This window comes from Anomaloglossus baeobatrachus, chromosome 1 (assembly GCF_048569485.1).
Source record: "Anomaloglossus baeobatrachus isolate aAnoBae1 chromosome 1, aAnoBae1.hap1, whole genome shotgun sequence".
NCBI classification, from domain to species: Eukaryota; Metazoa; Chordata; class Amphibia; order Anura; family Aromobatidae; genus Anomaloglossus; species Anomaloglossus baeobatrachus.
The window spans coordinates 20,397,260-20,541,438 of NC_134353.1; the positions used below are offsets into that span (position 1 = coordinate 20,397,260).

The 144,179-nt window shown below is 46.7% G+C and overlaps 1 protein-coding gene across 1 annotated transcript; it reads left to right on the forward strand.

Annotated features, from left to right (window-relative positions):
* The first annotated feature begins 46,185 nt into the window (after positions 1-46,185).
* LOC142298321 (vomeronasal type-2 receptor 26-like) lies at positions 46,186-101,793 on the forward strand. The gene is made up of 5 exons (XM_075341793.1): positions 46,186-46,425; positions 64,334-65,116; positions 92,000-92,109; positions 95,572-95,585; positions 100,886-101,793. The coding sequence occupies exons 1-5, from the start codon at positions 46,186-46,188 to the stop codon at positions 101,791-101,793; spliced, it is 2,055 nt and encodes a 684-aa protein (XP_075197908.1).
* The last annotated feature ends 42,386 nt before the right edge of the window (positions 101,794-144,179 follow it).

A 144,179-nucleotide genomic window follows, 5' to 3' on the forward strand; every position in this document is an offset into this window, starting at 1 on the left:
CCCAGCAGAAGTGGGTACGCCTACGCGTTGACCATTGTAGACCACTATTCAAGATTCATGGTGGTTGTCCCCGTCAAGGACCTAACTGGTCGAACTGCTGCTCGAGCATTCCAGGCTTATTTCTGCCGACCACATGGATATCCAGAAAAAGTGCTTACTGACCAAGGCCCGGCTTTTGAAGCGGAAGTGTTCCACGAGTTCTGCCAGTTGTATGGCTGTAAGAAGATCCGGACCACCCCTTACCATGCCCAGACCAACGGCATGTGTGAGAAGATGAACCACTTGGTCCTGGGACTCCTCAAGACGTTACCGCTGGAAGAGCGGAACCTGTGGCCGGAGAAGCTACCCGACTTGGTCGATATGTACAACAATATTACGTCCAGCTCGACAAAGTGCACCCCAGCATATCTGATGAGGGCTCGTCCTGGCCGCCTGCCGGTGGACCTGGAAATAGGGTTGGAGGCCCCAGAAACGCTCCCTTCGACAGCTGAATGGGAAACTCGGTGGAGAGCACAGTACCGGCAGATTCAGGAGTATGTGGAGAAGAACCTAAGTCGAAGTCGAGAACAGCAGGAGCAGCGATTCAACCAGAAGGCGTCTGCGGGCCCTTTCCAGCCAGGAGATGTGGTGTTAAAGCGGAAGAGGAAGACCCACAAGCTGGATGATCAATGGGAACAAATCCCATACGTCATACAACCCACAGGATGGGAAGATGGAAAGGCCTACCAGATCAGTCGTGACCAAGGGGGCACTTTGGCCACGGTTTCCCGGGACCATCTGAAAAGGTGCCCACCAGCATTGAGGGCAACGGCTGACGTACCAGTTCCTCCACCAGCAGAAAAGGCAAGAGAGGTGATCCACACTGTAATGAGTAACTTCCCAGCAGACTGGCCTACACAGAACGGCGCGGTGATTCTTCCAGTGATACTGTTCCCACAACCTGTGGATGAAGAAGTGGTGGAAGCGGTCGACCGTGAGCCAGAACCAGTGCCAGTGCCCAGGGATGAACCTGTACCCAGCTCCCCTATGCCTCTGCCTGCCCCACACGATAGAAGGGAGGAGGAACCAGTTGTTCCCTCTGCCCCACTGCACAGCTCCACTGACACCGGACCCCGAAGGTCCACCCGTCCCAACCTAGGTAGACCCCCACTTAGGTACAGGGAGACTGTCCTTTAAAGAGGGGGGGTCAGGAAGTCTGTGTGAATTCATGTTTAAAAGTGTTTGAAAATGATGAAAAATGATGATAACCAGAAAGTAACCTGATTGTCTGCTTGATTTGGAAAACCGGCCGTTGCCGGCACCGTTGTCCCCATGGGGACCGTTTCAAAAAGTTTGCATGAGGGACTGCTCATGGACAAGCCCGTGAACTTGCAGGGCAACCACAAACGTTAAGTGGCTTGTAAATAAGTTGTTTGCCGTTACCGTTTCCACAATGCCACCTCCGAAGAGGCAGGTTGGAGGGAGGGCCCGCAGTAGAGCCGGCTGGGGCCCAGCCACCACAGGGACCGGTGGCTACCCTCTGGAGGGGAAGGACAGATCCCGCTCGGGTAACTTGTGCTGGACTGTGGGTCAAGGGGTGCTGCCTGGGTTTTAGGGGCAGCATCAGGGCCAGGTTGCTTGGGTGGGAGAGAGCGGAAACCGTAACCGTGAACCGTTTGCAACGTTTAAGTAAAGTGCCTCCCATTATGGGAAGAAATAATAAAAATGTATATATGTTACCGTTTTACTTTTATGCATCTTCAGAAAATAAAACCGGTGTTGGACGGGCAGCCCGCGGACGTTCTGCATTTTGCTAAGGGGGAATGTGACGCCCTGGGCAAGCCAGGGGTCACAGGTCATTACACCACCACACCCTACACCCCAGTTAGGCACATCAGCTAACCTAAAAATCCTTGTTGCCTTCCTCCAGAGGCTGATGTTCACACCAAGGGGTGGGCCAGGCAGTTGGCTCCGCCCACCGAGGAGTTCACAGCTCTGGAGGCGGGAAGAACCAGGCAGATGAGTTTAGGAGGAAAAGGAGTAAACAAGTAGTGAAGTGGAAGAAGTGGAAGCGAAGTGAAGTGAAGTGGTAAAGGAGGAAAGTAAGAACAGGGACAGTTTGAAAAGCCTGAAGTGAGTCCGGGTGCATACCCCGGGCTAAGTGACAGCAAGGTCAGCAGACGGCAGTGATTGTCCGCAGGGGTGACTGCTCGGAGGTCACTGGAAGGACCGCGGACGGGTGGTGACCCGGCGGTTTGGAGCAGTGTACAAGGAACAGTCAGCACCAGGGCAGGGGCCTCTCGGACCCCGGCAAGGCTAGGAGTCGCCATAATTTGCCAAATCCGTCAGTGAAGGGGACGACTGTCTCCAAACAACCAAGTCCCGATTGAAGGCAACAGCCCAACCATTAAAGCAGAGACACCGCCACCACCAGGGCACCAGTTTCTGAGGGCCAGCGCCTGCGGGCAAAGAGTAGAGCTCCTCCGGTCCAGCTTGAAGCCGGGGAGCGGGTTACCGGTGGGAACCCATCGAAATCATCAACAACATTTGGTGCAGGAAAAGGGACATCACCGTCACCTACTGGGGAAGCAAGTGCAGCCGTCCGTGGGAACCGTCTTTCCAGCCGTGTAATTTACCGAGAACTGTGTCATCGTCTCAGGCTGAGTGAGTACCACAGTGCCGCGAGGCACAGCGCTGCCCCCGCGTCCCTGCGCCCACCAGGCCCTGCATCTCCCACCTCATCACTGGGCCCCGGGATCACCAACCCCTACCCACGGAGGGGCAACACAACAACTTGCTGCTTCACGCCATCACTCCCGGGATCCCCACACAGAGCAGCGGTGGTGTTAACAAATCACCACAACCGTGGGTGGCATCACGGACAATAGACAATATCCCAAAACCCAATCCCCTTTCACTCACTGGCGAGGAGCGCCACTCGAGAGCCCCCGGGATCCGGCCCACAGCTCGAGCCACCACTGAGCAGCCGCAGCCGGACCCGAGCAGAGGGGTGAGCGCAGTGCTGACACCCTCCTCCCCGCCCGCGACACCACAACGATCCTGGCTTTGCTACATCCAGACCCCGGAAAAGGGGAAAACATATCTGCTATCTACAGGCTCCAGGAATCACTTACATGGGGACCCGGCTGTGACCAGTGACGTCATTTATTTCACAGGAGGTCATACCCGGGTTCCCACGTTATGACTTCTGGTGCCCCGCACACTGGTAGTCAGTCACTTTAGAAATGCAGGCGGAGTGCAGGGCTGCCTGAAGATAGTGTCACATGATAGGCTGGCACCATTTTTGGATCAGACAGAGAAGAAGCAGGAGAGTGCTGGCTGTCGCGCCTGAAGAGTCCTGGCCAAGTACCGGAGAACAAATGTCTTATGCTGGAAATGAGGTGGAGCTGGAGGACATCATCTGGCTGATTACCCCTTGGGCCCTCATGTGATTGTCATGCTCCTGGAACAGCAGGAATGCCCATATATGTAATCTGGGGCACAATACTGCACCCAGTGCTGGACCATATTTTCAACGAGGTCTGGATCGAGCTGTGGGACTGAGTGGGAGAGGAGCATCCGAAAGCAGTGACATCTGGGGGGGGGGCAGATTCACCCACTGAAGAGGCCAAGAGGGGTGAAGCCACTAAGGACCCCCCCTGAAATGCCTTTGAGCCAATATGCTGGAGCCCACTGGAGCAGTCAGGGGAAGATGTAGAGGAATACGTCCACCCACCTGAGTGAGTCTGTCGTCTAGACTACAGATGAGCAAACCTTTCAAAGTTCGTTTGCCGATGTTTGGCGAACTTCCTGATGTTCACCAAAGTATCTGCAGAACATTTTCAAACACCACTTTATTCAATGGGAGATCAAACCTAAGGCAGAGAAAACACATTTAGGGGGTTGAGAAGCTTCATAAGCAGAAGAAATACGTTTTGCAGTGCAGCCCCACCTTTTTGGCATACCCATTAGCTTCCTAGCCTATTGACATAAGAAGAGGTGGGTTAGAGATGGGGGTAGGGCTGGTGCTCCCACACCCCTGCCAGTACAGACAAGACACAACTTGGAGACCCATCTTGGAGTCTACCTGATTGCATTGAGCCCTAGCTGAGCTGTACCAAGGTGGTGGGTATTTTTTCTGCACTGTTGGAGTGCGTGTTACATTAAGGGAGAGGTTGAGGGTGAAGGTGGAGGCCCTATAAGAGGTGGAGGAAGCAGAAGCAGTGGAGGAAGTGGTACATCCAAAGATTTGTCTAGCAAGCTATTGGGATTTCAAGACTTGGGAAGCAGTCCCATCCCCGCCTGCCCCAGCAGCTACCAGAGTAACCCTGGGAGACAGAGTTTTTCAAGAAATAGTTAATGGTGTCTGCAACATGATGGTGTAGTGCAGGCACAGCTTTATTAGAGAAGTAATGGCAACTGATACTGGGGGACTGCAATGGCCATCAGTTTTTGGAAACCCTCTGTATCTAGTAGGCAGAAAGACAGCATTTCCATGGGCAACAGATTGGATATGATGAATTTCAAGCTCTTAGCTTTAGCATCTGTAGGAGGAAATAATCTTTTCCATGACCAGAACTGTTGGCCTAAGGGCTGGCTGATGTGCTGAGACAAAATGGAGTATTTCCTGGTTTATCCAAATTGTCCTGGTGGGGTGGCAATCAGGGAAATATATGGGGTAATGTCAGCTGTGATTTGTCAAAAATAACAGTTGACAACAAGCCCTTGGTTGGTAATGGAGAGGTGTGTATAATGTGGCGCCCCTGAGTAATCAGGGTGCCAAAGATTACTGCATCCTTACCCACATTGCAGGGCTTACCCCCCTGGTTCCAGGTTCTTAAGAAACCGGTGTCACTACCAACAGCACCACAAATCCCAATCAGCACCTCACATCATGACCTGTCAGGCACACCAGTGGGTTAGTCTAGCTGGAATAGAGCCCCCAACCTACGGGTCAGGCAGACTGGTGGGAGGGAATTGAGTCAGTTCAGTTCAGAGAAGAGTAGAGGACAGGAGAGGAGTAAGAGCCCTCAAGGAGAAAAGGGCTGGGGAGAGTGAGCTCCTGGGGAGTTAGACCATGGTTGGGTCGCAGACGGTGGTCCAGGACCAGAGTCGGAGAACGGGTGGCAGTGGCATTGGAAAGGGTGCGACGGACATAGTCTAGGAGGACTATCGGCACCGAACCCAAAAGAAACTGACCGGTGCCAAGCATGACGGAGTACAGAACCCTAGGTCAGGAGCCGATTCAACGTCCTGGCAATTAACCTGCAGAGAGAGGAAACTTTCAGCAACCTTCCCACAGAGCTCAGAGATTGGGGGCATCAGCACAATGCGGGGGACAGGGTTTTTAAGCCAAAAGCAGCCCACTGAGCACGGCTACACTTTACTAGCTCATAAGAAATTGGATAACAAACTGTGGGGTCCACTTTTTGGTGTTTCCTCTTAAAAAAGTGAGAAATAGGTTGCTAAAGCAACATTTTTGAGAAAAAAATAAAAATGTTCAATATGAGGAACTAAAGCCAGCTTTACACCTTACAATTAAGTGTGCGATCTTGTATGCGATGTGACACGCCCAGGTCGCATATGCGATTTAATGAGATCGCACGTAGGTCGTTCATTTGCTGTCACACGTGCGTTAGTAGTCTATGTTAAATTGATCAATTTTGTGTGCGATCCTTTAGATCATGTGTTCTGTGACGTATGCATTGGGAACCCTTTTTTTTTTTTATTTATTGACTTGCCAAGCGTGTGTAATGTGTAGGGATGCGTTTTTACTATGTCATCTGCCATTCAGCTCTGCTACATGGCCGCTAACAGCAGACACAGACAGCCATGTAGCAGAGCTGAATGGCACATGACAGCAGACACAGACAGAGCCGCACAATCAGAATGAACTCGGGTTAACTTCACCCGACTTCATTGTCATGCTGTGGCTCTGTCTGTGTCGCGTATTGATTAGCGGTCACCCGTGAAGGACTTACCGGTGACTGCTAAACTCCTGAGTAACTGAATTGAGCAGCCCTCTCTCATATACTCACCGATCCCCGATCTCCGGCGCGGCGCTGCACGGCGTTCACACTGCTCCAGCAGCTTTTACTATTTTGAAAAAGCCGGCCGCTCATTAAACAATCTCGTATTCTCTGCTTTCCCCGCCCACCGGCGCCTATGATTGGTTGCAGTGAGACACGCCCCCACGCTGAGTGACAGGTGTCTCACTGCACCCAATCACAGCAGCCGGTAGGCGTGTCTATACTGTGCAGTGAAATAAATGATTAAATAATTAAAAAAAAACGACGTGCGGTCCCCCCCAATTTTAAAACCAGCCAGATAAAGCCATACGGCTGAAGGCTGGTATTCTCAGGATGGGGAGCTCCACGTTATGGGGAGCCCCCAGCCTAACAATATCAGCCAGCAGCCGCCCGGAATTGCCACATACATTAGATGCGACAGTTCTGGGACTCTACCCGGCTCTTTCCGATTTGCCCTGGTTCATTGGCAATCGGGGTAATAAGGAGTTATTGGCAGCCCATAGCTGCCACTAAATCCTAGATTAATCATGTCAGACGTCTCCCCGAGATACCTTCCATGATTAATCTGTAAGTGACATTAAATAAACACACACACCAGAAAAATCCTTTATTAGAAATAAAAAACACAAACATATACCCTCGTTCACCACTTTAATAAGCCCGAAAAAGCCCTCCATGTCCGGCGTAATCCAGGATGGTCCAGCGTCACTTCCAGCTCTGCTGCATGGAGGAGACCGGAGCTGCAGAAGACACCGCCGCTGAATACCCCTGAATAAAATACTTGAGGGGTCTAGTTTCCAGAATGGGGTCTCTTGTGGGGGAGCTCCACTTTTTAGGCACCACAGGGGCTCTCCAAATGCGACATGGCGTTCGATAATGATTCCAGACAATTTTGCAGTCAAATGGCGCTCCTTCCCTTCCGAGCGCCACCGTGCACCAAAACAGTTGATTTCCATCACATATGAGGTATCACCGAACTCAGAAGAAATTGCTCAATACATTTTTGGTGCATTTTTTTCCTGATACTCTTGTGAAAAAAAAGCTACTTGGTTGAAGTAACAATTTTGTGGTAAAAATGTATATTTATTATTTTCACGACTCAACATTATAACATTCTGTGAAGCTCCTGGGGGTTTAAAATTCTCACCAAACATCTAGATCAATTCTCTGAGGGGTCCTAGTTTCCAAAATGGGGTCTTTTTTGGTGGGTTTCTGCTGTCTAGGTACCTTAAGGGCCCTAAAAATTCAGCATGGTGCCCACAATTTTTTTTAGCCAAATTTGCTTTCCAAAATTCAAATATTGCTCCTTTTGTTCCAAGCCCTCCCATTTGTCCAAACAGAAGTTTCTGACCACATATGGGGTATCACCGCGCTCAGAAGAAAGTGGGTAACAAAATGTGGTCCACTTTTTGGCATTACCATTTGAAAAAGTGAGAAATGTGGTGCTGCAGCAACATTTTTGTGAAAAAAAATGAAAATTTTCAATATGACAGCATAATGTTATCAAATTTGTGAGGTATCTGTGGGATCAAAATTCTCACTATACCCCTAGATGGAATAGTTGAGAAGTCTAGTTTCCATAATGCAGTGATTTGTGGGGGTTTCTGCTGTTTAGGTACCTTAGGGGCCTGCAAATAAAACATGGTACCCACAATCTATTTCAGCCAAATTTGCTTTCCAAAATTCAAATATTGCTCCTTCTGTTCTGAGCTCTCCCATTTGTCCAAACAGAGGTTTCTGACCACATGTGGGGTATCAGCGCGTTTAGGAGAAACTGAGGAACAAATTTTGGATTCCATTTTGTTATGTTACTTCTTCTAAAAAGGAATAAATTGGCGATAGAACAACATTTTTAGGTAAAAATATATATATATATTTTTTTCATTCCACATTACTTTGATTCCTGTGAAGCACCTGAAGGGTTAATAAACTTCCTGGGTGTGATTTTGAGCACCTTGAGGGGTGCAGTTCTTATAATGGTGTCACGTTTGGGTATTTTCTGTCACCTAGGCCTCTCAAAGTAACTTCAAATGTGATGTGGTCCCTAAAAAAGATTTTGTAAATTTTGTTGAAAAAATGGGAAATTGTTGATAAACTTTGAACCCTTCTAACTTCCTAACCCTAAAAAATTAGGAAGGAGAGGATTAGGAAGGTGATACCTATCATGAAGGAAAGTCTCCTACAGGTGCAAGATGCCCCCCAGGTGAAGGTAAACAATCATTCAGCAATGGTCAAACAATTCACCTTTGGAGACTGACAGTGGAGAGATGTTTCTGGTCAAATGGCTGGGCCACATTAAGTAATAGAAAGACTTGAGGAGGTGACCTTCAAGGTCCAATCAGCCTGGAAGACGGAACCCGTACCAAGTATACCATGTCAACTTGATCAAGCCATGCCGAGTTAGAGAGGCGGTTTAAACTACATGTCTTGTTCTTGAGGCTAGTCTGGAAGCCAATATCAAAGATGTCACAGTTGCAGAGACATTGTCACCGGCGCAGAAACAAAAGTGTCAAGAATTGCTCCAGCGAAACAGAGACCTGTTCTCTGAATGGCCAGTTTGTTCACAGATCGTGGAGCATGAAATCTGATAGAACCTCATGTGTGATAAACCTGAAACTGTATCGTATCCCCGAAGCCCGCCAAGAACTCCTTTCCTAGGAGGTAAAATGAATGCTGAGTCTCGGAGTCATCGAGGGGTCTAATAGCAGTTGGTCCAGTCCTATCATCCTCATGCCAAAACCTGGTAAGGAATGGAGATTATGCAATGACTATAGGAATTTGAATGACGTCTCAAAGTTTGACACGTATCCAATGCCTCGGGTTGATGAGTTGATTGAGAAGCTGGGTTCGGCACAGTATATTACTACCTTGGACCAGACGAAAGGATACTGGCAAATTCCAATGTCACAAGACGTCAAGGAGAAGAAAGCCTTCTGTACGCCAGACGGGTGCTTCTAATATACCAGGATGCCATTTGGATTGCAGGGAGCTCTAGCTACCTTCCAGAGGGCTATGGACCAGATTCTGGCTCCACATAAGCATTACGCAGCAGCCTATATGAATTATTATTATTATTCTTTATTATTATAGCGCCATTTATTCCATGGCGCTTTACAAGTGAAAGAGGGTATACGTACAACAATCATTAACAGTACAAAACAGACTGGTATAGGAGGAGAGAGGACCCTGCCCGCGAGGGCTCACAGTCTACAGGGAATGGGTGATGGTACAATAGGTGAGGACAGAGCTGGTTGCGCAGTGGTCTACTGAACTGAGGGCTATTGTAGGTTGTAGGCTTGTTGGAAGAGGTTGGTCTTGAGCTTCCTCTTGAAGCTTTCCACGGTAGGGGAGAGTCTGATGTGCTGAGGTAGAGCGTTCCAGAGTATGGGGGATGCACGGGAGAAGTCTTGTACGCGATTGTGGGAAGAGGAGATAAGAGAGGAGCAGAGAAGGAGATCTTGTGAGGATCTGAGGTTGCGTGCAGGTCGGTACCAGGAGACTAGGTCACAGATGTAGGGAGGAGACAGGTTGTGCATGAATTTGTAAGTCATGGTTAGTGTTTTGAACTGGAGTCGTTGGGTGATGGGAAGCCAGTAAAGGTATTGGCAGAGTGGCGAGGCTGGGTAGTAGCGAGGGGAGAGGTGGATTAAGCGGGCCGCAGAGTTTAGGATAGATTGGGTGACATCATAATCATCAGCCTGGATTGGGGAAGTCATCTGACAAAGGTATTCGATGCTGTAAGGAAGGTGGGGGTTTTGATAAACCCAAAGAAGTGTGCCATAGGGAAAAAAGAGGCCAAGTACCTGGGATATGTAGTAGGTATAGGCAAAATCAAGCCCCAAATCAATAAAGTGGATGTAATCCAGAATTGGCCGAGGCCACTATCGAAGAAGCAGAAGAGGGTCTTTCTTGGAATCGTATAAGGGACAAAAAAGATACTGTCTATAAGAGTGCTGAAAGGAGAAAGAAGGGGAGGATTCCAAGGATATTAAAACTTCAAACCTTTTATTAATAGCCCCTAATATAAGCCACAACATGTTTCGACAACAAGTGTGTTGTCTTCCTCAGGTGAAATCAGTGCTGCCAAACTACTGTGAAAATGAGTCACTGCAAGTCTGATGATGTTGTGGCTCCCTGGACTAGCCAGGTCGTCACAGGTACTACAACAACACACCCCACACCCCGAGATAGGCACACCAGTCACACACAAATCCTTGTTGCCTCCCTCCAGGGGCTGATGTCCACACCAGGTGGGGTGGAGCCAGGCGGTTGGCCCCACCCACTGAGAAGTTCACAGTCCTGGAGGCGGGAAAGGAAGTCAGAAACAGTGAGGGAGAGTGAAGGAGAAGGAGTGAAGTAGTGGTAGAGGAGCAGACTGACCGTGTCCGGGTACGTGGCCCGGGCACCGAGAGCAAGGTTGTCAGACGGTGGTGGCCATCTGCAGGACAGGCCGATCGACGCGGAACCGTAGGACCGGGGACGGGCGGTGGCCTGCCGGTACCGAACCGGGGAGCGAAGAGAAGCCAGCACAAACCGGCAGGGCCTGCGGACCCCGACCAGGCTTGGAGTCGCCATTAAACAGGTCAAATCCGTTAGCGACCGGAACCTCCGGGGTATCCTAGCAGCAAAGACCCGATTGAAGGAAACCGTCCAGACAGAGAAAGGGAAATACAGCTACCGCCACAGCTAGAGTTCCCAGGGCCAGAAATTGCGGGCAAAAGGGGCTCCTCCGGCACATATCCAAGCTGGGGAGTGGGTTACCGGTGGGAAGCCATCGGGACTGAAGTTACACAACAGGTGCAGGGAAAGGCAGCCACCACAAACCTACCGGGAGTAACCACAGCAGCCGGCTGCGGGACCCGTCCATCCAGCCATTTGTTTTACCGGACACTCTGTATCCATTCTTGGCTGAGTGAGTACCACCGTGCCATCTGGCACCGCGCTGCCCCCGCGACCCTGCACCTTGTCAACCCTGCCTCCCCGACCCTTCAACTGGGCCCCGGGACAATCAACCCCTACCCACGGAGGGGGAAACAACATCCCAGCTGCTCCCTGTCATCGCTCCCGGGATCCGCGTCCAGAGCAGCGGTGGTGTCCCAATCTCACCACAAACCGTGGGTGGCGTCACGGACCAACTCCCCAAACCAAACTACCCCCCCTTTCACTCACGGGCGAGGAGCGCCGCTCGAGTCCGTGGATCCGGCCCATCGCTTGAGCCACCGACTTATGACTAAGGACACTTTTTGGTTTTAAATTATTACCCTGTCCGAAACGCGTAAAGTTTTTCCTGCTCTTCATTGTGTACAACGTGTTCCCAGACTATGTTTTAACCGGATTCCAATAAAAAGTTTTTTTTAGATATTTTTATATCAGTGCTGAGCCCACCCTTTTTTTTTTTCTATTCACTCTTTGCCACACATACTGGTATGGACTGACCGGCAGGACTCGTGCACTGTGGAGGAAAGCATGGACTTTGATGGCAGGTGAGCTGGATTTTCTCCTCTTTGTTATATTTGCATAAACACCTGCATGTGCTGCATCAGCTTTTGATTGCTAAGCTATGGCATTTCCAAATGGAGTCTTCATTCATCTATATATTCAAAGACAGCAACTCTGCCAAACAGGTGAAAATGAGTCACTCCAAGTCTTACGATGTCGCTACAGTCTACATGAAAAATATATCCTTTCTTTCCACCTCACATCCAAAGAAAATTTTGTCTGTAGTTCCAGTCTTCGCTGAGCAAGAGGCCTATGCCTGTCTGTCATGCATCTCTTGATCTTTAACATTTAAATGACAAGCCACATCTTGTCTGTTGCATGAACCATACCTCCCTGCTGTACAAAGATACTCTGGAGAATATTGTGCTGCTGTTTGCCTGAAATAATTTCAAACATTTCTGGTGTGCTTTAAAATTTAAATACCAGGCAACATCCTGTGTTTAAGTATTACGATAGTCTCCCAGAATGTTGAGACTAGTGGCAGCCTTTTGGACTGGAGCCTCTCATCGGGCTCTCTTCATTTAAATGGGTTTCATTTCTTTTGGATCTGCAGTGGTTAAGTGCCAGTTTTTCTACTGCAGCTTTTCCTAAGCAGTTCCTTGCGGAGTGATCAGCTGAACTTACTCAGTAGTCACGGCCTTCAGCCTCAAATAGCAGTGTATCCCAGCATTCCCTGCTGAAAATACAAACTCATTTGTGTCCTGGCCGTCGTTGAGGAAGGTTTTGCATGTCAAGTTCCTGCTCAGGCTATATCCTTGTGGTTCTTTATTTCCCCCGTTTGTCCTTGCTTCCATGGTGTGTTAGTGCAGCGGTGAGGTCTAGTTAACCCGACCTGCCCCTCACTAGTCAGGGTTACTATAGGGTCTTATGAGAGCCCCAGGTTCCTGCTCAGTGACAGTTGTGGAGACTGTATAGGTGTCTTCTTCTGTGGATTCAATTTTTGTCTTTCTCCCTAATCATCCTGGTCTCGCCTTTGGAGTCTGGGATAAGTACTGTGTCTTCTTTGCTGTGACTGAATGGTTTTCATGTATATTTCTCTTGTGTGTAATGTTTATTTTGATTCTGTTTCAATTAGTATTGAATTTTATGAAGACTGTTCATTCTCCGTAAAAAAAACACAGTAGATTTTTTTTATATTTCAGAACATGGTGCTGCATTTTTAGATCATTTATGCGTTTTGTTGTCAATTGTGTTCCCACTGATGAACTTTAACAAATTGACATTGTTGACAATCCAGTGAAGACCTTTCTCCATCACTTTTGCATATTTACTTTTTGTTGTACTTATTATACAATATATTATACCACATCAATGTACTGCTCACTATTAGTCCTGTTGGACATTGAATATTTTTTGTGCCCATGGCAGTTGCTATTAAGTGGATTTTTTTGAGACTACCTCTCTAGGATGCTAATCCTGCCTGGTGCAGAAGAGTTTCCTGATGTAGTTGGAGGAGGATCCTAAGGGAATGTTTGATCATCAGGAGTTGGCACATATAAGGGTTTTTTGCTGGCTGCACCCAGTGATCTATCCTATCCTTTGGTGTCTTAGTTTGTAGGGCCTCTCTTTGCTGAAACCAACTTGTAATGTCCTGGATGTGGATTCACTGGGCCGTGCACTGGACTCCCTAAGAGAGGCAACCCGGAGCTAACCCCTATACAGGGACTGTCTGGTCACCCCGCCAGAGGGCCTAAATGTACGGTAGCCGGAACTCGGGAGGTACGAAGTCCAAGTCCTATAGAAGTCTGCAAGAATCCAAAGGGAGCCGTAGGCAGGACGGATGACTGGAACCGGATTCAGGTACCGGGTAGGAACAGCAGACAGAGTCCGGGTCCAGCAAGACGAGCAGCCTGATGCTACCAGGTGAAGTCGGGGATCGGTGACGGGTTCAGGCTGATGGGAGATGGTGGGATCCACAGCAGACAGTCACCGGAAGACTTCCTGGGGAATCAGCAGTCAGGACCAGGTTAGGGTGGCAGACGGACTCTGCGGAAGAGACAGTTTTAATAGGGAGACAAGGCACAGAAAGACCTGAGCACCTAGCTATGGGAACACATTGATCAAGTGCCGCCCACATGGAAAGGGAAGTCTTATATACCATGCACCTGTATCAGCCATATCCTGTTCCAGGGATGCTGTCCCTATAAGACAAGGTGAGTGAGCGCGGTCCCGCCCTAATACACATGCCAGAAGCCCAGGAGACAGAAACAAACACAGGAGGCCGGAGGGACCGCCGAGTAGGGAGCATGAGGGATGCCGGGGAGTATGAGCGGGAGCAGCGACCGCGATCGGTGAGCACGTGGACCGGATCAGGGGTTAAGGAGTGGTGTCGTGACACCGAGACCAGATCAGTGGGTACGGAGCGGTGCCGTGACGCTGAGACTGGATCAGTGGGTAAGGAGCAGTGCCATGACACCAAGACCGGATCAGTGGGCATGGAGCGGTGTCGGGACACCGATACCGGATCAGTGGGTAGGGAGTGGTGCCAGGACACCGGGAACGTGACAGTACACCCCTTCTCATGCCCCTCTCCCCGCAGCCTGGGTCGGGAATCTGCGCAGCAGAGGAGCAGCAACATCCTCCCGGGGGTCTCAGGACCGGTCTTCGGGACCACAGTCCTCCCAACCAGCAAGGAAGGACTGCTGACCCCGCACCGGTGTCATGGCCACTATATCTCTTACCGCATACACATCGTCATCAGCAATAAAAGGAGGAGTACCGGCATCAGAAGAGAAAAGACAACCGGCTTGAGCAAGGATACGTGGAAGGAATTAGGGATCCTTATCAAGAATGGAAGCTGCAGTGCGTAGGAGGATTCGGCGATCCTCTTGACAACCTTGAAGGGACCAACGTACCGCGGACCCAACGTGACAGATGGACACTGTAAATTGACGTATTTGGAGTCGAGCCACACCAAATCCCCAGGAGAGAAGCGAGGAGGACCAAGGCGTCTCTTGTCTGCAGGTGTTTTCATCTTGACGGAAGCATATACAGGAGGGACATCAGAAGCAGAGGATCCCGGTAATGAGAAGGAAAGCAAGTCCGTGATAAAGTCTATGGCAATGCGCTGTCCTGGAACGGAGGAGATTGGTTTGGGCGTCTTGTTCCGGGCACAGGACGGACAAGCGGAGAAAGGAGATGACATCCTGATGAAGAGACGGCCACCAATAGTGACGAACAATAGCGCTTCGGGTTTTCTTCCGACTGGCGTGTCCAGTCACTTTCAAAGAATGCCCCCATTGAAGGACCTTGAGTCTATCAGTCTCCATGACGAAGGTTCTCCCAGAAGGAATCTGTGCTAGGGTGGCTGTTGCCACCGGGACGACTTTACTGGGACCAACGCTGGACTGATTCGTCTCTTCTTCTTCTTGTTCCTCCAGCATGAAGGACTCCGGTGCCAGTGACTGAGGAACGGGCCGTACGGGCTGTAGACAGTTGTCGTGGCACAACAGGCCCCAACGAATGATCGCTCCAGAGCGGCAACTGACGACAGGTTCATGTACACGTAACCAGGGCAGACCCAGCAGGAGCGCTCGGGACATTTTCGGGAGGACATATAGAGTAATCTTTTCGGTATGCAGAGCACGAACACTGAGTTCCACGGGTTTGGTAATAAACAACACGGGTTCGAATAATGGTTTTCTGTCCACGGAGGCGAGCATGAGGGGTTTAGCAAGCGGGATGACAGGTACCCGGTATCGGTTCACCGTAGCCTGTTGGATGAAATTGCCCGCTGCCCCCGAATCAATGTGAGCCTCTGCCGTGAACCGGGTCTTCTCCGTCGTCACTTGGACAGTGTGCGTCACTGGGGAAGAGGGGGTTCCAGTACCTAGGATGGCATCTCCCACCAACCCTAGGATTTGGGAAGTAGAAGCACAGACCCAGGGCGAGCCGCTCTGCTTGGCATTGCTCGGCTAGTCCCTGATGGTCTATTTGCATGGGTTCGGGAGTAGGATCGCCGTATGGCAGTGACGGAGGAACGGTAGACCTCTGCGGAGTGGAGGTGTGACGGATTGGTCGCCTCTCCCGGGATATGGATATGGACAAAACAGAGTTCATTGTCTTTCCCCCTCCTCACTCATCTCCTCCAACAAGCCTTTCCATCAAACTTGATGGTTGCTCACTCTCCGCAGTCTCACAAGCACGTTGCCTTGGAGTAACCCTCGACTCTGCTCTATCCTTCAAGCCACACATCCAAGCCCTCTTCAACTCATGCCGATTACAACTCAAAAATATCTCCCAGATCCGTGCTTTCCTTAACCAAGAATCAGCAAAAACATTAGTGCATGCCCTCATCATCTCCCGCCTTGACAACTGCAACCTCCTGCTCTCTGGCCTCCCTTCCAACACTCTTGCACCCCTCCAATCTATCCTAAACTCTGCGGCCCGCCTAATCCACCTCTCGCCTCGCTACTCCCCAGCCTCGCCACTCTGCCAATCCCTTCACTGGCTTCCCATCACCCAACGACTCCAGTTCAAAACATTAACCATGACATACAAAGCCATGCACAATCTGTCTCCTCCCTACATCTGTGACCTAGTCTCCCGGTACCTACCTGCACGCAACCTCAGATCCTCACAAGATCTCCTTCTCTGCTCCTCTCTTATCTCCTCTTCCCACAATCGCGTAAAAGATTTCTCCCGTGCATCCCCCATACTCTGGAATGCTCTACCTGAGCACATCAGACTCTCACCTACCGTGGAAAGCTTTAAAAGGAAGCTCAAGACCCACCTCTTCCAACAAGCCTACAACCTACAATAGCCCTCAGTCCAGTAGACCACTGCGCAACCAGCTCTGTCCTCACCTATTGTACCATCACCCATTCCCTGTAGACTGTGAGCCCTCACGGGCAGGGTCCTCTTTCCTCCTATACCAGTCTGTTTTGTACTGTTAATAATTGTTGTACGTATACCCTCTTTCACTTGTAAAGCGCCATGGAATAAATGGCGCTATAATAATAAATAATAATATAATAATAAATAAATAAAAATAATATTTCCTTGGATCGTTCCTGAAAACGAAGATCAATCCGGGTTGCTGGAGAGACCGGACCATCCAAGGGACGAGGAACATCATGACCGGCTAATTCATCCTCGATGCGGCCGGAGAGGCCCTCCCACAAGGCTGCCGTCAATGCCTCGTTGTTCCATCCTAACTCAGAGGCAAGCGTACAGAACTGGATGGCTTACTGGTTTCTTGGCGTAGCAGGAGTAGCAAAGAGGTAGCCGCGGTGGTGGGTCCCGGTTCATCAAAGGTGTTACGGAAGGCCTGAAGGAATTCCCGGATGTCGGTAGTCACCGGATCCTCGTTCTCCCACAAGGGATTTATCCAGGCCAATGCTTCACCTTCCAGATGGGACATCAGAAAGGCCACCTTTGCTTGATCAGAGGCAAAAAGGTGTGGGAGCAACTTGAAAGGCAGTGAGCATTGATTTAGAAAGCCTCTACAGGTCTTGGGGTCCCCGGCGTACCGAGGTGGAGAAGCTAGGTGGAGTCTCGAGGTTTAAGAGGAAGCCTCTATGGAAGCTTTGTCCGTGTTCTGGTCTGACTGGGACGTGATGGTTGCTTGAAGAGTATGCAGATGGGTGTCCGCCAAATTCAGAAAAGCCAATATGCGAGATTGGGTCTCGCACACTCGTATCAGCTCTTGTTGCAATTCAGCTAGCTGGGACACCAGTGTTCAGGTGGAATCCATGGCCTGATCAATCTGTAACGTCCTGGATGTGGATTGAGTGGGCCGTACACCGGACTCCCCCAGAGAGGCAAACCGGAGCTAACCCCTATACAGGGACTGTCTGGTCACCCCGCCAGAGGGCCTAAATGCATGGTAGCCGGAACACGGGTGGTACGAAGTCCAAGTCCTATAGAAGATCTGTAATGGCAGCTGGTCTATGGCTCCTTCGTGGACATGAGCCATTTTCATCACTTTTGGACATGTGCAGTGCAATTCTGAAGCTCAGCATACACTTATTGGCTTCAGAGGTGATCTGGACAATGAAAGCCGTGGATATTGTCAAGATTTGTGGAGCGCTGGAGATGATGACAGCTCTTGAAAATCATTTTGTCACAGGGGTGTGACAACATGCTGAGTGGGACAATAAATAAGGAGAAATAAACGCTTTTTCGACTAGACAAAGGCCTAATATACAAATGAAAAAGGGAGCTCAAAAATAATTTTTAACATGTCAAACTCCATTAAAGGCTGGTTAGGCAGAGTATATGTGGTGCCCCTAATGTGTCAGGTGCCACGAGGTATTGCATCTTTTCACAGATGCAATGCTAACCTCAGGTTCCTGGAAGACCAATGCCGGTGGTTATCAAACAGACACATATAATCATGTCCTTTTCCCTCCAGACTGGGTGACAGGCTAGAGACGGACGTATTGGATAGCCACATATGGTGGAGGCTGATCCAAACCCGCTAGTCAGAAACCAGGAAAGGGCGAGGGGATAGACAGTGCAGTAGGCAGTTGACAGTAGTCAGGCATGGAGTGAGGAGGTCTGAAGATAACGTGCATACAGACGACAAGAGGGGAGTGACTGACTGAGTGAAAAGGAGTACGGTCGCTGGGAGAGTACGGGGAGTAGTCACAGGGCTGGGCACTGGCGGGTTGCAGAACCCTAGGTTAAACTGACGCTCCAAGCTCATCTGTTAACTCTGTGAGGGGATATTCACGGTCCCTCACCAACCTGGGAGTCTAGAGCACAGCAGCTTAGGGAGAACCCAGGGAGCTGAGACAGAGGTCCAACCCAGACAAGCCTCAGCTGCCTGCATATGGACCAAGACTGAAAGACCAGGAGGGGACCCTAAAACACTTCAAGCTACAGGGACCCATCAACCAGAGACGGGTGCAAGGATGAAAAGCTCACCAGGTCACAGAACCAGCACTGGGACAAAGGGAATACCATGGCCCCATTTGGGACAGACTAGTACCTGTCGGGCTGCTCCTCACCAAACGTGTGAGTAAAAGACAAGGTAAATCACAGCACTCGTGTCGCCTGAGTTCTTCTTGCACCTGTTCCACCTGTTATCCCCTGGGGCTCAGCCCTACTTGCGGAGGGCCACAACATCTAAGGTACAAAATACCACCAGCCCGGTAGTGAGAGACTCTGCAGCGGCGGCTTCCCTCACCTAGCTGCAAATCGCAAGTGGCGTCAAGAAAATATTCTTTTATTTTTATTTCCCCTCATAAAACTCCCCTTTTAAGCGACCCTCCAGGTCACGGAACCAGGCATCGTTCAGTAACCATGACATATCCCCTGAAACACTTGGCCCGGGACCGAGTACCCCATAGCCGATAGGGTAGGACAACTATAACAAGCAATATACAAATGTAGGAGGGTTGCAGGGCATGGGGGACTTGTAGGATACCTTTAACAATGCAAGAAAAATGAGGTAGCTGCCAGCTGTGCTGCATCCTATAGGCACATATAACACAACTTTGGGGCTTCATTAAGATACCTCCAGGCACAAATGTTGTCATTTTGAAAACTCTTTTGCGACAACTGTGGAATCAATAGGCTTATTAAATTGATTATTGGTTCAAAACAATGTGGATAAAATTGTTAAAACAATAGTGTTGTAAAAACCTATTGGAGCAGTTATTAAGTAGAGAAGCAGCTGGTAGAATATTGCCGTGTTTGCTTCCGGAGGTCTCCAGAGATTTAGACTTTTTTAGTTTGTTAAATAAATAAAGCTAAGAATAAAGTGAGTTTAGTGACTTCTCGGAGATGTTCCTCTGCACCTGCAGCTCTAAGCTGGTGACGGTGGAGCTATATAAAGTGCGGCCCGTCAGTAGAGTATCACACAGGGTCTCTGGAGGACTGAGGGTCTGTAGATCTGTCAGTGACACCATGAAATGACTACATATTACCTCCATGGAGCAGACTCTGGTAGATAGAACAACTTATATCTTTACAGTCTTATTCCTGCTCATTGTCCTGTGTACACCGTCCTGTGGACGGAGGACAGGGTCTCCACCATCGATGTCATCAGCTTGTCACCTTGACCTAATTGATTCAAAAGTTCGATATGAATTTTATTCGAAAGGGGACGTTATTATCGGAGGACTCTTCTCCATTTTATGGATAACGCCTATAGTGCCCAAGTTTAAAGATCGTGAAGAAAGGATTTCACGAACATTGTAAGTCCTAAAGGTTTTACTCTCTTTAACCATGTTTGTTATTCTGTCCTCATATTGTCAGGATTTACTTACATCATCCAATTCAATTTATTTATTTCTGACAAACTATGGAAAATATATCTGAGTGCACATAATGGAGTGTAGGAAGAAAGCAGATAACCAGCCTCTGTATATTTAGTGAGGACATTGACTTTGGGTAGATGTTCCTGCTTATCTTAGGATACAAGCACAGTAATTAGGCATCAATGAGATGTCCATCAGTCACATATGTGCTCCGTGTATTTCATATACCCATTATAGTCTATGGGCTGTTCACGTCTGTTTTTTGCTGACCGAGCGGTCCACAATACACTGATGAAAGGAGAGTCGAGATTGTAGGTGCAAGAAAAATTACTGACATCTGACGGAGGCCTCAAAAAAAGTGTGCAAATGTAATTCACAAAAAATTAAGAGGGCTCAATTCGTAAGTGCACAGGAGAGTAAAAATGGCAGTCCGAGTAATACACAGAACTAACAGAAATTTATTATTTTCTCTTATGCTTTAAAAAAGTATTCACACCCCATGAACTTTTTATTTTTCATGTAATATCCACAAGCTGAAATGTATATTATTGAGATTTTATGAGAGATACCAACAGTAAATGCCAACTATATAAAGATTATTGGAAATGATGTTATAAAAAATACTGATTGAGTAGGCAGACCATTAAATCAATATCAAATCTGCTGGTTATGGCCGGCAGAAGAGGGGGAATGGATCCCGTGTGATGTGTCAGGGAACCCTCCTGAATGTGAGAGATCCTAAACGTTGCCTAGAAATCAGCAATGCTTGGGAGCCAAGTAACTAGATGATAGATGGGGCTGCTGAGGTATAATCATCCAGCGATGTGTATGCAGGCAACATTTAGGCTCTCATATCTGGGAGGGTTCCTGGGCAAAAATGGGCTTTATACTTCTATTGTCACTGGATCCATTCCCCATCTTCTACAGGGCATAACCAGCAGGTTATATATTAATTTAATGGTTTCCTTATTGAATTAGTCTTCAGGGGTCTTTCTGTTTATCATATATATTATATGTAGAGTGTATTTCCTCATGGTGTCCAACATTTGTCCTATTTTGTGACAGTAATGAAGGTTTATATGGTTTCCCATGTAGCATTGAAACATTAATGCGGTTATTTGCAATCTGATGTTGGTTGGTGTTTAACATCTTTGGCATTTAGTGATTTTATGTGATTTTTAACTCGTGTGTTTTGTGTCAATAAAATGTAATAATCAATTTTGACTTTCGGTGGTGTCCTCTTTCTACAGTGTGTCCACCCATATCCTGTCCACCGCCATTAACTTGAGAACGGCGGCAGCTATAGGCATAGAAGTGGTGTCTAGGTATAGTAAAGTAGCCATGTGCTACGCAATGAAACCACCTATAGTGCCACCTGGTGGAAAACAACAGAGTTAGCATTTTTATCTCAAAAATGGAACGAGATAGAGAAAAAAAGTGAATTACAAAGTTGTAGGGCATCATCAATTCAATACGAATTGACACCTTCAATACAGAAATGCTATGATATGAAACCCATGACCCAACAAAAACATTCAATGCTGGTCACGCATATGGTGCTCATGTAACTTTGATGCTCAAAGTGGCCCCCGTCAACTTCAATGCACATCTGGACTCTGCACAGCATACTATATCTTGCTGCATGTTGTGCAATATGGTAGGTGACACATTTGCACAAGCATCTGTGATACATCGTCGTAGGTCCTGCAATGTTGGTGGAGGGGTCTCATACACACTTGATGTGACCTCACAGAAAGAAGTCCAATGGGGTCAGGTCAGGTGAGCATGGAGCCCACTGCATGCAGTCACCAAACCCAATGACCTGTAGGAAGGTCTCCATGAGGTATCGCTTCACGTCCGCAGCCTTGTGAGTTTTACACGTTCTAATCTTAGCATTTCTGTTTGCAAGGTGTCGATTCGTATTGAATTGATGATTCCCTACAACTTTCTAACTTTTTTTCTCTTTCTCGTTCCGTTTTCGAGATAAAAATGCTGACCCCAGTTGTTTTCCACTAGGTGGCGCTATAGGAGGATTCATTGCGTAGCGCATGACTACTTTACTATACCTAGACACCACTTCTATGCCTATAGCTGCTGCCATTCTCAAGTTAATGGTGGTGGACAGGATATGGACACACTGTATGCTTTGTCTTCCCTTTCTTGAATAGTTAATTTACAAGCATGGAGCACCCCCGTTATTATTACATATGATCAGAATCGGACTGACTACTGGAAGAACCACCAGTAATACTAGGCCTGGCTATGGTTAACTGCATTGAACTCCGGAGCTCTCACCTGAGCTCTGGAGTGCAGCCTGGACTGAACTCAGAATTTTCAGGACTGAACCGCAAGCGCCGACTGATTCCCCAGCGACTGCGGTTCAGTTCATGTCACAGTTGCGGAGAAGCCAGGCTGAACTCCGGAGCTCAGGTGACAGCTTCAGAATTCAGCCAGGTCTGTCCGCAGCTGTCATGAACTGAACTGCAATCGCCGAGGAATAAGTCAGCACTCATGGTTCAGTCCTGCGAACCCTGAGTTCAGTCCAGGCTGCACTCCGAAGTTCAGGTAAAAGCTCCGGAGTTCAATGCAGGTAACCTTAGCCAGACCTGGTATTACTGGCGGTTCCTCCGGTAGCCAGTCCCACATTGCATATGATATACAGTCATATGTAAAAGTTTGGGCAACCCTATTAATGTTAACCTTTTTTCTTTATAACAATTTGGGTTTTTGCAGCAGCTATTTCAGTTTCATATATCTAATAACTGATGAACTGAGTAATATTTCTGAATTGAAATGAATTTTATTGTACTAATAGAAAATGTGCAATCTGCATTTAAACTAAATTTGACAGGTGCATAAGTATGGGCACCCTTAACAATTTTTTGTTTTGAACACTCCTAACTACTTTTTACTGACTTACTAAAGCACTAAATTGGCTTTGTAACCTCATTGAGCTTTGAACTTCATAGGCAGGTGTATCCAATCATGAGAAAAGGTATTTAAGGTGGCCACTTGCAAGTTGTTCTCCTATTTGAATCTCCTATGAAGAGTGGCATCATGGACTCCTCAAAACACGTCTCAAATAATCAGAAAACAAAAATTATTCAACATAGTTGTTCAGGGGAAGGATACAAAAAGTTGTCTCAGAGATTTAAACAGTCAGTTTCCACTGTGAGGAATATAGTAAGGAAATGGAAGAACACAGGTACAGTTCTTGTTAAGCCCAGAAGTGGCAGGCCAAGAAAAATATCAGAAAGGCAGAGAAGAAGAATGGTGAGAACAGTCAAGGACAATCCACAGACCACCTCCAAAGACCTGCAGCTTCATCTTGCTGCAGATGGTGTCAATGTGCATCGGTCAACAATACAGCGCACGTTGCACAAGGAGAAGCTGTATGGGAGAGTGATGCGAAAGAAGCCATTTCTGCAAGCACGCCACAAATAGAGTCGCCTGAGGTATGCAAAAGCACATTTGGACAATCCAGTTACATTTTGGAAGAAGGTCCTGTGGACTGATGAAACAAAGATTGAGTTGTTTGGTCATACAAAAAGGCGTTATGCATGGAGGCAAAAAAACACAGCATTCCAAGAAAAGCACTTGCTACCCACAGTAAAATTTGGTGGAGGTTCCATCATGCTTTGGGGCTGTGTGGCCAATGCCGGCACCGGGAATCTTGTTAAAGTTGAGGGTCGCATGGATTCAACTCAGTATCAGCAGATTCTTGACAATAATGTGCAAGAATCAGTGACGAAGTTGAAGTTACGCAGGGGATGGATATTTCAGCAAGACAATGATCCAAAACACCGCTCCAAATCTACTCAGGCATTCATGCAGAGGAACAATTACAATGTTCTGGAATGGCCATCCCAGTCCCCAGACCTGAATATCATTGAAAATCTGTGAGATGATGTGAAGCGGCTGTCCATGCTCGGCGACCATCAAACGTAACTGAACTGGAATTGTTTTGTAAACAGGAATGGTCAAATCTACCTTCATCCAGGATCCAGGAACTCATTAAAAGCTACAGGAAGCCACTAGAGGCTGTGATTTTTGCAAAAGGAGGATCTACAAAATATTAATGTCACTTTTATGTTGAGGTGCCCATACTTATGCACCTGTCAAATTTTGTTTAAATGCGGATTGCACATTTTCTGTTAGTACAATAAACCTCATTTCAATCCAGAAATATTACTCAGTCCATCAGTTATTGGATATATGAAACTGAAATAGCAAATCCCAAATTGTTATAAAGAAAAAAGGTTAACATTAATAGGGGTGCCCAAACTTTTTCATATGACTGTAAGCGGTGCACTTCATTTAGTTCATTTTTACCTTATAGTAGAGCATGTTTTTTTTACTAAGAAACTTAAGATGTGGTTTCTTAGTAAAAAAAAAAAAGCAGTAGCTCCAAAGAGGTCTTCTACAGAAAGGTTTTGTGATAGCTACTTCAACTATCAAGTCCTAGGGTAGCCTTGACTTTCACACTTCAACTCCTGTACAGAGATGGGAATTTACAGTGGGGCTATTGGTTAAGTTCACAGAGTAGCCAGTGAGGTGGGCTGGCAGGAATGGTCGGGTCCCCAGATCAAGAAACAGGAGAGAAGTCAAGGGTCCAAACCATTAATCTGAAGATTTGTCAGTAAATGGGCCAAGGTCAGAACCAGATTGAAACAGGCAAAACAAAGGCTGAACAAAAAAACTGAACCAGAGCAAATAAACTTATAACTGACAATGGGAGCATGATATTTAAGAGTAGAGATAAGAAAACTTAAAAAGTAAGGTTCGGGGTTCAAATTGAACGTGGATTTTACAAAAAAAACAGTGTTCGAGTTCGGAGTTCGGGTGCTTTCATTTTGCTAACCACCCGTATCGGGGTGCTTAGGTAGACTCGGTGCTCGGCCCAGTGCAAGCTGCTTGCAGTCTTTGAATGGCTTGCACTGGGGGTAACAAGTGCATTATCGGATGTAGTGTGCACCGAAAAAAAGACAAGTAAATAAATAAATAAAATAATACCCAGACCACCCTCACCCCCATAAGTCTTCTCTTTTTGGCTGGTTGTATTTTGGTGGAGACCCAAACTGTCAATCAATGACTTTCACTGGGGTTTGGGTCTAGAAACGAACTTTATCTAAAGTCTGGCAGAACCTGCCAAACCGAATTTCAATGGGTCCGCTCTCCTTTACTGAGGAGTAAAAATATGAGCAGCCCCACCAAGGGCTCTCAGTAGCAATAATGTTAACTTTCCAGAAATTACTCCCAAGCTGTTATGCTCGGCAGTACTACAAATCCAAGGAATAAACCGTGCTATTCTATAGTCACCATGTGTTCCTTGCAGCGAAAGAGGAAGCAGAGGTGACCTCCTGGCATGGATGTTACAGTTCACACTGCAATTCACTTTTATGTACTTGTTGCTACAGTTTTTACTGTAAATCAAACAAAGCAGGAGAGACTCAGACTCTTGACTCATAAAATCCAATAGATTCTATACAGTCTACAGTAAAATACCTGCACTTTTAAGTTTCAGACATAAAATGGTGTTTTAACATTTGTTAACTCTTCATAATTTTCCATATTTATGCATAAATCTCGTTCAACTTAGATTTTTACATAAATCCTAAAAGTCATGAAAAGAGAAAATAAAGCAAACAAGTCAAAAACATATTCTTAAATGAAAAATATTATGCAATATCTTGTGTCTGTGAGTAGAGATGTGTAGAACCTGATGTTTGAGGTTCAAAGATCGAGTTCAAAAATAGACTACAGAAAAAACAAAGTAAGGCCATGTGCGCACTTGAAAATGGAATTTTCTTCAGAAAATTCTGGACTTTCTCAAAGATTCCTGCACCTGCGGCAGAAATCCGCATGCAAATTCTGCATGCGGTTTTACAGCGGGATGTTGCGGAATTGATGCAGAATTTCTGTGGATTTTCTGCGATTTTTCCGCAGGTTGGTCCCTGCAGGTTTTTACCAATAATTAATGGTAAAACCGCAGGGACCTGCAGAAAAGAAGTGACATGCACATTCATTCCGCAGCAGAAATTCCGCGGGTAAATCCGCAGGGACAAAAAAACAAAGTGTTAGCACAGCATTTTTTTATCTGTGGCGCCCTAGGACCTGGTCGCCACAGCAGCATTGCCCTCCCAAAGGGTTAATGCTGAGCCTGGAGGTAATTGGGAGATCCATTGGCCAGCAGGTTTAACACCCAACACAGTTCTCCCTCCGGCCAGCAGGGGGAGCTCTGAACCTGGAATTCCAGGGAGCCTTCCTCTACCTGACCAGAGGGAGGAAGTGGAGGCAGTCTGTAGGGAGTAGTGGAAGTGAACAGACGCAGAGTGAGCTGTCCTGTGAATCTGGGGCCTAGAGCTGGAGCAGCTTGGCCCAGAGAAGCAGGAATAGCTGAGAGGCAGCAGAGAGACTCAGACATCGGAGTCTGTGGTTGCCAGGGTATAAAATCCGCCCCTGGTAGCCGAGTCCGAAGGGCAGGAGAGCTGCAAGCCCCTGGCCCAGAAACATCCAAGGTACAGCTGCAGCATCAGGGCCCGGTGTGGACTCCAGCGGAGAAGCACCAGAGAGAGGGTCTGCGCAGCCACCTACAGAAAGAAGGGACGTGCCATCGGTCCCAGCAGCAAAGAGGGCCATTGCTGGATTCAGAGAAGCAGGGTCCTATCATCACAAAGCAAAGTACAGGAGTAGGCCTCATACTCAGCTGGCCAGAAAGATCATCCCAAGTACTTCCAGGCCGACCGGATCCCCATCACCACCTGTAACGGTCTCCCAGGACTGGACTGTTCCCAGAGTAAAAGAGGAGAAGGTAAAGAGACTGTTGTTTGTGCCTGGTTCTTTCCTCGCCTGTCGGCCCTGCACCGTGTTAGCCACACAACACCATAGACTTTCACGGGCACCAACTGTATCCCGGGGCATCGCTCCACCTGTGGGGAGCAGTAACATCATAGCTGCCATAACATCACCCCGGAGTTCTCCCATAGCAGCGGCGGCTTAATAGCCGCATACCACAGGTGGCGTCACGAACATTAACTTCAACTCATCAGCCACATATTCAACTGACACCCACCAGGGCCACGGAGCCGGGCCCAGCCACCACTGACTACCACCGGACTAGTCCGGCCCGGCACCGGGTGTCCCCTAGCCCTGGGGTGGGCGAGTCAACTTTTGGCGTCACGAACAGGATTTCGTGCCCGGTTCCACCGGGTACTGTGCGCCTGAATAATTGCGCTTTAAAGACTGTATTACTGCGTGTTTCACTGTTTGAAAACTGCCGCCGCCATTATCCTCACTGAGCGCAGGAAGAAGGGGGGCGTGCCTGACAAAGAGCGCGAAGGGAGCGCGCCATCAGAGCAGAGCGCTGTTAACCCCGCGCGACCCGGAAGGAAATTTGAAAAGTGAACGGAGCCTGGTAAGGTTCACTAAGGGGGAGGAAGATGTCCGACGCAGAGGGAGGGCAGGTGGCTGCCATAGCCCGAGACGCCGCAGCGCCCGCCGAAGCGATCCCTGTCGCCGTCGCCCCATCCCCCGCTGTAGCGCCGGTAATGCCGATCACCATGCCGTACATACCGGGCGCAGAATGGCTGCCGCAGTATTCCGGGGAGTCCCATACCTTGAGCGACTTCAGAGAAAGCCTGCACAGCTTATTCCGGGTGTATCCGCTGACTGAGAGCCAGAAGGTGGGCATATTAATGGGACAGCTAGCCGGCGCAGCCCAGCGTGAAGTGAAGTCCTGGCCTGATACAGATAAAGGGACAGTAACCCAGATACTGGCCAAGCTAAAGAGTACTTTTGACACCCGCACCGCAGCAGAGATAAAGATGAGATTCTTTGGGTGCAAGCAGCGGCCCACAGACAGCATAAGGGACTATGCCTTAAACCTGCAGGAGGCCCTGAAAGCGGTTAAACAAGTGGACCCAGAGAGTGTACGTGAAGAACACAAACTCCTAACTGAGCAGTTCATAGAGGGGCTCCTGTCAGATGCCCACAGGACCCAGCTGCGTATCATGGTCCTGCAGAACCCTGCTCTGGACTTTGCAAAGTTTAAGGACCAGGCCATCCGGGTACTGAGAGAATCTACACCGAATGACCCAGTGCCCCTCCGGCCTCTTGCTATCACGTACCCCGGGGTGGTGCCTGCAACACGAGCCACTGCAGGGGCTGAGGCGCAGTCCCTGGATAAGGATCCCACTGCAGAGCTCAGACAGCAGTTCCAGGAGCTGACCAAGACTGTAGCTGCCCTTGCCAAGATCGTGCAGTCCCTACAAGTGACCCCATCGCCTGCAAAAATCGAGTTGGCCTCCAGCCCAGATGACGTCCCATGGATGCGACAGAGGAGGGTTCCGCCGACCCGAGGCAGAGACACAGACCGGTATGATTCAACGGGACAACCGATCTGCCGCCGCTGCAGCCAGGCGGGCCACATTGCACGATACTGTCCTTTAAATGGGCCGAGCCTGGGGCCAGGAGCCGACCCCCAGGTGTAAGGAAGCCCGGCTCAACCCCCAGCCGCAGCAAGTATGTGGGAGGACGACCGGTCCTTCCTATTGTGCTGGATGGGATCCCTTTGAATGCCCTCCTGGATACTGGGTCCCAGGTAACGACCATCCCCTATAAACTGTACAAAAGATATTGGGCTGATTCAGACATTGACCATGGCCCAGATGATGATTTAACAATTGTGGCCAGTAATGGTCAGCCCTTACCTCAAATTGGGTATAAAGAAGTAACCATTAAAGTGGGGCGGGTGGAATTGCCATGTCAGGGGATGATAATTGTAGATATTGATCGCAAAGAATCTGACCCGCTGGTAACCATTGGTACAAATGTGATAGAAAATTGTATTGCCGAAGTGATAATTTTGTTGCAGCAGGCGTCTGAAACTGCCAGCTCCGGGCAGCAGCGTGCCCTACAGAGGGAGATCAGAGCCCTGATGAGGAGGCAGCAGGTGGAGCTGGCCGGAGGAGAAATTGGCAGTGTGAGGGTAAGTGACCCCCTACCCATTGCAATACCCCCAAGAAGTGAAATGTTGATATGGTGTCGGGCCGCAATAGGCCTCAAGGGTCAGGATTACCATGCCTTGGTAGAACCGGTGTATTCAGACAGTAGGCCTGGAGTCCTGATAGCCAGAGGGGTAGCAGACGTCCGCAAGGGGAGAGTGCCCATCCGTGTCCTGAATTGTGGGGAGGAGGAAGCCAAATTGCCCCGGTACGCCACTGTAGCAAAACTGTACACTGTCAGCAACAACACCATCAAAGCAGTGGAACCCTTGATCCCGTCCGACCAGGCGGAAGACAAGGGCTCCAAGGGGCAGCTGGAAGACTGGTGCCAAAACTTACATGTGGGCACCGACTCCACCCCCTCACACCAAAAGAATGGGGTTTACCGGGTGGTACAGGAGTACGAGCGGGTCTTCAGCAAACACCCCCTAGATTTTGGGCAGGTGAAAGGGGTTAAACATCAAATCCCCACGGGTGATCATCCTCCCGTTAAAGAGAGATACCGCCCTGTACCCCCCGCACAGTATCAGCGTGCCAAAGAAATGTTACGGGAAATGAAGGAGGCTGGGGTTATCAGAGATAGTTGTAGCCCCTGGGCAGCTCCACTAGTGCTCGTAAAGAAAAAGGATGGTACAATGAGAATGTGTGTAGATTACAGGCAAATTAACCGCATTACACATAAAGATGCTTATCCCCTACCCAGAATAGAGGAGTCACTAACAGCCTTAAAGTCAGCTAACTATTTCTCCACCTTGGATCTCACCAGTGGGTATTGGCAGGTTCCCGTGGCAGAGGCGGACAAGGAGAAGACTGCATTCACGACGCCGATGGGCCTCTGCGAGTTCAACTGCATGCCATTCGGGCTCTGCAACGCCCCAGGGACATTCCAACGGTTGATGGAGTGCTGCTTGGGCCACCACAACTTCGAAACCGTGCTGTTGTACCTGGATGACGTCATAGTCTACTCCAAGACTTATGAAGACCACCTGAAGCACTTAGCAGAAGTGTTCGAGTCTTTGTCAAAATATGGCCTGAAGATCAAGCCGTCCAAATGTCACCTCTTGAAGCCAAAGGTACAGTACCTGGGTCATGTGGTCAGCGCAGAAGGTGTGGCACCTGATCCGGAGAAAGTCACCGTAATCAAGGACTGGCCAAGACCCACCACGGTAAAGGAGGTGCGGCAGTTCCTTGGGCTGGTGGGCTACTACCGAAGGTTCATTGATGGTTTCACCAAGATAGCAGCGCCCCTTCAAGATCTCCTGGTGGGCCAGCCAAAGCAGGCTAAGAAGCAGAGCCCTCCATTTGAATGGAGCAGCCAACTAGAAACCTCCTTTGTCCAGCTGAAAGGGGCTCTCACGGGAGAAGAAATTCTGGCCTACCCTGACTACAGCCAGCCGTTTGTACTGTATACAGACGCCAGCAACGTGGGCCTGGGAGCCGTTTTGTCCCAGGTGCAGGGAGGCAGGGAGAAGGTGATAGCGTACGCCAGTAGGAAGCTTCGGCCCACAGAAAGGAATCCAGAAAATTACAGTTCCTTCAAGCTGGAGTTCCTCGCTATTGTTTGGGCAGTGACTGAACGCTTCAAACACTATCTGGCGTCGGCCAAGTTCACCATCTTCACGGACAACAATCCGTTGACACACCTGGCAACAGCCAAGTTAGGGGCGTTGGAACAGCGATGGATGGCCCGGCTGTCTAACTTTGACTTTACCATCAAGTACCGGGCTGGCAAGAAGAATAACAATGCTGATGCGCTGTCCAGAATGCCTCACTTACCCGAATCTGGAGAAGACCTGGATGAACTCGAAGAGATAGAGTTACCGGCTTTCCATCATCAGGGCGTTTCCCAGTGTGAGCATGCTGTGGGAGTGAAGCGCTCGAGCCAACACGAGGTCCCGGTTAACCCATTACTCCACCATAATTGGGAAGAGACACAGAACGGTGACCCGGCGGTGCGATTGGTCAAAGAAAAGCTAGCACAAGCTGAGACTCATCTTGGTCCAGATGCTCCAGAAGAAGCCCAGCAGTTGTGGAAAGAGAGGGGACGACTGTTCACCTACCAAGGCAAGCTCTGCAAGAGACACGTCAACTGGCGAACAAATGAACTTGTCTGGCAGATCGTGGTTCCGCAGAGGGATGCTCCAATGGTCCTAGCAGCTTATCATGATAACGCAGGCCACTTTGGGTGGAAGAAGTTGGAGGCCCTACTCCGTGATCGGTTCTATTGGGTGCACATGAGAAAGGTGATCGAGAAGTGGTGCCGAGACTGTGGCCCGTGTAACCTGAGGCGGAAGGATGATGCCAGCCAAAGGTCTCCCCTACAGCCAATTGTTACGAAGCAACCCCTGGAGTTGGTGGCCCTGGACCACGTGAAGTTAACACCAAGCCGGTCAGGCTATGTGTACGCCCTCACAATTGTGGACCATTACTCTCGTTTCCTGGTAGTAGTGCCTGTGAAGGATCAGACAGCCAGAACAGCAGCTAAAGCGTTCCAGGCATCCTTTTGCCGGCCTCACGGTTATCCGGAAAGGGTACTGACCGATCAAGGCCCTGCGTTCGAGGCGGAGGTGTTCCAAGAGTTTTGTAACATGTACGGTTGTAAGAAAATCAGAACAACACCGTACCACCCCCAAACCAATGGACTGTGCGAGAAAATGAACCATGTGGTTATTGATATGCTGAAGACTCTACCTCTGGAAGAAAGGAACCAATGGCCAGAGAAGCTGCCAGATCTGGTCGACCTGTACAACCATATCCCAGTAAATTCGACCAACTGCAGCCCCGCTTACCTGATGCGAGCCAGACCTGGCAGGTTGCCTGTAGACTTTGAGATGGGGACTGTGTCGCCTGAGGCGGTTCAAGAAATAGAGGATTGGGATACAGAACGGCAGCAGCAGTACCGTAAGGTCCAGGAATGCGTAGAGAGGAGCCTGTCTCAAGCCAGAACAAGACAAGAGCAGCAGTACAATCAAACGGCCCCAGCAACTCCCTTAGCACCTGGAGAACAAGTCCTCAAGAAGAAGCGGAGGACGCATAAATTGGATGATCAGTGGGAGAACGAGCCCTACACCATTATCCCCTCCAACTTTGACAACAGTAAGGTGTGCCTCATAAGCAAGGACGAAGGCAAGACTTGTCAAGCAATATCCAGAGACCGCCTGAAGACGTGCCCTGAGCGGTGCAAAGTTCAAAGGGAAGTGGAGGAAGTTCGAGAAGAAGGGGAAGAGATGATACAAACGATCCTCGGCAAATTCCCCAAGACTTGGACCCGCATAAATGGTGCCGTAGTGGTACCGGTCCTGACGTTCCCACAGTTGGTCGAGCCAGAAACAGAACAGGTTCCGGATCCACCCAAAGAACCGTCCGCCCCGACACGCGGTGACACGCCAGCAGTGGAACAGGAGGATCAACCCCCTGTCAGTGGTGAACCTGTCATACCCTTGGCGACTCCTAGACCACATAGGCAATCATCATGCATACCTATTGGGGTTAGGCCTACCGGTAGTGCTGAGATAGGAGACACACTAAGTAGTCAGGGACAAACACCAGAGCTACGCAGGTCTCAACGCAGCACTCGGGGACAACCCCCTCTAAGGTATAGGGAATCAACTATATAAAGAAAGAGTATTTATTAGAATGTAAATAGTTATGTGAAAAGTCTGTAATGTCGTGTACAAAATGTTTTTTTTTGTGATTGCGAAAATGGACAATTGGGCCACTGGACTATGGGTGGCCAACACCTAAATTGTTTATAGTTAGCACCAGTGTGCTCAACACCCCTGAAGAAAAACCCGTCCGGCGTGCATAGAGTGGGGTCATCAATGCTCTGACGCACGCCCAGAGCCTACGTTGGGGGTTTGATCGCGGCGGGTCCCCCATGGAGCAGTGTAATGGACACCCGGCAGGGAGCCACACTGGACTCTTATAGTACTGTCTGAAGTTGTAACGTTAAAAAAAATAATGTGCCTCCCATATTGGGATGAAATGTATGACATGTTATGTTTTGTTTCCACAGTCCGGGAGTACTGAATTTAACTAAGGGGGAGTGTGGCGCCCTAGGACCTGGTCGCCACAGCAGCATTGCCCTCCCAAAGGGTTAATGCTGAGCCTGGAGGTAATTGGGAGATCCATTGGCCAGCAGGTTTAACACCCAACACAGTTCTCCCTCCGGCCAGCAGGGGGAGCTCTGAACCTGGAATTCCAGGGAGCCTTCCTCTACCTGACCAGAGGGAGGAAGTGGAGGCAGTCTGTAGGGAGTAGTGGAAGTGAACAGACGCAGAGTGAGCTGTCCTGTGAATCTGGGGCCTAGAGCTGGAGCAGCTTGGCCCAGAGAAGCAGGAATAGCTGAGAGGCAGCAGAGAGACTCAGACATCGGAGTCTGTGGTTGCCAGGGTATAAAATCCGCCCCTGGTAGCCGAGTCCGAAGGGCAGGAGAGCTGCAAGCCCCTGGCCCAGAAACATCCAAGGTACAGCTGCAGCATCAGGGCCCGGTGTGGACTCCAGCGGAGAAGCACCAGAGAGAGGGTCTGCGCAGCCACCTACAGAAAGAAGGGACGTGCCATCGGTCCCAGCAGCAAAGAGGGCCATTGCTGGATTCAGAGAAGCAGGGTCCTATCATCACAAAGCAAAGTACAGGAGTAGGCCTCATACTCAGCTGGCCAGAAAGATCATCCCAAGTACTTCCAGGCCGACCGGATCCCCATCACCACCTGTAACGGTCTCCCAGGACTGGACTGTTCCCAGAGTAAAAGAGGAGAAGGTAAAGAGACTGTTGTTTGTGCCTGGTTCTTTCCTCGCCTGTCGGCCCTGCACCGTGTTAGCCACACAACACCATAGACTTTCACGGGCACCAACTGTATCCCGGGGCATCGCTCCACCTGTGGGGAGCAGTAACATCATAGCTGCCATAACATCACCCCGGAGTTCTCCCATAGCAGCGGCGGCTTAATAGCCGCATACCACAGGTGGCGTCACGAACATTAACTTCAACTCATCAGCCACATATTCAACTGACACCCACCAGGGCCACGGAGCCGGGCCCAGCCACCACTGACTACCACCGGACTAGTCCGGCCCGGCACCGGGTGTCCCCTAGCCCTGGGGTGGGCGAGTCATATCCCCATAGATTTTGCTGGAGAAGGAATGCAGAAATGTTCTAAACATTTTTTGCAGCATTTCTGCAGCGAATTCCGGGGCAATTCCGCGGGTAATTCTGCAGCGTGCGCACATGACCTTAAGGTTCAATGTTTGAGTGGGTTAAGAGCGTAAACCACTCAAGTGAGCTGCGCTATACTTGAGTATGATTGATGCTCAGCCCTGTGTCATCCGCTTGCAGTGTTTGAATGGTTCACACTGGAGGTAAAATCAGCGTGATCAGATGTAATGAGCACACACACAAAAAAATTTAAAAAACCTGTCCACCCTCATCCAAAAGTGTTATGGGTGGAAACTCAAACTGAACAACTACTGATTTCCATTGAGGTTCGGGTTAGGTCAAGGTCACAAATTGAACCTTATCTAAAGTTTGAATTTGCCCTCCAAACCAAACTTCAACTGGTTCACTCATATCTACTCACACGAGCATCACTGTTCTCGGGTACATTCGGTGTTCTGCCCAGTACAAGGCGCTTGCAGTGCTCTCACTGAGGGTAAAAACAGCCTGATCAGGTGTAGTGTGCACTCCCCTAAAACAAAAAACAAAAAAAGAACCAGCAACCTGCCCCAGAGGTAATCTGTTTATGGCTGGCTGCATGTGGGCCTGGAACCAATCTGCCCAATAAGTGATTTCCATTGGTTTTTAGGTCAGGTTCGGGTCGCAAACCAAATTAATTTAAAGTCCGGATGAAACTGCTGAAACAAACTTCAATGGGTGCACTCATCTCTATCTGTGATTTTTAAAAGCATGTGTTATTTTAGAAAATAACTCTTAATGCTCAGGATGCTGGAAAAGGTTACAAAATAATTTCTAAAGAGTTTTAACTACAGCAATCCAAATTCAGACAGATTTTGTACAAATTGAGAAAATTCAAGATAATTATCATCATTCCTAGGAGTCATTGATTGCAAAAATTACTCCATTAGGATGTTTAGTAGTTTTTAATATCACAAAGGAACCCAAGGTAACCTCTAAGCAACTAAAGGCTTCTATGTAGGGATGAGCAAACCCAAACGTTAACGTTCAGGGTTTGTACCTGATACTTGGTGTCTAGGGCTTGAGCCCAAACAGAGACTTTTTGCAGAACTCCATGTCCAAATTCAGAGTTTAGGTATTGTTCATATGCTAATAATGTATGTTTAAAGGCTGCAGCAAAGAAAAACATCAAATAGTTTGTCATGGTGAAGATTCCTGTACACTGCTGTGAATAAAATAATAAAAAAGACAGAATAGAAAACTACGGGTTGCAACCCTCAGCTGTCAGCATTACCTTAGCTGGATGTCAAAACAAGAGGGGACAAGAGGGGACACCACACTGTTTTGTTTTTTTTTTAAATCATTTATTTAAATGATTTAAAAAAACAGCATGGGCTCTGCCCTATTTTTGACAACCAGCCAAGGTGCAGGAGACAGGTTGGGGCTGGCATTATCCTGCTGAGAAGATCCATGGTTATTTGGACCCTCCCAGCCAAAATATAGCAGCCCGCAGCCGCATCTAGAGTTGGCGTTTCCAATGAATGGACTAATTCCGATACTTTGCCCAGCTCTTCTACAGTGCTTTAGTGCTGTGGCAATAGCGGTTATCATTTTGGGGTTGATTCCAGCTGTGAATTGACAGTTGGCATCAAATCCAGGGAGAAATGGTCTAAAATCTTCCAAGCTGATGTGCAGGACTAATCTTAATTTACTGGAAATATCTCAGTTATTTCTGTACAAGGAAGTTTCTCCAAACACGGAAAACAAAGGTTCACATACTTTTAATACTCATAGAGTGACTGTATTTGATTTGTTTTTCAAGATCTCTTTTAGGACTTGTGTGAAAATCTTATGTAGTTTTATTTTAAATTCAAGTAGCATTCTAGAAATTTCTGAAGGGTTCATAAATAGAAATGAGTAGACCCATGGAAGTTAGAGTTCACTGGGTTCGACCGAAATATAGGGCAGTGTTTGAAACTGCCCACCCTCCCCCAGAAGTATTTTTTTTTTTTTTATGGCTGGCAGCACATAGATGGAGCCACAGACTGCCCAATAACTGATGTCACTTGAATTTTGGATCAAGTCAGGGTCAAAAACCTAACCTTAGTAAGATCATTATGCCTGTTGAACTGAACCTGCAAAGTTTCGCTCATCTCTAATTATTTGGCCCTTTCCAGCCTAAAAATACCAGCTTCCAGGTGCCTCAGAAGTAGCACATCATGTTGGATGTGACAATTCTTGTGCTTCACCCCAGCTCTTCCTGATTGCCCTGGTGTGGTGGCAATTGGTGTAATACTTTTGGGTTTGATGTCAGCTGTGAATTGACAGCAGGCATGAAGCTCAGGGATTAATAATGGAGAGGTATCCATCAGACACCCAAATTAGTAACATGGTAACCTTAAAGAGAAAAAAACACACAAAAATATTTAAAAAAACATTTCCTGACTCCCTTGTTCACCGGTTTATAAAAAAAAAGCAAAAAAAACCCCTGTAGATTCTGATGTAATCCACCAAATCTGATTTAGTACAAAAATGGAAACCTGAAAGAGAATTTAAGGAATAAAAACAAGAGACATTACCTTATTCACCCCTTTACTAGCTCCCCAAAAAAATCCCTCAGCTCTGATGTAATTTATGGCAATTCCACAATGTTCAACAATTCGTACAACTTATGGAGCATCGTTATGAGAACAAAGCTTCATAGGTCACTCCTTGTCATTTCTCATGAGCGGTGACATCACCACTCGTGAGACATTCCGAGTTTCGCTCTGCAATCCGTGAGACCCGTTGAGATTGGTAATGATGCCAGTAACCTTACATGACCTCACTGCTCTTGCCGAATCATGCAGAAAGCAGTGCAAGACCTGGAAAATCTGATGAGCTGTGGCGGTGCTGAGTAACTGGTGTCACCGCTCATGAGAAATTATTGGCAGTGACCTATGAAGATTCATTCTCTGAACGAGGCTTCATAAGTTCTGAGACAAAATTGGCAGACGTCGTGGGAATACCATGAACTATGTCGGAGCTGCAGGATTTTGTGGGGGAGCTAATAAAGTGTGATTGAGGGACTGTCTCCTGTCTTTAATTCTTTCAATCTCTATTATGTCTCTCAGGTTTGCATTTTTGAAGTATGTCAGATTCAGTAGATTATTTCAGACTCTTCATTGCTTTTTTTAAAAAACAAATTGGCAAACAAAGGAGTTGGGGAGTGTTTTTTTAAATATTTTTATTTGTGGGGTTTTTCTTTTTATACTTACTGAGTTAGTGATAGGGTTGTCTAATAGATGCCTCTCAAGTACTAACCCTTGGGCTTGATGCCAGCTGACAATACACAAATCAACCCCAACTACCATTACCAAATTGCCTCTGCACCAAGACAATCAGGAAAAGCTGGACAAAGCACCAGAATTGACACATCTAATGAGATGCTCCACTTCTGGGCCAACATCAGGCTGCTTATTTTAGGCTTAGAAAGGTAAAATAACCATTGGCCCTTTCAAGAAGGATAACATCAGCCCTCAGCTTTGTGCTTTACCTGAGCTGGTTTTTAGAGATGGGCGGACCCATGAAAATTTGGTTTGACTAGTTCAGCCTGACTGTGGATAAAGATTGGTTTGGGTCTCGGATTTGAACTCCAATGGAAGTCACTTATTGGGCAGTTTTGGTAAAAAGAGCACTTTCAGGGGAAGCAACTTTCATTGAGGTTCAGGTCAAATCTGGGTTCCAAACTGAACTTTATCTAAAGTCCGGCTGAACCCGCTGAACCAAATTTCCCCAGGTCAGCTCAACTTTAATGATGAACACTCAAGTGGGCATCGGTGTACCGAAGTACGCTCAATTCTCAGTCCAGTGCAAGCCACATGCAGTGTTTCATTGGCTTTCAGTGGGCGTAATAACAGTGTTATTAAATGTAGTGTACGCAAAAAAATGAAAAAACTCCACCCACCCCCTGGAAGAGATGGCTCCATTTGGATGGAGACCCAAATGGGCTTTGCTATGGGGAGATAAGGTATGCACACCAGTGACTATGTAAGGGAAATACATGAAATAGCAGAAACTGCTGTGTGAATACTGACTTGAAAAATCCAATAGCTATATGTAAGAGTGAAAATGTGAAAAATGGAATCTGCATTACTGCCATGAACATATGAATCAAGAGAAATTTAGCTACTGAACTGATCAATGCAATAGAGCCCCAACACTACGCCAAAGTATTTCTCTATGTTGGGGTCCCTAGCTTGTGTGTGTCCTCTCATGCAGTTAAAAAAACTGGGCTTTGGACTTTGTTAGAAGACGAAACATGCCAGCAGCATCATTACCAAAATAAACAGGAACCTGAAAAGTGGGTGTCATGGGATATGATGGCCAAATAGGGGCTGCTGATGGTTTGGGGCTTGGAGGCGGAGCCTAAAAAATATTGTTGTTTTGTTCAGCAACACCCTGCAAAGTTATTTGACAGAAAATATAGATTATTCATCAGCTGTGGCATACTCAGTTCTCCAACCACAGTGATCTGCTGCCCCATAGGTGGCACCCCCTGTTCTTTGATCTCCTTCTCCTCCCTTTCCACATGTACTATAGAATAAATATGTCATCTGGAATATCCAGGTGCTCCTCTCTCGGTACTTTGGTGATCGATTTTGCTAATGGCTGGATCCATAGAACCTGGAGCTAGGGAAGGCCAAGTGCGATTAAGCTGCAACCTAGTGGTGGCACTACGGCTGTGCGACACTACGTCTGGGTGACATCACTTATGCACTGCATGGATCAACCTGGTTGTACAGCAATTTCTATGGCAGTATTATGTCCTAGATGCGCTGCTGCAGAAGGCACTGTTGCTGTGTGCTCATTTTTTCAAATTCAAATGCCGTCCCACAGCTTATCTGTTGTGTTGACTGTACCTCCCTGCTCTTTTAATGCCCTATGGGGTGGGGGCAATTGATGCTATTGTACTGCTGTGTCCCTGGAAAGATTTTTAATGTCCAGACTCCAAAATGGAGGTGAAGCTTATGTCTTGAGGGTATTGCCAGGATTCTGATGCCAATAGTCCTAGTCCGGTCACTGTAGCATGTAGAGGGGGCTATTGATGCTATTGTACTGTTGTGTCCCCAGAAGGATTTTTAATGACTAGACTCCAAAATGGGGGTGAATCTTATGTCTTGTGGGTAGCGCCAGGTTTCTGTGACTAAGAGGCCTACACTGGTCACGGTACCATGTCTTTCTTTTCTATTTCTAATGCTGGCCCACAGGCCTGTATGATACATGGACCGTATATCCCTGCTCTTTTAACACCATATGGGGAGGGGGCAAATTGATAGTATTGTACCACTGTGTCCCTGGAAGATTTTTAATTTCCAGACTCCAAAATGGGTGTGAAACCTATATTTTTTGCTAGTGCCAGGATTCCGTGACTAAGAGGCTTCACCAGTCACTGTAGCATGTCTTCCTTTTATTAATTCTAATGCTGGTTAATAGTCTGTGTGTTGCATTGACCGTCTTTCCCTGCTCTTTTAATGCCCTATGGGGTGGGGGCAATTGATGCTATTGTACTGCTGTGTCCCTGGAATGATTTTTAATGTCGAGACTCCAAAATGGGTGTGAAAGTTATGTCTGGTGGGTAGTGCTAAGTTTCTCTTACCAAGAGGCCTAGACCGGTCACTGTAGCATGTAGAGAAGGGCAATGGATATTATTATGTGTCCCTGAAAGGATTTTTAATGTCTAAAGTACTACATAGGTCTCCAAGTTGTGTCTTGTCTGTTCTAGCAGGGGTATGGGAGCACCAGCCCTACACCTGTCTGTCATCCACGTCCATATTTCTTCTGTCAATAGCCTACAAAGCTAATGGCTATACCCAAACAGTGGCATTGCACTGTAAAATGTATTTTTGCTGTTTTGGAAGCTTTTCCACCCCCCTAAAGGTGTTTTCTCTGCCTTTTGTTTGGCCTCCCATTGAATTCAGTTCGGTTCAAAAAGGTTCAATAAAGGTTCAAACTTCTGTTTGATAAAGGTTCGATGAATGTACCCCTTGTTCGATTGGGTTCGGCGGACCAAACCTCCAGAGGTTTGCTCATCTCTATTAGTGATTTTCATTAGGGTTCAGGTCAAATTTGGGCCAGAACAGAATTTTTTCTAAAGTCTGGCTGAAGCCGCAGAACCTGCTCATGTCTAGTGAGAAGTCCATGTTCGGATTTGTGTACCAGACTCTTGGTGTCTGGTACGAATGCTGAATTTTACTATTTGGGTTCGCTCATCCCTATTCACACACTTTCAGGCATTCCTTTATAATGCCAAATATATAGAAAAACGCTTGGTTATTTAACCTTCAAACAAGTATAAATCATATTACATCTGATTCCTGTACAAAGCTTTACATCTCCACCTAAATTACTAGTGATAATACCGGTGGATATTTTAGATTAGCTGTAAATACATTCAATATATTATTATACCTGTGCATAATAGCCAATTTACTGACACGCCAAAGGCAGAGGAATGTCTTTAATTTAAAGGATTGATTAGAGATCTAATAATGATAAGTGAGCATGCTCGCCCCTGCTGAATACTTGTTTGAGCATGTACATTCGGTCAAACATCCAACACAAAGCACAGGCTCCCTTCAATGAATTATGGGAGCAGGTACCCCAATGAGAATCAGAGACTTGCAGTCTCTGAATGACTTTCACTTGGGGGTAAAAACAATGAGTTCAGATGCTTTGTTAAAAAACACAAAAACCCCTGCCCTCTCTCCCTCAGAAGTTTTCTCTTTATGGCTAGCTGTATCTAGGCGGGGAGCCCAATCATTGACTTCCATTATACTTGTTACTCAAATCGAGGCCATCAGAGTGCCCAACCCGCTTGACTCGAGTAAAGAGCACTCAAACATCATAGTGTTTACTCATCATTACTAATTAATGAGGTCATGACAGAAGTATGAATTAATTAAAATGTCTCATCTGCAAATTATGCAGGTGATGATGTAAGTGTTGCATGAGGGAAGGAGGAGACTGTGGGCCTTATATTGCAAGGGGTCCATGAGGGGGAACAATATTACTGGAGGGAGCAAAAAACTGAGGACATTGATACCAGTAGGGACCCAATATGGAAGCCATTATACAAGGAAGGGGACACGGATGGGTGACATTAGAACAGGGTGGGGATATGTTTACATTATGAGGGCATATGTGGGTTTTGTCGTTATAAGATTTAAAACACTACAAGGGGCAATATATCTGACCAACACACAGGTGAGGGCACAGATACAAATTTTGGACTGGAACCCATTGGACTTTAATTACACCACCACCTCCAAGCTATCCTGACACTTTTCTGTTTACTCCAACCTCTCCTCTCCCTTCCAAGCCCTGCTATCTAGTGTGTCCCCCATGTCTTGATGAAGTCTCTTGCTGCTTACTTTTCTGCCCCTCTAAAACCTCCTATTGTCCCAGACTCTAGAGGTATATTGGGACCATTAATTCCAGACAGTGGACCTACCACTTCTTGATTGATTATAAGTATAACTAGAAGGTGGCCCGATTCTAGCGTATCGGGTAGTCTAGAATGTGTATGTAGGTTAGCAGATTGAATAATAAGGTAATGAATGGACTGGATGGGTTAGGTTTAATTTAGTATTCTTATAATGGTTTATTGGTTTTAACAATGACAAACAACAGAAGGAACAGTTTTAATAGATGAGTCTAATGTTTAATGATGTCCATGGCTTGTATTGAAAGAAGGCCATGAACAGTGTAAAGTTAAGTAAAAATATGCTGATGCTGTGATGTGGCCCAATGCTGGTATGTGCCGCCATCGTGGTGCAGCCACCATCCTGACATGTGCCCCCATCCTGCGGGGTAATGTGTGCGGGGGGTGGAGTGCGGGGGGAGGAGCTGAATGGGGCCATGGCGCTGAGGACGTAAGTGCCGGGGACTGAATGGCTGGGGGGACAGATAACTATCCAGGTGTGTGTGTGTGTATGTGTGTGTGTGTGTATGTGTGTGTGTGTGTGTGTTCGGGCACTTTCACACTTGCGTTCAGCGCAATCCGCCACTATGGAGAATAGCGCAGTCCGTTAACGCACGACTTGTATTGACGACACACTGTAACGCAAGTGTCTGCGTTGCATCCGCTGGAGGACGCTGCATCATTAATGTGATGCAGCGTCGGGTGGAGGGAACGTTGCATGTAGCGTTTTTTGGGTTGTTAAAATTTTGCACCTTGACGGATTCTGTTAGAATCCACCAAGGTGTCTAATGATTGTCTATGGGGGCGGATTCTGCCCCAATGCACTAAGCGGCAGAATCCGCTGACGGATCCCGTTACGTTCTACTGAGCATGCGCAGCATGTCCAGCAGAATGATCTAAATCATTTGAACTCACACCTGGTCTCTCTCCCCCCCTCTCTTCCCACCCCCTCCCTCCTCTCTCCCTCTCTCTCATACTCACCGATCACCGGCGCGGCGCTGCACAGCTGTCACACTGCTCTGGAGGCTTCTCCTGCTTTTGAAAATGCCGGCCGCTCATTCAATCTTGTATTCCCTGTTTTCCCCACCCACCGGCGCCTATGATTGGTTGCAGTCAGACATGCCCCCACGCTGAGTGACAGCTGTCTCACTGCAACCAATCACAGCCGCCGGTGGGTGGGTCTATATCATGCGGTACAATAAATAAATAAATAATTTAAAAAAAAAACTGCGGTCCCCCCCAGCTTTGATACCAGCCAAGATAAAGCCACATGGCTGAAGGCTTGTATTGTCAGGATGAGGAGCGCCACACTATGGGGAGCCCATCACCCTAACAATATCAGCAGGCAGCCGCCCGGAACTTCCGCATCCATTAGATGCGACAGTCCTGGGACTCTACCCGGCTTATCCCGAATTGCCCTGGTGCGGTGGCAATCAGGGTAATAAGGAGTTAAATGGCAGCTTATAGCTGCCACTAAGTCTTAGGTTAATCATGGCAGGCGTCTCCCCGAGATACCTTCCATGATTAACCTGTAAGTGAAAGTATATAAACCCACAAAACAAAAAATCCTTTATTTGGAATAAAAGACAAAAAAAACCCTCATTTACCACTTTATTAATCTCCAAACAACAATCCAGGTCCGAAGTAATCCACATGACGCTTTCTGCTCTGCTACATGAAGCTGACAGGGAGCACCGTAGAACACGACCGCTCTGTGTCAGCTCCACGCAGCAACTGAAGTGAGCCGCGCTGTCACTGGAGACTGCACTCAGGTAGTGCTTGCGTGTGTGCAGGGGTGATGATGTGTGCGGTAGTGCCGAGGTGTGTGCGGTGATGATGATGAGTGCGGTAGTGCTTGTATGTGCGGTGATGATGATGAGTGTTGTAGTGCCGGGGTGTGTGCGGAGATGATGATGAGTGCGGTAGTGCCGGGGTGTGTGCGGGGATGATGATGAGTGCGGTAGTGCCGGGGTGTGTGCGGGGATGATGATGAGTGCGGTAGTGCTTGTGTGTGCGGTGATGATGATGGGTGCAGTAGTGCTGGGGTGTGTGCAGTGATGATGATAGGAGTGGTAGTTCCTGCGTGTGTGCGGGGATGATGAGAGCGGTAGTGCATGCGTGTGTGCGGGGATGATGGGTGCAGTAGTGCCGGGGTGTGTGTTCAGTGTATACATGCGGGGGGCGGAGTGCAGGGGCAAGGTGGAGATGAGCTGGGCCATGGCGCTGAGGACGACAATGCCGGGGACTTCATGGCTGGGCACAGGTGACTATTCGTGTGTGTGTGTTCATGCGGAGAAAGGAGTGCAGGGGGGGGTGGAGCCGAGTTACATTGGTAACAATGGTACCCAATCGGGTAACTATGCAAAGCCGACTTCTGGCACGATCCCAGCAACGCAAGGGTATGTGTCGGCTGAGTTGCCGGTATGGGCTCCCGGGAGAGCAGCAGTCACCAAGGAGTCGTGGCTCTGTGCGGGTGCAGGGAAAGGTGTCGGGCGTCGTCCTGTCACGCCGAAGTTCATGCTGTTCACTTAGCTGAGCTGTTGGTTGCAGGCTCTTTAGGGCACGTCCTGTGGCACCGGTTGTCACTGTAATGACGTCATTTTGGAGCAAGACAGACAGACACAGAATAATGCAATTACAGTCAGGGCCAGAAATATTTGGACAGTGACACAAGTTTTGTTATTTTAGCTGTTTACAAAAACATGTTCAGAAATACAATTATATATATAATATGGGCTGAAAGTGCACACTCCCAGCTGCAATATGAGAGTTTTCACATCCAAATCGGAGAAAGGGTTTAGGAATCATAGCTCTGTAATGCATAGCCTCCTCTTTTTCAAGGGACCAAAAGTAATTGGACAAGGGACTCTAAGGGCTGCAATTAACTCTGAAGGCGTCTCCCTCGTTAACCTGTAATCAATGAAGTAGTTAAAAGGTCTGGGGTTGATTACAGGTGTGTGGTTTTGCATTTGGAAGCTGTTGCTGTGACCAGACAACATGCGGTCTAAGGAACTCTCAATTGAGGTGAAGCAGAACATCCTGAGGCTGAAAAAAAAGAAAAAATCCATCAGAGAGATAGCAGACATGCTTGGAGTAGCAAAATCAACAGTCGGGTACATTATGAGAAAAAAGGAATTGACTGGTGAGCTTGGGAACTCAAAAAGGCCTGGGCGTCCATGGATGACAACAGTGGTGGATGATCGCCGCATACTTTCTTTGGTGAAGAAGAACCCGTTCACAACATCAACTGAAGTCCAGAACACTCTCAGTGAAGTAGGTGTATCTGTCTCTAAGTCAACATTAAAGAGAAGACTTCATGAAAGTAAATACAAAGGGTTTACATCTAGATGCAAACCATTCATCAATTCCAAAAATAGACAGGCCAGAGTTAAATTTGCTGAAAAACACCTCATGAAGCCAGCTCAGTTCTGGAAAAGTATTCTATGGACAGATGAGACAAAGATCAACCTGTACCAGAAAATTGGGAAGAAAAAAGTTTGGAGAAGAAAGGGAACGGCACATGATCCAAGGCACACCACATCCTCTGTAAAACATGGTGGAGGCAACGTGATGGCATGGGCATGCATGGCTTTCAATGGCACTGGGTCACTTGTGTTTATTGATGACATAAGAGCAGACAAGAGTAGCCGGATGAATTCTGAAGTGTACCGGGATATACTTTCAGCCCAGATTCAGCCAAATGCCGCAAAGTTGATCGGACGGCGCTTCATAGTACAGATGGACAATGACCCCAAGCATACAGCCAAAGCAACCCAGGAGTTCATGAGTGCAAAAAAGTGGAACATTCTGCAATGGCCAAGTCAATCACCAGATCTTAACCCAATTGAGCATGCATTTCACTTGCTCAAATCCAGACTTAAGACGGAAAGACCCACAAACAAGCAAGACCTGAAGGCTGCGGCTGTAAAGGCCTGGCAAAGCATTAAGAAGGAGGAAACCCAGCGTTTGGTGATGTCCATGGGTTCCAGACTTAAGGCAGTGATTGCCTCCAAAGGATTCGCAACAAAATATTGAAAATAAAAATATTTTGTTTGGGTTTGGTTTATTTGTCCAATTACTTTTGACCTCCTAAAATGTGGAGTGTTTGTAAAGAAATGTGACAATTCCTACAATTTCTATCAGATATTTTTGTTCAAACCTTCAAATTAAACGTTACAATCTGCACTTGAATTCTGTTGTAGAGGTTTCATTTCAAATCCAATGTGGTGGCATGCAGAGCCAAACTCGCGAAAATTGTGTCACTGTCCATATATTTCAGGACCTAACTGTATATATATATAGATAAGGGTGGTCAATGATTGTAGTGCACCAAAATATTCTCTTCTACTCTTTACACCTTCAAAAGTACAATGTTCATTAAATGTTTCATATTCTGAATTTTTGATTGCTCTCAGTGAGAGAAACAAAATTAAAATTTTGTAGTTGTGATACCTTTTAATGGCTAACTAAAATAAAATGATGTTACAAAGCAAGCTTTCCAGACTTCTCAGGTCTCTTCCTCAGGCATGGCATGACAAAATATCTGAAGAAACACAAATATGAGGAAGAGACCTGAGATGTCTCGAATGCTTGCTTTGTAGCATCATTTTATTTTAGTTAGCCATTAAAAGGTATCACAACTACAAAATTTAATTTTGTTTCTCTCACTGAGAGCAATCAATCATTTTTCAACTGGCTAACACGGTACCAAAACCTTTTTCTTTTAACTATATTCAGAATTGGCTTGATAATCCGTATACGTTATAATTTACTGACCACGTGGAAGGGTAAATAGATTCCGGAATAATATTGAATATTATGTTCCACACATTTTCACAGTCCACACCTAAGAAGCTATGCTGCATTTTTGGCCTTAATGTTTGCTGTTTATGAAGTTAACAATGATCCAAAACTTCTACCCAACATGACTCTTGGCTACCATATGTTTGATGCCTTTGAAGATGAGATTAAATCTGTACAAAGTGTCCTACGGATTCTGTCTGGTATAAACATCGAAGCTCCAAACTATTCCTGCATAAAATATGGTGAAGTCGCTGGATTTGTGGGATATTCATTCGAGATGGAACAAATACTGCAAATATATGGCTACACAAAGGTGAGTCTGACCAGGCGCATAATTACGATGCAGTTTTTACCAGGGAATCTGTCAGTAGGATTAACCCTCCTAAGTAGTGTATTTGGGTATTTAGGTCATAGGAAGCTAAATAATATGAAGCCTTGATATCTGCGATCCCATCTCTTACTCTAGAGCAGGGGTCGGGAACCTATGGCTGGCGAGCCACTTGTGGCTCTTTTGATGGCTGCATCTGGCTCGCAGACAAATCTTTAATAAAAAGAAAAAAAAATTCTGGTTTGTAAGACACACTTTTCTCCTCCAAAACTGGGGGAAAAATAGGGGTGCATCCAGGGCCGGCCTTAGCCTGAATGGTTCCCTGTGCAAAACTGCCCTTTGGTGCCCCCCCCTACTGATTTTTTACCCAGTTTCCCAGGAAACAAACGAGGACACACTGTGTATGTAAGAACTATGAAATATATACTGTAATCCCTTTATTAATCAGTTTGGGCTCACACCTGCTGGCAATGCTGCAAATAATTTTGTTGGAAAATTTGTAAGATAAATCCACGCCGAATCATGTGATATTCTGCCGAATTTCATAATACACACCTCGGCTGCTGCAGAACCTCATCATACACATCTAAGTTGCTGCAGAACCTCATCATACACATCTCAGTTGCTGCAGAACCTCATCATACACATCTCAGTTGCTGCAGAACCTCATCATACACATCTCAGTTGCTGCAGAACCTCATCATACACATCTCAGTTGCTGCAGAACCTCATCATACACATCTCAGTTGCTGCAGAACCTCATTATACACATCTAAGTTGCTGCAGAACCTCATCATACACACCTTCTATGCTGCAGAACCTCATCATACACACCTTCTATGCTGCAGAACCTCATCATACACACCTTCTATGCTGCAGAACCTCATCATACACACCTTCTATGCTGCAGAACCTCATCATACACACCTTCTATGCTGCAGAACCTCATCATACACACCTTCTATGCTGCAGAACCTCATCATACACACCTTCTATGCTGCAGAACCTCATCATACACACCTTCTATGCTGCAGAACCTCATCATACACACCTTCTATGCTGCAGAACCTCATCATACACATCTCAGTTGCTGCAGAACCTCATCATACACACCTTCTAATTAGTGATGAGCGAGTACTAAAAAGCTCGGGTGCTCGAGGCTCGGGCCGAGCATCCCAAGATACTCGTGTACTCGGCCCGAGCACCGAGCCCAATGTTATCCAATGGGAGACCCGAGTATTTTTATGAAATGACCCCCGGCAGCATGTAGAAACCCTAAAAATGTCACAAAAGTCTCAGAAGAGTGCTCAAATGACATGGCAACAGCATGGGGAAGACCCCTTAAAGCATGTATCACTCAAAAGTCACAGCTGTGAACAATTTTGTCCGAGTTTTACGCCATTTTTACGGACTCACCAGAAAACCTTCCAAAATGACACCAAAATGAATTTTCATGGCGGAAATGTTAAGGGCACATACCCAATAGTGAGATAGAGCTGGTGTATGTTACTTTTTGAGATTAATACATGAAAGATTTTACGTAAAACATTGTGTGGCACTCCGATGTCCAAAACGCACGTTTTGTGCTTTTTACTAGCGATGTCGGTCATTTTGTTTTTCATTCTATCTCCCGTCGGTCGGTCTCGCTCTGTCTGTCTCTCTCTGTCTTGTCTGTCCCCCTCTCACAGTCTGTCGGTCAGTCTCCCCCCTCTCTCTTACTTACCGTTCCCCGATCACTGCCGCGGCGCTGCACAACTGTTCACTAAACTCCGGCAGCTTTTCCTCTTTTGAAAAAGCCGACCGCTCATTAAACAATCTTGTATTCCCTGCTTTCCTGCTTTTCGGCGCCTATGATTGGTTGCAGTGAGACACGCCCCCACGCTGAGTGACAGGTGTCTCACTGCACCCAAACACAGCAGCCCGTGGGTGTGTATATACTGTGCAGTGAAATAAATAATTACCTCAGTTGCTGTGTGAAGCTGACCGGAGCGGCGGTGTATTCTGCTGCTCCTGTCACCTCCATGCAGCAGAGCTGGACACGACGCTGGAGGTCCGTGGATTACGCCGGACATGGAGGGCTTTGTCGGGGTTAATAAATTGGTGATGAGGGACTTTGTTATTGTTTTTTATTTCTAATAAAGGATTTTTCGTGTGTGTGTGTTTTTTAACTGTAATTTACAGATTAATCATGGAAGGAATCTCGGGGAGACGCCTGACATGATTAATCTAGGATTTAGTGGCAGCTATGGGCTGCCATTAACTCCTTATTACCCCGATTTGCCAACGCACTAGGCTAAATCGGGAAGAGCCGGGTACAGTCCCAGAACTGTCGCATATAATGTATGCGGCAATTCTGGGCGGCTGCTGACTGATATTGTTAGGCTGGGGGGCTCCCCATAACGTGGAGCTCCCCATCCTGAGAATACCAGCCTTCAGCCGTATGGCTTTATCTGGCTGGTATTAAAATTGGGGGGACCGCACGCCGTTTTTTTTAATTATTTAATTATTTATTTCACTGCACAGTATAGACACGCCCACCGGCTGCTGTGATTGGGTGCAGTGAGACACCTGTCACTCAGTGTGGGGGCGTGTCTCACTGCAACCAATCATAGGCGCCTGTGGGCGGGGAAAGCAGGGAATATGAGATGGCTGTGTGCAGAGCACAGCGCGCCTGCCGGTATAAAGGCTCGGTCACGCTGTGCAGGCCGGCCAATCACTGCAATTCCACAACTAATAGGGCTGTGGCATTGCAGTGGTCTGCCAGACAATCCCTGCATGAGGGCTGGCTCTCAAAAGAGCGCCAACATGCAGGGATAAAGACCACGAGTACAGCACGAGTATTGCAAAATTACTCGGTACCCGCGGAGTAGTCCGAGTACAGTGATACTCGTGCGAGTACCGAGTAGTAACAAGCATACTCGCTCATCACTACTTCTAATCTGCAGAACCTCATTATACACATTTCAGCTGCTGCAGATCCTCATAATACACCTCAGCTGCTAGCGATGCATTACATTGACAGACCTTCATACCTACCTACACTAAACCATTCCATGTGATTTGCAGACGGCAGTGACGCCATGTCACGTATGAGACTCCAATGATAAGTTCCCTGACCGCTGATTCCTCCTGCACGACCCCCGGGGTGGAAGGAATCAGACACTGGCTCCATTATTGCAGTCGTGTATATTTTACTCTGATGCTGCCGCGTTTCAAATAAAACACATTTAATATCTGTCCAGGGACGATGCAACTAGGACGAGGAGCCCGGGAGACCGGTCCCTGGCGGCTTCTCCCTGCTCTGCTGCCCTGGACTGACCGGTGTCTCCCCCGTGTGACATTCTGCACATTAGCCGCATCCCCAAAGTATAAAATATATGGCTAGGATTTCACTTGCCAATCTGAGTGGCCATGTGATCGCTCACCAGTGATTTGCATACTCAGGGTCATCTACTGAATGACGTCTCCTCCTGCGTCTCTCATTGTTATCATTTTCAACTTCAGAGAAATAGGAGGTGACATCATTCTGCAGATGACCACACATTGCAAATCGCATGTGAGCAATCAGATAACTACCACTCAAATCAGCAAGTGAAATCCTAACAGAGCACATATTACACACCTTTAGGATATGGCAGGTCAATATTCAGAATTACATTACATTACACGTGACAGGTACAGGGCACATGTAGTGTATATATATATATATATATATATATATATATATATATATATATATATATATATATATGTGTGTATTACCCCCGACATATGCTCTGCACCCACTGTGGCTGCAGCTGCAGGGCCCACTGGCATCACGTCACAGGCTCCCCCTGATGTCATTACACCTATCTGGGGCCCGCAGCTGCAGAGCAAGGGCAAAACAGGGAGCAAGTGGCCAACTGATCCTCAATGGTGTTCAACCATGCATCTGAGAAAATAGCAATGGCCCCATCACCCACAGGCCCCATCATTTTTCCACTGCATAAATTACACCATATACATGACACACATACATTAGATACTATATAAAAGAAAGATGGATGCAGGGTTGGACTGGGGTCCACAGGAGTTATATCTAAAGGCCACACTACAACTATATGCAAATACCTGCAGGAGCCCCCACACAGCCTCCTACACGCAGCAGCCCCCACACAGCCTCCTACACGCAGCAGCAGACCTCACATAGCCTCCTATGCGCAGCAGGAGCCCCCACACAGCCTCCTATGCGCAGCAGGAGCCCCCACACAGCCTCCTATACACAGCAGGAGCCCCCACACAGCCTCCTACATGCAGCAATAGCCCCCACACAGCCTCCAACATCCAGCAGCAGACCTCACACAGCCTCCTACGTGCAGCAGGAGCCCCCACACAGACTCCTATGCGCAGCAGGAGCCCCCCCACAGCCTCTTATGCACAGCAGGAGCCCCCACACAGCCTCCTACGCACAGCAGGAGCCCCCACACAGCCTCCTATGCGCAGCAGGAGCCCCCACACAGCCTCCTATGCGCAGCAGGAGCCACCACACAGCCTCCTATGCGCAGCAGGAGCCACCACACAGCCTCCTATGTGAAGCAGGAGCCCCCACACAGCCTCCTATACGCAGCAGGAGCCACCACACAGCCTCCTATGTGCAGAAGGAGCCCCCACACAGCCTCCTATGCGCAGCAGGAGCCACCACACAGCCTCCTATGTGCAGCAGGAGCCCCCACACAGCCTCCTATGCGCAGCAGGAGCCCCCACACAGCAGTAAAAACAGTAAAAATGCAGTGCTGGGGCCGGAGGAGACAGGATATTTATGACTTCTTACCTCGGCGCCCCCCTGAATCATGGCCGTCGCACATGCCTAAAGCTGGCCATGGGGGCATCTTACAAACCGCATATGGCTTACCGGGGCAGCAGTGGTGGCACAGGGTCAGCGATACTGCGGGCTTGTGCGGTGTCACGGCAGACTACTTTGAATCTCCTGCAGTTGACGAGATTGACTTCAAGAAAATGGTTGCAGAGCTGGAGCATGCGTATATAGGAATCCACAGCCATTTTCATTAAGTCCATTGTGTTGATCTGCGCACGCACCGTGGCTATGTTCTTGAAGTTGATCTTGTCAACTGCGAAAAATTCAAAGCTGCACACTGGTAGATAAATAGCACCCACCACCGTGACACCCCATGAGCCCGCAGCAATATTGCCGACCCTCCACACACTGACCATCTTTAGCCATGGCACCCCCTCCTTCGTGCCCGCAGCATCTCCTACACTGCCTCCCGAGACCTTCTGAGCCGCTCCACCACCGCCAATCCTCCTGGTGAGTATGGCTCTCACGGAATTACATTTTAAACAAAATATGTGGCGTTCATGCCTTTCTCAGCCAAAAAGGTTCCCAACCCCCGCTCTAGAGAAACCTATGCTTTTCTTAATATGTAAATGAGTTACGTTTTGTGGGCTGGACAGTGAACTGTAAAGAATCTGCTCTTGGAGCTTATTTTACAGAAAAGGAGCAGTTACCAGTGTGATGTGTGATGGCCTCTCTCTGCTCTCCAGATCTCTCTGCAGAGCTTTGTGTGATTATAACTGACACATCGTAGGTTCCTCTCAGCTTAAGCCTCCATCTCACAGGCAGCCAGAACAATTTAGCAGAGCTGTGTGTGACTATAGTTGACACATATGCAGATTCCTCTCAGCTTCACAGGCAGCCAGTACAATACAGCAGAGCTGTGTGTGATTATAACTGATACATACTTAGGTTCCTCTCAGCTTCAGCCTCCATCTCACAAGCAGCCAGTACAAAACAGCAGAGCTGTGTGTGATTATAACTGACACATATGCAGGTTCTTCTCAACTTCAGCCTCCATCTCACAGGCAGCCAGTACAATTCAGCAGAGCTGTGTGTGATTATAACTGAAACATACGCAGGTTCCTCTCAGCTTCAGCCTCCATCTCATGGGCAGCCAGTACAATACAGCAGAGTTGCGTACTATTATAAATGATACATCTGCAGGTTCCTCTCAGCTTCAGCCTCCATCTCACAGGCAGACAGTACAATACAGCAAAGCTCTGTGTGATTATAATTGACACATCTGCATGTTCCTATCAGCTTCAGCCTCCATCTCACAGCAGCCAGTACAAAACAGCAGAGCTGTGTGTGATTATAACTGACACATCTGCAGGTTCCTCTCAGGTTCAGCCTCCATCTCACAAACTGCCAGTACAAAACAGCAGAGCTGTGTGTGATTATAACTGACACATATGCAGGTTCCTCTCAACTTCAGCCTCCATCTCACAGGTAGCCAGTACAATTCAGCAGAGCTATGTGTGATTATAACTGAAACATACGCAGGTTCCTCTCAGCTTCAGCCTCCATCATACAGGCAGCCAGTACAAAACAGCAGAGCTGTGTGTGATTATAACTGAAACATACGCAGGTTCCTCTCAGCTTCAGCCTCCATCTCACAAACAGCCAGTACAAAACAGCAGACCTGTGTGTGATTATAACTGACACATCTGCAGGTTCCTCTCAGGTTCAGCCTCCATCTCACAGGCAGCCAGTACAATACAGCAGAGCTATGTGTGATTATAACTGAAACATACGCAGGTTCCTCTCAGCTTCAGCCTCCATCTCTTGGGCAGCCAGTACAAAACAGCAGAGCTGTGTGTGATTATAACTAGTGATGAGCGAGTATGCTTGTTACTACTCGGTACTCGCACGAGTATCACTGTACTCGGGCTACTCGGCGGGGACCGAGTAATCTCGCAATACTCGTGCTGTACTCGTGGTCTTCATGTTGGCGCTCTTTTTAGAGCCAGCCCTTATGCAGGGATTGGCTGGCAGACCACTGCAATGCCACAGCCCTGTTGTGGAATTGCAGTGATTGGCCGGCCCTCACAGCATGACCGTGCCTTTAGCCCGACACTTCCCCGCTCGGCTACGGCCCCTCCCGCACTCCACTCCGCGTGTATATATATATGCACGCTTACACACACACGCACGTTTTTTTTTTAATTTACAGTTTTATGGTTTCTACATGCTGCCGGTGGTCATTTCAGAATAATACTCGGGTCCCCCATAGGATAACATTGGGCTCGGTGCTCGGGCCGAGTACACGAGTATCTTGGGATGCTCGGCCCGAGCCTCGAGCACCCGAGCTTTTTAGTACTCGCTCATCACTAATTATAACTGAAACATACGCAGGTTCCTCTCAGCTTCAGCCTCCATCTCATGGGCAGCCAGTACAATACAGCAGAGTTGTGTACTATTATAAATGATACATCTGCAGGTTCCTCTCAGCTTCAGCCTCCATCTCACAGGCAGCCAGTACAATACAGCAGAGCTATGTGTGATTATAACTGAAACATACGCAGGTTCCTCTCAGCTTCAGCCTCCATCTCTTGGGCAGCCAGTACAAAACAGCAGAGCTGTGTGTGATTACAACTGAAACATATGCAGGTTCCTCTCAGCTTCAGCCTCCATCTCATTGGCAGCCAGAACAATACAGCAGAGTTGTGTACTATTATAAATGATACATCTGCAGGTTCCTCTCAGCTTCAGCCTCCATCTCACAGGCAGCCAGTTCAATACAGCAGAGCTGTGGGAGCCGCAGCAAATTTATTTGTAAGAAGACAAAATTAATCTGTTCTGTGTTAATTACACCTCTCACACTGGTAATGCCTATTTTTATTAAACATAACCTCTGAAGTCAGATTCTCATGTAGATCATTGTCCGACTAATATCCTGGAATGACTCATTTACATACAAGAAAAACTGACTTTTCTCTGGAATAAGACATCGGATTGCAGATATCAGCATCCTGTGACCCATTTCCACATATAGACAGTTTAGGAGGGTTGATCCTATTGACAGATTCTACTGGTCATACATGGGTGGTTATCTTTCTACAGTATGTATATTCCCAGGATGACTAGTGTTAGTCAAAAATATATACAGTATACAGAAGATATCAAGGTATTAATTGTTACCAATATTTAATATTTTTTAAAACAATATAAATTTATCAGTTCAACATCTGGGAACAAAAATAGGCAGCAACGTGTCCCACTGGACGGCACTGTAGCCTCCAACATCGGGGGCAGATTCCACCACCGACAACATCTGCAAGGATTTTGAATGCTCTTCGTGTGTTTGCTCTGCATAAATTAATGGTGCAATATAAGAGAGTAAAATAAGGAAGAAAAATACTATATATAACGTATTATTTTCAGCAGTGGAATAAATACTAAAATAAATGGGATGTAGGAAGGAATGCTTAGAGTACAGCTCTATATATTTTTTCAATTGTATCAAATTTTCAGCTAGCACCTGTTCACACCTGCTTTATTTTTTGTGTGTTTTTTTTTATTTTTTGGAAGTGCTTGACAGTCTTTTATATTTTTGTAGTACATTCCTTACTGACTGAACACTATTACATTCAACCATTAAAAAAAAAACAACAAAAAAGTGAGCCAAAGTATGATTTGGTGTACATGCAACTTATAAGCCCATGTTCACACTGGCCATAAGACATAAAAAAACAAATAAGAAAATAAAAAAAAAACATATACCCTGCTGTAAGTACATAAAAGCATAATGCATATATATGAACATAGGGGACTTTATAAACAAAGTATTTGACGAAAAATGCGTAAAGCCTTCCCACCAGTCAGCCATTGCATCTTCAATTTAGCTTGAACCTGTCTGCCCTCGTAATTGTAGGATATTAGCCGGGGTAGAGGCATACCGTCTTTCCCCTGAAATTAAGACCTATCCTGAAAATAAACCCCAGCAGTATTTTTCTGCCTTTTTGCTTAAAATATAAGCCCTACTCCAAAAATAAGTCCTACCTGTGGCTCATACTAATAGGGTCCTGAATTAGGGCAGCCCTTTAAAGATATGGACAGTCAGTTTTATTGGTGTATGTTGCCCTGTTGCGTTGCTGTAAGCCCTTAAGTTTAAAGTCACATGCAGCTAGTTAATGGAATGAATATTCACCCTTCTTCTCACCCATAATCCCCCACTCTTCTACCGGTGTCATTGCCACTTGTGTTAATGAAAATATAAATATTAACCCCCATCTGCACCCATAATTCCCTGCATCCTTCTGCCAATGTCAATGACTGAAAAAAGCAGCAAAAAGAGGAATATCATTTCCTCCAAAAGTTCAGCAATTACAGCAACAAGAGGGCAGCAACTATAACCTGCCCAGGCCAATGGGTCTAATGCACAGACAGGATGCAGCAAAGCCCCCAATAAAGATGGCGGCATCACAGGTGCAAAACACTCATGAAGCCACCACTCACACACTAGCAATACCCATGGTGGTGATTGTTTGGTGAGAAAATTGCACACAAAATAGGGCTGTGTGGAGCTTTGCTGTATCCTACCAGTACATTAGGTCCCTTGGCCTGGGCAGGTTAAAACTGCTGCCGTCTTGTGTCTGTAAGTAATTGTTACATTTTTGGAGAAAATGATATTCCTCTTTTTGCTGCTTTTTTCAGTCATTGACATTGGCAGAGGGGTGGAGGGAATTATGGGTGCGGAGGGGGGTTAATATTCAGTTTTTCATTAACAAAAGTGGAAATGACACTGGTAGAGGGGTGGGGAATTATGGTCGATGTCAATGACTGGAACTTGTGTTAATGAAAAAGTGAATCTTCACCCCCTTCCCTCACCCATATCCGCACCCATCATCAGTGCTTCACTCAGACTGTCGTATTACTGCCCAAGGATCGCACCAGCTAGGGTTCCCTTCACCTGACCATGACATTGTCGCGGACGGGTGCCGCCTCCACTGCGGCAACCAGGGCTGCTCGAGGGGCGCTCGGATCCGGGATCGTGTCCTGAGCTCGAGTTGCGGCCGGACCCAGGGCTTGTGCAACCGCCCGTCCTCATACACAGTGAAAAAGGGAGGTATTTAAAGGGGACATTGTGTGTGATGCCGCCCGTGGGTTGCAGTGATGGAATGGTGGCACCGCCGCTGCCTTGTATGGGGGTGCCCGGGGCTGATGGAGCGGGGCAGCAAGATGGGATCCCCTCCACGGGTAGGGGAGGTGTAGTCCCGGGGCCCGGTTGTAGAGTAGAGAGCAGGGCTGGCGCGTTGTTGGCAGGTTGGACCGGGTGACACCGGTGTACTCACGATTGCGAATAATCCACACAGAGTCCGTACTGTAAATCAAGGCTGGATGCCGGAGCCTCTGTAGGGGAGTGCACATGGCTTAGCAATGTAGGGGCCCTTCCTCCTGCAGTTGTGTCTTCTGGTGTGTGGATTAACCAGCTTGGAACGGGAGAAATATGATCCCCTGCAGCTTTGGATGCAGATGGAGCTGTTGTCTGCAGACGCTGACCCGTGGGACTTCAATGGGGTCTTGGCGGACACCCTGTCCCCCGCTTTGGGCTTCCGGTCTGCTCTATCTGGGCTGCTCTCTTTGGGAACAAGGCCTGGTACCTTATCCCGCTGGTCAATTAACAAGGGGCTTGAAACTTGCCTCATCTCACCTATTGTACCATCACCCATTCCCTGTAGACTGTGAGCCCTCACGGGCAGGGTCCTTGCTCCTCCTGTAGACTGTGAGCCCTCGCGGGCAGGGTCCTTTCTCCTCCTATACCAGTCTGTCTTGTACTGTTAATGATTGTTGTACGTATACCCTCTCTCACTTGTAAAGCGCCATGGAATAAATGGCGCTATAATAATTAATAATAATAAGAAGAATCATAGGGTCCAGGTACCCCACCCATGCACCGCCTCTGGACCAGATTCCCGTCGTTGGTACCGGCGGGCTACAACCCTGCCCCGGTCTACTTCAGGTCTCCCACGACCGCTTCTCCGTCGCCTGTGGTCCTACAGTGTCGTCTGCCACCTAGTTTGTCCTCCTGTTGTCCCAGGGCTCCAACTCTGACCACACCGCACTTCAGCTCTGACTTCCACTTAACTCCACACTGTTCTGACTAGACTGTCAGACTACACTCAACTCTGTTCACAACTGATTGGTTCCCACCCCGTGTCACCTCAAGACCCCTAGGTGGGCATTCCCATCCACCTGGTCCCACCCACTGGTGTGTTATGGTTGTCATGGGGGGGCGACTAAGATTTGTGGCTGGTGTGGGATGTGTGGTGTAAATTCCCAATGGGGAGGCGATTCCTGTATCCTTTGTGGGGGGGTACAGTCATCTGTGACTACCTGGTTTTGCCAGGGGACACAACATCTGCAGAGAAATACATGTATGGCTGTATGTAAATATCTAATCTTCAGAAACATGGCGCCGGAGATAAGCGCTATGCGCAGAGGCCCACTCCGGCGCCATGTTTCTGAAGATTAGATATTTACATACAGCCAGAGGGAGGGAGGGAGGAACAGGCGGCGCGGGGGGGCGGGGAACACGTGCATAACCCGCCCGGACATCAGGAGAGAGGGAGGAACAGGCTGGTGGGGGGGCGGGGAACTCCTGCATAACCCGCCCGGACATCAGGAGAGAGGGAGGAACAGGCTGGTGGGGGGGCGGGGAACTCCTGCATAACCCGCCCGGACATTATCTGCAGAGGTGCACACGTCAATCAAAAAGTGCACGAAATTTCAAACTTTATAAAGTTGTATTTCACTGACTAAACACCCGAGCTGCCCCCTGATGGTATGTACACACTGTGCATGATAGTGCCAGCACTGCACTGGCTGCAGCTTATACACCAAAATCCTGATGATTGGTTCCCTTTAAGAACCCCTCAAAGCACCACAAAAGTGGAATTAACACACTCAGCTTTTAGCCGGAATCAATGCGCCGATCTCAGAGTTCCCGGGTTATGTATATTACCTCAGGAAGCAGGAATACATTTACCTACTCTCCAGGGTGAACAAAAAAAAAGAATGAACTATAAAGGCAAGAGGTATAAATCCAATGGGGGCCTCTGAGGGAACCCCTGAGATGGCGCACTCAGTATAACTTATCACCACTAATAACAAAGTTTTAAATTTGCCTTTACACTGAACAAGGGGATACCCGGGTATCTTAAAACTATGGTACCGTTAACTTCAAGGGAAGTTTCACACAGGCCTGTGGTCCGAGTCCACTGTATATAATTCCAAAGAAGGAAAAAAAAAGGAAACAAAAAAATCTTCTTCTTGCTCTAAGGATGTCTTCACTCCGGTCCTGCCACGCAGGGACCCCGGACGTAGTCGATATCAGCCAATTACTCCACACAGAACACGGTCTCAGGCCCACAGCGCTGTAGTAATCCTCAGACAGAACACAGCTTCCCCGGTCCAGAGAACAGCCCTCCCCTCAGGAAATTGGAGCTCTTTTCTCTCACACAACATGGTCCAATTTCTTCAGCACCGCTCCTGGTTCTTTTGTGAGGAAAAGATAATGAAAAGAAAAAAAAATAGTCTCCAACAGTCTCTCTGATCTCTTTCTCTTTTCACACTGGTTTTAGCCCGCAGTCACACAACTGTCTCTCTCCGGCAGCCCAGGCTCAGCACACTTTCTCTGAGGTAACTCTTACATCTACAGGTCTCTGACCCAAAACCCTGCTGATCAGTGCAGGCAGAACTCACAGGGTCCTAGTGCACTGCTGACACAATCACATTTCAGACTCTCACACTGTCACGGAATTCGTGATACACATCCGGCCTCGTTAGCCACGTCGTTGCGTGTGACACGTACGAGCGACTACTAACGATCAAAAACACTCACCAAATCGTTGATCGTTGACACGTCGTTTATTTTCCAAATATCCTTGCTCGCTCTAGACGCAGGTTGTTTGTCATTCCTGAGGCAGCACACATCCCTACGTGTGACACCCCGGGAACGACGAACAACAACGTACCTGTGTCCTCCGGCAATGAGGTGGGAGTGACAATCCTGTGGCTCCTCTCCGCCCCTCCGATTCAATTGGATTTTGACTGGGTGATGTCGCTGTGACGCCGCACGAACCACTCCCTAAAAAAAGAGGTTGTTCGGCGGCCACAGCAACATCGTTACAAGAGTATGTTCGTCTGACACATACCAGCGATATTGTGTGCTACGGGCAGCGATTTGCCCGTGACACACAAACAACGGGGGCGGGTGCTTTAACTAGCGACATCGCTAGCGCCTTAAGTCTCATGCTGGCTAATACCAGGATCAGGATGCTTTCTTTGTAGGTGGAATTCATTTTCCTGTTTCTAATAAATAAGTTGTAGACTTCAATTTGCATTTCAATCATGTGAACCATCACACCAAGTTTCAGTGATCCTATGACATCATATCTCTCCTTGTTTTAGTAGCTTCAATTCTCATTGTTTATTATCTATGCTCTGGGCCCTCAGGTCACCGTCACACACTCCCGTCAGTGCGGTTACATCCGTCTCCTCTTACTTCCACTTACTGCCTGTCTGACTGTCTTTCCCCTCCCACCTGGTTGTCGTCTAGTGGACTGGATCGGCTCCACCCCTAGGTGGCCATCCATTGGGTCCAAATCTAGTCTGTCACCAGTCCTTGGGGAAGGGAAAAACAGGGATTGTAATGTGTTTTTGGTGTTACCGGCACTGGTCTTCTGAGTCCCTGGGTGTAGGCTCTGCATCTTTGACAGGATGTAGTAGCTTGTAGCTCCCGATGTGTTCAGTGATGTCCAGCAAGCACAATAGCGTGTGATTGCAAAACTAAGATGATAAAGGAAGACGTCAGAAGAAGAATCAAAGCCTTCAAAATTTGATCCTGAGGAAGGATGTTATCAATACTATGGATCGCAAGAAGAACAAACAAACCAAATTAGACCAAATCAACCAAGACATGTCACTCGAGGCAAGGATCACCAATCACCACTTGACTACCTTAGACACATCCTACAAATAGAGCAGTCACTAGAGAAGTTCATCATGGTTAGAAGAACAGAAGGAACAAGGTGAAGTAGAAGAACAGCAATCTGATGGCTTGATACTATCAAGACAATGGTGGAGCAGACCGTAGTGGACCTATCTAGGCTTTCACAAGATCAATCTACCTACAGAACGTTCAATCAAGTCACTATGCTCAAGATCGAGGTGAAGACCATTAAAAAAATTCCTGTGCTAAACTAAGCTATCTTCCCTACATCAACTCTCCCTGAACTTCTTTAAGAGAACAGTGCACCAAGCATCGCTTCATCTGGTCTTATATAAGACCCAATGAAAGACGAGGCAGCCAATCACAGTAATTACCGTTTATGGCAGGCATTTTCTGCATCTTGTTTAATTGCATGGCTATCTAATTGGCTGCAAAACGTGAGTGGTAGAAACTCAAGCATGGCACTCAGACACTCTGCATATTCAGCTGAGTAACGAGCATACCCAAGCACCTCGATGCTTGATTGAGTATCGAGCAGTGGCATGAGCATGTTCGCTCATCACTAATGCTCATGCCAGTAACATAGTGCGGTCACACATATAAAACCATGTAGAATTTTAGGCTGCAGAGTATAAGAATGAAATAGCTGAACTACAGTTGTCATGAAGGTCATGGCAATTATCAGATGGTAGGTCCTCATAGGAACTCTTAACCCCTTCAACATTTGTGTTGAAAGGGTTAAAAGTTTGTTTTCGATCCTGCTAAGATTTCATATAGCTCTAATCTTAGCAGCTCTACCTTGCTTTACCTCCCTTTCATTATTTAAACTCACTCCATACACTCGCATATGTTAGTTATTGTTCTTCTATGCTGACTTTCCAAGAGATGTTGTCCTTGTTGAGGCTGCAGAAATCTATTTGTTGTTTTAATATCTCTTGTTTGTCTCTGTTTTTGTGTTGTGTTGTTGTAGTAGTAAGACTAACGTCTTGCTGCCTAGGTCACTAGCCAGGTCTACCCCTGGATCAGCTAGGGTTTAGGCACATGTTGGTGCATGGAGGGAAGGACCCATCTAGTGATGATAGGGAGTACATGGTTCAGTCTCAGTTGAGTGTTATGGGGTCACCCGTACCCCCTCTCTTTCATGAAAGCTTCCTTTCTACCTTTTTATCTGGTTTCTTCCCTTCTTCCCTTTCATGCCGGGCGTCTCTTCACCATGTTGTGACAAGAGTGAAGTCAGAGAAAAGTGACTAAGGTTCTGAAGGGAATGGTTGGATTGCAGTAACAAAGGTTTTCAAACTAGACGTACAGTTATTCAGTTTGTAAAATCTAAGTCTTAGGGACGACCTTATTAATGTACAAGTATATGAAAGGATAGTACTCAGAACTTTCTTGTGATCTTTTTATACCTAGGCCTGCAATGATGACAAAAAATCATTGTGTATCATTTTAGAGATGGGTAATTCATCAAGGGATGCAATCTGATTAAAATATGTGACTTCAAGAAGGAATTTTTCCATAACATGGACTAATTATGTGACGCCCTGGCAAAACCAGGGTGTCACAGAGCCTGCAAAAATCCAGCAAAGTGCAGGACATTCTCCTCCTTGGTAACCTGATCCCACACCAGTCCAGCAGGACAGACACCCCCCCCAGTGTAAGAGCTAAACTGAGCAGGAGGGGAGGGGCGAAGGCATAGTGTGTGGGGAGAGGGAGAGGAGAGGAGTCCGGAGTTGTAGCTCCTGGGCTGCTACAGAAGCGTGCTCCAAAAGGGCCGGGACAGGCTGTTAGTGAGGAAGGGACTTGAGGTGACCGGGGCAGGGTAGTGGCCCGCTGGTGTTGAAAGAGATCCCGGATCACTGCAGGGGAGTGAACTCCCCGTTCCCGGCCGAGGAGGAAAGAAAGAGAAAGAGTGGAGAAAGAGGCACCTGACTGCAGGGAAAGAACATTGGTCTGCTGCACCGTGTGTGGGACTTAAACACCCTCCGTACCAAAGGCTGCGGACTCAGGCAGTTTCTAGTTTACCAGTGACTCTGTGTGGTTCAATTGTGAGTACAACAGTGCCATCAGGCACTGCACCGCAGCACTGTGCCCTGCAGCACGCTCCCTCCTACCGGGCCCCGGAACACCAGCACCAGCTGCTCCCCGCCATCGCTCCCGGGAACCCCCGTCACCAGCAGCGGTGGTGCCCACCATCACCACAACCCCGTGGGTGGCGTCACAACCGACATCCCACCACCAAACTTCCCCCTTTTCACTCGTTGGCAAGGAGGCGCTGCTCAAGCCCCCGGGACCGGCCCCGTGCTCAAGCCACCGAGGAGCAGAAGCACCGGACCTGAGCACCAGCGAACCCCCCAGGCGAGCGGCGTTCCCCCAAAAAACCCTCTCCGCCCGCGACAATTACAATCTGCCTCGTGATTTTTTCTTTCCACTGCAATAACATATTAGGGTACTGGTTGAACTCATTTGGCTTTTGTCTTCTTTCATCCTTAATACCAGGCTCGGATTGGCCCTTAGGGTAATAGGTAACTCTCCTGTGTAGGAGTGGCCCCCACTCCTTATATATGACCCGTTTTTGGTACTATACAATTGATTAACAATGAAATGAAAAATGGCAGCCTATACCATATTTTTTGGTTTATAAGACATACCTAAAATCTAGAGGAAAAAAAGGGTGAAAAAAATGAGGTCCGTTTTATAATCCAGTGGTGTCTTACCGGAGGGGGGTGGCAGTGTTGATGGAGCGAGGTCACAGGAGGCAAACACTGTCAGTTGTGTCAGCTGTGCTGGAGCTGGGGCAGCTGTGCTGGAGCTGGGGAAGCTGTGCTGCGGTGGCAGCTGGGCTAGGGCTGCAGGTGTGACTGTGGGTGGTGAAGGTTTCAAAGAAATGGCACCCAGAGTTGGTGCGTGTGCAGAGTGAGCTCTTGGATCGATGACAAGCAGAGATCCCATCTGCGCACGAACCACCATTTTACATAATTCCGCTGTTGGGAGATCAATATGCCGAAGGTGGTGTGTGCACAGAGGAGATCTTGAACTGAGAGCTCCATCTGCACACTAGAAGGAAAATAATTTCGGCACTCATACTTCCTTTATGAGTGCCGAAGTTATTTTCTATTTTGACTCATTCCATTTCAGAGCGCCAATTATTTTTACAGTAGAACCAGGTTTAATCTTTTTTACCATCTGCACACACGTCGACTCCAGGCACCATTATTTGATGTCTTCACTGCCCTGAGTCTTAGCTCAGCCACCGCAGTAGCCCCAGCTCAGCTACCACCGCAGCATGAGTCCAGCCAACACAGCACGAGCCCAGCCACTGCAGCACGAACACAACTGCCACGACATGAGCCCATCTGCTGCAGCACAAGCCCAGCCACTTCAGCATGAACCCAACTGCCACAGCATAAGCATAACCGCCGCAGCACAAGCCCAGCCATTGCAGCATGAGCCCAACTGCCTCAGCATGAGCCCAGCCGCTGCAGCACAAGCCCAGACACTGCAGCATGAACCCAACTGCCACAGCATGAGCCCAGCCACCACAGCACGAGCCCAGCCACTGCAGCATGAGCCCAACTGCCACAGCATGAGCCCAGCCGCCACAGCATGAGCCCAGCCACTGCAGCATGAGCCCAACTGCCACAGCATGAGCCCAGCCACCGCAGCACGAGCCCAGCCACTGGAGCATAAGCCCAGCTGCAGCAGCCCCTGCACAGCCACCACAGCAACTGCACAGCCACTTCAGCATTGCTGCAAAGCTGCATTCAGATTCTAAGATGCACCACTCACTTTCCTCCAAAATTTGTGGGAGGAAAAGTATATCTTATAATCCGAAAAATATAGTAAATATTAGTTTAACAAACTACCCAATATATTACTGTGTAGAAGAAAGGGACAAATGGGTTTGATTGTAAAGTAATATATCTATATATCTGAACAGCGGACCCCCATAGTCACTCCTGGGCCCTTGCCACCACAGTCCAACACTGCTATGAAACTATGAGACATCATCTACCACAACCATGTTTGAAATTTATGGGAACCTTACGGAAAACATTAAAGAATAATAATCAGCAAAACTGAAAATATATTCATTTGGTTCTTTGCAGATAAATTACGGTGTGACGGACAAGCAGCTGAACAATAATCTCTTGATAAATTCCTTCTTCAGCATGGCTCCACAGAGTTATTTTCACCATTTGGCGATTGTGCTCTGCTTGAAACATTTTGGATGGAACTGGGTGGGAATCATAACCCCAGAGGATGAAAGTGCGGAGGCCGAGGTGCGAGAGCTCAGCAGACTCATGACCCGACATGGAATATGCACCGAATTTATTGTGAGAATTGTTAAAGACACAACTATTAATGTAAAAAATCATTTCATCATAGAAAGATCCAGAGCTGAAGTCCTCATAATCTGCGGCCAGTTTCCCATAATATACAGCAGATTGTTAATGTTGTTTGATCAGAAGAGGACACTAATCCTGAACGACTCGTGGTTCTTGCATCTTCTTCTAGGGTACCAGTATATGAAAATAGTTAATTGTAGTCTGAGCGTTTCACAATTTAATAAACCAGTGCCCAAACTCTGGAGCTTCATCCATAATTTAGATCTAATTTCAAACCTAAAAGATCCGTATCTTACGGTGATTTCTATGTTTTATTGTTCAAGTCAGAGCAAATTATCCAATATTGTAAAAACAGTTGCGCTACATCTTGTCACGAGGAACTGCTCAGCAAAACATTTCCCAACAGCCGATATTTATCAAGTGGATATCATAGTCTATTATGTGTACACGGCGGTGTACGTCCTGGCCCACGCTATACATGAGATGAATATGTATATGGACAGATTTCCTCATGGATCCAGAAAATTAAATTACAGAACAAAGGTAAATGTAGATATATTAATACAAATCTCCCATGTTTCCTTTAAAAGTTCAACTGCTATTATACTATCATAATAATCATCATCATCATCATCATCACTGTTATTGCTACTCTAAACTGCCAATATTTTATGTTTTATTACTGATATTACTAATAGCACTGTCAGGGAAGTGAAAGCCTAGGCAAACTGCCAAGATTGCTCCACCCTAACGCCGACCCTTCCCCAACTTCTACTGTTCTCACTAGTGCCACTACTATTACTGCTACTATTTCTACTACCACCACTTCTGCTGAAACTTGCGCCACTACATTTACTGTTATAATGAATAGCATTATTGTTATACTTCGACTAAGGCCTAAGCCACACGGCATGAAAATCGGAGCGAGTGGAATGTGATAAAACATCGCATTCCACTCGGATCAATATTAGCCTATGTGCCAGCACCCATGAGCGATAATTTTCTCAGCCCTAATCGGACCGAGAAAACAATCGCAGCATGCTGTGGGTGCAATGTGATCCAGGTTTGTCTCGCACCCATTCAAGTATATGGGGCAAGAAAATCATCGCACGGCACTCTCAGTACACCTCTGTAGTGCAAGTGGAGAGCGAAAATGGCAATCGCCGGCTACAGAAGAGAGAGGGAGATAAATACCTCCCTCTCTTCCTCAGTGCCGGCCCTCCCCTCCTCAGCACCGGCCCTCCCCTCCTGAGAGCTGGCCCGCCTCTCCTCAGTGCCGGCCCGCCCCCTGCAGCTGTCGTCTGATTGCACGATCGGACCTCAGTTGCAATGACACTGCTGTGCTGCTAGCGTGAGCCGAGTATCATGCGAGGATTACAGTAGTCCCCGTGTGGCCCGGCCTAAAACTATTACTAAGCTTCACTACATGTGATTGCCTAGCTACTTGGCTGAACAGTTAATTCTAGAACAATGCCAGTGGTAGCATTATGCTCAGTGGTGCTTCTTGCCCTAGTTTACCTGTGCATTGTGTTTTGATCTTTTGTTGACAGGCCTTGTACCTTATCTTGCCTTGTCCCTTTGCTCTGATCTACTATCCTTCAGATTTTTCCGACTCCTGACCATGACTTAATTATGGCTTTGTCTATCTCCTTAATCTTTTATCTGCTTTCCTGGTATTGCTTAGAATGTGTGACTACCCTGCATCATGACTTGCCCATGTAGTTACTGGCGTCACAATACTACTACTACTACTACTACTACTACTACTACTACTACTACTACTACTACTACTACTACTACTACTACTATTGTTATCCTTTGCACTCCTGTTACCCATACTACAATTACAACTGTTCTCTCTTGGTTCTCCTCTAATGGCCACTTGGAGGTTGGAGGGAGAATAGATGTGGACAGAGTGCACTTCAAAAGAAGGAGGGACAAGGGAGGATAGAGGTGAGATTGGATTAAAGCTGCAGTTGTTAGAAAGCAGATGACCCGCTCCTCCACCCTGTCCATTGCCAGGGTGAGGAGTGTGGGTGAAGTGAAGGCCACCGTAGAACAGCAGGGGGGGGCAGTGTTGGAGGGTGTTAGCCATGTTTCATTGAGGCCCAGGAAGGATAGAGTGCAGGAGGTAAAAAGGTCATGAATAAATTGTAATTACAGACTGAACGGGCGTTCCAGAGCGCTCCAGAGGAAGGAAGTGGTGGGGAGTGCATCAAAGGATTGGATTTTATGTTGGAGAGATTACAATAGCTTAAAGTAGATGGGGAGAGATGGGAGGGTGATAAAATGGGGTGTATTAGCTGTAGGGGTTCAGGATTGGGAGATTTGTCACCAGCAGTAAAGTGTAGGAGAGAAAGGGAGAGAAAGGGAGAGTAGGTGGGAGAAGGAGAGCAGCCGACGTGTTGTGTGTGTTAGTAAGTAGAGTTGAGCGCAGTTCGCGGTTCTCCAGTTCGCGGTTCGAGTGATTTTGGAAGCTGTTCTAGATCGAACTAGAACTCAAGCTTTTTGCTAAAGCTCGATAGTTCTAGTTACGTTCGAGAACGGTTCTAGCAGCAAAAAGCCAAGCTAATTACTAGCTGGCTTTCCGCTGTAATAGTGTAAGTCACTCTGTGACTCACACTTTTATGAAATTTTAGCGTATAGTGTGCGGGAACAGTGCATTCAGATCACTGCTGCTGGAAAAATGGCGATCGCCATTTTTTTTTTTTTCCTTGTCTTCCTTCCCTAAGCGTGCGCGTGTAGTGGGGCGGGCCAGCATGTCAGTCAATCCCAGACACACACAGCTAAGTGGACTTTTAGCCAGAGAAGCAACGGCATGTGTGACAGGATGTCCATGTCACATGTCCCTGCATTATAAAAACGGGTATCTGCCCGTCCGGACGCCGTTATCTCTTCTGCGTCTGGGTGTCAGTCACCGCTGGCGTAGCTCCTGTCTCCGATACTGCTGTCTACGCTCTACACACAGCGCTATGCAGAATAGGGATAGAAGTTTCTATTAGCCCTTGTAAGAGCTAATAACAGCAGGGTCAGAGCCATAGGTGACAGTCAGGGCCATGGAAACAGATTTTAACAGTTACAGATAAGAGCGTCTGTGTAGCTAAGGTCAGGGAATTCCTCGCTGCATTTCCCCATTAGGAGGGATAGAAAGGGAGGCTTCCTTTCTTCTACCCAGACCCACAACCCTGCCACTGTACCCTCCTGCCCTTTTTACACTCAAGCTCATTGTTACTAAGCCATTATACTAGCAAACACTGAGTAAACTTAGTGGCATCCTAAAAGTGGCTGTTGGACTTCATTATTGTCCCACTGGTGCAAAGATATTTGCAGCACGTCTGCCTGCATTGCACACTAAAACTCATTGTTACTAAGCCATTATACTAGCAAAAACTGAGGAAACTTAGTGGCATCCTAAAAGTGGCTGTTCGACCTCCATTTGTGCCCCAATGGTGCCAAGCTATTTGCAGCACCTCTGCATTGCACACTCAAGCTCATTTTTACTAAGCCATTATACTAGCAAACACTAAGTAAACTTAGTGGCATCCTAAAAGTGGCTGTTGGACTTCCTTTAGTGTCCCACTGGTGCAAAGCTATTTGCAACACCACTGCATTACACACTTAAACACATTGTTAATAAGCCATTATACTAGCAAACACTGAGGAAACTTAGTGGCATCCTAAAAGTGGCTGTTGGACTTCCATTAGTGTCCCACTGGTGCAAAGCTATTTGCAGCACCACTGCATTGCACACTCAAGCTCATTGTTACTAAGCCATTATACTAGCAAACACTGAGTAAACTTAGTGGCATCCTAAAAGTGGCTGTTGGACTTCCATTAGTGTCCCACTGGTGCAAATATATGTGCAGCACCTCTGCATTGCACACTGAAACTCATTGTTACTAAGCCATTATACTAGCAAACACTGAGTAAACTTAGTGGCATCCTAAAAGTGGCTGTTGGACTTCCATTATTGCCCCACTGGTGCAAATCTATTTGCAGCACCTCTGCATTGCACACTCAAACTCATTGTGACTAAGTCATTCTAATAGCAAACTATGCTGCCCGTTTAAGGGCCGTAGTTGCATTGTCAGTGATAATTATTGTTGTTTATTCTGCTGTTAATAAAGATAGACCACCGCTGAAATCTACACCACCTCTCAATTTTTACTACCACATTTTAAGTGCACAATCTTGTCGCAATCAAAATAAGTGGAAAAATGACAGATGCTGGTGGAAAGGGGAAGAGGCGTGTTGGAAAAGGAAAAAAAAGGGTTTGTCCGTGGGGAAGGTGGCAAAGCTCCATTAACATCTGCTGAAGATAGGCCATCTTCCAGCAAAAGTAAGATGTCTACTACTTACCATGGACAATCCGATGCGCTCCCTTTTTTACGGACACGAACAACTGGAACAAAGGTAGATGATGGCCAAAAAAAGAAAATGCTTGAATGGATCTTAAGTGGTCCAACAAGTGCCCTCTCTGCCACCTCAACTACCGTATCCAAAAACACCAGTCCTTTGAGTTGTCATCCCAATCACACTTGCTTTCTCCCAGCTCTGAAGTCTCCATCCGCCCTGCACAGTATGGTGTAAGTGAGATGACTGAGTCTGCAGAGCTGTTCAGTCACACTATAGCCTGGGAATCAGAAATGTGCTCCCAAGCTACAGCGAGTACAGACCAGGAAATGGTCAGCAGTGATGCCCAGAACCTTTGTGACTCTGATTAAGGCCGTGAGGACCAAGTTTCTGAGCATAATGTTGACCCTTATTCACAAACTGTAACACCTGTTGTTATAGACAATGAGGAACATACTGATGACGATGAGACGCAGATACCAGATTGGGATGACAACTTAAATATTCGGTCAGGGCAAGAAGAGGCTCGGTCTGAGGGTGAGGGGAGTGCAAACACAACAATTGATGAGGAAGTTCTAGATCCCACTTACTGTCAACCCATAGTCAGGCACTCGAGGAGGTCAACAGAGGCGGTGGAGGGGGATGTAACTGACGACGAAGTTACCTTGCGCCTTCCTGGACAGAGTCGTAGTACTGGTAGCACGTCTACAACTGCATCCTTAGCCACCACTGTGCCTCTGAGCACTAGTCGGGGTGGATCAGCAGGTCGCATATGCCCTCTAAGCCTTGCCTAGCCTGGTCCTTTTTTGACATAGCAAAAGATCATCCAAATTATGTGATCTGTAAAATTTGTCGTGATTCTGTTAGTAGAGGGTAAAACCTCAGCAGTTTGACAACTTCGTCCATGAATCGTCACATGAATAAATATCATATGTCCCGGTGGGAAGCTCGCCGTGCTGCAATGTGGCCTAGCGGAGCGAACCATCCACCGCCTGCCCCTTCAAGTGCATTTGCGCGCTCTTCATCCTCTAGGACTGTGGGGACAGCTGTCACACCTGGTTTTCCATGCACAACTTCCACCACTGTAACCGCAACAGGCAGTTTGCTTGGTAGGTCGTCAGTTGGTTTGGAAGGGGAAACAAGTGCGTGGGTATAGCTCTCTCAGACATCGATAGCACCAACGTTGGATGAAGGCAACATCATGTCTACGCCTGCACTTTCCTCACAAACCTGCATTTTTCCAGGGACACCCTACTCAACACCGTCTACACACAGCAGCCAGATCTCTGTCCCTCAGATGTGGACAAATAAAAGACCATTTCCTGCGACCCATGACAAAACTAAGAGGTTGACTTTATCCCTCTGTAAGCTCTTGGCTACCGAAATTCTGCCTTTCCACCTGGTGGACACACAGGATTTTAGAGACCTTATGTCTGTCGCTGTGCCCCAGTACCAGATGCCCAGTCGCCACCACTTCTCTAAGAAAGGTGTGCCTGTGCTACGCCAGCATGTCGCACACAACATCACCGCTTCCTTGAGAAACTCTGTGTGTGAACGGGTGCATTTCACCACCGATACTTGGACCAGTAAGCATGGACAGGGACGTTACATGTCGCTGATAGGGCACTGGGTAACTATGGTGATAGATCGTGAAGGGTCTGCTGCACAAGTCTTGCCATCCCCACGACTTGTGTGTCAATCCTCTGTCTGTCCAAGTCCCGCCACTGCTTCTGCCTCCTCCACCTCGTCTGGGTCCTCCACCTCTGCCCCAAGCCTGCCTGGTCAGGCCACCAGCGTTCTAACTGCGCAGACGGAATCCTGCACCCCTCATTACTATTCTGGCAGCAGAGCCAATGGCATCAGGTGGTCTTTAGCTTGAAATGTCTTGGAAATAAGAGTCACCAAGCGGCTGAGTTGTGGGCAGCTCTGGAGACTGAGTTTGGTAAATGGTTGTCTCCACTCAACCTGCAGCCTGGTAAGGCCGTGTGCAATAATGCTGCAAACCTGGGTGCGGCCCTTCGCCTGGGCAAGGTGACACACGTGCCTTGTATGGCTCACGTGTTGAACCTTGTTGTCCAGCAATTTTTAACACACTATCCCAGCCTAGATGGCCTTCTGAACAGGGCACGAAAACTGTCTGCTGACTTCCGCCATTCAACCACCGCTGCTGTGCGACTTGCATCGCTCTAGAAGTCTTTCGGCCTGCCGGATCATCGCCTGAAATGCGATGTGCCGACACACTGGAATTCGACTCTCCACATGTTACAGCGACTGTGGCAGCACCGTCGAGCCCTGGTGCAATACGTCATGACGTATAGCCTGGGCCAACGAGATGCAGAGGTGAGGCAGATCACCCTGATGGAGTGGTCTCAGATCAAGGACCTATGCACCTTTTTGCACAGTTTCGACATGGCGACATATATGTTTAGCGCTGACAATGCCATTATCAGCATGACAATTCCAGTCATTTACATGCTGGAGCACACGCTAAACACTATTCGGTGTCAGTGGGTGGGACAACAGGAAGGGGAGGAAGTACAGGAGGATTCATGTGTGCAAGAGACAACAACATCATCAAGGTCCAGATGTTCATCATCACCAACGCGGCAGGCATGGGACCATGGGGGACAGGGATCAACAAGGGCGCATGGTAGCAGGGGAAATGTTGAGGAAGGTGCAGGAGAAGATGAAGAAATGGAGGATGAACTGTCCATGGACATGGAAGACTCAGCGGATGAGGGAGACCTTGGTCAAATTTCAGTTGAAAGAGGTTGGGGGGAGATGTCAGAGGAAGAAAGAACGGTTAGCAGCTCTATGCCACAAACAGAGCGTGGACTTGGTCCGCATGGCTGCGCAAGACACATGATTGCCTTCTTGCTGCACTACCTCCAACATGACCCTCGTATTGTCAAAATTAGAAGTGATGATGACTACTGACTTGCCACACTATTAGATCCCCGGTACAAGTCCAAATTTTGTGACATAATTCCAGCCATAGAAAGGGACGCACGTATGCAGGAGTATCAGCAGAAGCTGCTACTCGATCTTAGCTCGGCTTTTCCACCAAACAACCATGCAGGTGCAGGGAGTGATTCTCCCAGTTGTAACTTGACAAACATGGGACGGTCTCGTCATCTTCAACAGTCTACCCGTACCAGAAGCACCGTATCTGGTGCTGGTAACAGCAATTTTATGCAATCTTTTCATAATTTTTTTAGACCATCCTTTGCAAGGCCACCAGAGACAACAAGTCTGACACATAGTCAACGGCTGGAGAGGATGATACAGGAGTATCTCCAAATGAACATCGATGCCATGACTTTGCAACTGAAGCCTTGCTCATTTTGGGCTTCAAATCTTGAAAAATGGCCTGAGCTCTCCACTTACGCCTTGGAGATCTTGTCGTGTCCAGCTGCCAGCGTTGTCTCTGAACGAGTCTTCAGTGCTGCTGGCTGTGTGCTGACAGATAAGCGCACGCGTCTGTCCAGTGACAATGTGGACAGACTGACGTTCATCAAAATGAACAAGTCATGGATCCAGAAGGAATTTACTACCCCTGTGTCATCCTGGGGAGAGTAAATGCTTGTGTATTTTGAATGTGCTTGATGCAAATCTACCTGTGAAGTGTACAACTGGGGTACAAGTGCTGCCACTGAAGGGGTGGGTGTGTGTGTTGGGCCCAATTTTTGGAAAAAAGGGAGACTCCACTTGGAGTAACCCTTGCTTACAGTGTTTTTAAAAATGATCCAAGATGAACAGATCTGGGATCAGGAAAGACTTAGCTACCTACCCCGGTGTCATCCTGGGGACGGTTAAGTATGGCGTATTTTTGAATGTGCTTGATGTAAATCTACCTGTGAAGTGTACAACTGGGGCACAAGTGCTGCAACTGAAGGGGTGGGTGTCTGTGTAGCCCAATTTTTGGAAAAAAGGGAGACTCCGCTTGGAGTCACCTTGCGGTGTTTTACATGATTTTAGAAGGGCGTGCCATGCCTATATCTGTGTCTCCTCTTTTTCCTTGTCCAGCTCTTTTGTTTTCGCATGAGTATATGTCCTTGTCACTTTCCCATGTGTTTGTGTTGTGTTGTGAGTTGTTTGTCACCTTTTGGACACCTTTGAGGGTGTTTTCTAGGTGTTTTTATGTGTTTGTGATTGCCTCCCATTGTTTCCTATGCGGTTCAAGTGGTTCGCCGAACCGGTTCGCCGAACTGAACTCGAACGAGACCTCCGTTCGGCGAACCAAACTCTCTATTAGTAAGAGACATCTGAGGTTTAGGAGCGGGTCAGTAGATGTGGACAGGTGAGGAAGTAAGAGGGAAAGGGAGATAATTATTTGTTTGGGGAGAGCTGAGGTTTGGGGTTAGTAAAGGAGAGTGAGCATTAGCGGAGCAAAGACTGTAAGGGTAAAGGTAAGCATGGAGAGATTATGTTTGGAAAAGTGCAAAGGGAAGCATGGTGAAACAGCGGAACCTCTCATCTTCCGGTCAATTTCTGGAGTATTTCTGGACTGTTTCTGCAGCACACTTATTGGAGCCACACTTGATGGAGGCATGCTAGTCTGGGGACTCCATATTTATATATCAAGTGTCCATGAAATAGACCAGGCGTGAGTAGATGGGAAGAGGTTTTGTGAGACAGGTCAGAGAATCACAGCAAGGGGGTATTAGAAGACAAGAGTTAATGATAAGAGATTCAGCAATAGAGTAGAAGCAGACATACTAAATGGATACATATAAAACTGACGTGAATTGGGACCAATTGAAAGCAGGATATTGGGCTGCAGAAGTAGACATACCAGTAGGTTAAACCAATAGGTTGTCAGATCAGAAGTAGTGATGACAATCAGATCATAGAATTACATTTCTGCATATATTTCTGCAGCATACTCATTGGAGCCACACTTGATGGAGACACGCCAGAGCAAGGTGGATAACCACCTCTGTGATACATATCTCCCCGCCATGATGTGTCCGGTGACCATTTGCAATATTTAATTAGGTAGATAATGGATGGATAGATAGATAGATAGATATGGTTGAAACAAGAAATTTACAAACGCAATCTAAAAGACACATGTGCATGTTTTTCTCACTATCTGACATAAGATGATAAAAAAAATCTGAAAAAACCTTTCCTGTTTTAGGTCAATTAGGATTACAAAATTATTTTTATTTGCCAATTGCCAGAATAATGAGAGAGAGAATGTTTTGAGGCATTTTTATTACTTGCTAAAAAGACAAAGTTTACATACATTTCATTAGTATTTGATACCTTTGCCCTTAAACTGTATAACTTAAATTTTTCGTTTCATCAGACCACAGGACATCTCCAAAAATTAAGGTCTTTGTTCTTGTGTGCATTTGCAAATATTAGTCTGGCTTTTTTGTGTTTTCTTTCGAGTAATAGCTTCTTCCTGGCAGATAGGCCTTTCATCCCATGTTGATACAGTACTTGTTTCAGTGTAGATAATAACAAACTCTTACCAGCTTCCACCAGCATCTTCACAAGGTCTCTTGCTTGTGTTATTGGGTTGAAATGCCCATATCTGACCAAAGCACGTTCATCCCTGGTACACAGCACCCGTCTCCTTCCTCAGTGGTATGATGGCTGGACATTCCCATCTTGTTTGTACTTGCATATAATTGTTTGTACAGAAGAATGAGGCACCTTCAGGTATCTGGAAATTGCACTCAAAGATGAACCAGACTTGTGCAAGTCCACAATTCTCTTCCTGAGATCTTGGTGATTTCTTTTGACTTTCCCATGATGCTACAGAAAGAAAAAGTGTGTTTCAGGTGTGTATTAAAATACATCCACAGGTGTGTCTCTAATTAGCTCAGATGTTGCCAATAAACCTATCAAAACTTTCCAAAGACATGACATCATCATATGGGGTGTCCCATATTGTGTAAAAATGAAATAGAGATAGAGAGACAGGCGCAATATGGGAAGCATCCGTGGATAGATTTAGGATAGATATTTAGAACTGCTCACCTTTGCAGGTTGTGAACCCCCACACAACTCCAGTGAAAGCGTGTCAGTCCGGGGTATTCCTCCGTTCTGATTGCAGTGTCCAAGCTTATTGAATCCAGACTTATGGTATTGTTGTCGGCTCCTGAACTCCACCGGCACCTTGGGATTCAGGTTTTCCTCCACGATCCTCCAGTTCCCAGCTGGATTCTATAATGGGTTGGCAGGTCCTTTGCAGCTACTACCGAAATCCCAGGTAGGGAGTGGGTATATTGAAAAGAGTTCTTTCGGTCTGATGTAGTGCATAAGGAACCACTTGCTGATATTAATTGTTATACTTTATTTATACTCCTATTAATACAACGCGTTTCAGCAGACAATATGCTTTACCTGATGAAACGCGTTGTATTCATAGGAACTTATAATTAATAAAGTACAACATTTAATATCAGCAAGTGGTTCTTTATGCGCTACACCAGACCGAAAGAACTCTTTTCCATATTGTGTAAAGGCATAAAGGCATAGTACTCATAATGTATGTAAACTTTTGACTTTGCAGATTATGCCAGAGAATTAAGAGAATTAGAATATTATATGAGACCAACTGAAATAAAAAATATTTTAAGCTGAGAAATGTTAATGCTTACTGAAAAGTGTACAGTAAATGCATCAATACTTGGTCGCGGCTCCTTTTGCATGAATTTCTGCATCAATTCGGCAATGTGGCAGGAGGCGATCAGCCTGTGGTGCTGCTGAGGTGTTATGGAAACCCAGGTTGCTTTGATAGCCGCCTTCAGCTCGTCTGCATTGTTAGCTCTGGTGTCTCTCATAGATTCTCTATGGGGTTTAGGTCAGGTGAGTTTGCTGGCTAATCAAGCACAGTGATACTGTGGTTAGTAAACCAGGTTTTGGTACTTTTGGCAGTGTGGACAGGGGCCAAGTTCTGCTGGAAAATGAAATTTTCATCTCCGAAAAGCTTGTCGGCAGAGGGAAGCATGAAGTGCTGTAATATTTCCTGGTAGACGGCTGTGCTGATTTTGGTCTTGATAAAACACAGTGGAGCTACACCGCAGATGACATGGCTCCCCAAAGCATCACTGATTGTGGAGACTTCACACTAGACCTCAGAAGCTTGGCTTGTGGCCTCCACTCTTCCTCCAGACTCTGGGACCGCGATTTCCAAATGAAAAGCAGAATTCACTTGCAGCTGAAAACAACACCTTGGACACTGAGAACAGTCCAGTTCTTTTTCTCCTTGGCCCAAGTAAGACACTTCTGGCGTTGTCTATTGGTTATGAGTGGTGACACAAGGAATGTGACACTTGTAGCCCATGTCCTGGATACGTCTGTGTGCGGTGGCTCCTGAAGCACTGACTCCAGCAGCGTCCACTACTTGTGAATCTCCCCCAAATTTTTAAATGGCCTTTTCTTAACAATCCTATCAAGGCCGCGGTTATCCCGGTTGCTTGTGCACCTTTTTGTACTACACGTTTTCCTTCCACTCAACTTTCCATTAATATGCTTGGATACAAATTGCTGTGAACAGCCAAAGTCTTTAGCAATGACCTTTTGTGGCTTATCCTCCTTGTGGAGTGTGTCAGTGACTGCCTTCTGGACATCTATCAAGTCAGCAGTCATCCCCATGATTGTGTAGCCTACTGAGCCAGGTTAAATGACCATTTTAAATGCTTAGAAAGCCTTTACAGGTGTTTTTGTGGTAATTATTCTATTTTTCTGAGATAATGACTTTTGGGTTTTCATTGACTGTAACCCATACTCATCAACATTAACAGAAATTACCACTTGAAATAGATCCTTCAGTGTGTAATGACTCCATATAATATATAGAAATAGATCTGTGATGTCACATCTAGGGGAAGTCAGCACAGTGTGTGTAATGAGATCCACCACAAAATGGAATCAGAGCTGTCTGTAATGAGAACAACCACTAGAGGGAGCTCAGGCACACGACGTCCTAGGTAAGAGAAAGGTTGCTAAGAGGAGTCGTACTAACCAGGTCAGAGCTGAGAGAGGGAGCGCAGTACAAATGTTACGGGGGGCTGTCTGATAATAAAAACCGAAGGAATGTCAGACAGTCAGGGTCCACCGTGCAAAGTCTCTGCTGCAGACTATGGCAGAGGATAAGGGGTATCTTGTACTACGGAAGCAGTACTGACACTGATACGTCTCAGTGACACTAGAGTCAATCACGGCGTGTTCTGTTAGTCACAGCGACTACCGTATTAGCATTAACGTAAAAGAGATATGTTAATAGTGAGGAAGAGTATGTGTGCCGCTGTAAATAGTAACAGCACAAGTGCAGAGTGCAATACCTCTGTTATACTCACAGAGGAATATAGCTCCACGGTCCATTTTTCACATTTTCACTCTTACATATAGCTATTGGATTTTTCAAGTCAGTATTCACACAGCAGTTTCTGCTATTTCATGTATTCCCCTTACATAGTCACTGGTGTGCATACCTTATCTCCCCACAAGCACATGACCAGCGGCCAATCAGCTTAGAAGGTGTCAGAGACATGTGACCTCGTGTCAGTGTTGATGTCACCCGCACATGTGCAATGGCTCCAAGATAGGACTTAGTCTCCAGCGCTCGCACATGTGCAGTAGCAAGAAATCCAAACATAGTCTCCAGTGCCACAGCAAAGAGGAAGGAGACACGCAGATACCCAGAACGGGAACCGTAACAACAAGGGAGGAGAAGGAGTCAGGGTCCAGGCCAAGCCAGAGGTCAGTAACAGGGAGAGCAAGCCGAAGGAGTGGGCAAAGGGACGAGGGACAGGACAACGAGGAGATGGGAGACAGGGAGGTCAGGCAGAACGAAGGTCAGAAAGGGTTGGAGGAGGTAATGGAAGGAATCTAGAGCACTTACAGAAAGTCACCTGTGTGTGACGTTATGTCAGATATCACAGCCAGGATGTCTGGCATAATCTGACATAACATTACAAGGCATCAGATGATATTCTGCTGGGGATTATGTGACCATGATAGTAGCTCAGGTAATATAAGGATTTTGGAAAGCCAGGTACGTATTTACAAGAAAGCTTCTCCAAGGCAGTTAATTCTCATAAAATGGGCAACCCCTTTAACTATATTTTTTGGCTGTAGAGTCTGGTGCACACAGCCCATTAGATTCCTGGTAATTGTAATCATTTAAGTATGAACAAACTGAAATATATTTTCTAATTTTAAAACAAGAGGTTATACAAATCAGTTGTGACCGTTTGACAGGAGCCCTTGTGGACACTCCCAAATTGCCAACATCCATGGCTCTCCTGTTGATTAGCTTGTGGTGGAGGGCACGGGGCAGGTAGCAACATAGTTGTGGCAGCCAGGGGGAGCAACAGGCCACAGCACAGCTTGTCATTAACCCCACGCCTCCACATCATCGCACCACACACGGGAACACTCCATAACAGTCTCAGAAGACACACTTGCACTTCTTCAGAAAATAGTTCAGTCTCAGTTTTTTCTTAAACACGTTAACTTTATTTCTGGGATCTTCACAATACCTCGGTCCACATCTTGACATCTTGATGAGACCGGTAACCTTCTCATGGGGGTTCCTTCCACTCTTCCCACTTGAACTAATTTAGCAACTATCAGCGCCTCTGGGACCCAGACAACTTCGGTATTCTCCAGGCCTCTCTTGCCATCATTACATTTCATGTACACACAGGGGTTTGCAACCACCCAGCGGTCTCCCCTCCGTGCCAGGCCATCTAGATGTACCCCACCATTAGGGGGCGCACTGACCTTTTTGTGAGTGTGGGATTCCTTGATTTTTCACCAGCAGATGGAAACACCAGGCCCCCAACCGTCATACTATACTCTCTTCTTGGGGGAAGTGGTTTTTCCATACCGGGTCCCACGTGTCATGGCTGCAGGGGTGACCCATTGGATCAGAAACTGTTCTTTGGGGATTATCTCTCATCCATTATCCTGGGAACTCTCCTCTCCTCCCATTTACCCTCTCTTATGTATCCCTGTTTTCTTCCTCCTCCTGCCTACCCAGGTGCCAGGACATACATGCTGCCACACTGCCACCTGGTGATGAATCAAACAGGGAATTTACAGTTGCAGACAGAACATTAGTATGCTGGGTACAGATACAAGGGTGGGCCTAGCCGTTAACCCCCCCACAAGCTGGCCACGTCAGTTACTAATGGTCCTGCATTATACAAGGTCCTGCAGATAAATTTGCACCATCTCTATTTATAATGTCTCTCCTCTGGTTTGTTATCTGACACAATGCATGATTTTATCTTTTTATAAGCTAAAATACTTTGTAAGAAGAGTCAATTTCATGGATTATACTCAGGAAATAATTTCATTCGATGAGACAAGAAGACTCCGCTCTCCTCCGAAGCTGATGCTGAAAAATTGGAGCTTTTTTTCCCACATTAATTTGAGTGTTAGTTATAAAACCTTAACTGAGAGTTACTTTTGGCCAAATGATTCCCTCCCACAACACGACTGGCTGCAATTTCAAGATGATACTATATTCTGGAAAAATGGCAAAGTAAGTTTCCTCCTTACTTATTTATCAGCATTAGAGATGAGCGAACCTGAATTTTGCTGTTCGGTGTTCAGTAGGAACTCAGACTTTTCCATGAAAACAAAGTTCAGGTCGGAGTTTGGGTGCTTTATGTAAGCAATAGGGATGATTGAATACCTCAAATATTCGGCTTCGCGAATATCGGACGAATAGGTCGCTGCTATGCAAATATTCTATGCTCAATGTAAGTCTATGGTACGTCCAAATAGTTCCGAATAGTTGTTATTCGTGTTTCCCATAGACTTACATTGCTCATCGAATATTCGCGAATAGTCGAATAGCGGCGACCTATTCAACAAATATTTGCAACGTCGAATATTTGAGGTATTCGATCATCCCTAGTAAGCAAATCACTCATGTAAGCAGGGCTGTATTTTGCCTTCGTGCTGCCCTAGGCACTTTAAGTGGTCGCGCCCCTTATTGACAACATAAAACTGAGTTTTCGCACACGACATCTGTTTAAGGCACATCTACTCTGTAAAACACTTTAAGGCTATGTGCGCACGTTGCGTACAGTTCACTGCAGAAATTTCTGCAGCGATCTGAAGAGCACATGTGCGCTTCTAATCGCTGCAGAAAATGTCCGTAGTGAGCGCCGATTCCATGCGCTCTGCCTGCAGCTCCTGCCATAGACAGAGCAGGAGCTGCCGGCAAAGCGCAGGAAAGAAGTGACATGTCACTTCTTTTTACGCAGCGCTTCGGCAGTAGCTGAAGCGGTGCGCTCTAAAGCGCCATGTGCGCACGGCCCCTGCACAATCTCCATAGACTGTGCAGGGGACGCAGGACGCATGCAGTTACGCTGCGCTACAAAGCGCAGCGTAACTGCATGTATTTGCGCAACGTGCGCACATAGCCTAAAAGGTATCAATGAGAAACGAAGGGCACTAACCCCCCCCCAATGGGGATCACCACGGGCACATCAAAACAGCATGAGTATAAAATATTCCCACCACACCATCCCCACTTATATACTGTGACTGTCACACTGCCCCTAATAAACTACACATTGCCCTCCCTTATAAATTATACCCACCACACCTTCCTCAATTATGAAATATGATCTGCACATTGTCCTCACATCATGCTGCTCCCTCCTCACAATGTCCCATGCATGCTGCCCCCTCCTCACAATGTCCCATGCATGCTGCCCCCTCCTCACAATGTCCCATGCATGCTGCCCCCTCCTCACAATGTCCCATGCATGCTGCCCCTCCTCACAATGTCCCATGCATGCTGCCCCCTCCTCACAATGTCCCATGCATGCTGCCCCCTCCTCACAATGTCCCATGCATGCTGCCCCCTCCTCACAGTGTCCCATGCATGCTGCCCCCTCCTCACAGTGTCCCATGCATGCTGCCCCCTCCTCACAGTGTCCCATGCATGCTGCCCCCTCCTCACAGTGTCCCATGCATTCTGCCCCCTCCTCACAGTGTCCCATGCATGCTGCCCCCTCCTCACAGTGTCCCATGCATGCTGCCCCCTGCTCACAGTGTCCCAAGCATGCTGCCCCCTCCTCACAGTGTCCCATGCATGCTGCCCCCTCCTCACAATGTCCCATGCATGCTACCCCCTCCTCACAGTGTCCCATGCATGCTGCCCCCTCCTCACAGTGTCCCATGCATGCTGCCCCCTCCTCACAGTGTCCCATGCATGCTGCCCCCTCCTTACAATGTCCCATGCATGCTGCCCCCTCCTCACAGTGTCCCATGCATGCTGCCCCCTCCTCACAGTGTCCCATGCATGCTGCCCCCTCCTCACAGTGTCCCATGCATGCTGCCCCCTCCTCACAATGTCCCATGCATGCTGCCCCCTCCTCACAATGTCCCATGCATGCTGCCCCCTCCTCACAATGTCCCATGCATGCTGCCCCCTCCTAACAATGTCCCATGCATGCTTCCCCCTCCTCACAATGTCCCATGCATGCTGCCCCCTCCTCACAATGTCCCATGCATGCTGCCCCCTCCTCACAATGTCCCATGCATGCTGCCCCCTCCGCACAGTGTCCCATGCATGCTGCCCCCTCCTCACAGTGTCCCATGCATGCTGCCCCCTCCTCACAGTGTCCCATGCATGCTGCCCCCTCCTCACAGTGTCCCATGCATGCTGCCCCCTCCTCACAATGTCCCATGCATGCTGCCCCCTCCTCACAGTGTCCCATGCATGCTGCCCCCTCCTCACAGTGTCCCATGCATGCTGCTCCCTCCTAACAATGTCCCATGCATGCTGCCCCCTCCTCACAGTGTCCCATGCATGCTGCTCCCTCCTAACAATGTCCCATGCATGCTGCCCCCTCCTCACAGTGTCCCATGCATGCTGCCCCCTCCTCACAATGTCCCATGCATGCTGCCCCCTCCTCACAATGTCCCATGCATGCTGCCCCCTCCTCACAATGTCCCATGCATGCTGCCCCCTCCTCACAATGTCCCATGCATGCTTCCCCCTCCTCACAATGTCCCATGCATGCTGCCCCCTCCTCACAGTGTCCCATGCATGCTGCCCCCTCCTCACAATGTCCCATGCATGCTGCCCCCTCCGCACAGTGTCCCATGCATGCTGCCCCCTCCTCACAGTGTCCCATGCATGCTGCCCCCTCCTCACAGTGTCCCATGCATGCTGCCCCCTCCTCACAGTGTCCCATGCATGCTGCCCCCTCCTCACAATGTCCCATGCATGCTGCCCCCTCCTCACAGTGTCCCATGCATGCTGCCCCCTCCTCACAGTGTCCCATGCATGCTGCTCCCTCCTAACAATGTCCCATGCATGCTGCCCCCTCCTCACAGTGTCCCATGCATGCTGCTCCCTCCTAACAATGTCCCATGCATGCTGCCCCCTCCTCACAGTGTCCCATGCATGCTGCCCCTCCTCACAATCTCCCATGCATGCTGCTCCCTCCTAACAATGTCCCATGCATGCTGCCCCCTCCTAACAATGTCCCATGCATGCTGCCCCCTCCTCACAGTGTCCCATGCATGCTGCCCCCTCCTCACAATGTCCCATGCATGCTGCCCCCTCCTCACAGTGTCCCATGCATGCTGCCCCCTCCTCACAGTGTCCCATGCATGCTGCCCCCTCCTCACAGTGTCCCATGCATGCTGCCCCCTCCTCACAATGTCCCATGCATGCTGCCCAGTCCTCACAATGTCCCATGCATGCTGCCCCCTCTCACAGTGTCCCATGCATGCTGCCCCCTCCTCACAATGTCCCATGCATGCTGCCCCCTCCTCACAATGTCCCATGCATGCTGCCCCCTCCTCACAGTGTCCCATGCATGCTGCCCCCTCCTCACAGTGTCCCATGCATGCTGCCCCCTCCTCACAGTGTCCCATGCATGCTGCCCCCTCCTCACAGTGTCCCATGCATGCTGCCCCCTCCTCACAGTGTCCCATGCATGCTGCCCCCTCCTCACAGTGTCCCATGCATGCTGCCCCCTCCTCACAGTGTCCCATGCATGGTGCCCCCTCCTCACAGTGTCCCATGCATGCTGCCCTCTCCTCACAGTGTCCCATGCATGCTGCCCCCTCCTCACAGTGTCTCATGCATGCTGCCCCCTCCTCACAATGTCCCATGCATGCTGCCCCCTCTTCAGTGTCCCATGCATGCTGCCCCCTCCTCAGTGTCCCATGCATGCTGCCCCCTCCTCACAATGTCCCATGCATGCTGCCCCCTCCTCACAATGTCCCATGCATGCTGCCCCCTCCTCACAGTGTCCCATGCATGCTGCCCCCTCCTCACAGTGTCCCATGCATGCTGCCCCCTCCTCACAGTTTCCCATGCATGCTGCCCCCTCCTCACAATGTCCCGTGCATGCTGCCCCCTCCTCACAGTGTCCCGTGCATGCTGCCCCCTCCTCACAGTGTCCCGTGCATGCTGCCCCTCTCCATGAGCTCCTAATGCTGCCTTCCTCTTTTCCATAATGACACCTCCATGCTGCCTCATTCATTATACTAAGACCACCACACTAGCGCTTATGCTGAGACACACACACACACACACACACACACACACACACACACACTACCCCACTCTTGATATTGACTCCCCCTACATTGTTCCACTCCATACTGAGCCCACACATGCTGCCCCTTCTCCATAATGAGCTCCCAATGCTGCCCCCCTCTTATTCTGAGTCCTTACACTCCCCCCCATCGATATTGTCATTGCTCTATTCCTCAACCCTTGTCCTCTGTCTCTAGCATTGGTCCCTCTCTCCCATTCCCCCAGCAGCAGCCTCTCTCCCTCCGCCTCCAGCAGCAGCCTCTCCCCCAGCAACAACCTCTCTCCCCCCAGCATCCCCCAGCATCAGCCTCTCTCCCCCCAGCGTCCCCCAGCATCAGCCTCTCTCCCCCCAGCGTCCCTCAGCATCAGCCTCCCTGCTCCCAGCTTACCCCAGCATCAGCCTCTCTCCTCCCAGCCTCCCCCAGCATGAGCCTCCTCCAGCATCAGCCTCTCTCCTCCCAGCCTCCCCCAGCATGAGCCTCCTCCAGCATCAGCCTCTCTCCTCCCCGCCTCCCCCAGCATGAGCCTCCTCCAGCATCAGCCTCTCTCCTCCCAGCCTCCCCCAGCATGAGCCTCCTCCAGCATCAGCCTCTCTCCTCCCAGCCTCCCCCAGCATCAGCCTCCCTGCTCCCAGCATCAGCCTCCCTCCTCCCAGCCTCCCCCAGCATCAGCCTCCCTCCTCCCAGGCCCCCTCCTCCAAGCCTCCCCCTCCCAGCCTCCCCCAGCATCAGCCTCTCTCCTCCAGCCTCCCACAGCATCAGCCTCCCTCCTCCCAACCTCCCCCAGCATCAGCCTCCCTCCTCCCAGCCTCCCCCAGCATCAGCCTCCCTCCTCCCAGCATCAGCCTCCCTCCTCCCAGCCTCCCCCAGCATCAGCCTCCCTTCTCCCAGCCTCCCCCAGCATCAGCCTCCCTCAGCATCAGCCTCCCCCAGCATCAGGTTCCCAGCCTCCCCCAGCATCAGCCTTCCGCCTCCCAGCCTCCCCCAGCATCAGCCTCCCGCCTCCCCCAGCATCAGCCTCCCTCCTCCCAGCCTCCCCCAGCATCAGCCTCCCTCCTCCCAGCCCCCCTCCTCCAAGCCTCCCCCTCCCAGCCTCCCCCAGCATCAGCCTCTCTCCCCCAGCCTCCCACAGCATCAGCCTCCCTCCTCCCAGCCTCCCCCAGCATCAGCCTCCCTCCTCCCAGCATCAGCCTCCCTCCTCCCAGCCTCCCCCAGCATCAGCCTCCCTTCTCCCAGCCTCCCCCAGCATCAGCCTCCCTTTTTCCAGCCTCCCCCAGCATCAGCCTCCCTCAGCATCAGCCTCCCCCATCATCAGCCTCCCAGCCTCCCCCAGCATCAGCCTCCCGCCTCCCAGCCTCCCCCAGCATCAGCCTCCCGCCTCCCCCAGCATCAGCCTCTCTCCTCCCAGCCTCCCCCAGCATCAGCCTCTCTCCTCCCAGCCTCCCCCAGCATCAGCCTCTCGCCTCCCCCAGCACCAGCCTCTCTCCTCCCAGCCTCCCCCAGCATCAGCCTCTCTCCTCCCAGCCTCCCCCAGCATCAGCCTCCCTCCTCCCAGCCTCCCCCAGAATCAGCCTCCCCTTGCATCAGCCTCCCTTCTCCCAGCCTCCCCCAGCATCAGCCTCCCTCCTCATCAGCCTCCCTCCTCATCAGCCTCCCTCCTCATCAGCCTCCCTCCTCCAAGCCTCCCCCTCCCCCTCCCAGCCTCCCCAAGCATCAGCCTCCCTCCTCCCAGCCTCCCTCAGCATCAGCCTCCCTCCTCCAAGCCTCACCTTCCCCCTCCCAGCCTCCCCCAGCATCAGCCTCTCTCCTCCCAGCCTCAGCCTCCCTCCTCCCAGCCTCCCCCAGCCTCAGCCTCCCTCCTCCCAGCCTCCCCCAGCATCAGCCTCCCTCCTCCCAGCCTCCCCCAGCATCAGCCTTCCTCCTCCCAGCCTCCCCCAGCATCAGCCTCCCTCAGCATCAGCCTCCCTCCTCCAAGCCTCCCTCAGCATCAGCTTCCCTCCTCCAAGCCTCACCCTCCCAGCTTCCCCCAGCATCAGCCTCTCTCCTCCCAGCCTCCCCCAGCATCAGCCTCCCTCCTCCCTCAGCATCAGCCTCCCTCCTCCAAGCCTCCCTCAGCATCAGCTTCCCTCCTCCAAGCCTCACCCTCCCAGCCTCCCCCAGCATCAGCCTCTCTCCTCCCAGCCTCCCCCAGCATCAGCCTCCCCCAGCCTCAGCCTCCCTCCTCCCCCAGCCTCAGCCTCCCTCCTCCCCCAGCCTCAGCCTCCCTCCTCCCTCAGCCTCCCTCCTCCAAGTGTCCCTCAGCATCAGCTTCCCTCCTCCAATCCTCACCCTCCCCCTCCCAGCCTCCCCCAGCATCAGCCTCCCTCAGCATCAGCCTCCCCCTCCCAGCCTCCCCCAGAATCAGCCTCTCTTCTCCCAGCCTCCCCCCCAGCTTCAGCCTCTCTCTCCCCCCAGCCTCAGCCTCTCTCTCCCCCCAGCCTTAGCCTCTCTCTCCCCCCAGCCTTAGCCTCTCTCTCCCCCCAGCCTCCCCCCCAGCCTCAGCCTCTCTCCCCCCAGCCTCAGCCTCCCTCTCTTCCCAGACTCCCCCCAGCCTCAGCCTCTTTCTCTTCCCAGCCTCTCTCTCTTCCCAGCCTCCCCCCAGCCTCAGCCTCTTTCTCTTCCCAGCCTCTCTCTCTTCCCAGCCTCCCCCCAGCCTCAGCCTCTCTCTCTTCCCAGCCTCCCCCCAGCCTCAGCCTCTCTTCCCAGCCTCCCCCCAGTCTCAGTCTCTCTCTCTTCCCAGCCTCAGCCTCTCTCTCTTCCCAGCCTCCCCTCAGCCTCTCTCTTCCCAGCCTCTCTCTTCCCAGCCTCAGCCTCTCTCTCTTCCCAGCCTCCCCCAGCCTCTCTCTCTTCCCAGCCTCCCTCTCTTCCCAGCCTCCCCCCAGCCTCTCTCTCTTCCCAGCCTCCCCTTGCATGATTACAGTGGACAAAAAGAGGCATCGCAATTTGCAACGATCATCAACTAACCTGTAAGGAGCCCATACATTCTAGGCTCTGCCTTACCTGCTCCGGGGCCCGCCGCCCTGCTCTGGCTGGCTCCTCTTCTGGCTTGCTCCAGCTGCAGACGCGTCCTCCTCCGCGGCGTGTGTCATCTGCAGGATTGGACGCTGCAGCACGGGGCAGTGAGCTGACTGTCGCGCCCGCGCGCCTCTGACCGCAGAAGTGCAGGCCATGGAACTTCCGGGGTTAGTCAGCTCACTATGCTTGGCGCCCGCCATGTATTTAAATAGACAGCAGAAGTGCGCCTGTCCTCCCTCCTAACCCCCCCCCCGGAACACAGCCGAGTGTAACGGAGGGAGGGACGGGGGGCGGGGATGTAAAAAAAAAAAAAAAAAAAATGTATATATATTTTTTTTTTTTTTGCTGCCAGAAAGTGCCGCCCCCCGCAACGTGCCGCCCTAGGCACGGGACCACGGGTGCCTAGTGGCAAATACGGCCCTGCATGTAAGCATTGCTGAGCTTGGGTAATGCTCGGTCCAGTGCGAGCCACAGTGTTTTAATGGCTCGCTATGGGGGAAAAAACTGCATGATCAGATGTAGTGTGCACAAAAAAAGAGAAAAGAAAGCAAAAATCTCACCCACCTGCACACAAAAGTGATCTGTTTATGACTGGCTGTCACCAAAACTGGCCGATTAGGTCAAGTCCAGGTCAAAACTGAACTTCAAAAAAGTTCAGTTGGACCAGCAGAAGCCGAACCTTCATGTGTCCGCTCATCTCTAATCCACAACCTCAAAGGAAATCTGTCATCAGATTTTGGCTACCCCAAATGAAAGCTGCATGATTTAGGGGCAAAGACCCTGAATCCAGCAATGTAATACACTGGGCTGCTTGCTGCAATTTTGCTAAAATCCTGCTCTCTGAATGCTGCAGCTTTCTATGTTCACTGTGCTGGGGTTTGGGTTCTACGAATCTCGGGAATATGGAGGACCACATAGCAGCAGGTTTACTAGTGCACTCGTGATAATCTCCTGCTTATAAATCTGTAATGTTCTCAAAATTACAGCACGTAGCCCAGCAGGTGACATCACTGCAATCAGGGTCTTTGTCTCTTTATCATGGTGCTCTTATGTAAGGTGTCAAGAACCTGGCAACAGATTTCATCTAAGACTTTTTTTTGCATTTTTCTTGCTTGGGTTTAGCTTAAAAAGTCTTACATGAAATATTATCTTGGACCAGAAAGGAGTTCAGAATCATCTGATAGGTAATAACTTTCAGGTTATGGCAGAATTGACTCATGAATCCTCAAACTAATGTGAAGTGTTAAAATCAGCTCTCCACTGGCTTCTATGTAAATAGAATACCACATACCGCAGTCTTCACTGGAAAAAGTGACAAATTGGTAACAACATTGAGCAGCTGGTATGTCGAGTATTACAGAATTTCAAAGGATGCTACTAGTGAAGAGTGAATATTTTTGGCACTATACGTTACTGGCACAAATATTAAGGTATTCAGGATATTTGTTACTCATTGGGTGTTTTGGTATTCTCCTCATGAGTTTCGAGTCCCCTCTCCCCCTGATTTTCAGCCACTAAATAGGCAAAGATTGCCTTCCAATCACATTAATGCCATAACCATCTTTGCAACTGGCATTATTGTGATTGACAGGTGCAGTGAAAAGAAAAAAAATGACATGTGACAACCTGCGTATTTGTGATTCCCAACACAGTAAAGGAGACAACTGTTGACTGCAGACCTCAGTTGTGTGCTTTATATTGGCTGGTTATCAAAAATAGAGGCTCTAACATAGCATTTTTATTTAAATTATTTACATAAATAATAAAACAATGATGTGGACTCCTGCCCATTTTTGATAACTAGCGCAGATAAAACAGACAGCTGGGGAGTTGTATTCTCAGGCAGTGAAGGGCCATGGTTATTTGGCCCTCCCCAGCCTTAAAGCAGCAGCTCACAGCCACTGCTTGATTGCCAACAATTATCGGTCACCACTCGAGTAATTGTGCTCTGAGGCAGAAAAGGCCCTGGAATAGAAACCAAAGGTTATCATCTTACCAAAAGCTGATTTCTACATGAAAATGGCTCCAGCACCAGAGGAAGACACATCCACCTCCAAGAAGAATTATCTGCTTATTTCCAGCTATAGAGCACTGGGGCTGAGGAAATAGAATGCTTAAAGGGCGCTTTACGCGCAGCGACATCGCTAGCGATGTCGCTGGTGAAAGCGCCCGCCCCCGTCGGTTGTGCATCACGGAGAAAACGCTGCCCATGGCACACAACATCGCTAACACCCGTCACACATACTTACCTTCCTAGCGACGTCGCTGTGGCTGGCGAACTGCCTCCTTCCTAAGGGGACGGTTTGTGCGGCGTCACAGCGACGTCACAAAGCGGCCGCCCAATAGAAGCGGAGAGGCGGAGATGAGCGGCCGTAACATCCTGCCCACCTCCTTCCTTCCTCATTGCCAGCGGCTGCAGCTACGGTGTCGTTCATCGTTCCTGTGGTGTCACACATAGCAATGTGTGGTGCCGCAGGAACGACGAACAACCTGTGTCCCGCAACAGCAACAACATTTGGGATTAGAACGACATGTCAACGATCAACGATTAGGTGAGTAATTTTGATCGTTAAAGTGCGTTTCACATGCAACGATTTCGCTAACGAGGCCAGATGTGCGTCACGAATTCCGTCACCTCAATGACATCTCGTTAGCGATGTCGTTGCGTGTAAAGCCCCCTTTAGGGAGACAAATGCACTCTCAGCTTCTAGAGTCCACATCTTGGGATTTGCCCCCTTGCTTGTCATAGCTGAGATGGGAAGAATCTTGGAAGAGAATTGCACAATGAATTGGTGGTAATTATTGATGGAACAGCTGAGTCACTTTCACTCCATCATCCAGGTATACCACCACACATGAATAAAAAATATCTTGGAAGATACCGTTGACAAACTCCTTGAAGACTGCTGGGGCATTGCTGAGCCCGAATAGCATCATAATGGCAGATACTCATAGTGGCAGTCACGGGTATCAAAGGCAGTTTTCCATTCATCACCAGACCATATCTGGACAATATTGTATGAGCTTGAAGACAGTTCTGGAACGTCAGAGTCGGTCGGACAATTCCATTATAAGGCTATGTGCGCACGGTGCGTTTTTCGCTGCGTTTTTGCGCATTTTTCGGGTGCGTTTTTGGCCTCAAAACTGCAGGACTTTGCTTCCCCAGCAAAGTCTATGAGTTTTCATTTTTGCTGTCCGCACACATCTGTTTTTTTTACCTGCGTTTTTGAGTTAAAAAAAAAAATGGACATGTCAGTTCTTTCCTGCGTTTTTCTGTATTTTCCCCCCATGCAATGCATTGGAAAAACACAGCAAACCGCAGAGATCAAAAACGCAGCAAAACGCAGCCAAAAACGCACTAAATCGCGGCAAAAACGCATTTTTTTTTGACGCAGGTGCGTTTTTGTGCGTTTTTAGCGGCCAAAAACGCACAAAAACGCAGCGTCAAAAAGACGCAGTGTGCGAACCTAGCCTAAGAGGCAGCAGATACTCATTATTGACTGTAAATTGGTTGAGTCCTCAATAATTGATGCAGGGATGGTACTTATCTAATTTATGACAAGCTGTAGTGTTCTTTACTCCTGAAATCTTACTCCAGTCTCTAACTGTAGTAAGATTTGTGACAAGGTGCAAAGAAGCACACACTACTTTAAAGATGCTCCCAATTCATCAACCCATTTACGACCAAGGATGTAATTGTATGTCCTCACTCCGGTAACTGAAATGAGCTCAAGCTAATCCCTGTACATCTCTGCTGATCTGACTAGCAGAGATGTATGTATGTATTGGAAATCCACCCACTCCTGTTAACATCTTAGATCGCGCTGTCAAATACATGGTGTGGTCATGGTAGCACGGGGTCAGCCAATGACCTCTGATGCTGCCATGACTCACTTCTTATGAGAGCTGACAGAATGCCGGTACTCAGAGGAAAGTAGTATTTCTGCTGATCAGAGCGATGCTGCTCTGATAAGCAGAAATTCACAGGTGGTCACACTGTGCAGTCATAAAGTCCCAAAGTCCCATAGGGGACTAGTAAAATTAATAAAAATGTAACAAAAAAGTTTTATAAAATATGAAAAAATACTCTTAAAAGTTGAAATTGCCCTCTTTTTTCCCCATTGAAAATTAAACAGTTTAAAAAAAATCAATATATATATATATATATATATATATATACATATTTTCCATCTACATAAACAAATCCCATAAATCCTCATTGCAAAAAAGTTAAAAGATTTTATTATAAGAATTCATTACAGCAAGAGGAAAAATACAAGGTGTAAATCTAATAAATATAACTGAGGTATACATAGAAAAGTCCCTAAAAACACTCAACGGAGAGACGAGTAAAGTGAGTAAGAGGTTCTATTATTAGATAGGCAAAAATAAATAAATTGCATGGTTAATAAGATATCAAAATGGATCTTATAGATATATGGCAAAATGTCCTTTATAGACACAAGTTCCACTAAAAAAGTGGAGTTAAGCAGCCATATGAAACACTTGGATATAATCTGAATATGTCTTAATTTGTTATATCAAGCTAAATAGCAACATGACAGTATCCGAAATGAATAGATACACTAAATCAACAAAATCATAAGCCCATTGATGTGGAGATTTCAAGGAATAAGAATCACCCATATTAATAAGCAAGACATCTAGCCTTCAAACTCATCCATCACAAGTTCACCGCCTGGTGTGACGTGCCCCAACACGCACGTTTTATAGCCTTCCTCGGGGGGCCGTACTAAGATATTTTGTATCGCCATGTTCAGAAATGACCGATCTATGAACATTTTAAATCAATAATCTGATCGGTACATGGCGTGGTGACAAAAATATTCCACATGACAAAATTCATACTGGCATGTCGGTTTTACTTAACAGTGAACACTGTGAATAAAACACCCCAAAACAATAGAGCAATTGCACTTTTTTTCCAATTTCACCACATTTGGATTTTTTTTCCCATCTTCCAGTACACTATAGGGTAAAACTAATGGATTCATTCAAAATTACAACTCATCCTGCAAAAAATAAGCCCTTATATGTCAAGATGGATGGAAAAATGAAAAAGTTATGGCTCTCAGAAGTAGGGGAGGAAAAAACAAAAATGAACAATGAACAATCACCTGGCAGTGAAGGGGTGAAGAGATACACGCTCCTTCATGAATGCCTTTGACCTACAAGCCCGCTCATCAATACTGACGTGAAACATTGCTAGCCTTGATGAATTAAGGTCTATATGTACAGAAACTCAAACTCAGCATAGTTCGCATACACTGTCCACTACTAAATGTCTGTAGTTTTTACAAACCTTTGGTCTACTTACTAAAAAAACTAATATTCCTCTTTCTCCCTATGGTTTTATTTTGAGTTCAACCACACGTCACATTTTTATGCTTTTTTTCTTACTAGAGTTATATCAGATTCACTTATGTGTATAAAAATAAATATATTTTGTTCTAGGCCCCAGTATCTCGTTGTAACGAAAAATGTCCTCCTGGCTCCAGAAAAGCCCCTAATGGAGGGATTCACTCTTGCTGTTACGACTGTGTCCCATGTTCTGAAGGGGAAATGTCCAATGTAACAGGTAATAGAAATAAGGAAAAATACAAAACAAATGTTATCACTATTATATTTCTACATTTAATTAAATAAAAAAATATTTAAAACTGAATTAAAAGGTTTTGGGAAATATAGTGACTTCCCCAAACTAATATGAGTGTTCAAAAAACAATGACATTATTTATTTACATGTATCTTTACCCCAGAAGTATCAATTAATTACATTTCTTTCCTTAAACCTGTCACAGAGAATAACATTGTCGTAACGGAGAAAAGAGGACAACACGAAGGGTGCACCAGGGAAACAATACAATCGATGGTCCTGGCACCAGGAAGAGGCGAGCAGGGCCACCTTCTAACACTCACCTGATGCTAAATCCTGCATTACCTAGTGTCCCTAGATGGGTCATTCACCCCTTTGCAATGTCACGTGCCTAGGCCCTCGCTGGCCCTGAACTCACCCTGACTAGTGCAAAGGCTAGCGGGACACTAGTCTTGCCTCACTACTAAAATAAAGCAATACAAAGAAGGCATGACAGAAAGATGAAAACATCAAGCAGAAAGCTTCTTAGATGCTACAGAAAAAACAACTCAGCTTCTCCAGATCCAGGCTCCTTCAATGTTGTCAGCTTCAAAATGTGCTATAGCCAGCATAGGAGTGAATGAGAAGTGAGTTTACAAAGCAAAAGGGAGTAGCTGCAGCTGAGATTAAGGGGTACTTTACACGTTGCAACATCACTAGCATTTGCTAGCGATGTCCAGCGAGATAGCACCTGCCCCCATCATACATGCGATATCTTGTGATTGCTGCCGTAGCGAACATAATCACTACGGCAGCATCACATGCACATACCTGGTCGGCGACATTGCTGTGACCGCCGAACAATCCCTCCTTCCAGGGGGAGGTGCGTTCGGCATCACAGCGACGTCACCACGATGTCACTAAGCGGCCACCCAATAGAAGCAGAGGGGCGGAGATGTGCAGGATGTAACATCCCGCCCACCTCCTTCCTTCCGCATTGCTGGTGGACGCAGGTAAGGAGATGTTTGTCGTTCCTGCGGCTTCACACACAGCGATGTGTGATGCCGAAGGAGCAACAAACAACATCGTATCTCCTGATGTAGCGACATTATGGAAATGAACGACGTTACACAGATCAGCAATTTTTTACGCTTTTGCGCTCGTTCATCGTCGCACTTAGGATTTACACGTTGCAATGCGCTACCGGCGCCGGATGTGCGTCACTAGCGACATGACCCCAACGATATATCGGTAGTGATGTCGCAACATGTAAAGCACCCCTAACAGCTAGAAAAGTCAATCTCAGCAGGTTAAATAAAGACACCTTAACCCCTTCAGCACCAAATGGAACTAAGAACACTCCTACTCAGGATAAGAGATTAGCGAATTCTAAAACGAATCTGCAATTAACCAAACGCTTTAATCTTCTGATGCCCGATCTCCCTGTGGTCTCAGGATAAACATTGAGAATTTCTTCTCTAACATCACCAACTGTTCCTAACACTTCTGCTTCCACATTGGGCAGCGCTGCATCTTTGATGATGGGCATTGCAGGGCAGAAACTTAGCTCTATTCAATTCCTGGGAATTTTAGTTCTGGTGATACATGTAGATGAGGTAAAATCTTGGTTGTTTAGTTTCTTACTTTCTGTGAACCCTGAATGGGATTTTGATTTTGAAAATCCTGAACCTCTAATTCCCACTGCAATTTAAAAGTTGATTGACTCTGGTTCAGTCTTGTACTTTCAGCTCCAGCTTATTTCTATTCCTGTTGTCTGATCATAGCCCTTTCTTTTGCCTTCTAATATTGTACCTTGACTGCTCTCGTGGTTCTGAGAACAGCGCAGGTGTTGGTCTGCTACTTTCTCCAAACTGTCCTTTACAGGTCATCCCTCCTGTCCCCTCACTTATCTTCCCTTCTTTTGAGCTCCACACTGTCAGGCTTTACAGACCCTTCTCCCTGCAAGTTGTAGTTGTGTATTGCCCTCCAGGTTCCACCTGTCAATTCTAGGATCATTTTACCACCTTGCTTCCACATTTCCTAACCTGTGACCTCTCCTCCCTTGTTATGGGGGACTTTAACATCCCTATTGATTATCCCCTCCCCCAGCTGCCGCTCATCTTTTATCTCTAACTTCCTCTTTTGGCCATTCACAATTAACTAACTCTCCTAAGCATGAAGGTGGGAATACGCTGGACCCGGTATTTTCCCGTCTCTGCTCAGTGCATGATTTTACTAACTCCCCTCTCCCACTCTCTGACCACAACCTTCTTTCATTCTTGTTCAAGAACTGTCAACCCACTCAGGACACCCCCACTTACCACCCGTATAGGAACATTCAGTGCCTACAAGTAGTATTCAACCCCCTGCAGATTTAGCAGGTTTACACATTCGGAATAACTTGGCATTGTGACATTTGGACTGTAGATCAGCCTGGAAGTGTGAAATGCAGCAAAAAAGAATGTTATTTCTTTTTTTTTTTTTTAAATTGAGAAAGGTTTATTCAGAGGGTCATTTATTATTCAACCCCTCAAGCCACCAGAATTCTGTTTGGTTCCCCTAAAGTATTAAGAACTATTTCAGGCACAAAGAACAATGAGCTTCACATGTTTGGATTAATTATCTCTTTTTCCAGCCTTTTCTGACTAATTATGACCCCCCCCAAACTTGTGAACAGCACTCATACTTGGTCAACATGGGAAAGACAAAGGAGCATTCCAAGGCCATCAGAGACAAGATCGTGGAGGGTCACAAGGCTGGCAAGGGGTACAAAACCCTTTCCAAGGAGTTGGGCCTACCTGTCTCCACTGTTGGGAGCATCATCCGGAAGTGGAAGGCTTATGGAACTACTGTTAGCCTTCCACGGCCTGGACAGCCTTTGAAAGTTTCCTCCCGTGCCGAGGCCAGGCTTGTCCGAAGAGTCAAGGCTAACCCAAGGACAACAAGGAAGGAGCTCCGGGAAGATCTCATGGCAGTGGGGACATTGGTTTCAGTCAATACCATAAGTAACGTACTCCACCGCAATGGTCTCCGTTCCAGACGAGCCCGTAAGGTACCTTTACTTTCAAAGCGTCATGTCAAGGCTCGTCTACAGTTTGCTCATGATCACTTGGAGGACTCTGAGACAGACTGGTTCAAGGTTCTCTGGTCTGATGAGACCAAGATCGAGATCTTTGGTGCCAACCAAACATGTGACGTTTGGAGACTGGATGGCACTGCATACAAACCCAAGAATACCATCCCTACACTCAAGCATGGAGGTGGCAGCATCATGCTGTGGGGCTGTTTCTCAGCCAAGGGGCCTGGCCATCTGGTCCGCATCTATGGGAAGATGGATAGCACGGCCTACCTGGAGATTTTGGCCAAGAACCTCCGCTCCTCCATCAAGGATCTTAAGATGGGTCGTCATTTCATCTTCCAACAAGACAACGACCCAAAGCACACAGCCAAGAAAACCAAGGCCTGGTTCCAGAGGGAAAAAATCAAGGTGTTGCAGTGGCCTAGTCAGTCTCCTGACCTTAACCCAACTGAAAACTTGTAGAAGGAGCTCAAGATTAAAGTCCACATGAGACACCCAAAGAACCTATATAACTTGGAGAAGATCTGCATGGAGGAGTGGGCCAAGATAACTCCAGAGACCTGTGCCGGCCTGATCAGGTCTTATAAAAGACGATTATTAGCTGTAATTGCAAACAAGGGTTATTCCACAAAATATTAAACCTAGGGGTTGAATAATAATTGACCCACACTTTTATGTTGAAAATTTATTAAAATTTAACTGAGCAACATAACTTGTTGGTTTGTAAGATTTATGCATCTGTTAATAAATCCTGCTCTTGTTTGAAGTTTGCAAGCTCTAACTTATTTGCTTCTTATCAAACCTGCTAAATCTGCAGGGGGTTGAATACTACTTGTAGGCACTGTACACACCATTAACACCCTCAAACTTCATCACTGGCCCCAATCTCCTCACTCTCATGTCCCGACTCTGCTGTAAAACATTATAATGAAACCCTACAGAGCGCCCTAGATGAAGCTGCACCTGCTACACGCAGAGCAACTCGGCGCAGACGGCAGCAGCCCTGGCACACGTTGCAAACACTCTTTCTTCAGCGGTGCTCCAGGTGCGCTGAACATCTGTGGAGAAAATCCAATCTAGCCAAAGATATCATCCAGTATAGGTTTATGCTCAAAACATACAAGGCTGCCCTTTACCTCTCCAAACAAGCATACTTCAACACCCTCATCACGAACCTACAGTTTAAGCCCCAATCACCAACCTCAGCGCCAATGACCTGATAAGTTATTTTAAAGTAAAAATTGACCATATACGCCAGGAAATTTCCTCACAGCCTCATAACACCACACATTGTCTGCCGTCCTACACTTTATCCAGCTCACTTTCACTCTTTGATCCGGTCACAGAAGATGAAATTACCAGGCTCCTTGCATCTTCTTGTTCAACTACCTGCACCAGTGATCCTTTTCCCTCACATCTCTCTAAGTCCATCAACCCAGCTGCCACCACTCAACTAACTAAAATATTCAATCTCTCTCTCTCCTCTTGTGTCTTTACCTCCTCCTTCAAACATGCCAGCATACACCCATAACTTAAAAAACCATCCCTCGATGACAAATGTGCCACTAACTACAGACCTGTCTCTAATCTCCTCTTCAACTCCAAACTTCTGAAATGGTCCACTCCCATCTAATTCTCTATCTGTCAGATAGCTCTCTCCCCGGCCCTCTACAATCCGGTTTCCGCTCCTTGTACTTTACTGAAACTGCTCTTATTAAACTCTAATGATTTACTTACAGTTAATCTAATGGTCACTACTCCCAGCTGATCCTCCTAGATCTCTCTGCTGCATTCGATACTCTGGATCACCAGCTCCCTACTCTATCAGGCTTAAGGACAGCGTATTCTCTTGGTTCTCCTCCTATGTCTCTGACCGCTCCTTCACTGCATTTTTTACCAGCTCCTCTTTCTCTCCTTTTCCCCTTACGGTTGGATTTTCTCAAGGTTCAGTCCTAGACCCCCTCCTTTTCTCGCTATATACTGCCCCTAGTGGACAAACGATCAGCAGATTTGGTTTCCAGTACCATCTCTTTGCTAATGACATTCAACTATATACATCATCTCATGACATCACCCCTGCACTATTACAAAATACAACCGATTGTCTGTCCGCTTTACTAATTGGTCTCTCTATTACTAAAGTCTCCCCTCTCCAATCCATTCTGAGTGCCGCAGCCAGGATCATTTTCCTCTGCAACCGCTTCACTGATGCCTCTGCTCTATGCCAGTCATTACACTAGTTGCCTATCTGCACAGAATAAAATATAACCTTATCATTCTGACTCACAAAGCTCTCCATAGTTTTGCACCACTCTACATCTCCTCCCACACCTCTGTCTATCACTCTACCCATCCTCTCCACAGTTACGCACCGCTATACATCTCCTACCTCATCTCTGTCTATCACCCGTGCCCTCTATTCTGGTAATGACCTAAGACTGACATCTTCAATAATTCGAACCACTCCCGTCTTCAATATTTCTCACAAGCTGCGCCTATGCTCTGGAACAAACTACCAAGAGCAATCCGATTAATTCCCAACATCCACACATTTAAGCGGGCCCTAAAAACACATTTCTTTAGACTAGCCTATCAACTCACTGCCCTGATCTAATCTAGTCCCATTCTGCCCTTCATAAAATTTACTTCCAATTCTTGTCCCCTGTATCTTCTGATTGCATTCCTCTTCATGTACTATTTTACATTCTGTATGTGTCACGGGCGGCGGGACATGCTCGCCACGCTCGGGTCCGGGGATGCTACTGCTGCTGCTCAGTGGCTCGAGCGGTGGGCCGGACCCGGGGACTCGAGCAGTGCTCCTCGCTCGTGAGTGAAAGGGGGGGTGATTGGTTTGGGGAGATTGTCCGTGACGCCACCCACGGGTCGTGGTGATGATGGCACCACCGCTGCTGGTAACGGGGATCCCGGGAGAGATGGTAGGGTGCAGCTGGGATGTTATCCCCTCCGTGGGTAGGGGGTTTGATGTTCATGGGGCATGGTGATGTGACGGGGAGGCTCGGTTGGTGAGGTGCAGGGTCACAGGGACAGCGCGGCGCGGTGCCGGACGGCACTGGTGTACTCACTCAGATAATCAATGACAGAGTCTCTGGTAAACCAAACGGCCGAATGGACGGGTCCCGCAGCCGGCTTCAGTGCTGATGTTGTGCTCTCCCCGAACGGCTGATGGTGGCTGTCTTTCCCTACACCTTGGTGTACTGTGTTGACTCCGATGGTTTTCCCACATGGTAGTCTGCTCCCCGGCGTATAGGTGCCGTAGGAGCCCTTCTGCCCACAGGCACTGACCCTTGGATCTCTAGCCTGTGGCGGTGGCTGTATATCCTCACGGTGTGAGTGGTTGTCTTCTGACGGGATTTGGGTAGTTAGGAAACCCCTGGGGTTCCTGTCACTCTCTGATTTGACTAATAACGGCGGCTCCAAGCCTGGTCGGGGTCCGATGGCCCTGCCTGTGTGCTTAACTTCACTCCGGTCCCCGGTTCGGTACCGGTGGGCCACCGCCCAGCCCTGGTCCTATGGTTCTGCGGAGATCCGTCACTCCTGCAGACGGCCACCACCGTCTGCCAACCTTGCTGTAGGTGCCTGGGCTCCAACCCAGGCACGTCAGTAGTTTACTCCTTTCACCTCTACCTCCTCAACTGATCTGACTCCTTTTCCCGCCTCAAGGACTGTGAATTTCTTGGTGGGTGGGGCCAATCGCCTGGCTCCGCCCCACCTGGTGTGGACATCAGCCCCTGGAGGGAGGCAACAAGGATTTTTGTCTGACTGCTGTAACTGCCTAGGGTGGGGGTGTGGGGGTGTTGTTGTTTTCTGTGACCCCTGGCTAGTCCAGGGCGTCACATATGTATAAATTGTGGCTGGTGACCATTTTATGCAGCTGGTTTTGAATCCCCTATTATATTGATGGCTGGACCAAATATGACAAGCTTCCCCCCTGCCCCCATTCGCCTTTTGTACCCCCTATTCCCTCTTAGACTGTAAGCTTACGAGCACAGCCTTCATTCCTCTTGGTATCTGAATTTTGTTATTTTGTAATGGCTCATATTGCCTGCACTTGTCCCCTTTTAATTGTAAAGCGCTGTGGAGTTTGTTGCCACTATATCAATAAAAATTATTATTATTATTTTTATAAAACAGATTTTATGTATCTTTATGAGTAATAATATTTTAAATATAAATTTGCTAATATTTTATTTTTATATTCTATCATTCTGGCTAACTCTCCATTTGTCTAGTTGATAGTGATGGGTGGACTCGCACATACCCAGGATCGGCGTGTCCAACCTGGATTAAAAAAAAACTGGCTCAGGCCCAGAATTGATCTTAAATATCTGACCAGATGCCGGTCAACATTTAAGTCTATGGGGACCAGAATCTGGTGCTTTAAAATATTGATAGAAGGGATAGGGGGATTGAAGCAAGCACGTTACACTTATCAAGTCTCTGGGCCGCTCTAACACTATTTCCTGGGCCGCTCATTATACTTCATACATTTTCTCTGCTTTCCCCACCCACTGACAGTCCCCGCGTCTCTAATTGGCTGCAGTCAGACACATCTACAACTTGTGTAACATCGTTTGCCTGCAACCAATCACAGACGTTGTGTGTGCATCTTCATTGCTATAAAAATAAATAGGTAAATAAAAAATTGGCTTAGAATTCTCTCATATTACGATACCCAGCACAGAAAAAGCATACAGCCACAAGTCCCCAGCCATGCACTTATCTTTGCCGTGTATAATAGGAAGAACAGCATGAAGCTTTTTTTACTTATTGAAATAAATAATTTTCAAAAATGGCATGAGGTCCCCCAATGTTAATAACCAGCCATGAAAGAGCCAACAGCTGGGGGCTAGTATCCTCAGGCTTGGGAGGCCCATGCTTATTGGACCCCACCAGTTTAAAAATTGCAGCCTGCAGCCACCCAGGATTGTCACATCCAATTAAAAAAAAATAGATTCAGTTCCTGTTATTTTGATACACAGCCAAGATGACCGCATGACTGGGGTATGCAGCCTGTAGCCATATGCTTTAACTGTGATGCACTGAACACCTTTATACAAATTAATTACGGAATATCCTCTAAACTCTGATCTAATGAGTACCACAAAATTGGACTAGTATTAGGCTTAAAATATTATTGCCCAATTATTATTATTATTATTGAGCACACAGTTACCGTGCCCTGCAGCAGCGCTTCCAGGCCAGAATAGTGGCCTAGAAACTTCCGTACAGTCTGGTTGAGGTTGTGAGCCATGCAAGGCACATGCGTGATGTTGTCCAGTCGACATTTAGAAGTGTTCTAGTAAAGTCTATTAAGCTTTATCATAGTAGATTTACCTTCATGAGAGACCAGAAAGATAAGTAATCTTCAGGTGATCACTTAATCCAACTAAATGAAGAATCCATTCCTTTCTGATAGAAAGAAGAACTAAATAAGGAGATATCAGCTGAATTCTAGAAATGGGGATTAGGTATGTAATGCATAAGAAAATGATGCTAATTTAATAACGATGAAAAGTGCACGTCAGTATAACCATTTGAAGATCAGCCTAGCAGACAGGTGTTTAACTAAAGTGAAATGATTTCCAGAATATTAATAGTTTGTCTGTCTAATACTATATATTAAATAAGGATCATCATTACATTCATCATCTTTTTTACTCCACAGATAGTGAAATCTGCCAAAAATGTCCTATGGTGGAGTGGCCGAATCTAGAAAATACAAAATGCATTCCTAAATTACATGAATTTCTTTCTTATGAGGACACAATTGCTTCCTTCTTCTGCTTCACAGTAATACTATGCTGTGCAATGACTTGTTATACTCTTCATAAGTTCATCGTGCATTGGGACACTCCTCTGGTGAAGGCCAATAACCGAACCCTGAGTATTATACTTTTAGTTTCTATCTTGCTGAGCTTCCTTTGTGTTTTCTTGTTCCTCGGACGTCCATTGGATATTACTTGCATGCTGAAGCAAACTTTGTTTGGAATCTTTTTTTCTTTAGCAATTTCTTCACTTATTGCCAAGTCCATGATGGTCTGCATTGCATTTAAAGCCACCAAACCAAGCAGTTCCTGGAGAAAGTGGACTGGAGTTATATTGCCTAACTCAATAGTACTGGTTTGTTCCTCTGTCCAGATTCTGATCTGTATTTTTTGGTTGGCGATGTGCCCACCCTATCAAGAGTTTCATATTAGCACATCTCCTGGAATGATTATTATTCAGTGTAATGAAGGCTCAGATATCTGGTTCTACTCCATGTTGGGTTATCTGGGTCTCCTGGCAGCTGTAAGCTTTGTTCTGGCTTTCATGGTGAGGACATTACCGGACAATTTCAATGAGGCCAAGTACATCACCTTCAGCATGCTGGTGTTCATCAGTGTCTGGATCGCTGTGATCCCAGTTTATCTGAGCACCAGAGGGAAGAACATGGTGGCTGTCGAAATATTTGCCATACTGACATCAAGTGCTGGGATATTAAGTTGTGTATTTTTCCCAAAATTATATATTATATTAATCAATCCAGAAATAAATACTAGGAACCATGTGTTACGAAGGTGGAGGAAGGCTTAGAATATGACTTAATTCTCATGGTTAGGCCGGGGCCAAACGGGGGACTACTGAGATTGTCGCCATGACACTCGGCTCATGCTGGCAGAACACCAGGAGCTGAGTGTCACGGCGACTATGGTCTGATCATGCGATCGGACCACAGCTGCGGAGGGTGGGCCGGCTCTGAAGAGGGGCGGGATGACTCTGAGGAGGGGTGCGCCAGCGCTGCGGAGGGGAGGGCTGGTGCTGAGGAGGAGAGGACCGGTGCTGCAGAGGGGAGGAAGGGATTTTTCTCCCTCTCTCCTCCATAGCCGCCTATTGCCATTCTCGCCCTGCACTCGTGGTATACCGGTGTACCGCGAGTGCAGTGCGATTTTTCTCCCGCCCTACAGACTTGAATGAGTGTGAGAGAAACAAGGATCGCATTACAATTGCAGCATGCGGCGACTGTTTTCTCGGTTCGATTAGGGCTGAGAAAATAATCGCTCATGCGTGCTGGCGCATATGCTAATATTGGTCCGAGTGGAATCCGATGTTTTATCGCACTCCACTCGCTCCGATTTTCATGCCGTGTGTCTTAGGCCTTATTCTTATACTGCAGACACAGCCCACATCTTTAACCTTTGTTTTTATGAGAGCTAAAGTTTCTTTAGCTTTCTGTTAACAAAATATATCCAAAAGAATATCGTTTTGATTGGTAGCACTTTTGCTATTTAATGCATTTAATTTATTAGGCAAGGCTCACCCCGGCCGTGGTGCGCTTTAACTCTTGTTTGTATGAAGGTTCCTGATAATTACCCTTCACTGAACATAAAAATAGAATGTGTCACTTTATATACTAATAAATAAATAAACATTTTGTTGCTTTACGTCCATGGTATAGACACTTTATTTGAACATTGATGAAATATATTTCTCATGTATTGCACAGCGCTACACAGATATTTGCATCGCACCCATCACACATTTTATCTTATTTTTTCCAATCAAAAAGACCAAATAAAAATAAAAGAACCTGAAAAACCTGCATCAAAAGAATAATAAAATAAGTTATATCTTTCGGAATAGTGCGATGAATAAACTTTTATTCATGTATAATACTCATTTCTGTCTCTAGGTTTTGCTGAACATGATAAATTTGAAACATTTAAATTTGATTTGGCCCCATTTTAAAAGAAACAGAACATTGCGTCAGCGAAAGAAGAGTAGCAAGCGTCAAAACATGGACGAGCTCGGCCAATCAAGACCAATATAGCTGAATAAAAGTAGGAGCAGGGAATGCAGCTGCATTATGGGGCAAATCTGGATAGGGAGAGTAACTGATTTGATTTTTTCTCTCTCTCTACACTGTTTACTGATGGAGTTAATAAATTTTATGATTTGATAAAAAAGGGGAAAAAAAAACTTAATTACAATGAGAAAAAAACAAGAGATAATCTCGAGCCATGACAACTTTATGGATGATTGCTCTGTAGGAAGATCGATTTTGTGCAGCCTAGATAGGTCCAGCAGGGTCTTTTCCACAGTTATCTTAATATTATCAAGCCATCTTCTGACCATGATGTCCTTCTTCAGTGATTTCTCTCTAAGGAGGAGCTGGAGAGAGGTCCTGAGGACTGGAGTCGGAGAAGTTCATCCTAGGACAACAAGAAAGAAAGGGTGCTTGAGCCATGGGAAATGAGAGATCCACCCGTGAGCTCGCATCCACATCTGACACACCAGTGAGGAGGGACTAGGCTGCAAAGGGGACCGGCCCCTAGACTAGAGGTGAACTACAAAGCTCAGCTAGCAAAACTAAAGGCTGAGGTAATACTAACTTCATGTTCTGAAGCCATAACTACACACAAACTGCTGAAAAGGTGACCATAGAGGGCCAAAGGAACAAGGGCAGAAGAGCCTCCCTACCAGGACCCACAGACACCGGCTCAGCGGCTCAGGGCACTGTGTGTGAGGGTGCAGGGAAGGAGGGCGAAGCCAGCGCAGGAAGACAACCAAGAAAGGACCCAGAAAGGGACACCGGGCTTGTGCCTCAAAATTGCCAGTGGGTCGGCTGGGCTCTGTCACAGCAGGACTCAGCACCCCAAGGGCAGCATTGGACCAGCTGGCCATGATAATCTGGAGCTGATAACTGTGAGTAAAGAAATAACGACTGCACCCCTGCTGTGTCCTGGACTCATTGCCTGTGCCGCCAGACCCGCGCTATCGAAAGCATTTCATCTGCTAAAGGCCTAAAACAGTTGCCCTTTGGGCCTAGCTCTACCTATGGGGAGCTGTACCATCTTAGCTGCGTCACCATCTGCCCCATCGGTCGCATCCAGCAGCATCGGCCATATATTGCAGAAGACCATAGGTGGCGTCACGACTTATCATCCCATGTAAATATCCCCTACTCAATTAAATGACACCGCCAGGGTCACGGAGTCGGGCCCTACTCCGTGACAACCTCTCTGAAGCAGGAACTGACCCGGTTCGAGTAGCCCTGCAGCCCTGGTGGGCAAGTCAGTACAACCCACAATTATACACACAGCATATCCCCAAACACAGTTCTTCTAATTCTTGTTACAAAAATACCATCAAAATCAATAATATCAGGCAATGTAAATATCAGATTTGTTAATATATTCCTATGATATATAATGAATTAAAAAGCTGTAAATAGGAAAGGAAAAAGGTGATAAGCTGCTGTAATAAATAAACGTAAAATAAATAAATAGTCCTAAATAGTGACATCCAACAAAAATTAGTTCATGACAAGTGTCCAATTTATAGTAGGTTTAACATTTCCCATAAAGTGCAAGAACCAGAGTATATTGCTATAAATATGTGGTAGTGCAATGTGAAAATATAGATACAAATGAAATATAAATAAATTATGTGTGAGATATCAATAATAGCACGAGATTACCTATAAAGTGTCCTGAACCAAGGTATAATACTCAAAAATTATACAAGTGAGCCAAGAAAATAAATACACTGTATACAGTATATATATATATATATATATATATATATATATATATATATATATATATATATATTATTGAAAAGTATAATAAATATTTTTTACAAGTGTAGAATTCCAACCAATACATATATTGTGCAAACCATGATAAAAAATGCTGTCATCCAAGTAATGATGATAAATAACTGCATTGTGAGAAAGGTATAACAGTAATGTTCAGGGCAAAAAAAAATAATAAAAGGTGTAATACCTAATGAGTATGTGCCAGATAATTGGCCTGGCCCATGCCTGAGAACATATGAACCACTCTTTTGGGGTTGTGAGGTAGTGGCGGAACTCATAAGGGGCACAGCAGGCAAAGATGTGGTCAGGAGGAGGTTAGAGGTCAGAAGCCGGAGGGTAGCAACAAGGTCAGGGGGCAGGCAGACTAGACTCAAAACAGTCAAGAGTCGAGTAGCCAAGATCAAATCACAAAACCATGTGGTTGAGCTCAGTCATCAAAGGGAAACTATTAGCACATAGGCTGGAGGTGCTGTGATGCTATTGGCCATCAGTTGACATGCTTGTTGGAGTTGGACAGTTAAATGACTATTATTGTGGTTATACCATGGCTGTATGACCTTGAATATTATCTGTATGGAAATTATGAACATCTGGGTCCCTCGTTTTCATATGCACTACGTCTCTAGTTGTGCCAAAACTGTAGAGGAGGGATGCCGCCACTGTAAAAACTCGAGATTTTAGCTTTATCCAGTAAGACAAATGTAGAGGGACATTTTCCCATGTGCAAATTTCAGTACTTCATCCTACTTCTTTACAGAAGCCTAGATTCAGGCGTCCTCAGAACAGTGTCACATGCTTTAATATCATTTCAATCCACAAACACTTACTAGTCAGAAAAGGATCTACTGTATTTAGATTTCTGTGGTTTTGCAAAGGCTCATTACTATGAGATGTAATGGACAAATGAGCTTTCATACAAAATGTGGTTCCCTATCATCATCCATAGTATTCATGCTGCCGATCCGCTGACGAAAAGAGATAGATTATGTAATTTATAGGAAAGAAAATCAATGTTGCCTGTTGGAAACTGTCCCATATAAACGACAATAAGATGCTTGGAGTGTGGGGATAGACAACCTTGTTCATGACCATTGCGTCCATACTGTATATATTGTATATCAGCTCATCTGAACAGGCAACGAATCAAATGTGGATTTACTTTTTAAGCATTTTAAAAATTCTTTATTTTAAGTAAAAACAACAAATCAAAAGATGATAGAATTACACTGAGGAACATCAATGTACTGCAATGTAAATGACAAGAGAAATTACATACAGACAGTTCTATAGATACAATAAAAACAATCAAAATATCAATAAGTATTTAGTGTAAAATGGAGAAAACGCTAGAAGATCAAGTTATCAGCTTGTAGGGTGAAAGAGAATAAACCTTCTGATTATTTAGGAAAGTAAATAAGCTACAGATGAAAGCTTCCCCTGTTATTAGAAGCAAGGACAATGGAAGACATGGAAGGCCTAGTCTAGCAAAGAATTGGAGAGATATTCCCAACAAGGTACAGAGCCTTTAAAAAGTATTCATACTCCGTAAACATTTTCATGTTGTTACACTCAAAAACTTCACAATATTGTATTGGGATTGTATGTGATATACAAAGGACTGCTGATAAGTCTTTGGCTTTAGCCAGAAAGAAATGAGATAGGATGATGAAACTTTCCATTTATTCCACATTCTCTCCAACACACTTCTTTTATGGGTATTCCAAGTTCAGAAAGCCTAGCAAAAAGAAGGATTTGAGTTGTGCCTCAAACCAGGCATCCGTAGCAGCCATGGCATCAGAAATGGTGTGAAAATTGGTACCTTTAGGTGCTTTTTCAGGTTTGGAAACAGATGATAGTTGGAGGGAGCTAGATCTGGTGAATAAGGTGTGTGGTGAAGCAGCCGGAAGCCCAGCTCTGCCAGTTTTGCAGTGGTCGCTTGTGCAGTGTGAGCAGAGATGTTGTTTTGCAGGAACAAGATTCCTTTGGACAGCTTGCCGCCCCTTTTGACCTTTAGAGCTGCCTTCAATTGGTCCAAAAGTTCAATGTAATACCCTGCATTGATGGTGGAACCCTTTTGAAGGTAGTCCACTAGCAACACGCCCTCCTTATCCCAGAACACAGACGCCATCACCTTAGTAGATGTAGACACTTGGCACGCAAGATAAATGAGAATAGTGATCATTTATTGAGAAGAACTTGTAAGACCAGCCCAAGCACAGACGTTTCAGCCAAAGACTTTCATCAGTGTGTGTGCAGGGGGTCACCTCGTGGACACCGGTCATACCTAACTACGCTAGTTGCCAAGTTGCTATACCACTTTTACATGCGTGCTCCAGCTAATTTTTTTTAGTTTTGCTTTAGTTATTGCACGTTGTGCACCTTTGTGGGCCATCTTGTCTATATAGTGTTCCACAGGCAGTTGTTTAACATTCAGGTCTAGGTCCTGCTTTTCTCTTGTCTATTTTGAGGCCTGCTGACACATGTACCTTGCTTTCCATTCCAGAACGGTGGAAGGTTTAGGTTGTGAGGGACGTTGTAACCAGCGCTGCTCCATGTTAAGGTGAACTATTAAGAGTTAAGGCACATTCTGATTGGGTCCACCTTGTTACGGCTTTTACACTCTTTTGACTAAAAATAATTTCAATTAACTCACCTATGTTAATTCCAGTATTACTACTTATTAGTGATGAGCGAGTATGCTTGTTACTACTCGGTACTCGCACGAGTATCACTGTACTCGGGCTACTCGGCGGGTACCGAGTAATTTCGCGATACTCGTGCTTTACTCGTGGTCTTCATCCCAGCATGTTGGCACTCTTTTGAGAGCCAGCCCTCATGCAGGGATTGGCTGGCAGACCACTGCAATGCCACAGCCCTGTTAGTTGTGGAATTGCAGTGATTGGCCGGCCTGCACAGCGTGACCGAGCCTTTATACCGGCGGGCGCGCTGTGCTCTGTACACAGCCATCTCATATTCCCTGCTTTCCACGCCCACAGGCGCCTATGATTGGTTGCAGTGAGACACGCCCCCACGCTGAGTGACAGGTGTCTCACTGCACCCAATCACAGCATTAATTGATTAATCTAGGATTTAGTGGCAGCTATGGGCTGCCAATAACTCCTTATTACCCCGATTTGCCAACGCACCAGGGCAAATCGGGAAGAGCCGGGTACTGTCCCAGAACTGTCGCATTTAATGTATGCGGCAATTCTGGGCGGCTGCTGACTGATATTGTTAGGCTGGGGGGCTCCCCATAACGTGGAGCTCCCCATCCTGAGAATACCAGCCTTCAGCCGTATGGCTTTATCTGGCTGGTATTAAAATTGGGGGGACCGCACGCCATTTTTTTTAATTATTTAATTATTTATTTCACTGCACAGTATAGACACCCCCACCGGCTGCTGTGTTTGGGTGCAGTGTGACACCTGTCACTCAGCGTGGAGGCGTGTCTCACTGCAACCAATCATAGGCGCCGAAAAGCAGGAAAGTAGGGAATACGAGATTGTTTAATGAGCGGCCGGCTTTTTCAAGAGGAAAAGCCGCCGGAGTTTAGTGAACAGCTGTACAGCGCCGCGGCAGTGATCGGGGAACGGTAAGTAAGAGAGAGGGGGGGAACTAACCGACAGACTGTGAGAGGGGTACAGACAAGACAGAGAGAGACCGACAGAGCGAGACCGACCGACGGGAGATAGAATGAAAAAAAAAATGACCGACATCGCTAGTAAAAAGCACAAAACGTGCGTTTTGGACATCGGAGTGCCACACAATGTTTTACGTAAAATCTTTCATGTATTAATCTCAAAAAGTAACATACACCAGCTCTATCTCACTATTGGGTATGTGCCCTTAACATTTCCGCCATGAAAATTCATTTTGGTGTCATTTTGGAAGGTTTTCTGGTGAGTCCGTAAAAATGGCGTAAAACGCGGACAAAATTGTTCACAGCTGTGACTTTTGAGTGATAAATGCTTCAAGGGGTCTTCCCCATGCTGTTGCCATGTCATTTGAGCACTCTTCTGAGACTTTTGTGACATTTTTAGGGTTTCTACATGCTGCCGGGGGTCATTTCATAAAAATACTTGGGTCTCCCATAGGATAACATTGGGCTCGGTGCTCGGGCCAAGTACACGAGTATCTTGGGATGCTCGGCCCGAGCCTCGAGCACCCGAGCTTTTTAGTACTCGCTCATCACTACTACTTATTTATTGCAGGGAAGGAAGGTTTTTTCCAGCAATTGATGCACGCAAAAAATGTTTTCTTAAAATCCAGTATTCTTTATTCAAGGCATATTAAAAAGTCCATAGCATGGTCAGAAAGCCCATAAATGAGAGGACGCGTTTCGATCGACCTGATCTTAGTCTGCATTTGGGTCTCCTACTAAGCAGGTGAGCTGGACACAACCTCTTTATTTATTGCAGGGTATTATTTAATTTGTTTATATCCTGGGTTTTTTCTTTGAATTTGATCCAAATCTTCCCTCACTATTTCCTCTAAATTCCAATATTCATGTTAACTTTCCTAACAATGTCTTCCAATAGAGGTTTCAGAAAAAATTGTATCTGAAATGTCTTCATTTTTCTTTCTAACTCCTTCAGGCCCCAATAGATTTTTAGATTCTTTTCTCAAATAGTCTAAGGGGTACTTTGCACGCTGTGACATCGCTAGCCGATTATAGAGATGCCAAGCGCAATAGTCCTCGCTCCCATCGCAGATGCGATTTCTTGTGATAGCTGCCGAAGCAAACATTATCGCTATGGCAGCTTCACACGCACTTACCTGCCCTGCAACGTCGCTCTGGCCAGCGACCTGCCTCCTTCCTAATGGGGCGACTCGTGCGGCGTCACAGCGACGTCACACGGCAGGCGGCCAATAGAAGCGGAGGGGAGGAGATGAGCAGGACGTAACATCCCGCCCACCTCCTTCCTTCCTCATTGCAGCCGGGACGCAGGTAAGGCGATGTTCCTCGCTCCTGCAGCTTCATACACAGCAATGTGTGCTGCCGCAGGAACGAGGAACAACATCGTACCTGTCGCTGCAGCGAAATTATGGAAATGACCGACACTAAACAGATCACCGATTTTCGACCCTTTTGCGATCGTTTATCGGTGCTTCTAGGCTTTACACGTTGCGACATCGTTACCGGCGCTGGATGTGCGTCACTTTTGATTTGACCCCGACGAGATCGCAGTAGCGATGTCGCAACGTGCAAAGCCCCCTAATAGCTAAAATTCCACAACAGATTTTTGGGAATATAAAGATAGGACATCAGACCTCAAATGGATGTTTGTTTTTCTTTTTTAATGAAATAGTACTGTAAGACTAAATAAACTCAAGTAAAATTAATACAAATAGAGTTTTTTTGATTTTTTTTTTCATTAAATACAATAAGCCTGTAAGGGATGAACGAAAAATGAAATGGTGCTGATGAATTCATTATATTTTACCATATGATAAAGAAGAGTATTATTAGCTTAAGGTATAAGCTATGCATTGTAATGGAAGGTAAATTTATATCCGATTTATTTTGGATTAAATGTTTTTATAAAAGGTTTTAAATACCAGTTCTCAGGGAGGGTGCAGGACATCATGGATGTTTTCATTTTCTGAGGCAGAAAGAGAAATGTTCTGGGCTTAAAAAAGGGGAAGGGACCTACTGGAATCAAATTTCAATCTCATTTACACTTGATATACATTAAATTAGCTTCTTTCATAGCTACTTAGGTTGAATAAAGACCTAGGTCCATCTACTTTAACCTTCCTCCACCAGTTCTATATTTGGTCACTAAGTTATTTATAACCGACAATGTTGTGTAGTGAGGAAATCATCCAGCCCGTCTATAAAAGCTGTTATAGTATCTGCCATTACTACCTCTTGTGGTCGGCATTCCACAGTCTGACTGCTCTAACTGTAAAGAACCCTTTCCTATTTAGCTGCTGGAATCGCTTTTTCTCCACTCATAGTGTATGCCCCCTGGTCCTTAGTATTGTCTTTGGCAGAAATAAGTCATGTGCCAGTCCTTTATATTGACCACACATGAATTTTTACATATAAATGAGATCTTCACTGAGATGTATTTTTTCCACCTCTCATCATATGGGCGGCCTCCATTACTCATCATACAGGCGGCCTCCATTACTCATCATACGGGTGGCCTTTCATTCCTTGTAGTAATCTAGTTGCTGCCTTTGAACTGACTCTAACTTCTGAATATCCTTTTTAAAATGTGGAGCCCAAAACTGGATCCCATAATCCAGATGTGGCCTTACAAGTGATTTATAGAATCACAATACGTTGGGATCACGGGATCTAAGCTCTCTTTTTATACACCCTAGAATCTTGTTTGCTTTTGCAGCTGCTGCCTGACATTGAGTGCTGCTGCTCAGCTTATTTGTAATGAGAATACCCAAGTCCTTCTGCTGTTCTGTAGTCCCGAGTTTACTTCCATTTAATGTACACACAGCTATAGGATTACTCCGCCCTAGATGCATTACTTTACATTTATCAACATTGAATCTCATTTGCCAAGTATCTGCCCATTCTGACATCTTATCCAGATCTTTTTCTAATATTGTACTATCAAGGTCAGTTTTTAATATCCTACATAGTTTGGTGTCATCGGCAAAGACTGACACTTTACTATCAATCCCATCCACAAGGTCATTAATAAAGAGATTAAACAGAATTTTTCACTTTGGTGAGTATGGTGCTCGTCCTCGTAAATAAAAACACTGTGTCTATGAAACATTTTTTCTCCATAAGATTTGATTTGTTCAGTGCTTCCTTGAGTTTTTCCCCAAAACGAAAATGTTTGGGTTTTTTTTTATAATTTTTTTTATAGTTTTGACTATTTGTGTTATTTTTAGCAAAAGCTCAAGCCAGGTCCAATCTCTAGGGTGAGGGATTTTTTTGTAATGATTTGTATGTCCAAGAATCGTGTTGTCTTCGTAAAACAGTTGAGTTGTTTCCTGGAGGACAGGGTTTGCTAGTTCTAGCCATGTCCCAAAGATTTGAGATATTTGGAGTGCTAGTTATGGAAAACAATAAATCATAGTTATCTTCAAATCTAAGGTCGGGATAAAATGAAAAGATAATAGTAATCACTTACTATTCACCTAAAATCTTCCTAGATCTGTGCGAATTCATATGGGTTAAGTAGGACTATGTGGAATCATAGTGTATTTTCAGATCAAAATTCAAAGTTTCTGGTGTCCGATCCGAGAGCCTTAGTTTTTGTATTCAGTGTAGACTTAAACAAAATTATGTAACATTTTGGGAAAAAAATGCAAACTAAAAGACCAGCGCTGGAAGATATCACAGCAAATATCTCCACAGTCACCAAGTGTTTCCCTTTACTGCTGAGATAAGCCAGGATCATAGTGATCCAGACGCTGCAGAACACCAGCATGCTGAACGTGATGTACTTGGCCTCATTGAAGGAGTCAGGCAATGACCTAACTAAATAAGCTGTAAGGAAACTGATAATGGCTAGAAACCCCAAATACCCCAAGACAGAGTAACATCCTATAACTGATCCTTCGTTACACTGAATGATGATCTTTTCCTGGTAAGACTGAGTATCAAGATCCTGGAATGGGGGAGAAATAGACAACCAAAGAACACAAACTACCCACTGAAAGGAAGAACACAATGATACTATGGTATAAGGAAGCTTCACACCCAACCATTTTCTCCAGGAGCTTCCAGGCTTAATGCACTTAAAAGCAACATAGACCATGATGGTCTTGGCGAGAAGTGAAGAGATGGCTACTGAGAAGAAAAGTCCAAAGCTGCTTACACGTAGTCTACAAGTTACATCAGTGGGGCGGCCAAGAAACAAGAAGACAGAGAGGAAGCTGAGGAAGATGGAGACCAGGAGAAGGTAACTCAGGTTCCGGTTATTGGCTCTAACAATAGGAGTGTCCCGGTAGGAAATAAAGATTCCAAATATGAAGCCGGTCACAAGACATCCGAAGACAGAGACACCGGAAAATACAGAAGCAATGCTGTCATTCTGATAAGAGATGAACTCTATCATTTTCGGCAGACATCGATCCTTCTTCTCATTTGGCCATTCACCGTCTCGGCATTTCATACAGTTCTCGCTGTCTGCAGAAATAAAAACAATAATAAAAGCAACACAATATTAGCTTGTTATCAGCAAAATTCCAGTTCCATTCTTTAATGAAATGGATATTTTCATAATTTATTGTCATGATTGTTTTTATAGTCATAATTCTTACGTCATTATACTCTACTGCCAATAACTTACCGGTAAGATTAGATACCTCTCCATCGGAGCACTGAGTACAGTCATAGCAGCAGATATGAATTGTTGGTCTTGGCTTTTTCCGGCTTCCAGGTGAACATCTCTCGGAGCAGCATGAAACTGGGACCTAAAAAATGAGACATTATCTTTATAGTTCTTACTATGACCCCTGCAAGGCAGCAGGTGTTTGAAGGGTTACTCCAAGATCCTATCCTAATATGTAGTAGGTGTAATACTAATAATATTATCAAATATTTCCAAATAGAAATATGGCATAGTTCTCATGCTTAGCTATATTAGCAGAAAAATGAACCAAAAACACAATGTGGTTTAGACTCGTTTTTGACGCATTTTTTCTATCATGAGATGCACACTTATCTCCTGCTGAAAATGCACGAAAACATAACTTGTCAAAACACCATCACAATTTTTGTACTTTTTTTTTACCAGAAGATGCAGATTTGGTGTAGAAATGTCTGCAACCAAATACTCAACATGCAGACATAACCTAATCAAGTAATCCAGCAATGACTTCAATTACTTTACCTGAGGAGAGGTCACTGAGTTCAATGAGTTCACCAGCGGTCCGTTCACCTGAGGTCACAGCTGCAGCACATTCAGTGTGTCCCTAGTGCTGCAATGCTTGGTCTCATTTTCTAATGTGACCACACACTGCATCCTCAGATGTTGCATAGCCGGGATCATTGTGGGATATTGTGTGTGGATTATGTCAGACCTGCAGGGGTGTTTGAGATGTTAATAAATTTAATAAAGAGGGTGTTATTTTTAATAAATAAAGGATTTTTTCTCTATCTTTATTTCTTTTGTCTTACTGGGTTATTAAGGATGGCTCATAGACTTTTACTAATATAGATGAGCTGACTAGTGAAAGTTCGGTTTGGTGCATTCAGCTGGAATTTAGTTTGACCTAAACCTCAATGAAAGTCACTAATTGGGCAATTCGGCTCTCCGCCCACATGTGGCTAGCCATAAAAAGAACATTTCTGGGATCAGGTGGGCATGGTTTTTCATTCTTTGTGGGGTGCACACTACATTCAATCATGCTGTTGTTACCCCAGTGTGAGCTATTCAAGCACTGCAAGTGGCTCACACTGGGCTGAGAACCGAGTGCACCCAAACAGTGATGCTCACACAAGTAATTTGCATATAAAAAGCACCTAAACTGTGGTACATCCAAAAGCACTACTTCTATTAAATGCACCAATTCTGGTGCAGTTGCGAGCTGCTTTTTTAGGCTTAGGTTTCATGGTTATGGGGCCTCCCCAGTTTGAGAATACCAGCCCCTAGCTGTCCACTTTATCTTGGCTGGGTATCAAAATTGAGATGGCCTTCACAATGTTTTTTTAATTTTTTAGATTTAAATAATTTTAAATAAGTATTTTGATAAATTGCCAAGATTGCACAGATGAGGGATGTGGCCTTTAGCTGCCTGCTTTATCTACGCTGGGTATGAAAATACAACGGACCCTGGGCCATTTCTTCTAATTATTTATGTATTTTTTCACTCCACTGAGGACACAGACAACTAGTGTGAGAGCAATCAGTCACAGTCGCTATCACAGAGAGTAGGTGGGGGAAGCAGGGCTGCAACCAATCACAGACACTGTTGCAAAGGGTGGGAGGGGGAAGCATTAAATATCCATGAACTTTAGTCATTGGACCCAGAGGCAGTGTTACAGCCACAGGGAATCTCGGTAAGTGTAATTCTCCTGCTTTAATGATCGCACTTCATTTTTTTTTTTCCCCACTGCGCCTCCTGATCACAGTAAGGCCAGTTTCAGACATCCGTGTTTAATCAGGTATCAGTCACACTCATGGTTATGGTCACATGTGTGTCATATGTGCATCACATACCGGGTAAAACACGTGTCTCTGCAATGAAAAGATGTTCTATATTTACCTGTATCCAGTGATGCTGTCTCCGGCTCTGCTGCCTCCCGCTCCTGATCCCCACTCATTATTTTCATTGATTATTCACTGCCCGAGGATCTGGAAGCCAGAGCATTGCGGGGACATTACAGCCGGGGACATCGCCGGTGACAGGTGAGTATACAGCAGTTTGTGCAGTGACAACCAGGGGGTCATCGGAGTTCCCAATGTGCTCTCATGAACCCCTGGAAGTCACCATCGTCACACTCGCTGTAACGCAGTTGTCGTAGGGGTGTCATCAGGAGGTCATCAGAGTTCATTGGGAAATTCGATGTCCTCCTGGACGTCCCTGCACACACTGCTGGCTGGATACTCACATGTCACTAGCGATGTCCCCAGCGATGCTGTCCTCGGAGATGCTGTCCTCGGCGGTGCAGTCTCAAGCGCTGTCACCGCGATGCCCCTGCTCCCAGCTGCTCACTGTAGTGAATAATCAATTAAAATAATTAGCGGGGGTCAGGAGCGGGAGGCAGCAGAGGTGGAGATAGCATCGTTTTTATTTAAAAACCCGTTTTTTCTCCGGTCCGTGTCACACTGATGTCTCATGGATCACATCAGTGTGCGGTCCATGTGACACCCATGCTGCCGGAGAAAAAACTGACATGTCTCTGTGTAAAATAGTGGGGTCACACGGTCCGTGTGAAAACACGGCCGTGTGAGTACACAATAGGGTAAAATGGGTACGTGTGACATCCATGTTAAAAACGGATGTCACACGTACCTAAAACACGGACGTCTGAAACCAGCTTAAGGCTGAGTTCAGATTTCCAGTAGGGATCCGTTAGGATGGATCCTGCAGAGATCCACTGATAAAAAAAATGGATCTAGCAGAAATAATTTTAACTTAGGAGTCTATCGAGAACGGATCCGTTAACGGATTGGTGTTTATCTTCCATTTGAAATGGATCCTGCAAGAAAAAAAACAGATACATTAAAAATGAAAGAAAAACAGATGGCTAAAAAGCAATCTGTTAACGGATCCATTCTGCATAGACTCCAATGTTAAAAAAAATGGATCCAGTAGACATCAGCTATTTAACAATGCACAAAAAAGTTGTGTTTGAAAAACGTTTTTGCTGACAGATGTCTGCAGGATATTTTCTAATGGATGATCACTGGACATGCACGCAACCTCAGATCCTCACAAGATCTCCTTCTCTTCTCCTCTCTTATGTCCTCTTCCCACAATCACGTACAAGATTTCTCCCGTGCATCCCCCATACTCTGGAACGCTCTACCTCAGCACATCAGACTCTCCCCTACCGTGGAAAGCTTCAAGAGGAACCTCAAGACCCACCTCTTCCAACAAGCCTACAACCTACAATAGCCGTCAGCCAAGTAGACCACTGCGCAAAAAGCTCTATCCCCACCTATTGTACCATCACCCATTCCCTGTAGATTGTGAGCCCTCGCGGGCAGGGTCCTCTCTCCTCCTATACCAGTCTGTTTTGTACTGTTAATGATTGTTGTACATATACCCTCTTTCACTTGTAAAGCGCCATGGAATAAATGGCGCTATAATAATAAATAATAATAATAATAATGGGAACTCAGCCTAATATCAGTTACAGCATTACTGTGATTGGCAGGCAATACCTGCATATTTAGTGGCTGAAGATCAGACGCCAAACATGCGGGGAGAGGACTCAAAACTCACGAGGCGAATACCAAACTGCTCATCGAGCAACAAATATTGCGAATACCTTAATATTCGTGCCGAGTGTATTCAGTCATCAGTACATATTACCACTCACCTATTCTTACCTCTTTTGTACTTATCCATGTTATTAAACTGGAATTGATTTGTAGCATTTTGCTCTCTTCGGCCCATGGTGTAAAGTTGCCAACAAGGACGTTACGAATGGTTCCATTCTGAATGTGCCAATTAATAATCTTGTATGGATGAGTGGATTCTCCATTCTTATCAAAGTAAGGTCCATGATACTCGGAGTTATAGGAGTGGTTCATTCTTGTTATGTAACGGTGTATCTGATATGGAAGACAGATATGACATCAATAAATATCCCGCTTGAATGGGATTTTAGGGGTACTTTGCACGTTGCAACATCGCTACTGCGATATCGTCGGGGTGAATCGAAAGTGACGCACATCCGGTGCCGGTAATGACGTCGCAACATGTAAAGCCTAGATGCGCCGATATATGATAGCAAAAGCGTTGTAAATCGGTGATCTGTGTAGCGTTGGTCATTTTCATAACGTCGCACCAATAGGAGATACGATGTTGTTCGTCGTTCCTGCGGCAGCACACATCACTGTGTATGAAGCCACAGGAGCAAGGAACATCTCCTACCTGCCTCCACCGCCAATGCAGAAGGAAGGAGGTGGGCGGGATGTTTACGTCCTGCTCATCTCCGCCCCTCTGCTTCTATTGGCCGCCTGCCATGTGACGTCGCTGTACTACCCGCACCCTTAGGAAGAAGGCGGGTCGCCGGCAAGAGCGACGTCGCAGGGCAGGTAAGTTCTTGTGAAGCTGCCATAGCGATAATGTTCGCTACGGCAGCTATCACAAGATATCGCATGTGCAACGGGGGTGGGTACTATCGCGCTCGGCATCGCTAGCATCGGCTAGCGATGTCGCAGCGTGCAAATTACCCCTTAGGGTGGAATGTTCTTCACCTACCTGGTTCACGCCATGCTTCATTTTTGCTGCCAGACTTTCTTGTTCTTTGACTTTAATATATAATAACATTTCATGGAGAGCTTTAGCCAGAACTTTAACAGCGTAATATAACCTTGGGGAAACGCCCAACGACAGGAAAGTCTCGATACTTGGGAGAGTGTACTTGTTAGTAACATTTAAATAATTGGTGAAATTGATGGAAATGAATGGACCTTTGTCTACATTTTCAGGAAAACATTCTAAGATATTCCAGTAAGTCCCAGGAGGAAACATTCTCAAGAGTTTTTTGAAGTTTTTAACAAAATCTTTCATTTCTGGGAAATTTGGAGAAGAAATTTCCACTGCTAAGCTTCCATGAAAATGTTCATGATGGTAATCAGTAATGATAGAACTGGAGGCCCAAGAAGGAGGAAGAACGAGGGTCTTATCATGAAATAGAGACTGGTTCAATAGCATGAAATAAGAACTGTACGTGGAATAAGTCCCGCACAGTATAATGACACGGACTTGTGCATGCTTTATGATTTGCGGTATCTGGCTATTGTGCACAGTTTTCTGTGTAATTTTGATGATGAAGGCGGCACAGGTCCCATCTTCTCTCATGTATTTTCTTAGTATCTGCAGCTCATTCTCTCCAGCATTGTCATCTGATACTAAAATCCCAACCCAGGTCCAGCCAAAATGCTGCAATATTTTGGTTATTATCATATTGTGGATGTGATTGTTATGAACGGTTCGGAAAAAATAGGGATAAAGACGTCTATCACAGAATGAGTGGTCTGTAGCTCCATAACTGATCTGTAAGACACCAAAGGAAAACCAAATTATACAATTTCAGGTATATTTTATCGAGGGGGAAGGGCATGAAATTTATACTTTTACCGATCTGCTCATTTTTTCTTGGCTATGGTAAAACACATCAATTGCAAAACTAAATCATTACAATATAACAGACACCTGATAGATTGTACTACACATCCAACCACTGGTTGGCCACACTTACACCGTGTGCAGAATTATTAGGCAAGTTGTATTTTAGAGGATTTTTTTCATTATTGATCAACAACTATGTTCTCAATCAGTCCAAAAGACTCATAAATATCAAAGCTTAATATTTTTGGCAGTTGGAGTGGGGTTTTCTTTTTTAGATTTGGCTATCTTAGGAGGATATCTGTTTGTGCAGGTAACTATTACTGTGCAGAATTATTAGGCAACTTAATAAAAAACAAATCTATTCCCATCTCACTTGTTTATTTTCACCAGGTAAACCAATATAATTGCACTAAATTTAGAAATAAACATTTCTGACATGCAAAAAGAAAACCCCAATAAATTAGTGACCAATATAGCCCCCTTTCTTTCTGATGACACTCAGCAGCCGACCATTAATAGATTCTGTCATTGCTTGATCTGTTTACCATCAACATTGCGTGCAGCAGCCACCACAGCCTCCAGACACTGCTCCGAGAGGTGGACTGTTTTCCCTCCCTGTAGAGCTCACATTTTATGAGGGACCACAGGTTCTCTATGGGGTTCAGATCAGGTGAACAAGGGGGCCATGTCATTATTTTTTCATCTTTTAGATCTTTACTGGCCAGCCATGCTGTAGAGTAGTTGGATGCATGTGATGGAGCATTGTCCTGCATGAAAATCATGTTGTTCTTTAACGATACCGACTTCTTCCTGTACCACTGCTTGAAGAAGTTGTCTTCCAGAAACTGGCAGTAGGTCTGGGAGTTGAGCTCCATCCTAAACCCGAAAATGTCCCAGAAGTTGATCTTTGATGATCCCAGCCCATATCAGTACCCCACCTCCACCTTGCTGGCATCTGAGTCGGAGTGGAGCTCTCTGCCCTTTACTGATCCAGCCTCTGGCAAATCCATCTGGCCCATCAAGAGTCACTCTCATTTCATCAATCTATAAAACCTTTGAAAAATCAGTCTTAGGATATTTCTTGGCCGAGTCTTGACATTTTATCCTATGTTTCTTGTTCAAAGGTGGTTGTTTTTCAGCCTTCCTTACCTTGGCCATGTCCCTGAGTATGACACACATTGTGCTTTTTGATACTCCAGTAACGTTGCAGCTTTGAAATATGGCCAAACTGGTGACAATTGGCATCTAGGCGGCTTCACGCTTGATTTTCCTCAATTCATGGGCAGTTATTTTGCGCCTTTTTTGCCCAACACGCTTCTTGTGGCCCTGTTGGCTATTTGCCATGAAACGCTTGATTGTTTGGTGATCACGCTTTCAAAGTTTGGTAATTTCAAGACTGCTGCATCCCTCTGCAAGACATCTCACAATCTTGAACTTTTCAGAGCCCGTCAAATCTTTCTTCTGATCCATTTTGCTAAAGAAAAGGTAATTGCCTAATAATTAAGCACACCTTACATAGGGTGTTGATGTCATTACACCGCACCCCTCCTCATTACAGAGATGCACATCTCCTGATTTACTTAATTGGTAGTTGGCTCTCAGCCTATACAGCTTGGAGTAGGACGACATGTATAAAAAGTATCATGTGACCAAAATACTCATTTGCCTAATAATTCTGCACACGGTGTATTTAGTACTTCCGTGTTTCCCTGAAAATAAAACCAACTCCGAAAAAAGTCCTAGCATGATGTGGCAGGATTTTTTTAATATGTCACAGGAATATTATGCTACTTTAACAAGATTCCCGGTGCCGGCATTGGCCACACAGCCCCAAAGCATGATGGAACCTCCACCAAATTTTACTGTGGGTAGCAAGTGCTTTTCTTGGAATGCCATGTTTTTTTGCCTCCATGCATAATGCCTTTTTGTATGACCAAACAACTCAATCTTTGTTTCATCAGTCCACAGGACCTTCTTCCAAAATGTAACTGGCTTGTCCAAATGTGCTTTTGCATACCTCAGGCGACTCTGTTTGTGGCGTGCTTGCATAAATGGCTTCTTTTGCATCACTCTCCCATACAGCTTATCCTTGTGCAACGTGCGCTGTATTGTTGACCGATGCACATTGACACCATCTGCAGCAAGATGAAGCTGCAGGTCTTTGGAGGTGGTCTGTGGATTGTCCTTGACTGTTCTCACCATTCTTCTTCTCTGCCTTTCTGATATTTTTCTTGGCCTGCCACTTCTGGGCTTAACAAGAACTGTACCTGTGTTCTTCCATTTCCTTACTATATTCCTCACAGTGGAAACTGACAGTTTAAATCTCTGAGACAACTTTTTGTATCCTTCCCCTGAACAACTATGTTGAATAATCTTTGTTTTCAGATCATTTGAGAGCTGTTTTGATGAGCCCATGATGCCACTCTTCATAGGAGATTCAAATAGGAGAACAACTTGCAAGTGGCCACCTTAAATACCTTTCCTCATGATTGGATCCACCTGCCTATGAAGTTCAAAGCTCAATGAGGTTACAAAAACAATTTAGTGCTTTAGTAAGTCAGTAAAAAGTAGTTAGGAGTGTTCAAATCAAGAAATTGATAAGGGTGCCCATACTTTTGCACCGGTCAAATTTTGTTTAAATGCGGATTGCACATTTTCTGTTAGTACAATAAACCTCATTTCAATCCAGAAATATTACTCAGTCCATCAGTTATTAGATATATGAAACTGAAATAGCAAAAACCCAAATTGTTATAAAGAAAAAAGGTTAACATTAATATTGGTGCCCAAATTTTTTCATATGACTGTATAGTGATGAGCGTGCAATATCATGCTCGGGTGCTCTGGGGTATAACGAGCAAGTGGCTTGGATGGGCATGACTCAAGTACCCAATTAAACTGAAAGTCAATGGGAAACAACCATTTTTCGAGTACCGAGCAGCCAACGATAGCAGTGCGCACTAATCACTAACAATATACCTTAAAGGGAGCTTGCCATAAAAAAAAAAAAAAAAAAACTTTTTTCAATAACTGAAAAAATGTAAAGTATTAATGTTTTAATGTTTTAAGTAATACAATTTGCTTTTAATTGACCAAAATACAAATAATAATTTTAAAAGTTTGATTTTTTCACTAGGAGGAGCAGCTGCTGAAAGCCTAGTGTATAACTAGCCTTGATTACAACTGCAGTCAATACTCTGCCACCATATTACTGTGCCCCCATATTCCTGTGGCCCATATTCTTGTCTCTCCCTATTCCTATGCCCCAATATACTGTGCCCCATATTCCTGTGCCCCAATTATTATTATTATTATTATTATTATTTATTATAGGTGGATTAAGTGGACTGAAGAGTTTAGGATAGATTGGAGGGGTGCAAAAGTGTTGGAGGGGAGGCCAGAGAGCAGGAGGTTGCAGTGAATATATGCTATGTCACCATATTCCTGTGCCCCCATATTCCTGTGCCCCATATGCCGGAACTCCCCTATTCCTGTGCCCCCATATTCTTGTGGCCCATATTCTTGTTGCCCATTTTCTGGTGCCTCCATATTTCTGTGCCCCGTGTTCCTGTGCCCCCATATTCTTGTGCCCCCATATTCCTGTACCCTTGTTTTCCTGTGCCTCCATATTCCTGTGCTTTATATGCCTGTGCGCCCATATTCCTTTGGTCCATATGTAGTGCCCTGGACAAGCCAGGTCGTCACAGAACAACACCAACACACCCCACACTCCCGGTCAGGCACACTGAAGTCAGACAAAAACCCTTGTTGCCTTCCTCCAGGGGCTGATGTCCACACCAGGGGGTGGGCCAGGCGGTTGGTCCCGCCCACCGAGGAGTTCACAGTCCTGGAGGCGGGAAAAGTAAGCAGATCAGTTTGGAAGTGAAAGTGGAAGGAGGGAAGTGGCAGTTAAGCAGCCTGAAGTTGGTCCGGGTGTGTGGCCCGGACGGATCAGCAAGGTTGGCAGACGGTGGTGACCGTCTGCAGGAGAGGCTTATTGGAGCTAGCCGTAAGGACTGTGGACGGGCGGTGGCCCAGCGGTACCGGACCGGTACGCAAAGAGAAGCCAGCACCATCCGGCAGGGGCTTACGGACCCCGACAAGGCTAGGAGTCGCTGTGAATTTGTCAAATCCGTTAGCAAAGGGAACCTCCTGGTTTTCCCAGCAGCCAAGTCTGACAGAAGGCAACAGTCCAACCGAGAGAGGGAAACACAGTCACCGCCAAGTCTAAAGTTCCCAGGGCCAGAGCCTGCGGGCAAAAGGGGCTCCTTCAGCACCCATCCAAGCTGGGGAGCGGGTTACCGGTGGGAACCCATTGGAACTGTACACGTTACACAGGTGCAGGGAAAGGCAGTCACCATCAACCTGCCAGGAGGAGAAACACCGCAGCCGTCTGTGGGACCCGTCCATCCAGCCGTTTGTTTTACCGGAGACTCTGTGTACATCATTGGCTGAGTGAGTACCACCGTGCCGTGCGGAACAGCGCTGCCCCTGCGACCCTGCACCTAGCCAGGCCCCGTAACCCGCCTGCCATCCATCCCTACCCCATCACCGGGCCCCGGGACAACCAACCCCCTACCCACGGAGGGGAGAACTAACATCCAGGCTGCTCCCTGTCATCGCTCCCGGGATCCCCCATCCAGAGCAGCGGCTGTGTCACCAATCTCACCACAACCGTGGGTGGCGTCACGGACAATCTCAAATTCTCACAATCAATCCCCACCCTTTTCACTCATGGGCGAGGAACGCCGCTCGAGTCCCCGAGATCCGGCCCACCGCTCGAGCCACCACCGAGCAGCAGCCGCAGCAGCAGCGGCCGGACCCGAGCAGTGGGAGAGCGCAGCGTCCCCTCCTCCGCCCGCGACACATATTCCTGTGCCCCATATGCTGGTGCCACCATATTCCTGTGCCCCCATATTCCTGTGCCCCTATATTTTTCTGGCCCATATTCTTGTTGCCCAGATTCCGGTGCCTCCATATTCCTGTACCCCCGTGTTCCTGTGCCCCCATATTCCTGTACCCCCATGTTCCTATGCCCCCATATTCCTGTACCCTCGTGTTCCTGTGCTTCTATATTCATGTGAAAAACAAGCAGGAATTGAAGTCTTTAAATTTGCCTGAGTAACCATATACCCCATGGCCCAAAAATCACCAATACATAGATTCAGTTTGCACATAAAAAGTATACATTTTATTGGGTCAGGCATAAAAGGTATATCATGAGGAATAGACAGTGGTAACAAGTAAAAACAGGTTAACAAACAGAGAGAGGCGAGCAAAAATCCCCATGTGGGGCTGCATGGAAAAAGGAGAAGTAGATGGCAAGGTATGCTAACTCCCTGGTGAGGTAGGTGCACATGGTTTACAGTTTAAACGGGCAGAAGGACCAAAGTACAAAACAGAGTTAAAGAATCAGTCAGTCGATCAGCCAGTAATACATATTACCACAGCACAAGACCCAGCAGGGAGCTTACCAGAAAGAGAGAATCACATGCAGACACACATGGGGACCAGTCCCATATTCATGTGCTTCATATTCCTGTGCCCCTGTGCCGCCCTGACCTAACGAGGTCGTCACAGATAACACACCAACACCCCCACCCCCATCAGATAGGGACACCAGACAAACACAAAACCCTTGTTGCCTTCCTCCAGGGTCTGATGTCCTCACCAGGTGGGGCGTAGCAAAGCAGTTGGCTCCACCCACCGAGGAGTTCACAGGCCTGGAGGCGGGAAAAGTGACAGTTTAGTCTTGGAGTTTGAAGTGAGAGGAGTGAACACTTGGGTGTCTGGGTTTGTGGCCCAGGCACTGACAGCAAGGTCGGCAGACGGTGGTGGCCATCTGCAGGAGTGGTGGAGCAACACGGAACCGTAGGACCGGGGACGGGCGACGGCCCGCCGGTACCGACCGGGGAGCAAAGTGAAGCCAGCACACACAGGCATGGCCATCGGACCCCGACCAGGCTTGGAGCCGCCGACAAATAGTCAAATCCGAGTGCGACCGGAACCCCAGGGGTTTCCTAGCAGCAAAAGACCCGATTAAAGGCAACCACCCACACCGTGAGGGTAACAGCTACCGCCTGAGGCTAGAGACCCAAGAGCTAGCACCTGTGGGCAACGGGCTCCTCCGGTACCCATACACCGGGGAGCGGACTACCATTGGGAATCCATCATAGTCAAAGGAGAACATCAAGGTTCAGGGAAAGACAGCCGCCATCAACTGTCCGGGGAGAGACACTGCAGCCGGCTGCGGGACCCGTCCATCCAGCCGTTTGGTTTACCGAGGACTTTGTACCTTTCTTACTGAGTAAGTACATCCGTGCCATCCGGCACCGTGTCGCGCTGTCCCTGCAACCCTGCACCTCACCAACCCTGCCTCCCCGTCGCATCATCGGGCCCCGGGACCACCGACCCCTACCCACGGAGGGGGAAAACAACATCCCGGCTGCTCCCTACCATCGCTCCCGGGATCCCCGTCATCAGCAGCGGTGGTGCCCATCTTCACCACGACCCGTGGGTGGCGTCACGGACTAAATCCCCCAAACCAATCACCCCTTTCACTCACGGGCGAGGAGCGCCGCTCGAGTTCCCGGATCCGGCCCCCCCCAGCTCAAGCCACTGAGCAGCCGCAGCAGCGCCGGACCCGAGCATTAGCCAGCGCAGTGGCGTCCTCCTCCGCCCGCGACACCCCCATATTCCTGTGCCCCATATGCCGGTGCCCCCATATTCCTGTGTCCCCATATTCCTGTGGCCCATATTCTTGTTGCCCATATTCCAGTGCCCCCATATTCCTGTACACTCGTGTTCCTGTGCCCCCATATTCCTTTGGTCCATATTCCTTTGGCCCCATATTCCTGTGCCCCTGTATTCCTGTGCAACCATATTTCTGTACCCCATATTCCTGTTCCTCATATTCCTGTGCACCCATATTTCTGTACCCCATATTCCTGTGCCCCCGTATTCCTGTGCACCCGTGTTCCTGTGCCCCCATATTCCTGTACCCTCGTGTTCCTGTGCTTCCATATTCCTGTGCTTCATATTCCTGTGCCCCCATATTGCTTTGGTCCATATTCCTGTGCCCCATATGCTGGTGTCCCCATATTCCTGTGCCCCCATATTCTTGTTGCCCATATTCCAGTGCCCCCATATTCATGTACACTCGTGTTCCTGTACCCCCATGTTCCTTTGGTCCATATTCCTTTGGCCCCATGTTACTGTTCCCCATATTCCTGTGCCCCAGTATTCCTGTGCACCCATATTTCTGTACCCCATATTCCTGTTCCTCATATTCCTGTGCCCCTGTATTCCTGTGCACCCATATTTCTGTACCCCCATATTCCTGTGCCCCAGTATTCCTGTGCACCCATATTTCTGTACCCCATATTCCTGTTCCTCATATTCCTGTGCCCCTGTATTCCTGTGCACCCATATTTCTGTACCCCCATATTCCTGTGCCCCAGTATTCCTGTGCACCCATATTTCTGTACCCCATATTCCTGTTCCTCATATTCCTGTGCCCCCGTATTCCTGTACTCCCATATTCCTGTGCCACCTCTTAACAGAGCACTACCAGGAGGAGTTGCTGGAAACAGAGGTGCGAAGTGATTACATGCGGCTGCCCATGGTGATCTGCAGCGTGAGCCTGGTATTGTACTATAGATATTCTGCTCTCGTTGTGCTAACCTTTTTTTACACTTTGTACCTGTATAAATTGTGGCTGGTGACCGGTCCACGCAGCTGGTTCTGAATCCCCTATTAAATTGATGGCTGGACCATATATAACCAGCTTTTCTCCCCCATTCACCTTTTGTGCCTCCCCTATTCCCTCATAGACTGCAGCTTACGAGCAGGGCCCTCACTCCTCCTGGTATCTTAATTTTGTTATTTTGTATTGTCTCAAATTGTCTGTACATGTCCCCTCTTAATTGTAAACCGCTGCGGAATATTTTAGCGCTCTAGAAATAAAACGTATTATTATTATTATTATTATTATTATTATTATTATTATTATTAATAATAATAATAATAATAATAATAATAATAATAATAATAATAATCATGTCATTCAGGGATATAGATGGAAATGCCAATATAAGTGCAGCTTAGTGCGAAGGATAGTTGTGATAAAAAATTATATGGAAAATATTCCCAATGAAAGCTTCAACTCAATCCACAAAAAAAAAATCCCCACTAAGGTCCATCATCTGTCAATGGAAAGGGGGATTTCATGTCACTGGTAAAAATAAGGCTGTGGAGAAGTACTATGGCTCCCCCAAAAGAAATCCAGTCAATTTTGCTCTTCCAAATATAAATGTTTTATCCTCACTATGTACCTAAACCACATCTAGCATCCATATGTCATACAGGAACTACAGTTGATGGGCACTACAATGTGCTGGACACTATAAAGACAGGTTACCAATTTTCACTGAGCAACGTCCATTTCTGTTTTTTTCTGGAAATCACCCATGGAGAAGAAATGATGTCTACATCTGTAGATACATTTCCAGATAGGTATAATTTCCAAAATGGGATCACTTGGGGGGGAAGTTCTGCTCTTCTGGAACTTAGGGGCTCAGTATAGGGAGTCTGAAAACTATTCTAAGAAAAGCTGTGCTCCAAAAGTCGTATGGTACTCCTTCCCTCCCATGTGGCTAAGAAGTTCTCTACAATTTTTGATGCCCTTTTTACCAATTTTACCATGTAAAAATGTGCAATCGGAGGTTAAAACAACATACCAGTGGTAAAAATGTAATTATTTTTTCTTCCCCGCCCATAAAATTTGGTGTCAAATCTGTAGTGTCAATATGACCAATGCACCCCTAGATGAAATCACTGACAAGTGTAGTTTGTAAATTAGGGTCACATGTTGGGTTCTGTTTTTCTGGCACCTCAGCGGCTCTGCATATGTCACATGTCACCTGTAAACCATAACAGCAAAATCTGCGCCGCTGTAATACAGCGCTCCTTCCCTTCTGAGCTTTCCACTCTGACTGAAAAGAATTCGCACACTCAGGAGAAATTGCGCAGCAAACTTTGTGGTCCATTTTTTTCTTGTTAGGCATTCTAAAAAATAAAATATGGGGATCAAACAACATTTTAGTACTAAAAAAATAATTATTTCTTCACCTTCCAATGGTAAAAAAAAATCATGTGAGACACATGTGGTGTGAATATACTCGGTGCACCCCTAGATGAATTAACTCTGGGGTGTAGTTTGTAAATTTTGGTCACTTGTGGGGGTTCTGCTATTCTGGCATTTCAAGGGCTCTGTCAATGTTATAATATGATTTCCCACATATAAGGTTTAAACATACTCAGTTTAAATTGTATATTAAACTGTACTGTTTGTTTTCTCCTATTATCCCTTGTAAAAATTAAAATATTGGGCACAAAAAAACCTTTTTATTGCAAAAAAATAGGAATTTTTTATTTTACTCAGCCTAATGTTATACACTTCTGTGAAACGCCTGTGGGTTAAATATGCTGATTACACCCCTAAATTAATTTTCTGGAGATATATATTTTCCAAGATGGGGTAATTTGAAAAGGTTTTTGCAGTTTTGGTTTGTCAGGAGCTCTTCAAATGTGACATGGTCTCTGCTATTTATTCCTGCCAAAATGACGCTCAAAACTTCATAACATTTCCCACATGTCTAGCTTTTCTTTAATTATTCCAACAAAATTTCCAAACAGAAATATGAATTAGGAAGTAGAATTTGCTTTTTAGTTCTTTCAGTTCTCGAAATAACTTATTGTGTCTAAAAGAGCCTAAATGTAGTTTCTAAAGGAGTTAAATATATCCCCATACCTGTGTGTGTCCATATAAAGCGAAGATCTGGGCTACCGAAATTGTGGTGGATGAGTGGTGGTCTCCAATAACCCCAGCCAGCCAGCCATGGTCCTTACAGGAGTAATTAGGTACGACCTTCTCGGGTCCGGACAGAAGTTGTAGAGAGCGTTTCACAGCCATTGCTGAATCTAAGCAGGAGTCATGTATCTGATATCCCAGTGTAATATTGGGCAAAACGTCAGGATTTTGGTTGATTGAATCAATAACAAAAAACAGAATCATAGCGTGTATAAACCCCTGGACAGTTGGTCTGGAAGGAGATTAATAAACCATCAGAACTACATTTCTATTAATTTCTGTCAAATTATTAAAAGCATAACCATCATTTTAATTTTTTTTCTCATAAATCATTAGTACACATGAAAATAAACAACTTTGTAATAATCTTATCAAATAAATCTGCTTTCGCTGCAGGAATTGATCAGTCATTATTAGGGATGAGTGAATGTATTCACCACTATTTGGTATCCGACGGATAATGCGGTATTCGAGGTATTTGCTATCCGATGGCTAGTACGGTATTCTCTCCTATACTTTCATTTTCATTTCTGACTTCCTGGCGCCTGTTTTCAGCCAATGAACACATCTGATGTTCCTTGCCCTCACAGTAACGCCGCACCCATCTTGGTTGTGGTATTACTCTGATTGGCTTGGCTGTACAGCGTCATAGGGGCTATATAAGGCTGCAGCCATTTTGTAAACACACAGCCATATGGAGCTGGCGGTGTAGATCGACTGTATTTTGTGCAGGACAGCGTTCTTACATCCAACTAATAAATAGTCCTTGTAAGGGCTGAACACAGTGTCCAGTAGCTGCTAGCAGCTCCATAAATCGCTTTTTCGACACACAGAACGCAAGTCTTTCGGTCTCTCTGTCTGTCTGTCTCTCCATCTCTCCCCCTCTCTCAAACTCACCAATCACTCACCGATCACCGGCGCGGTGCTGCACGGTTGTCACACTGCTCCGGCGGCTTCTCCAGCTTTTGAAAATGTCAGCCGCTCATTATTCCATCTCGTATTCCCTGCTTCCCCCGCCCACAGGTGCCTATGATTGGTTGCAGGCAGACGCGTCCCCACGCTGAGTGACAGCTGTCTCACTGCAACCAATCACAACCGCCGGTATGTAGTGCAGTAAAATAAATAAATAATAATAAAAAAAAATGGTGTGCGGCCCCCCCCAATTTTGATACCAACCAACATAAAGCCACACGGCTGAAGGCTGGTATTCTCAGGATAAGGATCCCCATGTTATGGGGAGCCCCCCAGCCTCAAAATATCAGCCAGCAGCCACCCAGAAGTGCCGCATCCATTAGATGCGACAGCCCTGGACCTCTACCTGACTCATCCAGAATTGCCCTGGTGCAGAGGCAACCGGGGTAATAAGGAGTTAATGGCAGCCCATAGCTGCCACTAAGTCCTAGGTTAATCATGGCAGGCGTCTATGAGACACTCCCCATGATTAAGCTGTAAGTGAAAATAATAAACACATACACCCGTAAAAATCCTTTATTTGGAATAAAAGACAAAAAAACCCACCCTCTTTCACCACTTTATTGAAATTCCCCAAATACCCCTCCCAGTTCGGCATAATCCACACGAGGTCCCACGACGCATCCAGCTCTGCTACATGAAGTTGACAGGCACGGCCGTAGAATACCACCGCTCCTGTGAGCTCCATGCAACAACTGAAGTGAGCCACGCGATCAGCTGTGTCATCACTCAGGTTACCCATGGCCAGCTGGAGTCCTCCACCTGAGAGCTGTGGCCGTGGGTAACCTGAGTGATGGCACCGCTGATCGTGCAGCTCACTTCAGTCACTCAGGGGATTTGCAGTCACTGGTGAGTCCTTCACCAGTGATCGCAAGTCAGGCCATGGCACACAGACAGAGCCGCGCGATGACAATGAAGTCAGGTTAAGTTCATCCGAGTTCATTCTGATAGCGCAGCTCTTTCTCGCAGCCAGCCACGTTCTATGGGGTTGTAGCAGAGCCGAGTGGGCTCGCACTGTTAAAAATGCATCCAAAATGCATTCAAAATGCATCCAAAATGCAGCATTTTGGATGCTTTTTGAAATGCACATGTAGTGACAAAATGCTGCTTTTATTTGGCACGCCAGAACACAACGTGCGCACATACCCTTATGGAGTACACATTCCATCTTTTACACTAATGACATAGGGGACGCAGAAAACTATATATGACTGCCATCCTTCCCCAATGTATATTACAGGGCCCACCTGAGAGCCCTAAGAAATCTGAGATGTGAGAACAGCCAGTGGCCCTTTCTACATTTTTTAGTTTGAATTGATAGACAAATCCTAATATAGAGCCATGGATACAGTTCAATGTCTATAGACATTGTTAGACATTAAAAGAAGGGAGGAACGGAGGATAATGGTGCAAAATAGTAACAACGTTTATTTAGAAATGCATGATTAAAATGATACACACAAAATCAGGGCCATGATTAAAAGGGTTAAAACCCCATGGAAGGGTGGTGGCACTGTATGACTCAGAGTGCCTTGGTTAAACACTGGATATAAAGTTACATAGAAGATAAACAATCCATAAAGGGTAGACAACAATATGTAATACAATGAGTCAAAATGCAGTAAAGCCAAATTGAATCAGATGCTGTAAACAGATTCTAGCTGAGTATTTATGTCCACTAACGTGCTTGTGCCAGATAGGGACCATGAGTCATGATAGAACCATGGGGATGATAGTATAGCAATTACCATAATAGGATTACATACAAAGAAAGCTCCCAAAGTAATAGTGCCACCCAACCTGCCCTAAAGCCATCCTCCAACGTACGTTTCGCTAAACGGTGAATCACAGTGGCTCCAGCTTCATCAGGGAAAGGCGATGTAGAGGCTTAGAAAGGCTGCATTAAATAATGCCATCAGCCACTGACTTCCGGGTGCACCGCCCCCTTAGTGACGCGCGCCGAGGCCGACCCCGCCCCCCGACACCACCGCGAGCGCCGTCAGGCCCAGGAGTACAAGCGAGGGAGTGGAGACACATCACCCATGTCCCACGCCGACATCACAGCCAGCAGTGACGGCGGTCGTGGCAGCGAAGGGGGCGGGCCCAGCCGGGGAGCGCGATCAATGGGCGATGGAGCAGGAAGTCAGGTGATATAATGAAATGAGGTGGCAGTTACATGATAAGAGAGGGGCGGTAACAAAACAGGATTGGTCACTGCTAAAAACACTCCCTCGCCATTTTAAAAAATACCATGCATGTGATGCCACGTTACTTCACATACGTGGTATCGATGCGATTAATGGCGGATCTAGGGGCGGGAATTTAAAACGACTACTGGCCCAATGTGAAACCCGATGGATTTCAACCCTTGACACTTTGGTTCCCAAAGGGCTAAATGAGGCCATTAGTTTTGTTCCTTTTTTATAGGCCACCTCTCTGGTTTTCATCCTATATATATATCTTTTCACCATCACTTGTGAGGTTTTTTATGAATTCTTATTATACATTCATATGGTTTTAATAACTGTATTTAAGAATATTAATAATAAGCTTATACATAGATGCCCTATTTCTCCTTATATATTCTCTGTTGGCTGCTTCACATAAATGTCTTTACTTATTGCACATGTTTTCAATTATGTTTACAGTGGATTACTATATAATGTCATCTTACATATGGCCCATTACATCATCACTGAATGGACTGAGTGCGGTACCGACAACCTGAACTTATCTTCTTATTATATATGCACCTGGAGATCCTACAAGTTGTGAGAAGATTCCATGTAAAATTTAAAATACATTGTGGATTATAAAATTCTACAAAAATATGGGCTTACATATATTTTGACAATGGAGACTCCGGGAATGTTTTGTTACCGCCCCTCTCTTATCATGTGACTGCCACCTCATTTCATTATATCACCTGACTTCCTGCTCAACCGCCCATCGATCGCGCTCCCCAGCCGGGCCCGCCCCCTTCGCCGCCGCGACCGCCGTCACTGCTGGCTGTGATGTTGGCGTGGGACATGGGTGACGCATCCCCACTACCTCGCTTGTACTCCTGGGCCTGACGACACTCGCGGTGGTGTCAGGGGGCGGGGTCGGCCTCGGCGCGCGTCACTAAGGGGGCAGTGCACCCGGAAGTCAGTGGCTGATGGCATTATTTAATGCAGCCTTTCTAAGCATCTACATTGCCTTTCCCTGATGAAGCTGGATCCACTGTGATTCACCGTTTAGCGAAACGTACGTTGGAGGATGGCTTTAGGGCAGGTTGGGTGGCACTATTACTCTGGGAGCTTTCTTTGTATGTAATCCTATTATGGTAATTGCTATACTATTATCCCCATGGTTCTATCATGACTCATGGTCCCTATCTGGCACATGGACTTTAGTGGACATAAATACTCAGCTAGAATCTGTTTACAGCATCTGATTCAATTTGGCTTTACTGCATTGTGACTCATTGTATTACATATTGTTGTCTACCCTTTATGGATTGTTTATCTTCTATGTAACTTTATATCCAGTGTTAAACCAAGGCACTCTGAGTCATACAGTGCCACCACCCTTCCATGGGGTTTTAACCCTTTTAATCATGGCCCTGATTTTGTGTGTATCATTTTAATCATGCATTTCTAAATAAACGTTGTTACTATTTTGCCCCATTATACTCCGTTCCTCCCTTCTTTTCATGTATTCCATGGAGTAGGTGTTTACCACAGGGCCCCTCACTGGAGGAGGTCTCTGATGGTTTCATATATATACTGGTTATGAGGTCTTTTGTTTTTCTCATTGTTAGACATTAGTAGTTTGAAAAAGAGAAGGCTGAGAGGAGACTTAATAGCGGTCTACAAATATCTGAAAGGTAGTCACAGAGCAGAGGGAACTACTCTATTCTCATTAGCACAAGGAAGTACAAGAAGAAATGGGATGAAACTTAAAGGAAGGAGATTCAAATTAGACATTAGGAAAAACTTTCTGACAGTGACTGCAGTCACAGAGTGGAACAGGCTACCAGGGGAGCTAGTGAAGGCAGTCAGAAAGTGGAACAGGCTACTATGGGAGGTAGTGAGGGCAGTCAGAGAGTGCAACAGGCTACCACGGGAGGTAGTGAGGGCAGTCAGAGAGTGGAACAGGCTACTATGGGAGGTAGTGAGGGCAGTCAGAAAGTGGAACAGGCTACTATGGGAGGTAGTGAGGGCAGTCAGAAAGGGGAACAGGCTACTATGGGAGGTAGTGAGGGCAGTCAGAGAGTGCAACAGGCTACCACGGGAGGTAGTGAGGGCAGTCAGAAAGTGGAACAGGCTACTATGGGAGGTAGTGAGGGCAGTCAGGGAGTGCAACAGGCTACCACGGGAGGTAGTGAGGGCAGTCAGGGAGTGGAACAGGCTACTATGGGAGGTAGTGAGGGCAGTTAGGGAGTGCAACGGGCTACCACGGGAGGTAGTGAGGGCAGTCAGGGAGTGGAACAGGCTACTATGGGAGGTGGTGAGGGCAGTCAGAGAGTGCAACAGGCTACCACGGGAGGTAGTGAGGGCAGTCAGGGAGTGGAACAGGCTACTATGGGAGGTAGTGAGGGCAGTTAGGGAGTGGAACAGGCTACCACGGGAGGTAGTGAGGGCAGTCAGGGAGTGGAACAGGCTACTATGGGAGGTAGTGAGGGCAGTCAGGGAGTGGAACAGGCTACCACGGGAGGTAGTGAGGGCAGTCAGGGAGTGGAACAGGCTACTATGGGAGGTAGTGAGGGCAGTCAGGGAGTGGAACAGGCTACTATGGGAGGTAGTGAGGGCAGTCAGAGAGTGGAACAGGCTACTATGGGAGGTAGTGAGGGCAGTCAGAAAGTGGAACAGGCTACTATGGGAGGTAGTGAGGGCAGTCAGAAAGTGGAACAGGCTACTATGGGAGGTAGTGAGGGCAGTCAGAGAGTGCAACAGGCTACCACGGGAGGTAGTGAGGGCAGTCAGAAAGTGGAACAGGCTACTATGGGAGGTAGTGAGGGCAGTCAGGGAGTGCAACAGGCTACCACGGGAGGTAGTGAGGGCAGTCAGGGAGTGGAACAGGCTACTATGGGAGGTAGTGAGGGCAGTTAGGGAGTGCAACAGGCTACCACGGGAGGTAGTGAGGGCAGTCAGGGAGTGGAACAGGCTACTATGGGAGGTAGTGAGGGCAGTCAGAGAGTGCAACAGGCTACCACGGGAGGTAGTGAGGGCAGTCAGGGAGTGGAACAGGCTACTATGGGAGGTAGTGAGGGCAGTTAGGGAGTGGAACAGGCTACCACGGGAGGTAGTGAGGGCAGTCAGGGAGTGGAACAGGCTACTATGGGAGGTAGTGAGGGCAGTCAGGGAGTGGAACAGGCTACTATGGGAGGTAGTGAGGGCAGTTAGGGAGTGGAACAGGCTACCACGGGAGGTAGTGAGGGCAGTCAGGGAGTGGAACAGGCTACAATGGGAGGTAGTGAGGGCAGTCAGGGAGTGGAACAGGCTACTATGGGAGGTAGTGAGGGCAGTTAGGGAGTGGAACAGGTGACCACGGGAGGCAGTGAGCTGTCCATCAATGGAAATGTTCAAGTGGAAACTGGATAAACATATAGCTGGAATGATTTAGGAAAGCCTGCATTAGCAGGGGACGGACCCGATGGCCCTAGAGGTCCCTTCCAACTCTACCATTCTAAGATTCTATAGGTGTTAAAACAGACGTAAATTGTTTTACGACAATACTGCCACATACTGTTTTTTTCATTGTCCTTATAACATTTAAAAGTACAATAAATAGTGTTTCCCTAAAAGTAAAACAGGATCTTATGTTATTTTTTTTGGTTTGAAAGATAAGTTATAGCTTATATTTTCAAGGGATGTCATATTTATTTTCCCAAAACAAAAATTTAAATCTATTCTTGAATAAAAAAAAAAAAATCAACATTTCTTTACAGATAATCATATCATTGCCTTCTGGAACCTCATCATAACTCTCCGAAACCTGAACTCCGTCATGAATTTCTTCAGATTCTATTTCCATTTACAACAATCTATATTAATCAGTAATCATGACCACAAATCAAAATGTCCGGTTTGCTGCCAAAAAACATGTAAAAAATATATTCACAAATTATATAAACCCATGAACAAATCCTTAAAACATATCTTTATTACTTGCATCAAACATCAATAAAGGTGTTCTCTTGTTTTTAAACTTTTGTGCTGTTTGATGCAAGTAATAAAGATATGCTTTTATAATTTATTCATGGCTATACATCATATATGAATAGATCTTTTTGAATGCAATTTGAATTTAGACATATTTATAGTTACGGTATGTAAAACGTTTCCTGGTTGTTATTCTTAATAATACTGTATACTTATATACTGTATATTAAAAGACTTCTTGTCTCTCTAAAGCACAACTCTACTGGTTAAATTTTTATTGGGATTACTGTAAAAAAGTGAATAAAACAAAACAGGACAGATACAGTAGACCCCTCATCAAGGAAAGCAGACACCACCAAAGAACAAAGCAGAAACCCCAAAAGAATTACTCTCACCAAACCAGACCTTTAGGCCAAAAAATCATTAGGGTTGGCAAGTGCTGATGGTGGATGGGCTCTCTACACTATATATAATATAAAAAAGCAAAAAAGAAAATATCATTACTTACAGCAAGATGGAATTGCAGCTGTATATTGCTCAGGCCAAAAGACTACTACTACTCCAGCAGGATACAGCTAAACCCCCACTAGGTGGAGGCAACACAGGTGCAGGTGGAGCCATTCACACTCACTTCCAAATATGGAGGAGGTGATGGCTGGATGGTAAAACTGCACACTGGTGGCTTGCATAGAGCACTGTTCACACTAGCAGACACACAGTCACAAACCCGCAGCCTATTAGGTGACGCCCATACTATTAGATCAGGCGGGCTGCCAAGCCGTACCCCCACTGCGCGCTACGTAGGGACAGAAACTCTGATAGCAAGGCCTAACAAAAAGGGGCCTGGCTGTATCCTGTACAAAAACGTTTTTGAGGTTTTTTGTTAGCGTTATGGCCATAAGACGTAAGCCTACAACCCTCGTCACGGGAACCTCATGCTTGTAGGTCCCTACACTATATATAATATATGCCTCCACCTCCTCCAAACGTTTTTGTACAGGATACAGCCAGGCCCCTTTTTGTTAGGCCTTGCTATTAGAGTTTCTGTCCCTACGTAGCGCGCAGTGGGGGTACGGCTTGGCAGCCCGCCTGATCTAATAGTATGGGCGTCACCTAATAGGCTGCGGGTTTGTGACTGTGCGTCTGCTAGTGTGAACAGTGCTCTATGCAAGCCACCAGTGTGCAGTTTTACCATCCAGCCATCACCTCCTCCATATTTGGAAGTGAGTGTGAATGGCTCCACCTGCACCTGTGTTGCCTCCACCTAGTGGGGGTTTAGCTGTATCCTGCTGGAGTAATAGTAGTCTTTTGGCCTGAGCAATATACAGCTGCAATTCCATCTTGCTGTAAGTAATGGATGGGCTCTCACACACAGATCTGCATCACTCATTTCAAAGGCATATCATTGCCATTAATTTCCCAAAGCAAAAAGAAGCTATAGAAATCAATATCTCATTAAAATAATTTTTATTTCAAATATCAAAATTTAATACATACAATAATAAAATTTCCAAAAGGAGTTCCACTTAAATACAACAAGGGACATGAGAGGTTAATGAGGAATATATATTAATTATACATATACATAGATTTTAATAGATTGTTTAATAATACATATCCCTAGTGAGTGATCACTCACTAGGGATATGTATTATTAAACAATTTATTAAAATCTATGTATATGTATAATTAATATATATTCCTCATTAACCTCTCATGTCCCTTGTTGTATTTAAGTGGAACTCCTTTTGGAAATTTTATTATTGTATGTATTAAATTTTGATATTTGAAATAAAAATTATTTTAATGAGATATTGATTTCTATAGCTTCTTTTTGGTTTGGGAAATTAATTAAACCAAACCATAGTGTTTTGCATTAATGTTTTGAAGCTGAACCACTTTGTGGGGAAATAGAATTTATATGGGCACATGGTAAATGATGATATCATTGCCATTGCAGCAGTGTAGTGGTTGGCTTATCCTGGCAACAAGAAGCATCCACAACGCTCGAGCATGAAGTGATGCCAGCGATACTACCCAATTTGTGTGTGAGAGCCCATCACTAGCCAACCTTTATTATTGGGGGGTCTATTGTCTGTGATTCTTTTGCTCGTGTCTGGTTTCCTTTATGAAGGGTCTACTATATCTGTCCTGCTGAATTCTATTACCTTTTTAACATATAAAGCAATAGCAGCACTTTTTTTAACTGTACCGTAACTTGGGCTTTTTTTTGCGGTAGGGCTTATATTTAAAGCATACTCCCAAAATCTTGAAAATTCATGCCAGGACTTATTTTAGGGTAGGTCTTATTTTGAGGGAGACTGGGTACAAGAAGCACACACATCATGACTTACTCTGCACAAACTGTATTTTTATGAAGCTCTTCTACAACTATCACCTCCTGATGTATTGTGATCACAGCCCCTATAATGATGTCTCCATCCTGGTGAAAAAGATAACATTCATTATATTCTTCTCTCATCTTGAGGTCACAGACTAGCTTTGTTGGGTGAAGCAAACTCAACAACAAGAGAATTAGGAATGAGATTAGATGGCAGAAATAGTCGTCAGTTCCCCTCATTGTAATCCCGTATATGATGATGCAATAAACAAAATGTGGAAAATAAATCATCCGGAAAGAACACGGCAAATATCATCATCAGGTGCATTATGTAGAACTGAATCATATCTCCACTTTATATACAGAAATAAGGGATAGATTCAAAATTGTGACAAATATAGTTTTTAATGTCACACATCACCCTGGATCTACTCCCAAAAGATTGCAGCCTAAAGTGTACTCTCTAGTTATAGAAAAGATTGCTTTCTGCTTTGTAAGTTAATCAGAAATACTTTCATAGTTTCAAAATGTCAGAATTTTAAGATGAAAATTGCCAAAAGTCCATCAAGTTCAATTTATAACTAGTGATGGGCACTGCTTGGTACTTATCGAGAATCGGGGTGTTCGAGACTATTGATACTCGATCGTGAATTAGGTGCTCAAGACGCTTTGTACTCAGTTGAGAATCGGGATACACGAGACACTTGATACTCGTTCAAGAATTGGGGTGTTCGAGACACTTGATACTCGATCAAGAATCATGGTGCTCGAGACACTTGAGAATTAGGGTGCTTGAGACACTTGATACTTAATCAAGAATCGGGGTGCACAAGACACTTAATACTCGATCGAGGATAGGGGTGTTTGAGACACTTGATACTTAATCGAGAATTGGGGTGTTTGAGACACTTGATACCTAATAGAATATTATCATACTGGGGTGCCATGCTCGAGTACCCACCCCGCATGTTTAACGGCATTTTTATCAGCCACTAAACATGTTAAGATTACATGCCAATCCTGGTAATGCCTTAGCAATGTTGGATACTGGCATTTCTGTGATGGGTCGGCCGCATAGCGTCATCGGGTCTATACAAGACCCAGAGATGTCATGTTTGCCGCACTCTACCCAGAAATAGTGTAGGAAATAGTGAGCGATTCTGCTGGAGAACAATGTGTTATAGTGTGACAGGACCTACAGGTCCAACAATAACCAAACAGTCCTTTTCAGGGATAATTAAAAGCTAGTCTATTCTCTAATAATACCGCTCTTATTCTGCATTTATTGTAGGACACATTTCTAGAGTCTCGTTTATACTTAAAAAAATATTCTATTCTCTAATAATACCGCTCTTAGCTGCATTTAGTGTAGGGTGAGCTTCTGGACAAGGGATTGTGTATACAGGCCTGTAGGCAGGAATTCTGGTCTTGCACACTTTGCTGCTGATACCAAAAAATGTAATCTATTCTCTAATAATACCGCTCTTAAATGTAGGCCAAGCTGCTTGATTAGGGATAGTGTATAAGGGGCTTGCGGGCAGGGACTATAGGTTTACAGATCATGATGATGATAGCTCAAAAAAAATCTATTATCTTCTCTTAGTATACAATTAGGTGAGATTCTGAAGTAGGGATCATGTATTACAGGCATGTACAGTGCCTACAAGTAGTATTCAACCCCCTGCAGATTTAGCAGGTTTGATAAGATGCAAATAAGTTAGAGCCTGCAAACTTCAAACAAGAGCAGGATTTATTAACAGATGCATAAATCTTACAAACCAACAAGTTATGTTGCTCAGTTAAATTTTAATACATTTTCAACATAAAAGTGTGGGTCAATTATTATTCAACCCCTAGGTTTAATATTTTGTGGAATAACCCTTGTTTGCAATTACAGCTAATAATTGTCTTTTATAAGACCTGATCAGGCCGGCACAGGTCTCTGGAGTTATCTTGGCCCACTCCTCCATGCAGATCTTCTCCAAGTTATCTAGGTTCTTTGGGTGTCTCATGTGGACTTTAATCTTGAGCTCCTTCCACAAGTTTTCAATTGGGTTAAGGTCAGGAGACTGACTAGGCCACTGCAACACCTTGATTTTTTCCCTCTTGAACCAGGCCTTGGTTTTCTTGGCTGTGTGCTTTGGGTCGTTGTCTTGTTGGAAGATGAAATGATGACCCATCTTAAGATCCTTGATGGAGGAGCGGAGGTTCTTGGCCAAAATCTCCAGGTAGGCCGTGCTATCCATCTTCCCATGGATGCGGACCAGATGGCCAGGCCCCCTGGCTGAGAAACAGCCCCACAGCATGATGCTGCCACCACCATGCTTGACTGTAGGGATGGTATTCTTGGGGTCGTATGCAGTGCCATCCAGTCTCCAAACGTCACGTGTGTGGTTGGCACCAAAGATCTCGATCTTGGTCTCATCAGACCAGAGAACCTTGAACCAGTCTGTCTCAGAGTCCTCCAAGTGATCATGAGCAAACTGTAGACGAGCCTTGACATGATGCTTTGAAAGTAAAGGTACCTTACGGGCTCGTCTGGAACGGAGACCATTGCGGTGGAGTACGTTACTTATGGTATTGACTGAAACCAATGTCCCCACTCCAATGAGATCTTCCTGGAGCTCCTTCCTTGTTGTCCTTGGGTTAGCCTTGACTCTTCGGACAAGCCTGGCCTCGGCACGGGTGGAAACTTTCAAAGGCTGTCCAGGCCGTGGAAGGCTAACAGTAGTCCCATAAGCCTTCCACTTTCGGATGCTGCTCCCAACAGTGGAGACAGGTAGGGCCAACTCCTTGGAAAGGGTTTTGTACCCCTTGCCAGCCTTGTGACCCTCCACGATCTTGTCTCTGATGGCCTTGGAATGCTCCTTTGTCTTTCCCATGTTGACCAAGTATGAGTGCTGTTCACAAGTTTGGGGAGGGTCTTAATTAGTCAGAAAAGGCTGGAAAAAGAGATAATTAATCCAAACATGTGAAGCTCATTGTTCTTTGTGCCTGAAATACTTCTTAATACTTTAGGGGAACCAAACAGAATTGTTGTGGTTTGAGGGGTTGAATAATAAATGACCCTCTGAATAAACTTTTCACAATTTAAAAGAAAAAATAAAAAAAGAAATAACATTCTTTTTTGCTGCAGTGCATTTCACACTTCCAGGCTGATCTACAGTCCAAATGTCACAATGCCAAGTTAATTCCGAATGTGTAAACCTGCTAAATCTGCAGGGGGTTGAATACTATTTGTAGGCACTGTAGGTGTGGCGCCCTGGACAAGCCAGGGTCACGGGTACTGCAACAACACACCCCACACCCCGGTTAAGCACATCAGTCACACACAAATCCTTGCTGCCTCCCTCCAGGGGCTGAAGTCCACACCAGGTGGGGTGGAGCCAGGTGGTTGGCCCCACCCACCGAGGAGTTCACAGTCCTGGAGGCGAAAAAGGACAGTAGTTCAGATAAGGAGAGTGAAAGTGTAGGAGTAAGAAAGTAGTAGTAGAGGAGCAGCCTGACTGTCTCCGGGTACGTGGCCCGGGCACATACAGCAAGGTTGGCAGACGATGGTGACCGTCTGCAGGAGGGGCCGATCGACGCGGAACCGTAGGACCGGGGACGGGCGGTGGCCCGCCGGTACCGAACCGGGGAGCGAAGAGAAGCCAGCACCATTTGGCAGGGCCTACAGACAACGACCAGGCTTGGAGTCGCTGTAAAACCGGTCAAATCCGTTAGCGACGGGAACCTCCGGGGTTTCCCAGCAGCAAAGACCCGATTGAAGGCAACCGCTCAACCTTGAAGGGAAATACAGTCACCGCCAAGGCTACAATTCCCAGGGCCAGAGCCTGCGGGCAAAAGGAGCTCCTCCGGCGCCTATCCAAGCTGGGGAGCGGGTTACCGGTGGGAAGCTATCAGGGCCGAAAACACACTACAGGTGCAGGGAAAGGCAGTCACCACCAACCTACCGGGAGTGATCACCGCAGCCGTCCGCGGAACCCGTCCATCCAGCCGTTTGTTTTACCAGAGACTCCGTGTACGTTATTGGCTGAGTGAGTACCACAGTGCCGTCTGGCACCGCGCTGCCCCCGCGACCCTGCACCTCACCAAACCCGGCCATCCACTATCCAGTTACCCTCACCGGGCCCCGGGACCACCCAAAACAACCCCCTACCCACGGAGGGGAGAGAAACATCTCGGCTGCTCCCTGTCATCGCTCCCGGGATCCCCGTCCAGAGCAGCGGTGGTGTCCCAACCTTACCACAAACCGTGGGTGGCGTCACGAACTGACTCCCCCAATCCCAAAAACTATCCCCTTTCACTCACGGGCGAGAAGCGCCGCTCGAGTCCCCGGATCTGGCCCACCGCTCGAGCCACCGAGCAGCGAGCAGCAGGCTGCAGCAGCGCCGTACCCGAGCGCCAGCGAGAGCGCAGCAGCGACGGCCCCCTCCCTGCCCGCGATATAGGCAGGAATTGTAGCCTTACAAAGTGTGCTGCTGCTAGCTAAAAAGTCTAATCTGTTCTCTAATAATACCACTGGTCAATCCCCTACACAACATGAAGGCGCAGAAGTCTCCACCCTTAACCTAGCTTTGAACATTCGCAATCACCATCAGCAACCTTGTTCACTTCCTTGTCCTAGCGCAGTGTCCAGCTTTCTCCGCTGGAGATGAGCGAACTTGTTTGGAAAAGGTTTTGCCAATTTTAAATTCGACACTAGCCTTGCCCATACGGATTCGTGTTCGGATGACCAAGCACTTTTCTCAAAAATCAGCCAAGTTCGACTTTGTTCTGTAACTGTTTGCTGTAGCACCAATGCTTTTCTTCTACCTTATTATCACTTTACAAATGTGGTCTAATATACTCACAACATATATATGGGAGAAGAAAAGTAAGAAAGTGATAAAGTCATCCCTTCAATGGAGAGAATAATATTTACCGTGTGTGAGAGGACCTGTAACACCAGAGGACTATAACAAGTCAATGTGCAGAAGGGTGCTCTCAACAGAGGAGCGAAAAAAGAACCGATATACTGTATAGACAGGTATGAGGAATAAATAAAACATATATTCACTAATTACAAGCAAATGTGTGCGGTACAAAACACAAGAAAATGGCGGCAAAAATATTCAAAAATTTCTGAACAAATAAGTTATACGTAGATCAATGTGAAAAAAATAAAACACAGGACAAGAGATGGAGAAGACGAGTTTGAGTGACCACAGGTGGCGGGAAGATGACAAACCCTAAGGTATAGTAAAGGAGCAAGTAAGTGTTATATATAAAGTGGCCTGTGCCTCAAAAAAATATTTATACAGATGGATCAGTGAATAAACTTTGTTACACAATACTAGAGAGATAAAGTGCTATGTGCTGAAATATACTAAATAAAGTGGCTTGTAAATGCTGTGCAAAAATAAATAAATCCTCAGACTGATTCCCATAGAGACCTCGGGTAACTGAAAACCTATCTTCAGACAAAAAAAAAAGAAACAGAAAAGAAAGGGAAAAAAGGAAAAATGGGGGCATAAAAAAGGTGCACGCGGGGTGTCACAAAGTGGAAAAAGGAAACACATGAAATATTGGATAAATGATAACTATTAATTAGTGACGGGCGAACCCCCCCAATGTTTGTGTTCGGGAGCCTCGCCCGAATGTTTTGTAAATTTCAAGTTCGGGTTCTGAGATAACGCAAACTTGCGTCCGATCACCGATCTTGGACTTTACAACTATGGGATGGGGGGGATGTAAAACAAAGAATATAGCTAATAATAAACATTGTCATTGTCGCAGGCGGAGGGGTGGGAACGCCACTCGCCTGGAATCGCTGGCACTCGGGTCCGGTGCTTCTGCTCCACGGTGGCTCAAGCACGGGGCCGGACCCGGGGCTCGAGCAGCGCCTCCTTGCCCACGAGTGAAAAGAGGAGGTTTTTGGTGGATGTTTGGGATGTCGGTCGTGACGCCACCCACGGGTCGTGGTGATAGTGGGACACCACCGCTGCTGGTCACGGGGGATCCCGGGAGCGATGGCGGAGAGCAGCTGAGGTGTTGACCCCTCCGTGGGTAGGGACTGGTGGTCCTGGGGCCCCGGTTGGGGAGTGTAGGGAGGAGGTATAGGTGCAGGTGCCAAGGCGGGGAGGCAGTGTGGACACGGGTGCAATGTTGCGGTGCAGCGTGCTGCCGGATGGCACTGTTGTCCTCACTCAGACACAGAAGGACAGAGTCTCTGGTAAACCAAACGCCTGGATGGATGGGGCCCACAGCCGGCTGCGGTGTTCTCACTCTCCCCGGACGGGCTGATGGTGACTGTCGTTTTCCTGCACCTGTGTAAGTGTA

Bases quoted from the DNA above. Each gene is read 5' to 3' on its own strand.
- LOC142298321 (XM_075341793.1), top strand. From the start codon at position 46,186: ATGTTTGCTGTTTATGAAGTTAACAATGATCCAAAACTTCTACCCAAC. The intron at 46,426-64,333 runs GTGAGTCTGACC...GGTTCTTTGCAG, and splicing joins AAATATATGGCTACACAAAG to ATAAATTACGGTGTGACGGA. The intron at 65,117-91,999 runs GTAAATGTAGAT...ATTTTGTTCTAG, and splicing joins AATTAAATTACAGAACAAAG to GCCCCAGTATCTCGTTGTAA.